Below are 130,285 nucleotides of genomic sequence, written 5' to 3' on the forward strand. Positions count from 1 at the left end.
GCACAAATAGGTTTATTTCATGTTGGCAAGATGTAACGAGTTGTGTGACAACTTATTACGAGTGATCAGTGCTGAGATCTGAACTATTCACAATTTATATTAATGATGGCGATGAAGGGATTGAATGTATGGCTGCTAAATTTGCTGCTGACTCAAGGGTAAATAGGAAACTAGGATGTGAACAGGACATAAGGAGTCTGCAAAGGGTTTTATGTCTGTTAAGTGAGTTGGCAAACTTGTTTAGATGGAGTATGTTGTGGGGAAGTGTGATCTCATCCATTTTGGCATGAAGAATGAGAAGACAGGGAGCGATTGCAGATCTCTTGAGGAACAGAGTCATCTGGATGGCCTGCTACAAGAATCACAAAAGAATCCATGCAGGTTCAACAAGTGATTAGGTAGGCAAATGGAATGTTGTCATTTATTTCAAGGGAAATGAAATATGCAAGTAGGGATGTTTTGCTGCGATATTGGTGAGACAGTGTGCAGTTTTGCTTTCCTTATTTAAGAAAGGACATATTTGGATTACAAGCAGTTCAGAGAAGGTTCGAGTGATGCCTGGAATGAAGGGGTTATTCTACGAGGAAAGGTTGCGCAAGTTGGGCCTGCAGCCATTGTAATTTGAAAGAATGACAGGTGATTTTATTGAAACATAAGACCCTGAGTGGACAAGATAGCATGAATGCTGAAAGGATGTTTCCCCATTGTGGAAGAGACTAGAACTAGGAGACAAGGGGATGGAGAAGAGATTATTTTTCTCACAGTGTCATGGGTCTATGGAAATAACTTCCCAAAAGAGGAATGGAGGCAGAGTCATTGCATATTTTTAAGGCTGAATTAGGTAGACTATTCATTGACAAGGGTGTCAAGGGGTATTGGGAGTAGAAAGAAAAGTTGAGTTGAGCCAAAATCAAAATAATCATGAATTTATTGAATGGCCGACTCTTCCTCCTAATTCATACACTCATAAATGGATTGTCAAATGTAAGTTCTCTTCACAAAACCATGTTGACTCTGCCTGATCTTCTAATAGCTTGGCATCTTCTCGACTGCTCTATATCCTTTGGCATGGTCATTGACTACACTCTTTTGCTATACTTTTCCTCACCATCTAAGTGTACACATCAGCCCTCAACTGGTGACAGCCTTGCCAATCAGTCACAGCCAATGGATTTCCTGCAATGCTTCTTTACTCATCCTCACATATTTATCTCTGGAGCTAAACTGAGCTGTTCTTTGACCACACACTCCCAACCCACTCCCTCCCTAACCCACCATTTCTCATCTACTTGCTACCCCTAAGCAATATCATTTTGACACGGCGTCAAGTTTCACCTGTATACTAATGTCACCCAACATCACTGAATTCTAATTCACTACACCATTCTCCTTCCCTCCACTACCTTTGCATTGTCAGTAGGCTTCTCCTAAATCTGTCACAATTGAAACACAATTTCTTCTATCCTCGGCCTGGGAAGTTGGAAGATAATGTCCTTTGCCCTTTTACAAACTCTGTTCCTACACCACCAATTCTGTACTCCTCGATGAGACTGAATTGAATTTCTGACCTCACATTCTCTCTATTGTAAGGGCTATCTAATCTGAGCCGAGCAAAAGATGGATAGAAATTTGGAGTTAAGAGAATTTAATTGAGCGGGGGAAAGAAAGACTTGAGAAATTTATACAGAAAAGTCAATAAAAGAAAAAGTTGCTGGGAAAAAACGGAATCACAGTGGAGATAGAAACAGGGTTAGCCTTTTGAGACCAATCTGACCCTTCTTTAGAACTGAAAGATGCAGAAATGTGATGGATTTTATGCTGTTGAAGAGTGGAGATGGGTCCAGTAGATCAAAAGTGGTGAAGGATAGGTTGGGAATTGAGACATATTAAATGACCAAAATGTCATGGAACAGAAATGTGAGCATGAGAGCAAGGTGGTGAATTAGAATGGCAAGCAACAAGGAGGACTAGGCCATGACTGAGGACTGACAGAATTATTCTCCAAAGGGAACTGCGGGCTTGAGGTGGACTGAAAAGATTGAGTATGTGGACTTTAACAAAGAGGTTGTGCTGGAATCTTTGAATGGCATCAAGATAGATAAGTCACCGGGTCCGGATGGGATGTACCCCAGGTTACAGTGGGAGGCGAGGGAAGAGATTGCAGAGCCTCTGGCGATGATCTTTGCCTCGTCGATGGAGACAGGAGAGGTGCCGGAGGATTGGAGGATTGCGGATGTGGTTCCTATTTTCAAGAAGGGGAATAGGGATAGCCCAGGAAATTACTGACCGGTGAGTCTAACCTCAGTGGTTGGTAAGCTGATGGAGAAGATCCTGAGGGACAAGATTAATGAGCATTTAGAGAGGTTTAGTATGCTCAAGAATACTCAGCATGGCTTTGTCAAACACAGATTGTGCCTTACGAGCCTGATGGAGTTCTTCGAAAATGTGACTAAACACATTGACGAAGGGAAAGCGCTAGATGTGGTTTATATGGATTTTAGCAAGGCGTTCGATAAGGTCCCCCATGCAAGGCTACTAGAAAAAGTGAGAGGGCATGGGATCCAAGGGGTTGCTGCCCTGTGGATCCAGAACTGGCTTGCCCAAAGGAGGCAGAGAGTGGGTATAGATGGGCCTTTTTCTAAATGGAGGTCAGTCACCAGTGGTGTGCCCCAGGGATCTGTCCTGGGACCCTTGTTGTTTGCCATTTTCATAAATGACCTGGATGAGGAAGTGGAGGGATGGTTTGGTAAGTTTGCCGATGACACGAAGGTTGGTGGGTTTGTGGATAGTCTGGAGGGATGTCAGAAGTTACAGAGGGACATAGATAGGATGCAAGACTGGGCAGAGAAGTGGCAGATGGACTTCAACCCAGATAAATGCGTAGTGGTCCATTTTGGCAGGTCAAATGGGATGAAGGAGTACAATATAAAGGGAAAGGCTCTTAGTACTGTCGAGGATCAGAAGGACCTTGGGGTCCGGTCCATAGGACTCTAAAATCGGCCCCGCAGGTGGAGGAGGTGGTTAAGAAGGCATATGGTGTGCTGGCGTTATCAATCGAGGGATTGAGTTTAGGAGTCCGGGGATAATGATGCAGCTATATAAGACCCTCGTCAGACCCCACTTGGAGTACTGTGCTCAGTTCTGGTCGCCTCATTACAGGAAGGATGTGGAAAAGATTGAAAGGGTGCAGAGGAGATTTACAAGGATGTTGCCTGGATTGAGTGGCATGCCTTATGAGGATAGGCTGAGGGAGCTCGGTCTTTTCTCCTTGGAGAGGCGTAGGATGAGAGGAGACCTAATAGAAGTATATAAGATGTTGAGAGGCATAGATCGGGTGGACTCTCAGAGGCATTTTCCCAGGATCAAAATGGCTGCTATGAGAGGACACAGGTTTAAGATGCTGGGGGGTAGGTACAGGGGAAATATTAGGGGGAAGTTTTTCACACAGAGGGTGGTGGGCGAGTGGAATCGGCTGCCGTCAGTGGTGGTGGAGGCGAACTCAATAGGGTCTTTTAAGAGACTCCTGGATGAGTACATGGGACTTAATAGGATGGAGGGTTATAGGTAGGCCTAAAAGGTAGGGATATGTTTGGCACAACTTGTGGGGCCAAAGGGCCTGTTTTGTGCTGTAGTTTTTCTATGTTTCTATGTTTCTAAAGCTGTCACCCTGTCACTTTTGGTCTCCCCAGTGCAGCGGATCCTGCATTGTGAGCAGGAATATAGAATATTAAACTGAAAGTGATACAAGCAAAACCATGGTTCATCTGGAAGGAATGATTGAGGCCTCGGACAGTGCGGAGAGAGAAAATAGGTGTTCCATCTTTTGCGATTGAATGGGAAAGTGCTGTGGGAAGGGTGAGCAGTTAATGATGATAGAAGCAGTCCAGCAGGATGTCACAGAGGGAAAGCTGATATGGGAGGCGAAGGGAAAATAGCTTTGTTCTGTGATCGTGTTGAAGTTGGCGGAAATGGTGGAGAATGATCTTTAAAATGACAGGCTGCTGTGGTGGACAGTGAGGACAAGGACAACCCTATTGTGGTTCTGGGAGGGAGGAAATGCCTGAGGGCAGAAGTGCAGGAAATGGAACCCACCTCTGCTCAGTCGATAAGCATGGCCCTAACCTGACATTTTAGTTCACCAACGAGCTCTCATGCTCACATTTATGTCCTCGGCCTGCTGCAATGTTTCATTGAAGCCCAAGGTAAGCATGAGGAACGGCACCTTATCTTCTGATTGGGCACTTTGCAGCTTTCTGCATTGAAAATTGAGTTAAACAGCTTCAGACCACGAACTTTGTCCTCCATTTTGATTAATTTTATTCTGCCAATTGTCAGTCTGTATCTTGTTTTCATGTCTTTGCTTTCAGACCAAAATGCACTGTGTTCTGCCATTAATACTTGCTTTGGACCAATGTTATGTTTTTTTACAACAATCATTACGATGCCCTTGCCTTTTGATCCATGACCTTTGTTATTTAATCTCTCCTGCTCTCTAACCTATCCTTGAGCTTCCTCTTTGTTCTACCTGCACCACCCCTTTCTTCCATGGAATAAAATCCATCATGTTTCCACCTCTCTCTTGTTCTGAGGAAGAGTCATAATGGACTGGAAATGTCAGCTCCCTTTCTCTTTCCACAGATGCTGCTAGTTTTGATGAGTTTTTCAAGCACCGAATGCTTTTTTAAAAATTTCCAGCATCCAAGGTACTTTGCTTTTACCACAAAAAGTTAAAGTGTTTATCAAGTCATTATAATTTAAAGTAATGCAAATGAGACATGTGTTTTATTTGGAAAGCAAGGTAATCATTGTGGGAAAAAACATTGCGGGAAAGATAGTAATGAAAATATGTTCGGTGTTTCTTAATTTAAAGCAAAACCATCATGAAAGCTGAACTTACAGGTGCATTTGTTGTTGAAAACAGCTGGTGTTCAGTTAGAGAAAATATGAGACATATCAGCGCTACTGGTCGGGTGCTGCCTTAAATTTCTTAATCTTCCAAGTGAGTAAGACCTTACAAAACATATTTAGAGCTTCAACTTACAAGGAACTGTAAGTTGGGCAATATGGTGGCAGAGTGGTTAGCACTGCTGCCTCACGGCACCAGGTACCTGGTTCAATTCCTGGATTGGGTCACTGTCTGTGTGGAGTTTGCACATTCTCCCCATGTCTGTGTGGGTTTCTTCCAGTTTCCTCCCACAGTCCAAAGATGTGCAGATTAGGTGCATTGGCCATGCTAAATTCTCCTTCAGTGTACCCGAGCAGGCACCGGAGTGTGGCAACTAGGGGATTTTCACAGTAACTTCATTGCTGTGTGCATGTAAGCCTACTTGTGACTAATAAATAAACTTTACTTTAGGAATTATAATACTTCATTATTCCTCGGACAGAAGGTACAACATAATCTTCTTCTCACAATGCTTGTACCTCTGTCTGATATTGTCTCTGACCCTGATACATGAATGGCAATGACTGTTGAAAGAAAAACAATCCCACCTCTTTGATTAGAAAGAGACCGAAGAGTGGATGATATTTAAATGGTGAAGCTTAGGAATAACTGTGTTGACAGGGCTGCTGCACTACCCCAAACTTGCTAACACTTGAGTTCTAGGAAAATGGTGACAATATATTTCATTTAATATGAATGAAAGGAGGAGCTATATGTCTTAAATCAGAAAGGATACCTGGACATCAGGTGTGTGAAAGGTTGTCATGTGCCTGTTGTGACTGATGTCTTTGGCTGTTGTTTGTTTAAAAAGCCCTATCACACCAAGAATAACGCACTGATAAAAATGCTGTGGAGAACACAATTCTGAGAATATTGAGCTATTTTACCTTACTCATGTATTATTCTGCAATTATGTTTTCAATAAATTGGTGTATGGTGATATTTAGTTTCATATCTTATACAGTATGGCATTCACTTCATTTTTACAGTGATTATTTCAATCATCTCAGTAAATACTATATGCAAAAATGCCACAGATTTAATTTCAGGATGAAAGTTGGCAAACTTGTTTTATTTTTGTTCTCATTATTGTTACATCGTGGTTATAATTGAAGGTGTCTGGTATAGACAAAGAAAACAAAAGTAAATCAGCAATTATGCATTTTGCATCACAAATTCCATTCAAATACTGAAACAAGTTCAAGTTTTGCCACCGTTGTATTGATTGCAGTACAAATGAATACAAATTTTAATACGCAATGATTATACATAATGCCAGAAATGCTCCGATCTTTCCAATTGTCGAGGTACACTTAAGTTATACCGTGTTGTGGACAAAAGATTTGGCATCTTTTGAGATTTGGGTGGCAATTTTGCTCATTGTAATTTAAATAAATAGCGCCAATAGTTGGCAAATGTATCTACTGCAGTTAGCGATACTTGCCTGAACAAAGTAGAGGAAGAAAAACACAAAGATATCTTTGACCATCACTTACACTAGATTACTTAAAACATACAGATGTTTCCCCTTTAAGACGCTCATGCTCAAAATTCTGCATTTCTAGAAAGTTTAATTTTTAAGTTTATTAATTAGTGTCACAATTAGGCTTACGTTAACACTGCAATGAAGTTACAATGAAAATCCCCTTGTCGCTGCACTCCAGCGCCTGTTCGGATACACTGAGGGAGAATTTAGCGTGGCCAATGCAGCCAGCCAGCACGTCTTTCCGACTTTCGGAAAGGAAATAAATTGTGTTTCTTTAAACTTTTACATTAGTGACTTTTCAATTGCCCTTATGTATATTCAAATTGCCATAATTTCAAGCGAGTATAAAAAGCACGTTATAACTTGTGGGTTATAATGTAATGGACTCAATTGTCAACTATTTTAGCACAAGAGATAGGAGAGTTGTTGAGGATATCTGAGGTGTTAGCAGCTGTAACATCAGCATTTGAGAATCAAATTTCGCGATGAAAGAAATAGGATAGTTAGATTTAGAATGAGAGCAAAGAGCGAAGGTAAGATCGCCGGTGGCTGGAGCAGGGGTGGGGCCTTCTGTTAGGTTCCGCTGAAGGATGCGAACAGGTTTGTTTACTATATAAAATTCCCCCATGCGCAGTTTACCGAGAGCGTTAACCTCATTATTATAAACGACTTAAATCATCTATTAAATAATATAAAGCCTGTATTCCATACCGATCATCACTGGAATAGTGCAGAATGATTGAAACCCTTGGATCGTATTTTCTTGGTTGCTGCGAGTTGGAAGCGTTGACGTGTATTGGTTTTCACTAGAAGAGAGCTGTATGTTAAATATTATAGTAAGAAGTTTAACAACACCAGGTTAAAGTCCAACAGGTTTATTTGGTAGCAAAAGCCACACAGGCTTTCGGAGCTCTAAGCCCCTTCTTCAGGTGAGTGGGAATTCTGTTCACAAACAGAGCTTATAAAGACACAGACTCAATTTACATGAATAATGGTTGGAATGCGAATACTTACAACTAATCAAGTCTTTAAGAAACGAAACAATGTGAGTGGAGAGAGCATCAAGACAGGCTAAAAAGATGTGTATTGTCTCCAGACAAGACAGCCAGTGAAACTCTGCAGGTCCACGCAACTGTGGGAGTTAATACACATCTTTTTAGCCTGTCTTGATGCTCTCTCCACTCACATTGTTTCGTTTCTTAAAGACTTGATTAGTTGTAAGTATTCGCATTCCAACCATTATTCATGTAAATTGAGTCTGTGTCTTTATAAGCTCTGTTTGTGAACAGAATTCCCACTCACCTGAAGAAGGGGCTTAGAGCTCCGAAAGCTTGTGTGGCTTTTGCTACCAAATAAACCTGTTGGACTTTAACCTGGTGTTGTTAAACTTCTTACTGTGTTTACCCCAGTCCAACGCCGGCATCTCCACATCATGTTAAATATTATGCATTGTGGATAACAACCATTCGGCAGAGCAGGGGAAGGAGCTTGAAAAGGGATGGAAAATGAGATAAGTGTATTCAAAACGACATCCGGAAAGGTTAGCAAACCGTATTAACCTCCAAAATGATGTAAAATGAAAAATTGCTGGTTCTCTCCCATCGCTGCATCAGAAACTAGCATTGCTGAAAAACGAGTTTTTGTGGAAGCTTTTGGTCTTGCACTTATCAGGACAATTCGCAAGAAAATACCAATTTATCCTACACGAGAGGAATTACTGATTGGTTGTCAAATGGACTCTGATTGGTAGAGGCGCCCATGAATAATGCACCAGTTGATACAGCATCCATGTTCTTTTCCCTGACATTGGCATTCTTGCGAATTGTCCAGATGAGTGCAAGACCAAAAGCTTCCATGAATAATGTTTCTTTTTCAGCAATACTCAAGTTCTGTGCTGCCAACCGCCAGGAATTGGTACTTAGCTGGCGGATTTCTTGCTCATTTTGTAAATAGAAATCACCCCGTCGGTATAAACTTGGTCGCTGTCGAATTTCTTTGGTACAACCTCATTGTGGAAATCCCGGGCCCCCATTCTGGCGAGCATATTAGTACAGAAGAAAATAGTGGTGTTTTTGTTGGAGCAATGCAGAAGTGTCTCTACAATATTTGAAAATTGCGATGGGCTGTAAACAATATCGGATCCCAGAATGAAATCAAAGTCGGATGGATATTCATGGTGATCAGTGCCCCAATAAAGGGCACGCACTTTTGAACGGTGCTTGGAGCTGACTGGAATGTTAGCAGCAACGTTGTATTCTATCTGCCTCAGAGTTTCTGATACGTCCGTAATGGTGACATGTCCACCTGGGCAAAAAGAATGAAGTAACTTCAGTTACCTAATGATTCTACCAAGCACGAGTTGCAACATGCATCGGTGGTCACCGGAAGTAAAAGAATAATTGTAACTTGGTCATTCGAATCACAGTGCATGGGCAGGAAGAACAAGTGCACATGCAGTGAAACGGTTCCGGTAACCCACACCCGCCTGCTCTACATGCAGTGGCTGCAATGTAGATTGAGTTCAAGTAAACTCGAAAGCATATTCAATTTAAAAGAAGTTCGGAGGAAGCTGCAGTCTTTCTGCGTTCTTTTATGCAGGGGTGGTAGGGAATGTCTTCGTTATTTTACCATCAGTATTCCCCAGTGCCTGATTATATGAATAAAGTATCTATGGACACTTGAGACAACATTATCATCTTAAAGTTAGAAAAGTATGCCATTGACGACCGACCAAAACTGATTGATCGGTAAGTTGTCATTCGATGTCAGAAATTGGGTACTGCTGTGTGCACCTTCCCGTCGAATATCGCGCAATGTCACCTTCCGTAATAAGGAAAACAGGGTTCTGCTTTTTAAGCACCTTTGATACTTTAACCTTAAATAATAAAATCGTCCTTTATGAAGCCAAGATAATGCAATGACGGTAAATGAGTCAAAATTATTGTAAGATTTCAAGAAGAAATTAGATACAGCTCTAGGTGCTAAAAGGATCAAGCAATATGGGGGGGAAGGCGGGATCAGGATATTTAATTTGATGATCAGACATGATCATAAAGAATGGCGGCGCAGGCTAGATGGACCAAATGGCCATCTCCTGCTTCCATTTTCTATGTTTCTATATTTCTATCTGCACTCGCATTCCCATTAACATTGTTTGCTTAAAATAGCTTCTTAAAAAAACAATTATATTGGCCCAGATTTCGTGGGCAGAGGCGAGGCGACTGTTTTCACCGCTGAAGTGGAAACAAGTTGCCACTAAGGTCCTATACTTTCTGCGATCTGAATTTCCCTTTTCTGGACATCAGTTTGACCTAGAACCAAGCCATAGGTTCAGAGGTCATCAAGAAGGGTAAGTATTCAAACACATTGAAGCATTTTTGTACACAGCAGACCAGGGTGTTTTCTTTTATTAGCTCATAGGATACCAGCTGCTCGCTCCTAAAATTACCATCAAGAATGTTTTGGTGACCCACCTTACTGAACCGCTGCAGTCCACGTGTTGTCACTATGTGTCGCTGGTGGGGGCAGTGAATGGCTAACCTGGTGAATAGGTGCCAATAAACAAATCTGCTTTATCCTGGACTGCATGTTTTTGGAGCTACACTCATCCAGGCAAATGGAGAGCATTCGATAACATTGCCGATTTCAGACTTGCAGAAAGACAAACTTCGGATGAGTCAGGAGATGGGTTACTCTTGTGGACACGGTATTTATATGGATGATCCAATTAGGTTTATGGCCGATGTTGACCCAAAGGGCATTGGTGGGCGACTGAATACCTGTAACTGACTGATTCTTTCCATTTCAGTGATAACTTTCCAGAGCACGATTGATAATTGAGACAGGCATATTGGATTAAGGTAGAAACTAATACATCAGTAAAAAATATAATATATTGGCCGAGATCTTCCATTCAGTGGCAATGTCGGGTGCATTGCCAGTGCCCATGAATTTTTTACCAACCCAATGCTATTAGGGTTGAGGTCAGTTTTTAAAGGTCCAAGTCTTTTAATGAAGGAATGTGGGTTACTGAATGGGCGAGCGAAGAGGTGAGCGGATTAATGGGTGAGATGCGTTACTCCATGAGGTAGGCAGTGGGTGAAGTAGGTAGGTGGGTAACTGGGTGAGAGTTGGCGGAGGTGTGTAGGTGATTAAAGTAGGTAGTTGGATAGCTGGGTGGAGTGGAGAGGTGGTGAGGTAGCTAAGTGGGTGACGGATGAGGTGCCTAGGCTGGGTGTCAGGTTAGATTTAGTTGGGTGCTCAGGTTGGGCTAGGAGTAGCCAGATGGTTGGAGGTTAATTGGGATGGGGATAGTCAAGTCTGTTCGAAGTTTAATCATGTCGTGGGTGATCACTGGGGGTAGTCGGATGTTCGGGGTAGTCGTGATGGTGGATAGCAGGGTCAGGTCATGTGGTAGCCATGTCGGGTCTGGAATGTAGTTGTGTGGTAGCAGTGTCAGCATATGTGATAGGGCGCATGGGGGAGAGGGGTGGGGGGAATGGAGTTGTACTGTTAGGCAGCTCTTTGACTAATATTAACATGCATAATGGGTGACAGTGGCATGGTGGCACAATGGTTAGCACTGCTGCCTGACAGCATCAGGGACCCAGGTTCAATTCCCAGCTTGGATCACTATCTGTATGGAGTCTCCGTGCTCTCCCCATGTCTGTTTGGGTTTCCTCCAGGTGTTCCGCTTTCCTCCCACAGTCCAAAGATGTACTGGCTAGGTGAACTGGCCATGATAAATTGCCCCTTAGTGTCAGGGAGATTAGCAGGGTAAATATGTGGGGTTATGGTGATAGGGATGGGTGGGACTGTGGTCGGTGCAGACCCAATGGGTCAAATGGCCTCCTTCTCCACTGTAGGGATTCTATGATCCTATGCTATAACAATTCCGGGGTGAGTATCCAGGTAAGTAACACATATGTAATCAAGTCTCCACCCTGAGCTGAGGTCGGAGATATTCATGGAGGGTCCCAGGCAGCAGGGAGTCAGTCCATCAGATGTTTAAAGTTCCTGGGCAATTCTCACATATGTCTGAACACCCTGACTTCTGCAAGGTCCCGACTCCAAACTGTGGATAATAGTCCCATTACATTCCGGAGACAGGAAGATTTGGGCCAATATCTTAAAAACATATGAACATTTATCATAATGAAGACATTGACATTCCATAAGCATATTTTTGCAGCTACAGTCAGGTTGTTTATCAGTATTTATGAACCTATTGTCCTATTAAAAACTCAATTGCAACTCATTCAGCAAGCTAGTTGTGACATTTTCAAGGCTTTTTACAGTAAAGTTGTAAAAGGGCTCATGTTCACTAATTTGCTTGACAGCAGCGAGTGGGGGGGGGGGGGCGTGAGGGAGTGGCAAGGAGTGAGTTGGTAGGTAGACATGTTTGTATGTGGGTGGATTGGTAGGCGGGTAAGGTGGCAGGTGAATGAGCTTGTGGTTGAATAGGATGGTAGTTGGGTGAGCTGGCAAATTGGTGAGTTCTGAGTATTTAGGGTGATATGTGGGTGAGGTGGTCAGCGAAACTTACTCATAGAGAATACTACAACCTTAATTACTCCCCTCACCTCTAGGTAGTCGGGTCAGATTGTGAGTTGTAGTCAGGTCCGCGGCGAGTCAGCTCTGGTCAGGATGGTTGGGATGCGGCTTGGTCAGGAGGCGAGTCGGTTCAGGTTAAAGGTTTAGTCAGGTCGAATTTGGTCAGGGATAGACAGTTGAGTCAGGAGGAAACCCACGCAGACACGGGGAGAACGTGCAAACTCCACACAGATAGTCACCCGAGACTGAAATTGAACCTGGGTCCCTGGCGCTGTGAGGCAGCAGTGCTAGACTGTCTTAGCTGAACACTGTGCCACCGTGCCGCCCCGAAACAAGTCTACTGATTGCGTATGACTTGTAGAAGGAGTTTTGTAGTAGGGATTGTAACCAGATATACAAGAAAAAGTAATGTCAACATCATCAATGGCTACAAGTTGTCAGTATAAGTGCAAGCTCTAATGATGACATTCGTGAACACAGGCCCAAATCTTCCGGTTTCCAGATTGTAAGACCTCTGTCCCAAGATGCCGAAGATACATCAGGATCTTGCGGAAGACATGACATACCGACTTACATTGGAATTCTTGGGAAGTTTCCAATTCCAGTGGGCAATTCTCCTTCTGCCCAAGACCCTTTACGAATGTCTCTGATCTTGTGGGTCGGAGACTTCAGACAAATTCACGGGACGTAGATTGATAGTAACTCCACGTCTGATCGACCCCCTCATCACGCCGAATCCCACCTACTATTCATGTATCCACCGAACAACAAACTATCTCCTAACCAGTGCCGATTTTCCAATTACTCGACAAGCAGACTGCATCCTCGAAAAGACCCGGCTGCCACAGCCCCTACTAGACCACCCGATCATACCCCCACACCTCCGACCAAACTACACCCAATTCCGACCCGACCTGACCCACCATCTCAATAAATTCCCAGGTCACCCACCTCCCTATCAACCAGCTCCTCATTCAGTCACAAACTTACCCACCGCCTACCCAACGCATCCACGCATCCGTCCTCTTATCTATTCACTGGTGAGTTGTAATTCATTAAAAGGCTCCACTCTTCAATACTTACCAAAATATGACAGCAAGTGCTGTACAAATTGGGACGTGGCTTTTGCGATGTATCTCTTCGCAAATCTTTGCATCGATTTCTGAAGGGAGAGATATTTTTCTCCATACTGAATTGGATGTTTTGGCCTTTTTAAACGTAACGAGGGAGGTGCGCAGTTTTCTGTCTGATCAACGATGGATTGAAGAGACACTAGTCGGAAGATTTGGGTCTATGAAGCGCAACTTCAGGGGTTAACACTATAAATAGCAATATAGTGATAAGCATTATAAATCACAATCAAAGGAGTAGCATTATGGATAACTACAGACATAACCACATAACTAAGAATGTTAATTATCGGCGTGACAGTGAGCAATAGTTTAAAAGGCTTACGCATTTTGAGTAACCAGTTCGGATAATAAACAATAACTATAGGTGGATAGCACAGTGAATATTATTTATCGGGTGTTTGCAGTATGAATAGTTGTTACACGAGTACAGGAGTATAATAGTATGAATATTAATTGTAGCCCACCACATGTTGAATGTTAACCATTGTGGTCGACATCATGTTGTTATATTTGTGACGTTGTCAGGAAGCAGAGATAGTTTTAGAATCCCTGCAGTGCAGAAGGAGGCCATTTGACCCATCGAGCCTGCGTGGACAACAATCCCATCCATTTCTATCCCCGTAATCCCACGTATTAAATTTGCTAGTCCCCCTGACACTAAGGGACAATTTAGCATGGCCAATCAACCCAACCTGCACATCTTTGGATTGTGGGAGGAAACCGGGAAATCCACTCAGATACAGGGAGAATGTGCAAACTCCACACTGACAGTGACCGGAAGCCACAATTGAACCCAGATCCCTGGCGCTGTGAAACAGCAGTGCTAACCACTGTGCAACCATGCCACTACATTAGTATTGTGGGATATTTGAAATAAGGTATAGATTAAAGTGCGTTTAATTTAGTTTTTCTATATGGGAAAGGATACTCTAGTTAGGTTCATGTTAGACCAAGGCGTTTGCATGTATAGGGATTTTTGCTTTCAGTTCCAAATCTGATTCTATTATGCTGAGAGAGAATTATGATGGGAAAAGTCAATGTGAGCTTGGGGAAAGAATGAGATGTTGCTTAGCAATCAGTGGCCACTTTAGGAGAGTAAGAAGTCTCACAACACCAGGTTAAAGTCCAACAGGTTTATTTGGTAGCAAATAGGTGTTGTGAGACTTCTTACTGTGCTTACCCCAGTCCAACGCCGGCATCTCCACATCACTTTAGGAGAGACAGACTGTCTTAGCTGAATTCATAGCAGATGGAGCTTGGACGCAAGAGAGAGAGAACAGTCTGTCAGTTCTGTCAGAAGCAAAAGCAGGACAAGGGAGTTACAAAAAGGCAGACATCCCAAAAAGCACACCAGAAACTAAAGAACAGCTAGTTCTGGAAATGAGGATGAAAAGAGATGTTCCAGGAATTTTGATGTCAAATGAACAGACAGCAACTGGAATGGAAACAAAGTACTGTTCATTGAAGTCACAGACAGAGCTGAGAAGAAGTTAACTCATAAGAAGCCAAAGATATCTAAAGCACTCCTAAGATAAGTGATATTTTACTACAGCTAATGAGGTGATCGTTGAAGCAATTATGGAGCAGTTAGTGGCTGAGTCTCTCAGAGTTTGTGTGAAAGCTTAGGTCCTCACAGAACTGTTCTCAGCAGCCATCACTCTCTTCTTTTGGTTGGATCCAACATTTTTTTACGTCAGGACTCAGGCGGTAAAGAAAGCAGCCTGAGTGATAATTGAAAAATATTACACTTGCCATGGCAATGACTTCTACACCAACAAGGGAGTCTGTGAGGAGATTGCCATCATCTCCAGCAAGAAACTTTGCAAAATAATTGCAGGATATGTGACACACTATAGAAGCGTACTCATTGTGGGCCTGTCAAAGGAATCTCCAACAAATGTCAGGATGAAGAGCAGGAGAGGCGGTAAAACCATGGCCCAGAGGTTTCCACTCTGGATCAGGAGATGATTGAGGTGAACCCAGATACCATGGAAATGCTAAAACTGCTCGACTTTGGCAGCTTGTCCAATCTGGTCCCCTGCTCCGGATGGAATGCATCCCAGGGTACTAAAAGAAATGACAGAAGTAATAGCAAATGCATTAGTTGTAATTTATCAAAATTCACTGGACTCTGGGGAGGTGCCAGCTGATTGGAAAACAGCTAATGTAACGCCACTGTTTAAAAAAGGAGATAGACAAAAGGCAGGTAACTACAGGCCAGTTAGCTTAACATCCGTAGTTGGGAAAATGCTGGAATCTATCATTAAGGAAGAAATAGCAGGACACCTGGAAAAGAATGGTTCAATCAAGCAGATGCAGCATGGATTCATGAAGGGAAAGTCATGTTTGACTAATTTACTGGAATTCTTTGAAGATATAACGAGTGCGGTTGACAGAGGGGAACTGGTGGATGCGGTGTATTTAGATTTCCAGAAGACATTCGATAAGGTGCCTCACAAAAGGTTGCTGCATAAGATAAAGGTACACAGAGTTGAGGGTAAAGTGTTAGCGTGGATTGAGGATTGGCTATCTAACAGAAAACAGAGAGTCGGAATAAATGGGTGCTTTTCCGGTTGGCAATCAGTGACTAGTGGTGTGCCGCAGGGATCAGTGCTGGGGCCTCAACTATTTACCATATACATAGACGATCTGGAGGAGGGGACCGAATGTAGGGTAACAAAGTTTGCGGATAACACAAAGATGAGTGGGAAAGCAAATTGCGTGGAGGACACAGAGTCTGCAGAGAGATTTGGATAGGCTAAGTGAGTGGGCAAGGATCTGGCAGATGGGAGTATAACATTGGTAAGTGTGAGGTTAGCCACTTTGGAAGGAATAATAGTAAAATGGACTATTATTGAAACGGTGAAAAATTACAACATGCTACTGTGCAGAGGGACCTGGGGGTCCTTGTGCATGAATCACAAAAACTCAGTTTGCAGGTGCAGCAGGTAATCAAGAAGGCAAATGGAATGTTGGCCATTCCATGGCGGCAGGGTAGCACAGTGGTTAGCACTGCTGCTTCACAGCTCCAGGGACCTGGGTTCGATTCCCGGCTCTGGTCACTGTCTGTGTGGAGTTTGCACATTCTCCTCGTGTCTGCGTGGGTTTCCTCCGGGTGCTCCGGTTTCCTCCAACAGTCCAAAGATGTGCGGGTTAGGTTGATTGGCCATGCTAAAATTGCCCCTTAGTGTCCTGAGATGTGTAGGTTAGAGGAATTAGTGGGTAAATATGTAGGGATATGGGGGTAGGGCCTGGGTGGGATTGTGATCGGTGCAGACTCGATGGGCTGAATGGCCTCTTTCTGTACTGTAGGGTTTCTATGATTTCTTCTATGATTTCTATCGCGAGAGGGATGGAGTATAAAAGCAGGGAGGTCATGCTGCAACTGTACAGGGTTCTGGTGAGGCCGCACCTGGAGTACTGTGTACAATTTTGGTCCCCTTATTTAAGAAAGAATATATTAGCTTTGGAGCGGGTACAGAGAAGGTTCACCTGGTTGATTCTGGAGATGAGGGGGTTAGCTTATGAGGAGAGATTGAGTAGACTGGGCCTGTATTCATTGGAGTTTAGAAGGTTAAGGGGAGATCTTATAGAGACATATAAGATAATGAAGGGGCTCGACAGGGTAGAGGCAGCGAGGTTATTTCCACTTACAATGGAAACAAGAACTAGGGGGCATATCCTCAAAATACAGGGGAATCAATTTAGAGCAGAGTTGAGGAGGAACTTCTTCTCCCAGAGGGTAGTGAATCTTTCGAATTCTCTGCCCAATGAAGCAGTAGAGGCTACCTCGTTAAATGTGTTTAAGTCACAGATAGATAGATTTTTAACCATTAAGGGAATTAAGAGTTATGGGGAGCAGGCGGGTAAGTGGAACTGAACCCACTATCAGATCAGCCATGATCTTATTGAATGGCGGAGCAGGCTTGAGGGGCTAGATGGCCTACTCCTGCTCCTATTTCTTATGCTCTTATGTTCTTAATCTGCAAGGCACACAGCGTTCAGTAGTAATGGTAATCAGGACTCTGAGAATCTAAAATTATTTGCGGTACCATTACTATTAAAAAGGTAAAAAAAAAAGACAAAGGGCGCAATCTTACGACATCTTCCCGGTAACATTGGCAAGGGGCAAAAGATGTGAAACGAGCTCGGTATCTCACCTCCCCTAATCGTACCACCACTTTTGCTTGAAGCCAATTTAAATATTAAAATCATTATTTAAATTGTCGCTATTGTCCAGGCTCACTTACCTTAACGATTTTGCCGGTCGAGCTCCTCACCGATGAGATTCATAGGTGGTCTCCAGCAGTGGAGACCTGACGTGATGGCTTTGCCAGGGCCATTGAAGCCCCCGTGTGGTTGGGGGCAAGGCTGGGCAGTACACCCTGGGCACCCTGGCAGTGCCCACCAGCCACAATGGCATTGCCCACTGACCACCATAACTGTGCCAGGGGCAGTATTAAGCGTTTGGGGGCAGAGTGGAGACAGAGCATGTGGGGGTAGAGGTATGACAGGGGGGAAGGAATGGGTGGTAGTCGGGTGGAGGGAAGGAAGGAATTCTGAAAGGGTGGCAATTGCTGTGGGAGGGAGGGAAGGAACTCTGCTGGTGTAGTGATCAGGGAGGGAAGCAGGAAAGGAACTCTGCAGACAGGAGTGACTGGAGTGGGAGGGAGGGAGAGAAGGGAATCTGCCGGGTTATGATCAGGGAAGGAACTCTGGAGATGGGGGCAATTGGGGTGGAAGGGAGGGAAGGAACTCTGCTGGGGTGGTGATTGAGGAGGGAGAGAGGGAAGGAAGGAACTCTGCTAGGGTGGCAAATGGGGTCGGAGGGGACAAAAGGAATTCTACCGGGTGGGCGGCATGGTGGCATAGTGGTTAGCTTTCCCACAACTCCAGGGATGTGGGTTCGATTCCCAGCTTGGATCACTGTCTGTGCGGAGTTTGTACATTCTCCCCACATCTGCCTGGGTTTCCTCCGGGTTCTCCACTTTCCTCCCACAGTCCAAAGATGTGTGGGTTAGGTGCATTGGCTGCTAAATTACCCCTTTGTGTCCCGGGATGCGTAGGTTAGCGGGATTAGCAGGGTAAATATGTGGGGTTACGGGGATAGGGCCTGGGTGGGATTGTTTTCAGTGCAGATTCAATGGGCCAAATGGCTTTCCTCTGCACTGTAGGGTTTCTATGATTCTATGATGAGTGGTGATCAGGGAGGGAGGGAAGGAAGGAACTCTGCAAATGGGGGTGATCAGGGTGGGAGGGAGAAAGGGAACTCTGTAGGGGTGGCAACCTAGGTGGGATGGAGGGAGGGAACTCTGCAGGAGTGGCAATCAAGGAGGAAGGGAACTCTGCACTTGGGGTTAATTAGGGTGGGAGGGAGGAAACTGTGCATGGATAGTGATTGAGGTTGTGGGAGGGAGTGAACTCTGCAGGGGTGGCAATCAAGGTGGGGAGGCAAAGGAACTCTGCAGGGGAGGCAATCAAGGTAGAAAGGAACTCTGCACATGGAGGTGATTGGGGTGGAAGGGAGGGAACTCTGCAGGGGTGGCAATCAAGATGAGGGAGTGAGGAAACTCTGCAGGGATGATGATCGGGGAGGAGGGAAGGAACAAGGTGATTAGCAGCAGAAAGGGGGAACTATGCAGACGGGGCAACTGGCAGAAGATCTAATGCCCATGGGATGGGTGGGGGAGGGTCTGATGTCTGTGGGCCAAGTCGGTAAACTGGTACTGGAGGTGATCAACATAGAGTGGAGGTTCCATGTCTGCGAGGCTGGTAGGGGGAGGTGGCAGGAGACCTCTGGGTGATCAGGGCACCTAACCAATTATGCTCCAAGAGCTCTGGAGCCAGCTTCACTGGGGAGCTCTGGTTCCACCACACCACCCCACTCCCCAACTTGCTGAAGAGAATTGCCTCCTGGTACTTTTTTTGCACTAAGTGCCATAAGATGGTGACTCGCAGCTCTCCCAAAAAAAAAGTGTGATTCTCTCTCATTTTCTCACTTCATCAGCATTTCGAAATATTTTCGTAAGATCACTCCCAAGCAATACTGAAGTGAGAGTTGGAAAACCTGGAGGAGGATCCGTGCTGAAATAGCTGAGAGCCTTGTTTGAAAGAACAGTTCAAAAACCTGGAGGTGGATTCTTGCTAAAACAGCTGAGGGAAAACATCGGGTGAAAGGAGATTTTAAAACGTATGTTTTTCAGAGTGGAATGAGGAAAATCCATGCAACAGTGAGAGTGGTTAAAAATCAGAAGTCACAATCTTGCTGGTGAGATTCCCAACTTCTGGCTTCCACCAGATATTGAGCCCCCACCACCAATCACATGGAGAGGGAACACTGGCTTAAGATCTCACCATTTTGTGTGCTATGATTGGAACATATAAGATTCTAAGAGTATTAAACAGGGTAAATGTTGTGAGAATGTTTCCACTCATTGGAGAGTGTAGGACCAGAGGGCATAGTCAGATAATAAGGGGGTGCTCATTTATGATGGATTTGAGGAAGTTTTTCTTAGAGTCATATAGGCATAGAGTCATAGAGGTTTGCAGCATGGAAACAGGCCCTTCAGCCCAAATTGTCCATGCTGCCCTTTTTTTTAAACCCCTAAGCTAATCCCAATTGCTCGCATTTGACCCATATCCCTCTATACCCATCTTGCCCATGTAACAGTCTAAATGCTTTTTAAAAGACAAAATTGTACCTGCTTCTACTACTATCTCTGGCAGCTTGTTCCAGACACTCACCACCCTCTGTGTAAATAAATTGGCCCTCTGGACACTTTTGTATCTCTCCCCTCTCACTTTAAGCCTATGCCCTCTAGTTTTAGACTCCCCTGCCTTTGGGAAAAGATAACAGCTATCCAGCTGATCTCTGCCCCTCATTATTTTATAGACCTCTATAAGATCATACCTCAGCCTTCTAAGCTCCAGAGAGAAAAGTCCCAGTCTATCCAGCCTCTCCTTATAACTCAAACCATCAAGTCCTGGTAGCATCCTTGTAAATCGTTTCTGCACTCTTTCTAGTTTTATGATATCCTTTCTTTAATAGGGTGACCAGAACTGTACACCCAACTGTACTCCAAGTGTGGCCTTACCAATGTCTTGTACAACTTCAGCAAGACGTCCCAACTCCTGTGTTCAATGTTCTGACCAATGAAACCAAACATGCTGAATGCCTTTTTCACCACTCTGTCCACCTGTGACTCCACTTTCAAGGAGCAATGAACATGTACTCCTAGATCTCTTTGTTCTGTAACTCTACCAAAATGCATCACCTCGAATTTATCTAAATTAAACTCCATCTGCCATTTGTCAGCCCACTGGCCCAATTGATCAAGATTCCGTTGCAATCAGAGATAACTTTCTTCACTGTCCACTATGCCACCAATCTTGGTGTCATCTCCAAACTTACTAACCATGCCTCCTATATTCTCATCCAAATCATTAATATAAATGACAAATAACAATGGACCCAGCACTGATCCTTGAGGCACACCACTGCTCATAGGCCTCCAGTTTGAAAAACAATCCTCTACAACCACCCTCTGGCTTCTGTCATTTTGTATCCATTTAGGTACCTCACCCTGGATCCCATGAGATTTAACCTTATGCAACAACCTATCATGCGGTACCTTGTCAAAGACCTTGCTAAAGTCCTTGTAGACAACCTCAACTGCACTGCCCTCAACTACCTTCTTGGTTACCCCTTCTTCTTGGGGAAGAGCGGTGAGTCTTTGGAATTTTTTACCCCAGGAAGCAGTGGAGGCCGAGTCCTTGAACATTTTCAAAGCTGAAATTGATAAGTTTTTAATTAGTAGGAGAATTAAGGGCTGCACAGGTAAAGCAGGAAAGTGGACTTAGTGAATGTTAGATCAGCCATGATTTTATTAAATGGCAAAGCAAGTTCGAAGGGCTAAATGGCCTACTCATTCATATTTCTTATGGCCTTATGTTGCCATTGGGAAGAGGGGAGAGGAACTCATTTTTGAGATCGGATTACATGGGGAAGGGGAATTTGAGGAGAAATCCACAGAATATCTGTTGAGTTGATTCCGCCACTATGTCTCAAAATGAGGTGTTGTCTGATGACAATTAGCCTGTTGAGTCACAGGCTGTGTGTATTTCTGCATACCTTATAGCATCAGATCATAGAATCCCTACAGTAAAGAAGGAGGCCATTCAGACCATCTAATCTGCACCAACCACAATCTCACCCAGACTCTATTCCCGTAGCTCAACATATTTACCCTGCTAATCCCCTGACACTAGTGTCAATTTAGCATGGCCAATGCACCTAAACCACACATCTTTGGGCTATGGGAGGAAACTAGAGCACCCAGAGGAAACCCAGGCAGATACGGGGAGAATGTGCAAACTCCACCCAGACAATGACCTGAGGCTAGAATTGATCCTGGGTCCCTGGTGCTGTGAGGCAACAGTGCTAACCACTGTGCCACTATGCTGTTCCAACCACTGTGCCACCATGCCGCAATGCTTGTCTTTATGTACCTTGCAACAGGTAACAACTTTAATTTTAAAGCAATGGCAAATAAGTTAGAAATCAAGTTAAAAGTAGAGTGTTAAAAAGTCAGAAATAGTTCCAATGTTGGCTCATGGCTTGAACTTTGAGGAATGAAAAGGTGAACGAGATTAAATGCAGGATGACTTGGCTAAGATACAGCTGCAAATGAATCAACTGGAAATGGACACAAGAATGAAGAATATTTGAAACTGAATGTAATGGAGAAAAGTTGAAAGTGAATTCTAGATATAAAGAGAAATGTATAACTTGAATTCATTGAAAAGAGTAAAATAACGGGAAGTTCCTGATTGGAAAGAGGAGGGAAAGTCAGAAAATTTGAACTGTACAGAGAAAGTATTCAATTAAATGAACGGGGAAGGTGGTAACAAGTAGATTTGACAGTGGGTCAGATTTACATCCTGGTTTTAATTTGGCCATATCCACCTATTTCATAGGGCTCGAAATTGACAGCCTGCCCACCTTACTTCAATTCAATTTAATTGCTTAGTTTATTCATTCACAAGACATGAGTGTCATTGCTAAGACCAGCAATTATTGCCCATCCCAGCTCGGAAAGAGTCATAAATGGCGTAATCTTATTTGCTATTCACAGCATGCTCCTACTGCAGCGAGGTGGGAGATTTTGGCAACACACAATCTCAGAGCACAAATCTCCATTCACTGTGGCGGTATGGGAAAATCCCATCAATGTGAAGGGTGGTAAGATTCCGGCCTCAGACTCAAAATGCTAACTCTGTTTCCCTGTATATGTGTGGCTTTTGCTACCAAATAAACCTGTTGGACTTTAACCTGGTGTTGTTAAACTTCTTACTGTGTTTACCCCAGTCCAACGCCGGCATCTCCACACCCTGTATATGCAGCCAGACCTGCTGATTTTATCCAGCATTTTATGCTTTTATTTGTATTCTTAAACTGCTGCAGCCCCTGTGGTATAGGTACAGTCACCCACAGTGCTGTTAGGGAGGGTGCTCCAGGATTTTGACCCAGCAACAATGAAGAAATGGCAATTGTTTCCACATCAAGATGGTGAATGACTTGGGGGAGAAATTCCAGGTGGTGGCATTCCCATGTGTCTGCTGCCCTTGTCCTTCTCTTGTTGGAGATGTTAATTGCTTGGCACTCATGTAGCGCAAATTCTACTTGCCACTTGTCAAGCAAAGCCTGGATGCTGTCCAGATTATGTTTCATTTAGACATAGACTGCTTCACACATTAAGCTTGTTAATGTGACAATTACCTGGAATCATACGTGCTGGCAACTTTAACTGCATAGAAAGTATGAATCACACCTCGTGAGAGTCTCATTTCATTTTCACTGAAAGATTAAAAGCACAGGTTAAAAGTCACCAACTTGACATCAGCAGTTCAGAATGCTGTGAGTGCTACTTGCACATTTGACATTGGAAGCTGTTTCCAGGAGATACCTTTGCTGTTCTGAGGTGTCATTTAGCCTGCAGAACAATGCATTTTGACTGTATCTTAACATGTTTAGTTGTATGAACATAGGGATTATAGTCACTTTGGGAGATGCTTCCTCCTGTGAGGAGGAAAGAGGGAGGAAGAAGGATGCCCATGATACACGAGAGGCCTTGATAAGACGGGAATACCAGTAGGTCAGGCATTGCTGGCCACAGATGTATGTACTGCCTGTGTCTCAATGCGTTCACTGAGAAAGTTCTATGAGCACTTTCACCTTCTCGATTGCCAAGCCATTGTTGCACCGAGACCAAAATTCACTGCTGACAATTCATGAATCATTTCTCCATGTAATTTCCGATACTGGTTACAGATTCAGTAAACCTCTGCATGAGAGATGATAAATTGAAGCTTTATTAACCTATTGACAATGGCCAATCTGATGATCGTAAGAAGTCTCACAACACCAGGTTAAAGTCCAACAAGTTTATTTGGTAGCAAATACCATAAGCTTTCGGAGCACTGCTCCTTCGTCAGATGGAGTGGATATCTGCTCTCAAACAGTGCACAGACACAGAAATCAAGTTACAGAATACTAATTAGAATGCGTATCTCTACAGCCAGCCAGGTCTTAAAGGTACAGACAATGTGCGTGGAGGGAGCATTCAACACAGGTTAAAGAGATGTGTATTGTCTCCAGACAGAACAGCTAGTTGCAATTGACTACCATCTCCACATCAATCTGATGATGGCACATACAAAATGCAGCCATGTGACCAGAATAGTGTCTGATGTGACTCTTTTTCCTGTGCTGTGGCACAGTGCACCCCCCTCATTGGCTATTGTGCTGGAGAGAGGCTGCTGATCAGATCGTTCTTGTGCCATGGATGACTTTGTCAGGTGTCCTGTGTGGGGCTGAGACCTTGAGGCCCTCAACACATTAGAATACCCCACTGAGTCACAGGAGGAGCTTCTGTCACAGTTGCAATTGAGGAGGACTGTGCAAATGACAGAAGGTGCTCCCCGATGGTGGCAGCTTCTCTTCTTCTGCTGTCAGGAGGGATTAGTCCTCTATGTCTTCCCGTGCGGTCTCTGGAACTGAATCAATGTCCAGGATTCCGATCCTCCTCAGTGGCTTTGGGCCCCTGAGTACAGAGCCAGGGCGATGGTCAGAACACATACCCATGAATGTGTCTCTATTATTGTGGGTTTGCCCCCCCCACCAATACAATCACCAGTTTGTCCATGGATGAAGCTTGGTGCACTGCAGATTGGGTGATCACATTGCAGATGACCCGGATGGACATCTCACAGTCTGTCAGAGCACAAAACCTCTCTGGTACATTCAACAAATCCCCAAGCACCTCACATTGAACATCCAGCATCTTCTATCTCATGGATGACTCCAGAGTTTCTAACTTAGTCTCAATCTCTGGATCAACTTGAATATTCCTTCAACTGACAGAGGCCTACTGCTCCACACTCTCTGGCAGCTGCACCTGCAAAAGGAAATGCCCTCAGCAGATTGTGCATCATAGAATCATAGACCCCCTATAGTGCAGAAGGAGGCCATTCGGCCCATTGAACCTGCATCTACAACAATCTCACCCCGGCCCTATCCCCATAACCCCACATATTTACCCCACTGATCCCCCTGACATTAAGAGGCAATTTAACATGGCCAATCAACCTAACCTGCACATCTTTGGACTGTGGGAGGAAACCGAAGCACCCGGAGAAAACTCACACAGACACGGGGAGAACATGCAAACTCCACACAGTCACCGGAGGCCCGAATTGAACCCGGGTCCCTGGCGCTGTAATGCAGCCATGTTAACCACTATGCCACCATGTCACCCCTTGCCTCCCATGCTAATCCCTGCTGAGTTGCCAGTATCTGTGCTGGTGCTTAGTGGAGGGTGAGGATGTGATGCTGCATCTCTGAGGTTTCCTCTCCCTCCTCGGAGGCTAATATTGGTTCCTCAAGCTTGGCAGTGTCAACAGAGGAAGTTTCACCTGTGCAGGATACACAAAACACAAAGTGTTAATTGGCTTTTCACAGCCTTCATGGGGTGTGAGTTTATAATGTTAATCACTATTAGCAACATGTGATACCAAGCAAGCAAACATGAAACCACACCTGTAGTAAACTCACAATGCTTGCACCAGGGAGCTGCGCAGCCTTTGAAGGCATAAACATGTAAACATGATAGGCCTTAGTAACCAACCCCATAACCCTCTATGCAGATCCAGTTAAATAGCCTGTTGGTCATTCCAAAATAATTAGTTTAGTGTGACTATCATTTTGTAGTTTGAGTTAATTTGTCCTTGAACATTGAATGCTAAAATTTATAGAAGCCATTTATAAAAAAAAACTAAACCAGGGTATTAGGATTCAGCCAGATCAATTGAGTGGACAGCCTTAATTGTGAGACAATCACAGAATGAGTAATTCATTACGAGATCTGTTCGAAAGGCTGGAAAGGTTAATGGGAACACAGCAATTTATAACTTTTATAATTATGAACATATTATTAGTACATGATTATTAATACAAATTCTTATAATGCCCTGGGAATAATAAGCATCTGCCCTTCTCTGGGAAAAAAATATAACATGATTTATTAACCTTGACTGGAGGGACTGAATCCGCTCCCGTTTTAGATGTCTCAACTTTAAATAACAGAAAACTATATTAACCGTTTATTGGTCGACACTCAGTCCACCTCATGATAAGAAATAGAGGAGGCAACTTTCAGCCCGTGTTTGCTGTCAGAGAGCACCATGGGCTGAAAATCTAGATAGAATCAGGAAGCTCCAGAGAGATTGCATTGCACAATTTTCCCTGTCCCTCGTCAGTGATGCCGTGAGGTTAACGCCCACAAGGGGTGAGAGAATAATTTTAATGTATTTACATGTATGCTATTTGAATTATCAGGCCCACTGCTATACTTTATCCCCATGCCGTAGTTTCAAATGGTTTACAACAGGTTTACCCAGATGTGAACCTGTCATGGGAATAACCCCAAAGGGAGAGGGTCATGCCCAGGCACTTTCCCCTTCCACTGTCCCTGGCACTGCCCCCTGGCACAGGTTGGCACTGCCAGGTTGATACAGTGCCAACCCCTGTGGAGCCAGTTTTGTCGGCATCTTTAGGCCTCGCCCCTCAACATGACGTGAAACATGTTCCCCTGCTTTTTGCTGACAATGTGTCATAAGATCTGGAAAGAAAATCTGTCTGTTTCTCTGGAGAGTAACAAAATGGTTTTCAGTCTGATCCTGAAGCTGGGCCAGTTTTTAGTAAGATATTACTCATAGCCACAGCACATTGTCTTAAAAGCTGAGACAAGGTGCGTAATTGGGTTCAAACCAATGGGCTAATACTTATCCCATTATTGAAAAGTTATTGATCAATTGGCTATTTTCCAGCAATTGGATATGGTGGGTGTAATAACTCCATGGAGATGTAAGTCCCGTCACCAAGTTACTTTATTTACACCACACATCTGTACACAGCCAGCTCTCCAGTTGCTCCCTGCTGAATGCAGGCTGGGAATCTGACACACCTGCTTTAAATAGGGAGCATGAGGCTCCCTGATTTAACCATCAATTAAGACTCATCAGGTATGTCTTTTCACAAATTATGACTCATCAGGTAGCTCATGCTCTAGCAAGCCAACCTCATTAGCCTCGCTGAAGTCATCACACTCCTCCCTCCCCCAAAATCTGAGGAATCCGAGTTTGCTTCCCTCAGGGGTCTTTTCCTCCAGTTGAGCACCGGGTCAGGATCCTCCAACTCGACCTCTGATGTCGGCGATGTGTAAGGGTTGGGCGCCCGTCTCTTCCGGTGCGAACGCCTGAGGTCTGGTTCCTCGTCCACTTCAGGTGGTCGGGGAATTGCTGCAGCTTCATCCCGTGTCCATTTCAGACCCTGAGGCCCACATCAAGGGTGCAGGCGAGGCGGTACTGGCTTGTTGAGGGGGACTCTGCTCATCCCTAAGGCTGCAGGGTGGACTCAGCTCTGGAACGGGTGGAGAGCTTGAGGCCCGGACCTGGTCCAGGTGTTTCCTTACCACTGCCTCGCCTACATGTACTCGGTAGGATACCGGTCCAGTCCTGGACTCGACTGTTCCGGTTACCCAGGTTCTGACCCAAACTCTCTCCCCGACTTCAAAGTGCCTCTCTCGGTGAGTGTTGTTCTGGCCCCTGCATTGGGCTTCCTGGTGTCTTTCCACCTTTCCTCCCAGGTTTGGCAACACCAGGCTCAGTCTGGTGCGGGGCTGTCTGTCCATCAGTAACTCTGCTGGCACAGTTCCCATGGTGGTGTGTGGAATGGTCCTATAGTCAAATAACCACCTTGAGAGTTTTGTCTCTAATGAGGCCGCTGGCTGTTTTTTCAACCCGGCCTTTAACATCTGGACTGCTCTCTCCGCTAGCCCATTTGATGCCGGGTGATAAGGTGTCGTCTTGATGTGCCAGATCCCATTTGATTTCATAAATTTTGTGAACTCTAGGCTGGTGAACCCTGAATCATTATTGGAAACTAATACCTCTGGGATCCCATGTGTTGCGAACGAGGTGCGCAGTTTCTCAACGGTTGCCATTGTGTTTGCCGAGTTTAGTTTATAGACGTCTAACCACTTGGAATGGACATCTATTATCACCAGAAACATGGACCCTATAAATGGGCCTGCAAAATCGACATGGCATCACGACCATGGTCTGCTTGGCCGTTCCCACGGGTGCAGCGGGACTGCCGGTGTTGCCTTCTGCCCCTGTTGGCACTTCTGGCACTGTCCTACCAGTTTCACTATGTCTGCGTCCAGACCTGGCCACCAGGCGTAGCTCCTGGCCAGCATCATTTTTGATACCACAGGGTGCCCACGGTGTAGATCGGCCAGTATGGCCCGACGGCCCTGCCTTGGGACGATGACCCGTGCTCCCCACAGCAGTATCCTGTCTTCCACCGTGATCTGCTCCTTCCTGCTCCAGTATGGGTAGAACTGTGGATGGACTGGTCTTTCCAGCTGTCCTGTTAACACCAGGTGCTTTACCTTCGTCAATGCAGGGTCTTTCTGCTTCCACTGGTGTATATTGTGTGCATCCACTGGGAGGGTATCCATAAAGTTTAACGTCATCACGGTCTCCTCCATTCCAGGTACCAATGGTGTGTGTCCGGTAATGGTAGTCGGCTTAAGGCATCGGCATTTGCCACTCTAGTCCCTGGTCGGTGCTCCAATCGATACTGATATGCCACCAGCAATAATGCCCCATGCTGGATCTGGGCTGACGCTATCGGCGGCACTGCTTTGTCTTCCTTCAGTCAGCCCAGCAAGGGTTTATGATCTGTTACGTTCGTAAATTTTCACCCATATAAATACTGGTGAAATTTTATGACTGCGAAGATTACTGCAAGTCCTTCCTTTTCAATCTGGGCATATCTTCGCTCTGCCATTGCCAGGGTTTGGAGGCATATGCTATTTGCCACTCTTGTACATTCTGCCACCTGTGTGCCAGGACTGCGCCCACCCCATATGGGGAAGTGTCACAGGTGAGTACCAATTCCTTCCTGGGTCATAATGTACCAATACATTTTCGGATGAGAGTTGCTGTTAAATTTTTTTGACGACCCTGTCCTGGTGGGCCGACCATTCCCAAGTTTGTCCCTTTTTTAGCAACTGGTGGAGGAGATCCAGAATGGAGGCCCTATTCTGTATGAATTTCACAGAGTATGTTACCAGTCCTAAAAATGACTGTAGCTCCTGGATGGTTGTGGGAGCTGGGGTATCTTTTATTGCTCGCACCCGACCCCCCAGAGGATGTAGGCCCAATTTATCCACTTTGTACCTGAGGTAGGTTACTTGTGGTGCTAAAAAGACGCATTTCTTCCTTTTCAGACGCACTCCTGCTGCTGAAAATCTCCTGAGAATTTCCTCCAGGTTCTGCAGATGTTCCGTCCTTGTTTTACCTGTAATGAGGACATCGTCTAGGTAAATGGCAACCTGTGGTAACCCCTGTAGGATGCTCTCCATGGTCCTTTGGAATATGGCACAAGCTGACGAAACCCCGAAGGGCAATCTTTTACACTGGAAAAGGCCTTTCAGCGTATTTATTGTGGCAAATTTTTCCAAATCCTCGACCAGCCTCGTAGTTGCAGGTATGTGTGGCTCATGTCCAGTTTTGTGAATAGGAGTCCTCCTGCCAACTTTGAGTACAGCTCCTCAATCCTGGGAATTGGGTATTTGTCTCGCTGACAGTAACGATTTATCGTCTGTTTGAAATCGCCACAAAGGCACACCGAGCCATCCGGCTTTAAGATAGGAACCACAGGTACCGCCCATTCTGTGAACTGGACCGGTTTTATTATTCCTTTGTGCAGTAATCTTTTGATTTCCGCATCAACTGTTTCCCTTAACGCAAATGGTACTGGTCGGGCTTTGGGACAGCTGGCCTTGTCGTAAGAGAAAGCGGTTAGCGAAGCACATGAGCTCCAAGGTATCCCAATGGAGCTGGTAGGACAACTATGGGACAGCTTCCGGGTCGATGTCCAATTTTGCCTTGACACCTTTGATTGTCCCCAAGCCTTCCTGAAAAACCTCCGGATATTTGCTCAGGGCCTCACTCAGGCAACTATTTTCCAGCTGGAAGATATTTGTCCAATCTAGCTGGATCTCTTTTAGCCAATTTCGCCCTAATAGGCTCGGTCCCGAACTTTCCACTACCATTAATGGGGCCTAACTAATTGTTTCCCATAAGCAACTGGCACATGGGTTGTACCCATCATTTTCAGTGGTTCCCCCATATAGGCCCTCAGCCTTGCCGAAGTTTTGGTCAGGGCTAAGGGTTGGAGTCCAGTGCGTATCTTGTTAAACACTGTCTCCCCTATGACTGATACGGCTGTGCCTGTGTCGACCTCCATTAAAATTGGACGTCCATTCAGTCTCTGGTAACAATTTGATGGGTTCTGATTTTGTCATCGCTATGCACAGTAGCTGTTCCTCGTCAAAGGTAGGGGGAGTATCCAGGTTGTGCATTCTCCTGTCCCTCGGATTACCTGTTCTTTTCGGCTGTGTTGGTTCAGGAGACTTGCTTTTCCTCTGCAACCTGACACTGGCAACCATAGCAATGTCATGTAGGCGGGGCTCTACAGGAACTGCTGTCACTCTGGGCTTAACCTGACCTTGTCCAGGTGCGGTTCTGCAGACGGACTTGGGCTCCCTTGTATCCGAATCCTTCTGGAGGGCTGCTATGTAGTGGCCTGCCCCATAGTGGTAGTCCCCTAACCCAGTCTCCCTGGAGTTGGCCTCTACCTCCATCGGGATACCTTGGAACTCATGTGCTCCACTTGCAGCTTTTTCTAATGACAAGGCCAGCTGTAATGCCTGTTTACAGTCCAGCTGGGCCTCCGCCAACAGGCTTTTCTGTATAGTCATCTCATTAATTCCACACACCAATCGGTCTCAGAGCATCTCATTTAGTGTCCCCCGAATTCGCAAGCCTCCGCCAGACGTCTTAGCCTTGTTAGGAAACTGGTGATTGACTCCCTGCTTCTCTAAATGCGGAGTAAAAACGGTACCTCCGGAGGATCAGGGGTGGCTTGGGGTCATAATATTCTTGAACTAAGTTTGATAACTCTTGGAAGGACTTTGTGTCCGGTGCCTCTGGGAAAGTTAAACTATGCATAATCGCAAAAGCTGCTGGTCCACACGCAGTCAGCAGGATAACCCTTTGCTTCTCATCTGAGGTTATGTTGTTTGCCCTGAAGAAATACTTCATCCTTTCCACATATTGGGTCCAGTCCTCCACTGTGGGATCAAAAGAGTCCAACTTCCCAAACAGCGGCATATTTTCTCAACATTGGCTTATTCTCAATATGTGCAGTGGTTCAGCAAGTTCCTTCAGGTCACTCCTTTTCCCTCGTCGCCACTGTAATAACTCCATGGAGGCGAAAGTCCCGTCATTAGTTACTTTATTTGCACTATCCATCTGTACACAGCCACCTCTCCAGTTACTCCCTGCTGAATGCAGGCTGGGAGTCTGACACACCTGCTTTAAATAAGGAGCAGGGCGCGCCCTGATTTAACCATCAATTAAGACTCATCAGATAGGTCATACTCTAGCAAGCTAACTTCATTAGCCTGGCTGAAGTCATCACAGTGGGCTTTCTATATTTTTAAGGCATAAAAGAAAGGATCTTGAGAAGCCATTTTGAGAGAGACAAATGTTGAGAGAGATGTAGAGAAAATGGAAAATAGTATCAGGAGAAGACCATTTGGCCTTTTGAGCCCCCTCTGTCATTCTTTGTGATCATGGGTGATCATCCAGCTCAATAACCTGTTTCTTCTTTCACCTATATCCTTTGATCCTTTTACCCCGAAGAACTACATCAAACTCCTTCTTGAAAACATTCAAAGTTTTGGGCTCAGCTACTTGCTGTGGTAGCTAATTCCACAGGGCTCACCATTCTCTAGGTGAAAACATTTCTCATCTCAGTCCTAAAAGGGTTAGCCTGTACCCATAAATGCTGACCCCTGGTTCAGGAGCCCCTGATCGCGAACATCATTCCTGCATCTAGTCTGCATCCTGTCTTGTTAGAATTTCATGGGTTTCTACGAGATCCCCGCCTCATTCCTCTGAACTGCTGCGAATATAATCCTAACCAACTCAATCTCTCCTCAAACATCAGCCCTGCCATCCCAAGAATCAGTCTGGTAAATTTTCACTGCACTCCCTCTATAGCAAGAATATTCTTCCTCAGATCAGGAGGCCAAAACTGCACACAATATTCCAGGTGTGGCCTCACCAAGGCCCTATGTAATTGCAGCAAGACATCCCTGCTCCTCTACTCGAACGCTCCTGCAATGAAAGCCAACCTACCATTTGCCTTTGTTACTGACTGCTGCACCTGCATGCTTACCTTCAATCACTGGTGCACAAGGACCTTGGTCTTGTCACACATTCCCCTCTCTCAATTTACAGCCATTCAGATAATAATCTGCCTTCCTGTTTTTGCTACCTACATGGATAACCTTACATTTATTTGTATTATACTGCAGCTGCCATGTATTTGCCCACTCACTCAAACTGTCCAAATCACACTGAAGTATCTCTGCATCTCTATCACAGCTCACCCTCCCACCCAGCTTTGCATCATCTGCAAATTTGGAGATATTTCATTTAGTTCCCTCATCTAAGTCATGAATGTGCATTGTGAATAGCTGGGGTCATAGCACCGATCCCTGTGGTACCCCACTAGTCACTGCCTGCAACATGGTAAAAGACCCATTTATTCCTACTCTGTTTCCTGTCTGTCAATCAGTTTTCTATTCTATCTTGTTACCTTTTTAATTGTTGATAAATGTTCTGAATTCATCATTTAAAGTGTGCTTTCTCGACAAGGTTAAGTCTCTAGAAGCAGGTGTGATTACAATGGGATGGGGGGGGGGGGGTACGATAGTTATTGCAAACACATGAGCCCCATAAACCTTACTTCAAGTAAATCAAACTACTTACATTTCTTGCACTCTCACCAGTCCAGGCCTCCCTCCAACTTCTCCTCTGCAAATGGAGCAGTCTTTTCCATCAAAGACAGCAGGATAATTTCTTCCTCCAGCAGCATGGGGATTGCCAGCATGGACATGCCACACCTCCAGTCCTCTTTCATCCACAGACATTGTGGGCCCACTTCTCATGAAATGAGGTATCAATTGCAATGGTTATTCTCAATGCAATGTCTTAACTATGTTAGGGGTTCTGGGTTTTAAAAAAAAGAAAAAAAAACATGGTTTTCACATATAGGTTCAAAGTAACACAGAACAGGTTTATTGAAAGAGATGTTCTCTGAACAGAGTACAAACTGAAACTAAACAGAAGCATGTGACCATGTGTTAGAGCAATCATGCCACTACTTAAATATATAACACTCCTCCCCCTGTACTTCAGTGTTTATGACAATAAATTACTACAATATTATACATAAGGTCAATAATAATCTAGACACAGTACTATGCATCATTAATCATTATACACAGTCAATAGGAAAGCCAATCAAGAGGATGCCTATTCTTCTTTGTTTGTATATGATGTTCTTGAATTTGGCTGTCCTTGATCCTAGAAGTATGATCTGGAACTTCAGTAGACTCTTCTTCACTTGGAGCTAATTCTACATCATTCTCATGTGGTATAGTAACTAAGATAATCATTGGACAATTCAGATTCAAACTAAGAGTTTTTTGTAGTAGTATTCACAACACTAGGGACTAAAGAAGTTGGTACTTCTTGAGATGATTCTAAGAAACAATTTCAAGTTGACAATAATTGGTCAGCATGTCAGCATCAAACTAGTTCATCTTTGGTTTGAACCATCAAAGAAATTGGACCCGTTATTGCTAATACTATGGATGGTACCCATTTCTGACTTGTGGCATAATTATGCACTAACACTCAATCTTCCTGATGAAATGAGCATTGTTTTGCCCTCATGTCTCTCCTGACAACTTGAGATTGATGTTGACGTCCTACTATCTCTGAAGTTTCTAAAGGTAATAACAAATCAAATGTAGTTCTCAACTTTCTCTTTAAGAGTATGCGTGTGAACTTTGGGTAGTTCCATGAGTAGTGTTTCCATAAGATGCCAAAAAGTTATTCACATGACATGATAACAAAACATGCTCTTTTGAAGGTTTTAAAGAATGTTTCAAGGATTGTATGAATCTTTCGGATAATTCGTTGGTGATGGATAATAAGGTGCGGATTTTATATACTGAATAGCATTTACTTTGCGATAATCCTCAAATTCTCATGATGTAAACTGTGAACTATTATTGCTGACAATCTGTTCTGGTTTACCAAATTTTGCAAAAATGTTGTCAAGTTTTTCAACAGTTTGTTCAGTTGTACAAATCTCATTATAAAAATGTATGGCCACTTTGAATGTGCATCAATTATGAATTAGAACATATAACCCTCAAACAGTCCAGCAAAATCTACATGTATTAGTTGCCATGGCATTTTAGGCTACTTTGAAGGATGTAAAGGAGACAATGGTGGTATATTTTTTATATGTGCACAGGATTGACAGTGTCCCACTTTTTCTTCGATCTGAGCATCCAGACCTTGCCACCAAAAATACCTATGTGCTAATTCTTGTAGTACGAGTAACAAGTTGTACTAATTCTTGTTAACTATGGGACAAATTGCATATGGCACTGCTCTTGCTTTGAGATTTCTTGGTTGACTATTAGGCTTTATCTTGAGATGCACTTGAACTCCCTTCTCTGAGTCAAGTGTCTCTTTGAATACGCTCTGGCATTTATTCAGAAGGTGCTGTAGGTCAATTTTGGCATTGACCAGTGCTAACCACTGCACCACTGTGCCACCCTCCAAATTATTTCTGTGGAATATAACGTCTTCATCTTGAAGGTACTCAGATTCTTCTTCTGAATATTTTTCTCAAGGGAAGTTGAAAAACCTTTTGCAGTGTGACCCATTTTGCCACATTTCTTGCACTGACTGCCCTTGCTCCAGCATCCACTTGCTGGCTCACCCATTTTGGCACATCTGTGACATGCTTGTTGCTGTTTTGCCTCCATATGGGCTGTTCCCAACCTGTGGATCTTTATTGCTGCACCAAATTGTGAAGTCTATATAGCAGCCAGTTCCATTGACACTGCCATTTATACTGCAGTCAAAGCATGTTCAGTAAGCAATCCTCTTTGGATAGCCTTATTTTGGAGACCGCAAACTAGACAATCTCAAAGAGCATCTTTGAACGACTCACCAAATTCACAATGTTGTGCCAACCTTTTTAAGGTTGCCACAAACTGAGCAATGTTTTTGCAGTTCATTTGATCACTTTGGTGGACCTGATCCCTTCCTCAATGATCAGTGGCTTTGAAGATTAATGCTCTTCAAGGATGTTTGTCAACTCATCATAAGTTTTGGTTCCTGGCTTTGCTGGATGAACCAAGTTTTGGAGCAAATTGAAGGTTTACTTCCTATTGTACTGAGAAAAGCTGGCATGTACAATTTGTTGCAAATTTTATTCGCTTGTTACAAAGTTCTGAAAATACTCAACAGACTAACTCCATGATTTGTTTTCTTCATTGAAAGGGCCCGTGGCTCGTAATATGCCAAACATTGTCTGGAGTCTCGTCCTTCTCTGAAGAAAAACCCTCTTTTGAAATCATGCCAAGAACTTCCATGCTTTTTAATCGTACTTAGTCTTCATTCACTCGCATTTCAATCGTCACCCTATTTGTTGCTTTTCCCCAGCCTTTTAATATTCGAAGTGTGAGGACCCACAATGTTTTTTTAAACTTAGGATCTTTTCTTGATGTTCTTTGTAAAACAAAGTCCAACCCTCATCGCCAATTTTTGTTTTGTAGTGTCATAACTATGTTAGAAGTTTTGGGTTTGTAAGAAAAAGAAAAGATGTGATTTTCACATGTAGATTCAAAGTAACACACTACAGGTTTATTGAAAGAGGTTTTCTCTGCACAGAGCACTAACTGAAACTAAACAGCAGCCTATGCACCCAATGTCATCACCATCAAATCATCTGACTGACTCTTAAAGCAATCATGCAACAACTTAGATATATAACACTAAGGCAACTTATGTTCAGTGCTCATTGAAACTCAGAGGGAAATGCAGACTCTAAATGATTGACAGCCATTATGCTGTGTACCTTCCTCTGGTTGAAAGCATCATCCACCCCACCGTGACCCCGAATTAAATCACACCACCACAGACACACTGGGACCATGAACAGTTATGGTGATGCATAATGGTGCCTTAGACCTCAGAGGCTCTCTCGAAGCTCAAGCATTTTTGAGCCTTCCCTGTATCTCCCTTGCACACAAATACCCAGTGTGAGGACTTGTCAAGTCAAGAGGGCATTTAGCCACTTCATATTGCCTCTGGTTTTGAGACATGACCTCCATGGCTGCTGACCTCTTGTGGCCACCTCCATCCACCCAGGGCAGGGAGCGTGGTCTCCTCTTCCTGCCAGCTAGCATCAGGATCTGATGCTTGGTGGACAAAATCTGGTGAAGGGCATGGAGAGAGTCATTGCTAAAATGTGGAGCCATCCTGAACCTTCTTCCCTGCCTCACCCCTCACTCCCTTGTCTTGGCCATCTATAAATGAAAACATGGTATGGCTAAGCAGCTGCTCAGTTTTCTGATTTTAATATATGTGGATGATTATGTTTCATGTCAATTGTGTTCACCGACAGAAATGCATTGTATTACTCAGAATTTAAACTGAAGGCGAGAAAACAAGAAGGTAAAATAAATTGGTTGCCAGGAACTTTGAAACTGATTATGAAGAGCCAGGGATAAACATAAAGACAGAAAAAGACAGGCAAAAATGCAGTTGGAACAGAAGAGACTGGAGTTAGAATTCCAGGTGAGAAAAAGAGAGAATGAAGAAAGAAAAGCAGAAAGATAGAGACAGAAAAGAAGAGAAGATAGAGAGGCAGGATTGGAGAAAAAAGAGAATTTCAATTCAAACATCTTGAACTAAGAGGGGAGACTCTCCGTGGACCCACAGAAGGTGCCAGTAGGATGGAACATGCACACAACTTGGAGCCAGGTTCTGATTTGCTTAAACTTGCCCAAGCAAGTCCAAAACATGTGGAGAGGAATGTAGAGGCATTTTTCATTTAATGTGAACAATTAGAAAAGTAAATGAAATGGTTCACAGAAAGCTGGATGCTGCTAATGCAAAGGTCTCTTCTCATGCCAAACAGGAAGGTGCTGAGAGTAGGCATGTTCATTGGAAGCCTATATGGTTCCATTGCAACAAGGTCAGATATACTTGTGCTTATTACTGAAAATGATTGGAAAGGATTTGTCAGGGTATTCCAGGTCAGTGCAGGAGAAGAAGCCATGGCCAAGAGCACAGCAGTCAAAGTTAGTTTTCTGACTGCAGCAGTAAAGGTCATCACTGTGGAAGTGAAGTAAACAGGATACCCGAGGGTTCTCCGGATTTCTTACCTAAAGGAAAAGTGACAACCTACATGGCAAGGCATGTAAACCAATGGCCATACTTATGGATACAGCAGCCACCCAAACAAACCCTTTTCTTGTGAAGATGCCAAGATTTTAGTGAGCAGTACTGGGGGAAAGTAAATGCTCACACTTTTGTTTTAGGTACAGCTGAAGTGTGACATGTGTGTGCTGGTAATTGTATGGATTGTCCATATTTACCTGGAGACAGGGTTAAATTGCTCATCAGAAATGACCTAAGGCAGCAGTTTCCCCAGATCAAGGAGATAGAGCCATTACAGGAAAAGGTTTTTGGCATTTTCCCTGCCTATCTACTGACCCAGTCATTGGCCCAGACAAACCCTGTTGTTGGAGGCTACATGTCTTTAGTTTGAGAGAAAAGGCTGCTTTGTTTTGCAAGCTTCCACATCTAAAGGCAGGAGGGAGATGGTTTCTACTCAAAGAGCCACATCCTGCAGCCAAAAGGGATTCTGCGTGATTTCTTGCTGACATTACCGAGGTTAGAGGAACAATCAGGACAGACTTCACTGCTGTTCCTTGGTTTAAAATATTATCAGAAAGCAGAGGAAAATTGCTACGGATAGTCACTCAAAATTGCTATTCACTGAAGTAGGGATATGTGAATCCCTTGAAACTTAGGAGCAACTGTGAACTTTTTGGTCGACAGACTGAAATTGCCAAGGGAGTATGGTATGATGAGGATTCAAGGAGAATATTCCTTTATGGAGTTGAATATGTAAATTAGCTTCTAAAAGGAAACAAGGTTTTGCAAATAGTGTTTTTAGTCATTTGTTACAGTAACAGTTTTACAACGTTACATCTTGCCCTGCTAGTCTTTCAATCAGTAACTAAAAGTTCCAATTACCTTTTAAAAGTTATCCATCTCTATGGAGACCGCAACAGTGCTTATAGAAAGGTATGTTTGAAGCAAAGATTAGAAGGTTTACCAAAATGAAGTATAAATTCAGAGATAAACAGTGTAATTTGCAAACATTACTGTAAACACAATGGATTATGACTATAATCATGTGCTAAATTATGCCCTGTTGCTAGATGATTAAATATGGTGCATCATTACTACAGAGCAAAGAGTATGAATAGTAACCGAAGGACAGGAGCTTTGCATATTGATTAAGTAGTTTACAGGAAATAGTAATGATTGGTATAAGCATTTTGAACAGTGTATTAGCTATAGGCACTATATATGACAACAACAAAAGTACTGTGAATAATGACATAAAAATATGCATTAACATTAATATCTATTGGAATATTCACTCTGAAAAGTAACTGTAGAGGTCAGAAAGATAGTAAATAGAATATTAACCAAAATCAAGAATTACCAGTAGGAAAGCATTAGTTTCACATTATATCAGGCCTGTCCAACATTTTTTGTTGGGTGAGGGCACATTTTCAGTATTTTCTTGCGCACAGGGTCAATGACCAAATTTTGGAAAGATTTGGCAGAACTTTAAACTGAATTTCAAATGAAAAATATAAAGAAAAATACAACTGAGCACAAAAAACATTCTAATAGCAATACATTGTTAAGTTAAAAAAGATAGAAACTTCCATACACACATTTGCACACCAGCACTCTCTCAAATCACTCACAAGCAGCCTCTTCTGACTTCGGTCTCTGCAGTATCTCACTCCCATGCCACATGCCAAAACCCCCTTTCCAAGGCTTTAGCACTCTGGTTCTCCAACAGCAGAGGCGGCACTTGTCTTTCCGATTCCTGCGCCAAAAACTTGTCTTCTCGCTCCCTGGACCCCGGCACTCATTTTCCCCCACCTCCCCCAAAAGAAAACCTCTTTCCAGCAAACTCACTGCTGCTGGCCTTCACTGCTCCTCCAATCAGAGTTTGCTTTTCTAGCACATTTGCTGCTGATCATGAGTCCATCAGCCGTAATCACGGGAGAGGTACAGCCGATGATTGGAGAAGCAGCTTTTTTTTCTATTCATTCGTGAGGCATGGGCGTCGCTGGCTGGCTGGCCACCATTTATTGTCCATCCCTAGTGGCCCAAGGGCAGTTGAAAGTCAACACATTGCTGTGGCTCTGGAGTCACATGTAGGCTAGACCAGGTAAGGTACAGCAGGTTTCCTTCCCTGAAGGACATAAGTGAACCAGATGGGTTTTTCCAACAATCAACATGGTCATCAGTAGATTCTTAATTTCAGATTTTTTTTATTGAATTCAAATTCCATCAGCTGCCATGGTGGGATTCAAACCCAGGTCCCCAGAACATTAGCTGAGTTTCTGGATTAATAATCTAACGGTAATACCACTAGGCCATTGCCTAGCTCTTTGCAGAATCTTCCACTCCAACATAGCTGCTTGACTAGGATTTTGAAAACTGTCTCTGGGGACCACATAGAATGGTCCACCCCACTAGAACCATCTGCTACCTCTTCCAGGTTGTCCTTTGACACACTTTGTTCCACCTCCCCACCCCCCCCCCCCCCCGCCACCCGCCCCATGCCCACAGCAGTATAATTCTCATCTTATTTCCAGTTCTCTTTAGCTCTAACAAAGAATTATTCAGACTCTAAATGTTGGCACTGTTCTCTTGCCACAGATGCTGTCAGACATGCCGAGATTTTCCATCATTTGTTGTTTTTGTTTCGGAGACTACATCCTGCCCATGGGCCGCCGGTTTGTAAACCTGCATTTACACCATTATTTTATAAGTTTACTATTGTTGCGAATTTGTATTTCTTACTTCAAAAGTGAAAGATGAGTTAACTTACCCAGAAGCACCGCCAAAATTCCCACCAGTCCAGTGCCAGAACCTAGTTCAAGGACCTTCTTCCCAGTAAAATCAAACTTCTGATCTTGGAAGTACTGACAAAGTACAACTGCCTGATGAGAGAAACACTCATTATTGCTGAGCAATTTGACAAAGTATACAGAGAACAAGGACAATGTGGAAAGAGGAAGAAAAGGATGACTGTAGAGACTAGGCGGTGGGGAGGATGTCAAAAGATCACCTAAGCAACTTTGTGTGGGTAGGCCAAGCAGCCTTGACAGAATCAAGCAGATAGGTCAAGACCAAACCTATTGTTTCAGGGGTGCATTCGGGATCTAAGGAAAATCATGAAGGAAAATATAATGAAAACCGAGTTACTCCAATCGCACTTCTTGCCACTATTCCCCTTATTCTTCCTGTGCATAAATTATTAATCTTTGACAGCTGGGTTTACTGTGAAAGTAGTGTAGGGATACAATACTTTAATTGGGTCAGAATTTAAAGTAAGGATATGGGCTGCATTCACATTGCATTGCCGGTCTGAGGCAAATGGTTCCTTACTCTGACTGCCAAGCAAAACAAAGCAGAACACTGGCATCAATCAAACACCTTTCATGAGGGGGCGCAAAACCAAGTGACATGGTTTGCCCACAGTGTTTGCAATCGGATTATTAATTTGGATATTAAAAGTTTACTTGATAGAAAATGGAAGTGGTTAATGAAGCCTACAAGCTCAATGACAACAATCGCATTCTATTCAGTTTCAAAATATGAATGCAGCTGGAGAGAGGAGTATAATTCACATCATCGCTTATCCAAATAACTAGTAGCGAAATCTTAAAGTTAAAGTTTATTTGTTAGTCACAAGTCACTTACATTCACACTGCAATGAAGTTACTGTGAAAATCCCCTAGTCACTACACTCTGGTGCCTGGTCGGGTACACTGAGGGAGAATTTAGCATGGCCAACACATCTAGCCTACACATCTTTGGACAGTGGGAGGAAACCGGAGCACCTGAAGGAAACCCGCACAGACATAGGGAGAACTCCACACAGACAGTGACCCAAGCTGGGAATCAAACCCGGGTCCCTGGCACTGTGAGGCAACAGTGCTAACCACTGTGCCACCTTCTTAAATAGGTGAGCAGTCCTAAATGGCTTCCCATGCAAACCACCTCAGACAGCATTTGGGGGAGGAGTTACATATAGGCTGGCCACAATTGAGATTGGTTATATGTTTTCAAACGCACTTGGAGTCCTTTGAATACGTTATTTTCTGGATTATTCCAGCAGCTTCTATAACATAACAAAAATCATCAAAAGAAATGTCAGTCTTGGTTCAGTGGTACCTCTGCATCAACAGCTGGTAAGTTCAACAACAAAAAACGTATTTACATAGCGTCTTCAATGTATTGAAACATTTCACTGGAACGATCTCAATTAACTCTCGATCAACAGACTTACAAGGAAATATTGGAACAGCTGAGGTACAAAAAGTTGGTTTTCATGTACATCTGAAAAGAGGAACGGGAACTGGAAAAGTTTAGCGAGGAAATTATAGACCTCATGGCTTTGGTAGCAGAAAGCAGGGCCACCATTGCCGGAGCCTTGAAATCAGGATTGCACAAGAAGCCTGGACAGAGGAGCACAGAAGTCACGGCGGTTTACAGAGCTGGAGGAGGCTACAAGAGACGAAGAGAAGCAGGGCCATGCTGGAGTTTGAACGCAACAGTGAAAAATCTAGAGGGACGCATTATCATGGAGCTGAACTGTCAAATCGACGCCACCCAATCCTCTGGGTTGATGTAAACGGTCTCGTGACACTATTCAACCACAAACAGGTGAACCGTGTTGGACAGTATCTACGGTGCGCAGCCGTAGGTCATAGTCACCTGCTGATACACCACAGTTACTAAAAGATTTGCGCAATCATGGAAAGGAAGCCAATGCAGAAATCCCAAACTATTATAACATTATGCAGTGTTCAGGAAATCCACTGTGAAAATCCAAGTCGCTAAACATTCCTCTCCATTTTGGAGCTTGTGCCATTTTCGAATCAGACTGGGAACTGACTCTGCAGCTACACACCCAATGAAACCAGTTTCTAATCCAAGCCAATGTGACCAAAATTGCAGAAATGAATAAATGCGTTGGAAAATACTAGACTTACAGGTCCCCAGACATAAGCAGAAAGGCCTAACGAAGATCCTTTAAACATCGTAATCGATAAAGTGTGTCCACAAAAGTTATACTTCTCCACCGAGATATCGTTATTTTTGGTTTTGCTCATCCTCTGAAGTTTCAAATGGACTCTGTCAAATTATCCAGCAGATTCCTTTCAGTCCCACACAGTCCAGGCGTCCACTCCAAGTTTATCTTTATCTAGGAGCAAAAAAAGTTAACGAAGATTCTGATGCATAAAGACATGGCGCTATTTAATTCTGCTTTCAATCCCAGAAAATCTGTGAATACTGCGAACAGTATTGGTCCCCTTATCTAAGGAAAGATATACAGCCACTGGAGGAAAAGATTCATGAGGTTGACCCCGGATATGGAGGGAATTTCTTATGAGGAGAGGTTAAGTAGGTTTTGCCTGTACTCATTGGAGTTTGGAAAAATGAGAGGCGATTTCATTGAGACATATGGGATTCTCAGAGGACTTGGCAGGGTAGATTCTGAAAGGCTGTTTCTCCTTGTGGGAGAGTATAAGGACCAGAAGGAGTAATCCCAGAGTAAGAGGTCACCCATTTAAAACAGATTAGGAGGAATTTCTTCTCACAGAGGGTAGTCAATCTGTGGAATTATTTACCGCAGAGAGCTGTGGAGGCTAAGTTATTAACGACATCCAAGGCTGAGATAGATAGATCTTTAATCAGCAGAGGGATCAAGGATTATAGATGTAAAGCAGGAAAGTGGCGTTGAGGATATCATATTAGATCAGTCATGATCTCATTGAATGGTGGAGAAGACTTGATGGGCCAAATGACCTACTTCTGCTCCTATATTTTATGGCCTTATGGACAGCCTCAAAATATTGTTCCCATCACCTCTGCCCTCATTGACGTTCATTGGCTCTTGGCGGCACGGTAGCACAATGGTTAGCACTGCTGCTTCACAGCTCCAGGGACCTGGGTGCGATTCCCGGCTTGGGTCACTGTCTGTGTGGAGTTTGCACATTCTCCTCGTGTCTGCATGGGTTTCCTCCGGGTGCTCCGGTTTCCTCCCACAGTCCAAAGATGTGCGGGTTAGGTTGATTGGCCATGCTAAAATTGCCCCTTAGTGTCCTGAGATGCGGAGGTTAGAGGGGTTAGTGGGTAAATATGTAGAGATATGGGAGTAGGGCCTGGGTGGGATTGTGGTCGGTGCAGACTCGATGGGCCAAATGGCCTCTTTCTGCACTGTAGGGTTTCTATGATTTCTATGATTCCAGGTTAACTCAAAATTAAACTTCTTATCTACATGTTCAAAACATTTCTTTTTTTTCGAATCAATGGATTACAATTGAATGCAGCCACTGTTATGCAGGTAAACTCAGCAACCACAATGCATAAAAGATGGATAGAAGGGGCAGAGATGTGTATTTTTGTGGTGTTGAATTCAATAGAAAGGAAACGTGGGAAGTGTGAACACGGACAGCTCATCTCCTACTGACCACTTTAAGCATCCTTTCTCAAGTTGAAGTACATGACCAGGCTGGATAGAGAATATCCCAGACTTCTGAAAAAACAACAAAAACACCAACCTCATTCTTTGCAAGAATAAGTTTAACCAAAAGACTTGGAGATTGGCTAGGGCTATGTCTTTGTTTAATGCAAGTGAACCACATTTATATAGATCAGCTGTCCTCATCTCAGTAACACAACTTAGCTTGGAGTTTAAAAGATCAACAACAGGCAAAAATACTGTGCCAAACTGACTGTCATATACTACTGCATGCCGATTCAGTTGCAAAGACATAATTCAAACCTATTCAATGCTGTTTTTAAATCTCCAAGAATCAAAATCAACCAATGATGGTTTGAAAAGCATTAACATACCTGAAATTTTCTGGCATAAAGGATAATGGGCGTTTATTTAAAAGTATTTGTTTGGTAAAGAATTTTTTTTTTGAGTTGTGACTCTTTCATTGCATCTGTTACATTATTTGCTTTATCATTTCAACTTAGCTAATCTTGATGTTTTGACAGTCACTCTGGCTAGAGTGTCTGTTACCTATAGACACTGAGTTTAAATGATTGGAAAAATACCCAGAGAGGAGAGAGGGTTTTTTTTTTACTCAGTGAATTATGGTGTGGAACACACTGCCTGAAATATTTATGAAATACTTTCAACAAAGATTTTCAACAGCAAATTAGATACCTTCTTAAAAGTAAGAAGTTGCACTGTTATATGGTAAGGCAGAGAAACTGGTTGAGTTGAGAGACCTCAGTGAGGTGCCTGACACAGGCACAATTGGTCTAATGGCCTCCTTCTATGATGTACGATTCTGATGGTTTCCAAAGTCAAATGGACTCACTTGATATGTTAAGCCAAATACATGATTCAATGTCACAAAAACAGAAAATGCTGGAAAATCTGGGTCAGACCTGCTGAGATTTTCAAACATTTTCTGTTTTTGTTTAAGATCCTAGCTTCCACAGTATTTTGCCTTCAATATAACTCAATGTGTTACATTACCTAATTCAAAGTCTGAAGTGCAATCTTATGGAGGCATCCCAGTAACAAAAACAGATCACCAGACACGGGAACAAATTTGAAAGATTCTTGATAAAACACAAAGAAATTCACCCCCCCCCCTCCCCCAGCACCCAGTTGTTAGATAATGTAGGTGCTGCTGATGTGCTCTGCTAGTCAGTGGTAATTGTCATTTAATATTTGCCAATCTTTTGGAGTGTACATTTCAATAAGTAGAGATGATTGCACACCAGAAATTGATTTGGGATTTTTTTGTTTTATTGGATTAATTGCTGTTGAATTAGTGAAGCAATGGAATTGATCACACACAGGAATTTTTAAGAGGTAAGTACAGAGCCTCCAGGTTACCAGTTACTTTGCGTAATATCTTAAGAGGACTCAACAACTTGACAGCAACCACACTTCAAAGAAGTACTGCATTGGCTGCAAAGTCCTGAGGTTATGAAAGGAGCCTTATAAATACACTTTATTTTAACACACCATATCATTATAGTAAATTTGATTTACCTTAGAAATAAATATATTAAATGTCAGCCTAAACCTAATGGTTATTAAGCTCAAAATAAATAAGCCTCACAGCCATAACAAGGTTCAATCCTGACCACAATTCACAGCTTCAACTGCAGCCAAGTATGAATGAAAGCAAAATACTGCGGATGCTGGAAATCTGAAATAAAAACAGAAAATGGGGAAAAGCCCAGCAGGTCTGGCAGCATCTGTGGAGCGAGAAACAATTGCCATTTCTAGTCCACACACCGAGGCAGATGTGAACGTGTCCCTGGCTCATCAGGGAGGATTAGTGAGCGAAATCTTTTTCACAGGCCAATCATTTAAATGGACTCTCTCCTATGTGAATCCACTCATGTGTTACAAGGTGGTCAGTAAACATATATCCCAGAAGGGAAAAAAACAGTAAAGCTTGAAAGTTAATGGTACATATCCAAACTGGAGTTCCATTTAAGGTGTACAAGACCAGTCTGGACCCGTACCAGCCACTTCTCAAGTTCTCCTACTTTCTCTCTTGGCAGTCTGTCTCGAATGTGAATACGCTGGTGTGTCAGCAGAGAGGACATCTGAAATGACCCCTTTCCACATGCTGATCGTTTAAACAGCTTCATTCCTGTGTGAATGCGCTATTGAATGAGCAGGTTGGATGGCTGTGTAAACCTCCTCCCACATTCGGTACAGGAAAACTGTCTCTCACCAGTGTGTGTGTGTGCACTGGTGATTTAGCCAGTGTGTTGAACGGGTGAATTCCTTTCTAAACACAGAACATTTCAAAATTCAATTTTCAGCTGGTGAACCAGTTTCTCTGAACTTTTAAAGACTATGCTGCAGTCTGAGCACTTAACTGTTTTCTGGTCAGTGGAAATACTCTGATGTTTTCACACGATGGGCAACCGAATCACTTCCTACGTAAATGGCAGATAAATGGTCATTGCCCAGTGTGATCATGTCAGTGAAGTTCCGGCGACTATGGGTTCCTGCAGTTTCTACATTTGCTCAGTTGAATCCTGGAGGCAGATTGCACGATCGGCCAAATGGTGGGCCGCACATGGAAAATTTCACTGCTACGGTTGCTGTTCTTTCCTTCCATAGGATATTCAGGACGTATCAAACAATTCTACCAGCCCATGTTAGCTCAGTATCCAAACTTCTCCACTCCAAATCTTCCACTACTAATACTCCGTAAAACAGGTACTCAAAAATCATTGCCGTCTCACCTGAACAAGAGCAAGTGTGAGTCGGATGTTCAAGCACAACTGACACCGTAGTCTCATGTTCTCCTGTTCCTAATTGACCTCCACAGAAACATTTTCAGCCAGGGTCACCAGAAAATGACAAATAGCAGGAACAGATTCTCATCCATATTTAGTCCAGGGACATTGAGGTCACTTGTAGCTTGCTGTCCAGTCTGAGTCCTGTTTGCAATAAACCTGCCATGTTCCTGGTCCATAATAGGAAGAGGGATAAGGTTTAGTGCACACTATTTATAAATAAAGGTTACCAGGTTTCGAAATGATGCCTTAATGCAATATACTGAAGTGTTTGTGAGCAAACATGGCATTGATGTTGATTTCAATCATACAAAGTAAAGGGATATTCACCACTTAAATGGATAGTCACCACCTGCTGGTGATTGATGTTACAGCTGTTAAGAGGGATGTGAAACACGTCGGGAGACTTTATGGGACACGTGGTCAACTTTTATTCCAGAAATTCTATGAGGAGTTCTCTTAAAAGAGTAAATGCCATGCTTCTCTAGCTTAACATGCATCTTTTTAGAGTCACCAGGAGAATGGGCATACTTGGTCATGAGCATCTTGCCAAGGGTCCCCGTTCGTCTGCATGAAGCATAGAAGGAGGATATGAGGTGAGGCAGAGCCGCATCAGCTGCTGCAAGACAGAGGGATGGGAGTCGGGGGTGGGGGGGGGGGGGGGGGGTGGAATGTGACAACGTTGTCTTCTGTGGAACAAAACATCCCTCTTCATCTGGACCTCCACCACCCAAACTTTCGAGTACATGTACCCTCTATCTCAGACCCTGAGCCATTGTGCAAAGTGCCACATCTTCACTGGAGGTGAGCGCAAGGAACCGGCATATACCGTTCCACAAAAATCAGCTCTTGAGTATTAATACTGCAAACGCCTAATTAGCACGTTTAGGACAGTTCACGTCATGGTGATCACCATTAGGACAAAAAGATTCTGTGCTAATCCCAACACTTTCAAACAAACATGTCTGCATTGTATCTATTTGAAGACTGTTTTACATTTTGACCAAAAAGGGACCTTCCTAATTCTTTTTTAATATCTCAAATTAAGTCTAATTACATTATGGAGAAGCGCCTATGCTTTTCCTATGTTAAAGGTCCTTTTTAAATGCAAGTTGTCATTGTTGTAAATTTGACCCAAAATTCAAGAGAGTGTATCCGGCCAAAAGTCGGAATATCCAGCATGCAACTCCTACAGAAGCCTCAATATAGAGTGGCCATCCTTTACATGTTGGAACCGTTTTGTACAAGATCAAAATCTGATACCAGCTCGTAACCAGAAGAGAACATCTTACACAGTTCCTCCCAATCATCTCCCTGAGAACGTTGATTCACACTCTGATTACAAATCCACTGAGAATGGTCATCTGCACCCTGCCCAAGAACAAAGAACAAAGAACAATACCGCACAGGAACAGGCCCTTCGGCCCTCCAAGCCCGCGCCGCTCCCCGGTCCAGGATTGAATCCTGAATCCAGGATCCCCACCCAATTTTCCAGCCTATCTACATACTAATATCCTATCCCCGAGCTGTCCCTCACAGCTATAATGCTTTGTTCATCACAACCTATTAACTCACCCCTACCCCCCCATTCCAGACCATGTGATCTCCAGGGAGAGGCGAAAACCCAGAGTGAAAACCCCAGGGCCAATATGGGGAAAACAAAATCTGGGAAATTCCTCTCCGACCCCCTGAGGCGATCGAAACGAGTCCAGGAGATCACACTGGCCCTGATCAGAAAATGCTTCCCAACCCTATTCATTTCCACTTCCACGAACACCATATGAATTCCCTGCCCCCGAGACAGGTTCCCAACTATCCGCAGTCTCGCTCTGTACTGGCACCAGCAAGATGATCATAGAATGAAGCCTTGAAACGAGAAACAAAGAACAATTAGCCCGCGCCGCTCCCTGGTCCAAACAAGACCACTATTTTGTATCCCTCCATTCCCACTCCGTTCATATAGCTGTCTGGATAAGTCTTAAACGTTCCCAGTGTGTCCGCCTCCACCACCTTGCCCGGCAACCCATTCCAGGCCCCCACGACCCTCTGTGTAAAATATGTCCTTCTGATATCTGTGTTAAACCTCCCCCCCTTCACCTTGAACCTATGACCCCTCGTGAACGTCACCACCGACCCGGGGAAAAGCTTCCCACCGTTCACCCTATCTATGCCTTTCATAATTTTATACACCTCTATTAAGTCTCCCCTCATCCTCCGTCTTTCCAAGGAGAACAACCCCAGTTTCCCCAATCTCTCCTCATAACCAAGCCCCTCCATACCAGGCAACATCCTGGTAAACCTCCTCTGTACTCTCTCCAAAGCCTCCACGTCCTTCTGGTAGTGTGGCGACCAGAACTGGACGCAGTATTCCAAATGCGGCTGAACCAACGTTCTATACATCTGCAACATCAGACCCCAACTTTTATACTCTATGCCCCGTCCTATAAAGGCAAGCATGCCATATGCCTTCTTCACCACCTTCTCCACCTGTGACGTCACCTTCAAAGATCTGTGGACTTGCACACCCAGGTCCCTCTGCGTCTCTACACCCTTTATGGTTCTTCCATTTATCGTGTAGCTCCTCCCTACATTATTCCCACCAAAATGCATCACTTCGCATTCATCAGGATTGAACTCCATCTGCCATTTCCTTGCCCAAATTTCCAGCCTATCTATATCCTTCTGTAGCCTCTGACAATGTTCCTCACTATCTGCAAGTCCTGCCAGTTTTGTGTCGTCCGCAAACTTACTGATCACCCCAGTTACTCCTTCTTCCAGATCATTTATATAAATCACAAAAAGCAGAGGTCCCAATACAGAGCCCTGCGGTACACCACTAGTCACAGGCCTCCAGCCGGAAAAAGACCCTTCCACTACCACCCTCTGTCTTCTATGACCAAGCCAGTTCTCCACCCATCTAGCCACCTCCCCCTTTATCCCATGAGATCCAACCTTTTTCACTAGCCTACCATGAGGGACTTTGTCAAACGCTTTACTAAAGTCCATATAGACAACATCCACGGCCCTTCCTTCATCAACCATTTTGGTCACTTCTTCAAAAAACACCACCAGGTTAGTGAGGCATGACCTCCCTCTCATAAAACCATGCTGACTATCGTTAATGAGTTTATTCCTTTCTAAATGCGCATACATCCTATCTCTAAGCTTCTTCTCCAACAACTTCCCCACCACGGACGTCAAGCTCACCGGCCTATAATTACCCGGGTTATCCTTCCTACCCTTCTTAAATAACGGGACCACATTGGCTATCCTCCAATCCTCTGGGACCTCACCTGCGTCCAGTGACGAGACAAAGATTTGCGTCAGAGGCCCAACGATTTCACCTCTCGTCTCCCTGAGCAGCCTTGGTTCAAGAGTTCAATTTACGAGTCGGATCGAGAAAAACAACGACTATTTCTCGAGGAATTAAGGGCTATGGGGAGAGAGCGGGTAAATGGAGTTGAAATCAACCATGATTGAATGGTGGAGTGGACTCGATGGGCCGAATGGCCTTACTTCCGCTCCTATGTCTTATGGTCTTATGGACTTGAATTCACGTGACATTCTCAAAATTAATGAAAATTAATGCTCTGTCGACAAAAAACGATTACGATATACAACAATAGTAACATAGCACCTTAAATGTAGAAATACATCCCAAAACCCTTCACTGAAGAAACGTCAGACATGAACACTGAGCCAACGGAGGACATAGTGGGAGGGAAGTCTATGAACGTAATCAATAAGGTCAGTGACTGGGTGAATAGATTTCAGGATCCATATTGGGTTGTCAACCCTGGTTGGTTCAGTCATATGACACTTGGTGCAGTTTTCAAATGTTAATTAATTTACTTAACTGCTTGATGTCGACCTCACTCAAAGATGTCTCATATAATCATGTCCGATAGGTATTGAAGTGTGTGAAACGTCAAGAACAGTCACATTGGAAGTCCTATTCCTCGTCGTGTATGTAAGTGCTCCATAGATGATCATTGGCTACTAGATGTAACCCAAAAAGAACATAATAGTGCCATGCGAGGGCCCTGCTGCCCCACTTAAGGAAGCATAGCTGGTCAGTTGTCACAGAAGGACGCCTTAATATCGTTTGCTTGTACATTACTGCCCAGCATACTGCGGCTGGGACCAACTCAATCGAGCGGCAAGGAGTTACAGAATAAAGCAACGACAAACACGAATTTGGTGTTGTATCCAACCATGGCAGTGGCAAGCTGGATTGTCCGCACCCTATTTGACCATAAAACCAGCAGTACCTGAACTTCATTCAGCTCCAATAGTCCGTGAACGTAGACGGCATGGTTGCAGGCATTGATGCTCTTAGCAAGGCAAGGCTAACAGAAGGCCAACTTGAAGAGATAGAAACAGGATGCACTATCTGATGGAGTGGTCTACCTTCGACAGAATGTAGAGAAGCCAGGAGAGAAATTACAAAGGACCTGGAAAATCTTCCCAAACTCATGAACGAACGTCTAATAAGCATGTATGTTCCCCTGCAACAACACAGGAGACACAAAACAGCCATAAATGCGTTGTCTCCCACAGTGGTCAAAGTGTAAAGGACAGCTTCCATGGTGATCTGGCCCATCTCCTACGATCAATCCCTAAAGAAGACAACATTTTCCTTTGGATTATTTCAGTGCTCGAGACGGACATGACCACATTACATGGGCAGGCATCCACGGTCAACGTGGTCTTGGAATGCAATACTCAAAGTCAACTACCTATTTTCTTCGTGTGGCCAATACCATATTCTGCCTAAAAGGAAAATACGAGACAACCCAACAATACCTAATCACTGGCATCCACTGGAACGTGTGTTTGCCAAAGAGAAGGCAAGGGTTGACTGCACGATAACTCATGCCACAGACACAACTGACTGCTGGACAGACCACCGATTGATTTGCAACAAGCTGAAGCTAATGATCCAGCCGAAGCATTGTAAATTACCGTGGCCAAAGCTGGGGACCAAATACCTTAAGAAATGTTCTATTGCCTTAGATCCTCCTACGCAACCCGAGACTCCTCTGCAGTTTAGTCGGTACTCCCCAGTCTGACCCACACCAAAATGAATTAGAAGTTAAATGGAAACTGTTCTATTACGAACTCTTCAGACTTCAGTAGAAATCCTGGAATACTGCAACTTCAAGCAACAAAGCCGTTTTGAAGAGAATATTGACAATATTGCGAATCTTCCGAAACAAAATCGGCGATGCAAGTCTTCTAGGGCGTCACATAGACAACCAAATACCTAATCTAGAAAAATATCAAGTACAGGTTTCAGCGAGTATTGATAGAAATGTCGAATGACTGGTGGAATGCAATCGTTGATGAGCTGCAACGTCTAACTGAGATGCATCGTCTTGCTTTATACAATGTGCCGATGACTGTACGTGGCCCATCTATCGCAACCTTTGTTCCTATCCTATCCTAACAGTTGATGGGATTGATGTAACCACTGATTCAGCAGCTGCATAGAGAGGTGGAGTGAGCACCTCGCCGAGCTCGAAAACAGAGACTTTCACATGTTAACAGATCCTCTGCATCACATGCGCAGTTGGCCGAGAAAGAAAGCCTGTATCTTCCTACCTCCACGGAAGTGGCGAAAAGGACAATCAAAGGCCCTAGCTGAGACGGCATTCCATCAGATTTGAGAGTGTATTAGAAAGAGTTTTTGTAAATAACTTTACAGTCATTTTCAGGTTACTTAGGACGGGGGTGGGGGGGGGGGGGGGTTGCCAACATAGCATCTAAAGGTGCAAAACTTCCCCCCAAAAAATGTATGTGGCAACTATGAGGGATATTAAACCGTCTACTAGAGAACCTCGTGAAAGAAACCTCCTGGTAGCACAGTGCGATTCGACTGCTAAAAGTAGGACAACTGACACGGTGGCGGCAGCAGTACAGCTGCAAGAAAAATGCAGAGAACAACATCAAGAACGACATATGCTGGCCACACAGCTAAAGAAAGCTATTGACAGCGTGAGTCAACCTAATAGAAATATACAAACTAGAAGCAGGAGTAGGCCATTTGGCCCTTCGAGTCTGCTCCACCATTCAGTTTGATCATGGCTGATCATCGAATTCAATATCCTGATTCCCCCTTCCCCCCATATCCCTTGATCCCTTTATCCTCAAGATCTACATCTTATTTCTCCCTGAAATCAAATAGCATTTTGGCCTCAACTCTTTCTGTGGTAGTGAAATCCACACATTCATCACCCTTTGGGTGAAGAAATTTCTCCTCACTTCAGCATCCTCAAACTATGGCACATAGTTCTGGACTTCCCCACCATAATATATCATGTCTTACCCTGGTAGAATTTTATAGGTTTCTATGAGATCCCCTCTCACTCTTCTAAGTTCCAATTAATATAATCCTAACTGATTTAGTCTCTCCTCATATGACCATCCCAAAAATCAGCCTGGTACACCTTTGCTATACTCCCTCTATAGCAAGGACATCTTTCCTCAGATAATGACACTAAAACTGCACACAATACCCCAGGCATGGCCTCACCAACACCCTATCCCTATACTCAAATCCTCTCACTATGAAGGCCAACATACCATTTGACTTCTTTACTGCCTGCTGTACCTGCATGCTTACTTTTCAGGGGCTGATACAAGAAGACACCAAGGTCTCACTGCATGTCAACCTCGCTCAATTTACACCCATTCAAATAATAATGTCTTCCTATTATTACTACCAAAGTGGATAACCTCACAGTTACTCACATTATACTGCATCTGGCATGTATATGCCCACACACTCAGCCTGTCCAAATCAGGCTGAAGCATCTCTGCATCCTCTCACAGCTCACTCTCCCACCCAACTTTGATTCATCGGCAAATTTGGAGATAATACATTTAGTTCCCGCTTCCAAATCATTAATATATAATGTGAACAGTTGGGGTCCTAGCACAGATCCCTGCAGAACCCCACTAGTCACTAATTGTCAATCAGAAAAATACTAATTTATGGCAACCTTTTTTTATCTGCTAGCCAGCTTTCTATCCATCTGAACACATTACTTGCAATCCCATGCACTTCAATTTTACATAGTAGTCTGTTATGTAAGACCTTGTCAAAAGTCTTCTGAAAATCTAAGTAAACCACATCTACCGATTCTCCTTGGTCAATCCTACTAGTTACATCCTCAAAAAATTCCAAGAGATTCGCCAAGCATGACTTGTCCCATTGTACATCCATGGCAACTTTGTTTGGATTGTACTACTGCCTTCCAAATGCTGAGTTATGAAATCCTTGATAATGGATCCCAACAACTTCCTCAGTACAGACGGTTAGGCTCACTGGTCCATAGTTCCCTATTTTCTCTCTACCTCTCTTTTTGAATAGCGGATTACATTAGCTGCCCTTCAACCTGTCGCAACCAGCCCAGAGTCCAAAGAATTTTGGAAAATAACCACCAATAGATCTACCATTCCCATGGCCACTTCCTTAAGTACTCTGATGTATAACACTTGCTCTCCAAATCTGAATTTCCAAAATGTTTGTCAAAATTCTGTAGTGACTACATGATGGAATCTTTGTACTTGTAGAAATGTCCAATGCCTCTGCAGTGACCAGCAGCCTAATGCCGGGATGGAGCATGGCTTCTCAACTCTTGAACACTTCTTTTCTGCAATGCATAAGGACTCCACCAGTGACAAGCCTGCAAGCATCAAGTCAGGAAAGCTTTTCAATCTCCCAGACTGCATGCCTCCACCAAAGCACAAAGGCAGTAATCAGTGAGCTTCTGTGTATAGATGAATGTGCCATAACTTCCCACAAGGAAGACATCCAGGCAATGGGAAACAAATTCTCGAGTGCTGCCAAAAACCTACGGATGAAATGTTACCTTCAAAATGCATTGTTTTGTGACATTGAAAGCAGCCAGTATAGCTCCAGTAAATGTGATTAGAAAATGTTGCATAGTTCAAGCTGATGCCATTGGCTGTGGTGTTGAAATTCGCTTGAGCCATGTTTCATTCATTCTATTAATACTATGGGATCACTGACATGCTGAAAACATATTTTTTTTGTTCTGTTTTTATTAACCAAAAAATGTGTAAATCTAGTGAAATAGAATAAATAGTGCTCTGTCTCGTATGTGTTAATTGAACTGAGCAAACATATATTGACTATTGTAACTACAATTTAATACTTAACTCACTCTGCTAGGTTGAGCTGTGCCATTTTTAACTCAGTTGTTATAACTAACAAAATAAGTTTTTATCTGTCCTGTATTATATGTAGATTCATTATGGAACTTATGATTGAATTTGATCTCATTCACTTCAAGTAAATTCAAATTTTAATCATTCAATGAGGAGAAAAGAGATAATGCTCGATGCGCAGTGAGAGTGCAAATACTCTGATTGGTATTTTAAATATATATTTGTTGGTATATAGGCATCGCTGGCAAAGCAAGCGTTTGTCGTTCATCCTGGATTGCCCTTCAACTGAGTGGTTTGCAAGGCCATTTACAAAGGACAGTTAAGAGTCAACCACATTGCCAAGTTCTGGAGTCTCATATAGGTGTAAGAACAGACCGAATAAGGATGTTAAGATTCCCTTCCCTAAAGGACATTCATGAACCAGATGGATTTTATGACAATTGATGATAGGTTCACAGCCGCCATTATGCAGATTGGTTTTCAATACCAGGTTTTATTAAGTGAATTTAAGTTCCACTTAATAAAATGAAAGCAAACATACTGTGGGATGCTGGGCATCTTAAATAACAACAGCAAGTGCTGGAAGAATTCTTGAGTGATATATTCAACTCAAAAACGTTTACTCTGCTTCTTTCTGCGGATGCTGCCTGACCTGTTGAATTTTTCCAGCGCTTTTTGTTTATTCCACAGAGCATTAACCTGGCACTATGGAATACTAGACCAGTGACATTTCCAATATGCCCCAGTTTCTGGATTGATTATTGTCACTTTCCCACCTGCCATGATTATATGACATGTTGACTAGAGATACAGCTGCAATTTCACTGGCTGACTAAACATGTCCAACTGTTTAAAAGGAATGTTTAAAAGACAAGAAAATTCACTGACTAAAGATGGTTGCTACAAGACACTTGATGTGTGGTCTTGCCAATTGATGAGCATCTGACGAGTTCCAGTGTGGAATTGCAATTTCAAACTTTGCAATTTGAACAGAGACAGAGCAAACTATATTCCAAAGTGAAGGTGAAAAAAAAACATCAAAACTCTTCACTGTCTAAGAAAGGGACAATAAAATGCAAAGTGCTGGATAGCGAAACAATGACTGCCATAGACAGACTCGCCCAAAACCCTGTGGGAATATGCAATGGTTGCAGCCAGTGCAGGGAGGTTATAGGTGACAAAGTCAGTGTCAGTAAACATTTCAGCAGAGGAAGCAGACTGAAGAGCTGTCCTCTTTCCATCTCTTTCTTTTAGGAAAAGTGTGTCACTCAGATCAAGAATTCAGCTATCAAATACCTACCAGCGGACTGGGATCTTGTAATAATTGCAACACCTTGTCCATCTGACCGCATGCATGAAACCAGCTAATCCAAATTGGCTGCAAAGCAAACCTTAAGGAAAATCAAAAGACACTTACCCATCTTTTACTAATGTACTCGAACTTCCCTTATTTCTATACCTGTGTATGACGTTGCATTTTTTTATTTTTTGAGTTTGGTGGTTAATAAATTTGATCTTCTTTAATTCAAGAAAATCATGTTTGATTGGCTTCTTCTTGTTTGCTGCATAAATAGTTTAATACATTTTGATTTGTAAATGGCACATCCTTGATGAAAAAGAAACTTCAACATTTGTTGTGGCGAACCGAGGAAGTTGAATACAGGCGAACCAGTTCAATCTTTCCCTCCTGGTCATAACAGGCTAATATATGTCTAACATTTCTGGTACATTTTAAATTTACTTAGTATCCATGTGCCTTCAAAGGATTAATAGTGATTGATTGAATACAAATAAACATGTTTCTGAAACTATCAGAGATAGACATGGGGCATGGGACATGGGCGGCACGGTAGCACAATGGTTAGCACTGCTGCTTCACAGCTCCAGGGTCCCGGGTTCGATTCCCGGCTCGGGTCACTGTCTGTGTGGAGTTTGCACATTCTCCTCGTGTCTGCGTGGGTTTCCTCCGGGTGCTCCGGTTTCCTCCCACAGTCCAAAGATGTGCGGGTTAGGTTGATTGGCCAGGTTAAAAATTGCCCATTAGAGTCCTGGGATGTGTAGGTTAGAGGGATTAGCGGGTAAATATGTGGGGGTAGGGCCTGGGTGGGATTGTGGTCGGTGCAGACTCGATGGCCCGAATGGCCTCCTTCTGCACTGTAGGGTTTCTATGATGACATTTATTTACAATCAATTAATTACTTCTGAAAAGTGTTTGCTCTTCATTTGTAGTGAATTTGACAGGGGTTCTGCAAACAGCACAATCTGACAATCAAGACACATGGCCTGATAATCTGTTTTAGTGATGTTGGTTGTGGGACAAATATTGGGGTTATCCCCGTGCGATCTTTTTGGAAGAACAGAAAGAATAGGCCCACGATTCAATCAGGCGGTAATTCCGGCAATGCAGCACTCCCCCACAACTTCACCTCATTACTAATAGTAGATTGAGGGCGAGTTGATAGCGATTGCAGACATTTGCAATATTGGCATCTGGTTGGGTAAATTTCATATTTCATGCTTGTAGAAGATGCCGTTATTTGTTAAACACGAAAGACTGCTCGTTGATGCTATTGTTCAGAACACAATTTCATATTGAAGAATAACTTCCTAGTTCGTGTGAAAGCTCAAATATTGTCAGGACATGTAGACTAGATAATTAAACAACTTGTTCTCACTTCGTATTTACTTAGAGCTTCATACAATGACGTTCTCCCGTTGTATTGACAATATATACGATCTTAATGCAATTATTGACGGGCTCTGTAATTTGCCAATCTCACACAGTTCCCTTCATCCTCCATTACCATTGAACATTCAATTGATTTTTGCTGTGAGTGCGTTTTGAGAAATTATTGATCCCTGGCTGAAGAAAAACTTCCTGCTATCAAATTCCATTGCTGGTCTAAACAGAAGTTATGAAATTGCTGCCTCACGTCCCCCCCCCCCCCCAGCCTTCATTCCCTGACATCTCCCTTGAAAGTTTGCGGATGTCTGACGAAGGAGCAGCGCTCCGAAAGCTTATGGTATTTGCTACCAAATAAACCTGTTGGACTTTAACCTGGTGTTGTGAGACTTCTTACTGTGATCTCCCTTGAAACTCAGAGCCATCATAGCACACTTCCTGTCACTTCAGACTTGCCCCAACCAAGTCGCAGGCATGGGAAGTTCTGTTCTGTTGTGTAAGCTACTTCAAGATAGCCATGCGCGTTTCACCAGGGGAACATTGCATTCTGTGCGTATCAGCTGCCTTTGCTACAAACATTTCGGTTCTAAACACCAAGGAATAACATCTGCCCGTGGAACATCCTTGTGCCCTAAGATGTTTGCTTGTTTGACTTGGTGGGACTTGGAGCACGGGTGGCAGGGGCGGGGTGGGGAGGGGGGCAGAGACTGTGAGCGAGTTGGGGCGGTGATCCATTCAAAAGTCCACTGACATCGGCAGGACCGTAAAATCCCGCCATGAGCATCATAACTAATAATGTCATACATATTGGAGGGTATTTAATGCAGTGAACTGTCGTTTTCTAGTTTTGCTATTCTCACCTGCTTGATAAACATGTTAGTCTTAAGTCAATTTAAGAGATGAAGTCGGCCCCAAACCAAACATACCACAACTCCTATGGCGGTTGCGAACAAGAATTTCAATCCGGATTCTTCCCGTCCTGCTCGCCAACGGAATCATAGCGAACGGGGTCGGGGGGGAGGGGGGGGGACCACGCAAAGGTCCGCTGACTTCAGGAGAGATTTTCCGTCCTTCGGGCGAGCGCGGCGGTGTTCCATTCTGATTGGACGTGTAACTCGCCAGTGCTTCTCGGCAGGGTGAAAGGTAAATTAATCACCTACATGTTTCCCTCCTATCAGCTACCATCATAAATTGAAGGCGTCTCTTTTTTTTCTTTTGGCATGGCTAGGTTAAAGTCTTATTGCATGGTACGTTGCCTGCCTGGTGCCAGGGTGGGAGACATTTCTGACGGGCTTGAAAGGATATTGGAGCGGGAAGGGGAGGATCCAATTGTTGTGGTCCACGTTGGCACAAACAACATAGGCAAGACCAGGAATGAGGACCTGTTTGGGGATTACCAAGCACTAGGAATTAAATTAATGAACAGGCCGTCAAGGGTTATAGAACATAGAACATAGAAAAAATACAGCACAAACAGGCCCTTAGGCCCACAAGTTGTGCTGGTCATGTCTCTACCTATCTCGGCTTATATATAGGCTTACCTATAACCCTCAATCCTATTAAGTCCCATGTACTCATCCAGAAGTCTCTTAAAAGACCCTATCGAGTTTGCCTCCACCACCACTGATGGCAGCCGATTCCACTCGCCCACCACCCTCTGAGTGAAAAACTTACCCCCGACATCTCCTCTGTACCTACTCCCCAGCACCTTAAACCTGTGTCCTCTTGTAGCAGCCATTTCAGCCCTGGGAAAAAGCCACCGAGCATCCACCCGATCTATACCTCTCAACATCTTGTACACCTCTATCAGGTCACCTCTCATCCTTCGTCTCTCCAAGGAGAAAAGACCGAGCTCCCTCAACCTATCCTCATAAGGCATGCCAACCAATCCAGGCAACATCCTTGTAAATCTTCTCTGCACCCTTCCAATCATTTCTACATCCCTCCTGTAATGAGTCAACCAGAACTGAGCACAGTACTCCAAGTGGGGTCTGACGAGGGTCTTATAAAGTTGCATCATTATCTCCCGACTCCTAAACTCAATCCCTCGATTGATGAAGCCCAGCACACCATATACCTTCTTAACCACCTCCTCTACCTGCGAGGCCGATTTAAGAGTCCTATGGACCCGGACCCCAAGGTCCTTCTGATCCTCTACACTGCTAAGAGTCTGACCCTTGATATTACTCCTTCATCCCATTTGACCTGCTAAAATGGACCACTACACATTTATCTGGGTTGAAGTCCATCTGCCACTTCTCCGCCGAGTCTTGCATCCTATCTATGTCATGCTGCAGCTTCTGACATCCCTCCAACCTATCCACAACACCACCAACCTTCGTGTCATCGGCAAACTTACCAACCCATCCCTCCACTTCTTCATCCAGGTCATTTATGAAAATGACAAACAGCAAGGGTCCCAGAACAGATCCCTGGGGCACTCTTAGAAGAAATCTTAGAAACCCTACAGCACAGAAAGAGGCCATTCGGCCCATCAAGCCTGCACCGACCACAATCCCACCCAGGCCCTACTCCGATATCCCTAGATATTTACCCACTAATCCCTCTAACCTATGCATCCCAGGACACTAAGGGCAATTTTTTAGCATGGCCAATCAACCTAACCCGCACATCTTTGGACTGTGGGAGGAAACCAGAGCACCCAGAGGAAACCCACGCAGACACGAGGAGAATGTGCAAACTCCACACAGACAATGACCCAAGCTGGGAATCGAACCCAGGTCCCTGGAGCTGTGAAGCAGCAGTGCTAACCACTGTGCTACCGTGCCACCCTACTCCACTGGTGACCGACCTCCATTCAGAAAAAGACCCATCTACAACCACTCTCTGCCTTCTGCAGGCAAGCCAGTTCTGGATCCACAAGGCAACAGCCCCTTGGATCCCATGCCCTCTCACTTTCTTGAGAAGTCTTGCATGGGAGACCTTATCGAACGCCTTGCTGAAGTCCATGTAAACCACATCAAACACTTTTCCTTCGTCAATGTGTTTAGTCACATTTTCAAAGAACTCCACCAGGCTCGTAAGGCACGATTTGCCTTTGACAAAGCCGTGCTGACTACTTTTGAGCATACTAAACTTCTCTAAATGTTCATAAATCCTGTCCCTCAGGATCTTCTCCATCAACTTACCAACCATTGAGGTTAGACTCACCGGTCCTGGGCTATCCCTATTCCCTTTCTTGAATATAGGAACTACATCCGCAATCCTCCAATCCTCCGGAACCTCTCCCATCTCCATCAACGACGCAAAGATCATCGCCAGAGGCTCTGCAATCTCTTCTCTCACCTCCCACAGTAACCTGGGATACATCCCATCCGGTCCCGGCGACTTATCTATCTTGATGCTATTCAAATTTCCAACACATCCTCTTTCTTAATGTCCACATACTCAATCTTTTCAGTCCACCTCAATCCTATAGTACAACCACCCAGGTCTTTTTCCACCGTGAATACTGAGGTAAAATATTCATTAAGCACCTCTGCTATTTCTTCTGGTTCTGTACAGACTTTCTCACCTTCACATTTTATAGGTCCTATTCCTTCACATCTCATCCTTTTACTCTTCACATATTTATAGAACGCCTTAGGGTTCTCCTTAATCTTACCTGCCAAGGCCTTCTCGTGACCCCTTCTGGCTCTCCTAATTTCTTTCTTAAGTCCCTTCCTCTAAGCCGTACACTCATCTAGATCCCTATCATTGCCTAGCTCTCTGAACCTTTTGTACGCTTTCCTTTTCTTTTTGACTAGGTTCAGCGCAGCTTTCGTGCACCACGGTTCCCGTAACCTACCAAAACCTCCCTGTCTCATCGGAACATTGTCATGCAGAACTCCAGACAAACATTCCTTGAAAATCTGCCACCTTACTTCGGTACTTTTCCTCGAGAATGTCTCCTTCCAATTGACGCCTCTAATCTCCTGCCTGATGGCTTCATATTTCCCCTTACTCCAGATAAACATTTTCCTAGCTTGCCTGATCCTATCTCTTTCCAATGCTAGCATAAAGGAGATAGAGTTATGATCACTATCCCCAAGATGCTCCCCCACTGAGAGATCCGACACCTGTCCAGGCTCATTAGCCAGTACCAGATCGAGTACAACCTCTCCTCTTGTAGGCTTATCCACATGCTGTGTCAGGAAACCCTCCTGAACACACCTAACAAACTCTTCTCCATCCAAACCCCTTACCCTAGGGATATTCCAATCAATGTTATAATCTCTGGATTACTATCCAAACCACGTGCGAATTGGCATAGGGTTGAGAGAATTAGGGAAGTTAATTTGTGGCTAAAGGAGTGTTTTTAAGGCAAAGATAGATGGATTTTTGAACAGTGAAGAAATTAAGGGTTATGGTGAGTGGGGAGGTAAGTGGAGTTGAGTCCACGAAAAGATCAACCATGATCTTATTGAATGGTGGAGTAGGCTTGAGGGGCCAGATGGCCTACTCCTGCTCCTCGTCCTTATGTTCTTATGTTCAAACATTCGAACTCGGCACCTAATGTTCAGCAGAGGGAGACAAGTGGTTGCAGAAGCCGGCTTCCTTGTCAGGTTCACTCAGGGTTGACAATAAATACCATTTTAGCAACGCCAAGTTAATGTAAGCTGTTCCTTTCCGGCCTCCGACCGTGAAGTTATGCCATGCGAAGAATTGCTGACCTCAAGAGCCCGAGGAACGCGCGTATGTAACAGTAGCTGAGCCAGAGCCGCATGTTAATGATCATTGCACATGGTGGAAATACTGATCCTAGGATCGGTACGCGAATCTCTCAAGGCAGAATGCGTACGCAGAGCTCACTTTATAGCCAACTAGAGTTACAAGGCAAAGCAGCCTTGACCTTCGATCCCTATGTCGTTTGCTTGTTTTGCTTATGATAACTTGAGCTGCTGTCGCGTTTATTTGTGTCTAGTTTCTCAGACATCTAACGCTGTCTCCTCTGCTTTCACAGAATGGTTTTAAATCCCTTAACACACGTTTATTTTATATTCATTTTCTCTGACCGGTGCTTGGCAGTTAGTGGAGGAAATGAAAGGGAAAATAGATTTCAAGTGAAAAAAATATCAGACACAGTCGGAATTGAGGGCCAGCATCAGGGTAACTAGGAGTATCAGTGATCACCGTAGAGTACAGAGGCGTGGTCGTTCTCCTGACAAAATCCCACTATCCACACCGCACTATCTACACCGCACTGTTTACGTCTCATTATCCACATCCCACTGTCCACAGATCACTGTCCATATCCCACTCACCGCACCCCACTATCTGCACCGCACAGTCCACAGCTCTCTTCCAATACCTGACTGTCCACAGCTGTTAACCGCCCACTAACCACAACGCAATACCCACTTCACTGCCTGCATCGCACTGTCTGCACTCCACAGCCCACAGAACTCTGTCCCTCATTCCACTCTTCACCATGCAGTATCGACAGCCTGCTGTCAACATCCCAGTGTCCACACTGTCAACACACTCCCTACACTATTGTCGATTTAGATTGTCTGTTCTACGCTATTCATAGTACACTATGCACGTGTCACTGTCCGTACCACACCGTCCACATTAGTACAATGCTCACCGCACCGCCTACTGTCCACTCCGCTCTCCACTATGCACACAACTGTCCACATTATACTGTTAGCAAAACAAAGAGCAGCAGTGTCCTTAATGGCTACATGTCTGGCCTGGAAATCGTGCAGAAAGATTTTGAATAACACCAGTAAGCATTGGGACTGCCTGTAATTGAAATTGAGCATGAAATTCAGCGAGAAACATACCGGATCGATAGCTGTTAAGTACCAGCGGATATTGCTTTGCTGTGATTCCCAAGCTGCCTTCATTTTCTGTACCGTGCTACTCTTTATTAGCGACCATAACAAGGACAAAGATAGTACCAAAGTCACGTGAATCCTTTTAAACGGTTTTGAACTCAGAGGAGCTAAAGGCCAGATATCTGGAGCTCGCTGTCCACGGTCGACAGGGCTTTTGTGAAACCCTGCCAATGTTGGATCGGTTTCCTGTGAATGGCCCTTTCTGGCAACTTTGGTAGCACAAATTTGTGCTCGGGAGTATCTGAAACGCTCAACAACGTTGAGTTGCCAGGCTAATGTCAGCCTTCCAGCAGCTTCAAACTTTGTTTCACAATATTAGCTGAGAAGTAATTCTGGGGAATAAAGCCGGACAGGTGTTCGATGTGGCAGTGGGGGGAGTATTTTAGTGATAGCAGTCACAACACAACACGATTCAAGTTTGTTAGCAAAGGGGGAAAGGTGGACTGCAAAAACGGTTTTGTATTGAGAAAAGCAAATTTAATTAGAATAAGGGAGGATCTGGCCAAAGCAGACTGGGAACAATTTCTTATGGAAAAAGTTACACCAGAGCAAGGGGGAGGGTTGCGGGGGGCAATTTCAAAATGGAAATGAGGAATGTGGTGACACTGTGCCTTTAACAAATATATTTATATCATGGTTCTTGTGAAGGGAATGTTTTAAACCTCAGCTCTGATTATGGTGCTGATTTGTCTGCTCCAGGCAGCCCACCTGCTGAGAATGCAGAAGCATAATTGATCCTAGATATTGGGCTGTTTGTTTTAATCTGAGCTAATGTAGTTTTGTTTATATTATTTGTTTTGTCTCTTTGGGTTTTAGAGTAGGGTTTAATTAGGTTGATTGACAAGAGAGAATCATGTGAATGGGCAGTGCAAATTTTTCAGAGATAAAGCAGGCAATTTCTGTTTGGATCTGCAAGGAGAAAAACTCTTTTCTTTCGCTCTTTTTCTGTCTGGAGACATCAATTTTGGACCTGCTAGGGAATAGATATCTCTCTCCAGAGGTTTTCTGGATGCTGGGGGACTAGTAGCTCACGTACTAGCATGTAAGCCTGTTTTTTGTTAATTAATTTTGAAGAGGAGTTTATGCCTATGAGGAATATTGCTTAAATTGGAAACAATAGAGATAAGCTAGCAATTAAGAACTATATCTTGTCATGTTTAAGTATTTCTGTCGATAATGATTATGCTAATTATTTTTGATATAGTTAAACTATTGTTAAATGAAGTTTGTTTTGATAAAAGCTTCCTAGTGGGTTCATAGAATCATACCTGGGCTGAAACCCCCTATGTTCACACTCATGCCAAAATCAAATATGGTTGCAGTCTAGACTAACTTAATAATATACCTTGGAGTTTCTGAATTGCTCCCAAGCAGGAGAGTACACGTCCAACATATTCCCTTTAGGTGAAATTTAGAAGCAGCAAACCCAGAAAACCCTGGATGTCTAGCAATATTTAGTACTCAATAAGAAAGAAAAGTAAAGAAAGAAAAGTGAAGCTTTCAGCAGGTTCAAAGTGAGTACGTCAATGGAGATCTTGGTGGAGTATATAAAGTACAGGAGGGAACTTAAGGAAACAATTAGGAGAGCAAAGAGAGGGCATGAAATATCACTGGCAAGTAGGATTAGGCAGTATCTCAACATATTCTATAAGAATATTAATGGGAAGAGGATAACTAGGGAAAGAGTAGGGCCCATTAGGGATGAAACAGGAAATTTGCGTGTGGAACTAGAGGACATTGGTAGGGTGATAAATGAATACTTCACATTTTCCTTCATTCTGGATGAGGAGGACGTAGGTACACAGGGATGGTGAAGTTCTAGAACAGTTTGGTGTGCTTAAAATTCGAAAAATTCACATGACCAAATGAGTTACATTCCAGGCTGCTGTGGGAGGCAAGTGAGGAAATTACAGCTGCTCTGACCCAAATTTTTAATTCGCCTCTGACTACAAGGGATGTACACAGTCAGAGTTTTAACAACACCAGGTTAAAGTTCAACAGGTTTATTTGGTAGCAAATACCATTAGCTTTCGGAGCGCTGCTCCTTCGTCAGATGGAGTGGAAATCTGCTCTCAAACAGGGCACGGAGACACAAAATCAAGTTACAGAATACTGATTAGAATGTGAATCCCTACAACCAACCAGATCTTAAAAATACAGACAATGTGGGTGGAGGGAGCATTAAGCACAGGTTAAAGAGATGTGTATTGTCTCCAGACAGGACAGCCCACAAGTCCAGGAGGCAAGCTGTGGGGGTTACTGATAATGTGACATAAATCCAACATCCCGGTTTAGGCCGTCCTCATGTGTGCGGAACTTGGCTATCAGTTTCTGCTCAGCGACTCTGCGCTGTCATGTGTCATGAAAGCCGCCTTGGAGAACGCTTACCTGAAGATCAGAGGCTGAATGCCCGTGACTGCTGAAGTGCTCACCCACAGGAAGAGAACAGTCTTGCCTGGTGATTGTCGAGCGGTGTTCATTCATCCGTTGTCGTAGCATCTGCATGGTTTCCCCAATGTACCATGCCTCGGGACATCCTTTCCTGCAGCGTATCAGGTAGACAATATTGGCCGAGTTGCAAGAGTAGGTACCATGTAGATGGTGTTCTCATGTGGGATGATGGCATCCGTGTCGATGATCCGGCACGTCTTGCAGAGGTTGCTGTGGCAGGGTTGTGTGGTGTCGTGGTCACTGTTCTCCTGGAGGCTGGGTAGTTTGCTGCGGGCAATGGTCTGTTTGAGGTTGTGCGGTTGTTTGAAGGCAAGAAGTGGGGGTGTGGGGATGGCCTTCTCCAAGGCGGCCTTTGCGACACACGACAGCGCAGAGTCGCTGAGCAGAAACTGATAGCCAAGTTCCACACACATGAGGACGGCCTAAACCGGGCTGTTGGATTTATGTCACATTATCAGTAACCCCCACAGCTTGCCTCCTGGACTTGCGGGCTGTCCTGTCTGGAGACAATACACATCTCTTGAACCTGTGCTTAATGCTCCCTCCACCCACATTGTCTGTATTTTTAAGCTCTGGTTGGTTGTAGGGATTCGCATTCTAAATCAGTATTCTGTAACTTGGTTTTGTGTCTCTGTGCCCTGTTTGAGAGCAGATTTCCACTCCATCTGATGAAGGAGCACCGCTCCGAAAGCTAATGGTATTTGCTACCAAATAAACCATTTGGACTTTAACCTAGTGTTGTTAAAACTCTTACTGTGTTCACCCCAGTCCAACGCCGGCATCTCCACATTACAAGGGATGTGTCAGAGGTTGGATGACAGCTAATGTGGTTCCAATTTTCAAGAAGCATGGTAAAGATAAATGAGGGAATTACAGTGAGTCTCACATTAGTGGTAGGGAAACTGTTGGAGAAAATTCTGAAGGAGAAAATGAATCTCCACTTGGAGAGGAAATATTTGATCAGGGAAAATCAGCATGGCTTTGTCAGAGGGAGGTAATGCCTAACGAATTTGATTGAATTTTTCAAGGGGGTGACCAGATTTGTAAATTAGGTTAGTGCAGTTTATGTACTTCATCTGAGTATGGGAGACTGATAAAGAAGGTAAAAGCACATGGGACCGGGCTAACTTGGCAAGATGGGTCCAAAACCGGCTTAGCTGTAGGAAACAAAGGGTGGTGGCCAGAGGCCGGTGTCCAGTGACATGTCGCATGGATCATTGCTAGATTCCTTATTGTTCATGATATGTGTAAACAATATAGATGAAAATGTGTGGGGTATGATAAGTATGTTTGTGAATGATACAAAGAGTGCTCTGATAGTTACTAGTAAGAAAGAAGGTCTTGGGTTGCAGGAAGATATAGATGGGTTGGTCAGATGGGCAGATGGCACTTAGCCCTGAAAAGGGCGAGGTGATGCACTTTAGAATGAGTAACAAGACAACGGAGTACTCAATGAATGGTGGCACACTAGGAAACTCAGAGGATCAGAGGGATCTGGAGGTTCTTGTCCACAGATCCCTGAAGGCAGCAGGAAAATTTAATAGGGTAGTTAGGAAGGCATACAGGACATTTGCCTTTATCAGTCATGGCAGATTATCGATCAGTGTGGTTTATGTTGGAGCTGTACAAAACTTGAATTAGGCCATAACTGGAGTACTGTGCACAGTTCTGGTCACCTCACTACAGGAAGGATGAGATTGTCGTGGAGAGGGTGCAGAGGAGATTCACCAGGATGTTGTCTGGGATGGAGCTGGGTGGTGGAGAAGTGGGTGGATGACAAGTCATGATAAGGTTGTTAATGTCCAGCTCATGGCCAAAGCCATCCGTGACCTTGAAATGGCCGTTCTTGGACCTGATGGCATGGCATTCCTGTTCTTGAGGAGGAGCAGGTGTGTGGTGAATTCCCACCTGAGTGTACCCCTGCACGGATGGAATTTCATATTGGCCCTAACTTGGGTGGGGGGGGGGGGGGGGCGGGGAGAGGTGCCTCCCAGAAATGCCCTCTGTGCCCTTTCATACTGTGTGGTGCTTTTCCGCTACGGGAAGCTGCTGCAAAGCCCTCACTTCCTTGCCCTCCTCTATTGCAAGGAAACACCATGGCGCACCCATGGAGGTCTACAGTGGTCATCGCTCTGTGGATGCATCCTTCCCTTTAACATAGGGGACCTGTGGTGAAGGACGTTGCATGCAGCAATCCCATACAACTGTTGTTTGCATCACTTCAGGGACTCCCAAGATGTCAGCTCTTTTTGTGATCTTTTTTGGTCCATGGACCATGCCTATGTAGGTTGTTTTAGACTGCATTCCCTTTTTAGTTATTTAAATAATCTTATGTTACAGCTTTGTTTGCACTTTAGTCCCATGCTCTTGATCTGTGGGCACTTGTAGGGTAGGAGGAGGATCTTCTCATGAACCTGCTCTTGAGCCTGGCCAAACATGCCGTCAACAGGTCCAGGCAGCGTCTGGCTGAGGGGGTGGGTGATCCTACCTGACTGTCTGCCCCTTTATCATGGCTACATTCGTGGCCAGGTGTCCCTGGAGAGGGAGCATACAGAGTCCACTGGCACTGTCAAGGTCATCCATGCCAGGCGGGCACCCACGGGGATTGGAATGCCTTATTGGCTCCTTTAATCACCTTTCAGTTTGATGTTTTAAGTTTCATTTGTTATTTGTTTTTTGTTTAATGCAGGCATCTATTTAAGGGGCTGCCCCTTTTATTTGTCTCTCGGTTTATTTGATTTAGTTTAATTGGTGAATTGGTTTTAACCCAATATAGGATAAATCATAAACTCTGGGGTTCCAAGCTCCAATCCCACCACGGTAGATGGGAAATCGCACTGTAGCAGGCATAGCTGAGTTGAAATTAGCCTCACCGATCTGCATAAAATTGCAATTAACTATATTAAACGTCAACACTCAAAGCAAACCCTTTTCTCCCTTTGCATCTAGATCTGCTTGCAATCTTTCTTCTCATGTCCAAGTTCTAACACTGAAACAGATGTCCGTGCCATCAACAAATGGGGCGGGGATTGGGGGAGTGAGGGGTGGGGGGCAGACCCCAGGACACCTTAAACACACCATTAAAATGCAACAGCCCGAATATGCCTCTCCGGGACACCACTGGGCTCGCTATTTTATAATCACATCATACATCTCACATGCCACAGACACTATTTCTTGCAGCGCTAACTTTGTTAATCAAACTACTAAGCTCTCAGAAGAAATGAAACAAGTTGACAACACATCAGTTGTTTATCAAGAGCCTAATAATAATCCCTTCTGCCCTCCAACAACTTGCCTACAATTGACGTCAATAGAATAGGCATATCATTCCTCAGTTATTTATGAATATTGATGAAACATGAGCTTTCCTCCAGTCAACAGAATAATCCGAGACTTCATCCAGCTATTTAATATACAAACAAGAGTCTCACTTAGCACAGATACAATTTCTCTCAGTCGCCTCCGTGAACACCATCTGGAGCAGACACCTGATCTGGCCCTTGTTCTTTGATGGTATTGACATCAACATATCGAATAGAAAACAAGCTTCGCCAGTGGTGCCAGAGAGTTTTGCAAAATAACCCTTTACAACCTGTGCCATGCCCAAATGAATCCATGCTGAACGGCCTCGAGGAATATCCAAAGCTCTATTACAACCACAATCGCCCACAGCCTTCTTATCATTGAAAAACCTTGTGATAATTGATTTTTTTTGACCGTTCTAATGGGATGTGTGCATTGCTGTGTGGATTTTTGTGTGGATTGCCTTTCTCGAGGTCAACCACATTGTTGTGGGGCTGGAGTCATAGCAGATAAGGACAGTAGATTTCCTTCTTAGTGAACCACTAATCTCACTATTACTGAAACTCGTTTTTAACTCCTAAGTGAATTTAAACCCTACCAGCTTAGATATGAACTAATGTACGCAGTGTCTGAACCTCTGGATTACTCTTCCAATGACATCACCACTACGCCACCGCTTCCTTCTGACTAAATCTTGCACACAAACAGGTAGAAATCTTTACCTTGTTCTTCTTGGGACCTTCCTCTGTGTTAGGAATATATACCACTCCCCACCTTCTGAATACCCCAGAGACCATCGGTAGGAGCTCAAATGGATTGGCCAGCCCGCTCGATTTTCTTTTCGTTATATTTGGGCATTCATTTTGTATAAAGTTTAGCTAGAACTTGAGCAAAGTAGAACACCTGGTGTGCGTATTAATGTAGCCCCCAAATTACAACACGTCCACCTTTGCAATTCATCTTCAACAAAAAGGGGAAAGAAGATAAAAAGTTGGCACCATATTCCAAAGAGAACTGCACTGCAAGTAGCAACTTAAACATCTTCCTTGCAACAAGCTCCCTTTGACTTTTTTTTAATGATTATCCGGATATAAAAGTAATGATCCGACTGTTCAGATAGAGACTACAAAAGCCAACTCTGTCAAGTACACACAGTTGAATGAGATTGCATTCAGCTAAAACTTTAAACTGACCTCAGTGCTATTGTAATTTCGAAACAGATGAGGAGACGGATTGAAAGAAAGGAGATCTATGTAACACAATAAATTGTGTCTTGTCCTGTACGCATTCCCTTTAGAATCAGAAAACAGACAATGTTAGTGCAGTGCTACAGTTTACGCGCATGGGCATCTAAGCTCGTACTGAGGTTTTTTTTAGACAGTTTATTTTTGGCTCCATCAGAGCCAAATTAGGCATCGCGGCGCAGGCGAGGAGGCAGCACGCACTCCAAAGAGACTTCTGCCTGAAAACAAATATATTCCGAGTAACAAATGGACTTAAAAAGGAAAACATTAATAATTCTGCTTCTCGCTTAAATATGTGACCGTGAACCGACCTTCTTGTGCGATATTTATTATTTTCCTGTTTAGGTTATTTGTCGCTTTGTGAAGGTGGCGTTTACCCGAGCTGATATACGACAGGCCGTGGGTGAGTTTTCTGTTCTTGCAATCAAGGTGACTTACAGTTCTTCCAGGACTTTCACTAAACATTGTGTTGAAGTCAATATGGGGTCGCAAGCGGATTACTCCAGGTACTGACTGCTGAGTCCTTTGAAGGGGAGATTTATCAAGAAGTCCAAAAGGGTAAGATATTAACTTCTTTTTGGTAAGTAACACTTAATTCGAACATTCATTTAACTTGAACAGGATTTTATTGTAGGGTAATTGACCTATTAGTTAAATTGACAGCTTGAAGTCAAATTCATGCAATTTATCAGACAGATATTTGATTCCAGTTGTCCTTGTTCAAATAATTTGTAACGGTTAGATTCATATTAAATAGAAACATCAAAAAAACAGAGAAATTACGGCACTGAAGGAGGCCATACGGTTCGTCGTGCTGGTCCGAAAAAATTAGACTTATCCCACTTTCCGCAAGTAAATTATCAAGTCTTTTTTATGCGATGAGTTTTTCTACCACGATTGACCTTTCTGGCAGTGAGTTCCAAGATCCAATAATAGTCTGGGCGAAAAGCATCACTTTTCAGCGGAACTGGGTGAAGTCATTTATCACCAGATGTGGATGGACAAGGTCAAACATCCATTTGTCCTATTTTCCTCTGGCGAAATTGTTCCCTACTTCAGCATCAGCCTGAAATACAAATATATAGTGCTATATTTCAGAAATGTATCTTTGAATCACTACAATCAGATTTCCGCCTATGCCACGTTACGGGACAACCATTATCAAAAATACAATTTACCTATATAAATAACTGTGTCACTGTGGTGCACTGTTTTTCATCCTTTTCGATTTCTATGCAGCCTATAAGAAAATCTACCACAAAACTTTCTGTAAATATCCCCAAGGGCAGAATGTGAGTCTTTCAAAGCTTCATCCATGCGGCACTATCTCCAAGTCCAATATTTAATGCTTCCTGGATCATATGTTCCAGGAGGTAGCCACCCACAGGCAGTAAGAGTTCAGGGTAGTAGCTGGGTGACTATCAGGAACAGGCAGGAAGTCCAGGGGTTTCTTGGATATTTGCTGCTCTCAAACAGGTACTCAACACTGGCGACTGTTGGAAATGATGACATCTTGATGGGGTCCAGTCCAGAACATGGAACCAAACGTAAGGTTAGGGACAGGATGGGGGAAAAAAGAGTGGAAGTGCAGTTGTTAGAGGATATTCCATAGTCTGGGACAAACAAACATTTCTGTAAGCATTATTGTGAGTCCTGCATGGTACATTTCCTCCCTGGTGGCATGGTAAAGGAGAAGTTGCAGAATTACCTACAGTGGAGAGAGATTGAGCCCGAAGTTGTGGTACACGTTAATCCAGAGACAGCAGGTATTGAGATCTTAAGATCAGACTTGGCAGGAGCGAGGGAGGAAGATTTAGAAGTTGAAAATCAATGTCAGTAATCTCTAAATTCTTCCCATTGCATTGTGCTAGCAGGAGTAGAAATAAGAAATAGGAAGAATCAGTGTACAGATTGAGACATGGTCCCAGATAGAGAACATCAGATTCTTGGGCATTGGGAGTATTTCTAGGGCAGACAGAATTCAAAAAGAATAGACTGCATCTCAAAAAATGTACTGGGACCAATTTCCTCAAAGGGAGGTTCGGAAGCATGGCTGGGAGGGTTTAAACTAAATAGAGAGAAGAAGAACACCAGCGTATAAAAGTCAAAAATGAAACGGCACATATGAATTGAGAGTATTGGACAGAACTAGGGAAGTGAGGAGTTTTAAGTTAGATAGCAAGAGACAGAGTTACAATGAGGAATGGAACAACAGGATTACAGTGCATGTATGTAAATGCATGAAGTATGGTTAATCAGGTGGGTGAACGACAAGCACAAATAACCATCTGGGAATGTGATGGGGGGAGAATGGCCTGGAGTTTCTGGGCACCTCAGCATCTGATTTAGGGGTACCCCAAAGATACTCAACATCACAGATGTGGATTTGCATAGAAATTGCTGAATAGCACAAACATCCTCTGGACAATTGCCATACAAAAATAGGATTTAACTTTTAAACTTCATTAATAGTTGCTCAGAAAATGTTAGAAGGATTAAAGCCTCTTCTAACTTCTGGTTAACATTATAAAGACCCAAATAGATCTCCCACTGGACTGCCCCATGCACTCTAGCCCCCAGGGGACTCCCCCCAGATTCCTGAATAACCACAACCCTCGCCTGTCACCCATAAAATGTTCTATAGTCCCGATGCCCCATGGGATTCCCCCAAACAAATAGGTCTCCAACTCCCAGTGCCTGCATCCCTAACCTGACTCTCTACTGAGGCCCAACCCAACCATCCCCAATCCCCACTGTAGGCCTGGCACCTCCCCCCCCCCCTTCCCAAAATGATCAGTCATCACCTCTGGACCTGAGGCCCCTGACCTAACCCAACTTCCTCCCACATGCTAGACAAGGCCCTACCTTACTAAACCCTCCCCCCGACCTGATCTGACCCACCACATTCCAACTTGACTATCCACCCCCAAGCCGTAGAGACATACAGCACAGAAAATGCCTTCCACTACCCTTTCAGGCAGTGAGTTCCAGACTCCTACCAACCTCTGGGTGAAAAAGGTTTACCTCACAATCTCTCTAAACCTCCTGCCCCTTGTCATAAATCCCACCACCAAGGAGAAAAGTTCATTCCTATCTACTCTATCTACGCTCCTCATAATTTTATACATCTCAATCATGTTCCCCCTTAGTCTCCTTGCCTCAGGCTCCAAGGAAATCAGCCCCAGTCTATCTAATCTCTCTTCATAACTAAAAGAACAAAGGGCACAATTTTACAGCCCCACCATGGCAGGGGCAGGACTGTAAAGTGCAGCAAGCTGTACAAAAAACCATTGACTTTGGCAGGACTGGAAGATCTCACTGGTATGGCAGGCCATAAAGTTTCACCCCAATCATCTGCAGGAAGACACTTACATGACTATTATTGTCATATCAAAATGTTTCAATTGCAAATGCAAAAGAGCAAGGACCAATCTTAAGTAGAACATCTAAATTGGAAGAGAGCTAATCTTAATGGCATGAAAGGATCCAGTCAAGATAAAATGGAACCAAAGACTGATTGGAGAAACTGTAACAGAAGAATTTGTGTTCTTTAAAGAAGAGATGCTTCAGATACAGGCCATAATATTCTTGGTATTGTTTAATTAATGCAGAATATTTACTGAGCCTGTGGAGTTACATAAAACATGAATTTTATTGAAACTATTGAATTTTATTGGCTACATCTTGCATGAGGTTGCACAAGCGAGTACAATTCATGTGACGTTGTATCACCTTCTTAATGATGTACGCATTATATAATTAACTTATTGGGCAATTAGAATTAACCTATTGCACTTACATTTTCCCTCAAGCCTCTGATTCCCATTTCTATATTGTAAAGATCAAAAGTTTCACAATTTTATCTCTGGCCTGTTGCAGTTCTCATTTCCTTCTCTTAAGTTCTCTCTTTCCTCCATTCTTCTTCTATGGACAACAGCTGTGGCAGTTCCATTTGTTTACTGAATGGGTCCTCTGCTCCTCAGGAGGGGATTGGGACTTTGAGTCCACCACGACCTGCATATTCCCCTCCAAGTCACTCACCATCCTAACATGGAAATATAGTTCCTTCACTGTCGCTGGGTCAAAATCCTGGATCTCCTTTCCTAACAGCACTGTAAAAGTATCTGTAGCTCAGGGACTGCAGCAGTTCAAGAAGGCATCACCACTACTTTCTGAAGGGCAACTAGGGATGGTCAATAAATGATGCTGACATCCCATAATTTTTTTTAAAATCACTAGTTCAGTTGAGTTTCTGGTCAATGGTAAAAGCCAGGATGTTGACAGTGGGAGTTTCAGCAATGTCAATGCCATTGAATGTCAATGGAAATGGTTAGATTCTTAATCATGTTAGCCAAGTGCCAGCTGCAGACAATGTAACGCTGGTATTGGATTCTAAGAAGGCTAACATTTTAAAAAATTATTAAACCTCCAGCCAGTTTAGGAACTGAACACCCAAGCTGTTACGTTCTACTTAGGGCAAATTCCAAACAGACTTATGACATGTGTACCCCAATGGGAAACACAAAGCATATGGCAAAACAAATCTATACAATGACTAGGACTGTGCAAACAACTGCAACTGAAACAGAAAACATCTGACACATCATATTCACCCACCTCATAACTTACATGGTCACCTACCCACCTCACCAACCTACCCATCTTACCCACATAACTGCCTCTCTGAAAACAACTGCAGCTAATTAAGTGGGTAGCTAGCTTAAACTGGTTTTCAGAAACTATAAAACAGACCTTGATACTCCAATGGCAAACGCAATGCAGCTCTAGAACCAGTTTCAGATCACCTACAAACTAGACCCACTTTGAAACAAGGAAGAAATAAAAACAGGCTTCCATCAGTGCTGTTTGATCTGCATTGCATAGTGCTTCAAGTACATGGAGAGAAAAGTGGGTGGCACGATGGCACAATGGTTAGCACTGCTGCCTCACAGTGCCAGGAACCTGGATGGAATTCCAACCTTGGGTCTCTATCTGCATGGAGTTTGTACATTCTCCCCATGTCTGCATAGGTTTCCTCTCAGTGCTCCGGTTTCCTCCCACAATCCAAAGATGTGCAGGTTAGGTGATTGGACATGCTAAATTGCCCCATAGTGTCCAAATATGTGTAGGTTAGAGGGATTAGCGGGGTGGATGCATGGGGTTACGGGGATAGAGCAGGGGGGTGGGGCTGAGTAAGAAGCTCTGTTGGAGAGTCAGTGCAGACTCGATGGGCTGAATGGCCTCCTTCTGCACTGTAGGAATTCTAGGTAAGTGGAAGATTGGTGAATCAGGGAGTTCAATGAAGAGGAGAAGGATGTTCTCCTTCCTTCTACTATTTTTCAGCCACCAATAGCCAGCTATTACTTTGGTACAGGGAAAGAAGCTAATTGGTGAGTTACTGGTAAGTTATTCTAATTGTAATATATAGTTTTAATGTTATGTATGGCAGGTCAGCTTGGCACAGTGCAATGTATCTCCTGTAGCATGTAGAAAGTCATGGATGCACCGTAAGTCAATATGAACATATCTGCAGGAAGTGTCACTGTCTGCTGATGCATGAGATCCAGGTTTAGGAACTCAAATGGTGGCTGGAGTCACTGTGATGCATCCATGAGGCAAAGAACCAAGTGGATAGCACATTTAGTGAGGTGGTCACACTGCAGTTTAGGAGTGTGCGGGCAAAGACAGAATGGCTGACTGCAAGGCAGCCTAAGAGAAACAGGCAGGTAATGCAGGGGACCCCTGATTCTATTTTGCTTGCTAATTGGTTTTCCATTTTGGATACTAGGTGAGGATGATTAATCCTCAGGGGATGCAGACAGCCAACTCCATGGCTCAGTGGCACAGAAGGGGAGGAAGAAGAGTGGAAGCCCAATAACGATAGGGGATCAGACAGGAATTTCTGTGGTGCTTCTGCCTCTGATATAACTGTCCAACCTCACAACCATCCTATGGACAAGATTCAAAGCGATGACCACTATCATCTTTAAGGATATGGGATAAAGACACATGGGACCATCAGCACCTGGATGTTCCATGCCAAGCCACTCATCATCCTGGCTTATAAATATATTGCTTAGTGTTCATTTACTGGCACTTGGTAATAACCCTGGGACTCACTCTCTAAAAGCACTGTGGCTGTACCTACACTACATAGACTGCATAGGTTCACGAAGGCATCTCACTACCACCTTGTTGAGGGCAATTAGGCATAGGCAATAAACATTGGCTTAGCCAGCAATTCACATATCCTATGAATGAATTTTTAAAAAGTGACTTCATGATGACTTGTTGCCTCCCTGATGCCAGAATTAAGGATCCACATAATGGCTGCATGTTATCTTTCTGGCAAGGGCGAACTGCTAGTAATCGTGATCCACATTGGTAACAATGACATAAGTGGGAAAAGGGATGAGATCTTGAAAGCAGATTTTGAGGAGCTAAGAAGAAATGTAGGGAGTACACCAATGTAATAAAGGTAATCTGTGCATTAGCAAGGAAATAACTTTAATTGGAGGAACAAAATATGGAATTTGTTAGGGTTGAGCTAAGAAACAGCAAACATTAGTAGGAGTTGTTTCCAGTCACCAAAAAGCTCGTGTTAACAATCTTGTTGTAAAAGAATCTTTAGGAAAGAGTGACCAAAATGTGACTGAATTTTACATTATGTTTGAAAGTGAGCTAAATTCAATCTGAAACCAGGGTGTTAAATTTGAACAAAGGAAATTATGAAGTTATGAGGGACAAATTGGTTGAGCTGGATTGGGACAATGCATTCAAACTCTGATGGTACATGTGCAATGGATAGCCTCCAAAGAGTTATTATGTCATTAATTTTACAGCAACTATACATTCCTTTCAAAGCACAAAACCCTGAAAATAGGTCAGTCAACTGTGGCTAACAAAGGATGTTAAGGATCGTATAAGATTAAAAGAAAAGGCCTATAAAGTTGCCAGAAATAGTAGTAAACCTTAATACAGCAAATGAGGATCAAAACAATGATAAAAAAAAGGAGAATGAAAGTAAGCTAGCAAAAGACATGACAACAGACGTAAAAGCTTCCATAGAGGTCCATTACAGGCACAGTCAGGGGAATTTATAATTGGGAATCGAGAAATAGCAAAGAATCGAAATGATTACTCAGTGTATCTCCCTCACTGAAGACTCACCAAGATACCTCCAGAATTAGAGGTCCAAGGGACTAGGGAGAATAAGGAATTGAAGGAAATTAGTATCAGTACAAAGATTGCATTGGAGAAATAAATGGGGCTGAACGTTGATAAATCCAGAACCTGATATTCTACATTCCAGACTTTTGAAAGACATAGCTGCTAAGATAATGAAAGCATTGGTGATCATCTTCCAAAATTCTATAGATCCTGGAATGGTTTCTGCAGACCAGAAGGTAGGAAATGTCTTCTCGCTTTTCAGGAAGTTTTTTGGGGGGTGGAGGCGGTTAGTGGGAGAGATGGGGAGAGGGGTGGTGGGGATAGAGATAATGGGGAACTACAGACTCGTTAGCCTTACATCAGCAGTAGGGAATGTAGAATCTAAAATAAAGGATGTGATAAATAGATGCTTTGATAGTAATGATCCGACTGGGCATTGTCAACATGGATTATGAATGGGAAAACATTTTCAACGAACCTGTTGGTGTTTTATTATACTATAATCCACCTAACCCACAAATCTTTGGATACTAAGTGGCAATCTAGCATGGCCAATCCACCTAACCTGCATATGTTTCGACTGGTTCCGAGGATGTTATTAATAATTGATGAAGGGGAGTCGATGGATGTAGCATACTTGCATTTTCCAAAGGCTTTTGAAAAAGTCCCCCACAGAAGGTTAGTTAGTAAATTTAAACTATGTGGGATTGGAGATAATATGCTGGCATGGATTTAGGATTGGTTAACAGGTGGAAAACAGAGTGTAGGAATAAATGGGTAATTCTCGTGTTAGCAGGCTGTGAGTAGCTCAAGGATCAGTGATTGTGTCCCCACTGTTCACAATCAATATCAATGATTTTGATGTGAGGGCCAAATGAAATATATACCAAATTCACTGATGACACCAAGCTACATGCAGATAGTGAGGAGCATTGTCAGAAGCTACAGAAGGATATAGATAGGCTGGAAATTTGGGCAAAGAAATGGCAGATGGAGTTCAATCCTGATAAATGCGAAGTGATGCATTTTGGTAGAAATAATGTAGGGAGGAGCTATACGATAAATGGCAGAACCATACAGGGTGTAGATACGCAGAGGGACCTGGGTGTGCAAGTCCACAGATCCTTGAAGGTGACGTCACAGGTGGAGAAGGTGGTGAAGAAGGCATATGGCATGCTTGCCTTTATAGGACGGGGCATAGAGTATAAAAGTTGGGGTCTGATATTGCAGATGTATAGAACGTTGGTTCGGCCGCATCTGGAATACTGCGTCCAGTTCTGGTCACCACACTACCAGAAGGACGTGGAGGCTTTGGAGAGAGTACAGAGGAGGTTTACCAGGATGTTACCTGGTATGGAGGGGCTTAGTTATGAGGAGAGATTGGGTAAACTGGGGTTGTTCTCCCTGGAAAGACGGAGGATGAGGGGAGACTTAATAGAGGTGTATAAAATTATGAAAGGCATAGATAGGGTGAACGGTGGGAAGCTTTTCCCTAGGTCGGTGGTGACGTTCACGAGGGGTCATAGGTTCAAGGTGAAGGGGGGGAGGTTTAACACAGATATCAGACGGACATATTTTACACAGAGGGTGGTGGGGGCCTGGAATGCGCTGCCAGGCAAGGTGGTGGAGGCGGACACACTGGGAACATTTAAGACTTATCTAGACAACCATATGAATGGAGTGGGAATGGAGGGATACAAAAGAATGGTCTAGTTTGGACCAGGGAGCGGCGTGGGCTTGGAGGGCCGAAGGGCCTGTTCCTGTGCTGTATTGTTCTTTGTTCTTTGTACATGAGAATGCATGTTGTCAGGAACATTCAAAATGGCTTCAAGGGGATTTGGAAAGCTTGGGGTGTAGGAGGGATGGTGGTAGTGTGGGATTTTATGGTTCTACTATGGTGTTTCCTCCACTGGAAGTTATGACAAACCATTTAAATTGTCACTTTCTTCGGTGGGACCATAATATCCTGCCAGATGAGAGGGGGGCATGAAATCCTGGACAGGGAGTGGGTGAGAACGTAGCAAATGGAATATACCATGGAAAATGTGAAGTTATCCAATTTGATAAGAGGAACAGATTTGCAGGATATTTTTTAAATGGTAAGTGATTAGAATGAGTAGATGTATAAAGGGAACCAAATGTGCTTGTCAAAAAATCACTGAAAGCTAACATGCAGGTGCAGCAAGGAATTAGCAAGTTGTGTGTTAGCCTTTATCGCAAAAACACTTGAGTACAGGAGCAGTTAAGGCTTGCTTCGAAGTCTGGAGCACTGCGAGCAGTTTGGTCCGATAACATTTTTTCCACTTACATTGGGAAGGATACTTCCATAAATACAAAGTTACACCAGGTTTATTCCTGGCATGGTGGGACTGTCCTGTGAAGAGAGATTGCGGAAGCTTGGCCTGTATTCTCTCGAGTTTCAGAATCAAAAATGATCTAATTGAAAACTACAAAAACTACAAGAGAGAGTAGATGCAGGTAAGATGTTTCCTGGTTGGGGAGGGTCTAGAAACATGAAAAATAGGAGCAGGAGTAGATCAGTCCACCATTCAATATGATCACAGCTGATCATTTATCTCACCACCATCCTCCTGCACTCTCCCCACACCTCTGATATCTTTAGTTTCGGGAAATCTATCAATTTCCTTCTTGACTATATTCAATCACTACAGCCTTCTCTGGTACAGAATTCCACAGGTTCAGAAGATATTTCTCCTCATCTTAGTCCTAAATGGCCTACTCTGTATTCTGAGACTTATCTAAAATGCCCAGCTAGGGGAAGCATCACCCTGCATCCAGTCTTGTCCAGCCCTGTCAGAATATTATACATTTGAATGAGGTACCTTCCCATTCTTCAACTTCCAGTGAATACAGGCACAGTTGACCCAATCTCTCCGTATTTCGACAATCGTGCCATCCCAGGAATCAGTCTAGTGAATCTTTGCTGTATTCTTTCCAAGGTGAGTATATATTTCTTGGGTAAGGAGGCAAAACTGCCCACAATATTTCAGGTGTGGTCACCCCAAGGCCCTGTACAGCTACAGTAAGATAACCTTCCTCTTGTACTTTAGTCATAATGCAATAAGATGACAAGACATAGGGGCAGATGTGGGGTATTTGGCCCATTGAGTTTATTCTACCATTAAATGAGATTATGACTGATCTAATGTGATAATCCTCAACTCCACTTTCCACCTTATCCCCATAACCCTTGATTCCTTTACTAATTAAAAATCTGTCTATCTCAGCCTTGAACATATGTAACTACTGGACATCTACAGCTCTCTGCAGTAAAGAATTCCACAGATTCATTGCCCTGTGCAAGAAGAGATTCCTCCTCATCTGTCTTAATGGATGACCCTTTGCTCTGAGATTCTGTCCTCTGGTCCTAGACTCTCCTACAAGGGGAAACAACCTCTCAGAATCTAGCCTGCCAAGCCACATGAGAATCCTATATGTCTTCATAAGGTTGCCTTCTTCTAAACTCCAATGAGTACAAGTCCAACTTACTGAACCAGTCTTCACAAGAAAATCCCTTCATACCTTGGATCAAACTAATGTACCTTCTCTGGACTGCCTCCAATGCCAGTATATTTTTCCTTAGATACGGGGACCAAAACTGTTCACAGTATTCCAGGTATGTTCTAACTAGTTCCTTGTATAGTTTTAGCAAGACTTCCACATTTCTTTAATCAATTTCCTTTGAAATAAAGGCCAACATTCCATTTTCCTTCCTTATCACCTGCTGAACTTGCATGCTGGTTTTTTGTGATATTTTGGAGCCCCAAATCCCTCTGTGATGCATTTTTCCCTATTTAAATAATACTCAGCTCCTTTATTATTCCTATCAAAGTGCATAACTTCACATTTTGCAACATTATATTCTCTCTGCCAAGCTTTTGCCCACTTTCATAACCTGTCTATATTCCTCTGTAGACTTTTTGTCATCCTCACCACTTACCTTTCCACCGATCCAACGAAAGGCAACATACAATTTGCTTTCTTAACTGTTTGCTGCACCTCCATGCTTGCTTGCAATGATTTGTGTTCTAGGACACACGGGTCCCTTTGTGCATCAACATTTCCCAATCCATCATTATTTGTATAATATTCTGCCATTCGATTTATCTTACTGAAGTGGAAAACCTCACACTTATCCAATTGATACAGCATCTGTCAAGTATTTGCTCAGTTATTCAATTTGTCTAAATCACCTTGAAGCCTCTTAACATCCTCCTCACCATTCCCATTCCCACCAAGGTTAGTTTCATCAGCAAGTTTGAAAATATTATATTTGGTTCCCTCATCCAGATCATTGGTAGATTGTGAATAGCTGGGGCCCAACAACTGACCTCTGCACTAACCTACAAGTTCCTGTCTGGCACTCTGAAAAAGGCCCATTTATTCCTACTCTCTGTTTCATGTCTGCTAACCAATTCTCAACCCATATCAAAATGTTACTCCCAATCTCATGTGCTTTAGTTTCACGCACTAACCTTTGTTTTCCTGAAGGGGAAAAGATGACAGCGATGGTGCCTTTGACTAAGAGCCTGCTCTCCCTGTCCAGTAGGGGCATTTGCCAAATTGCAACATGACAAGCTCAGCATAAAACTGGTCCTGACTTTCATGACAAGGCTGTTATCCTTTTGGGAGGATTAACATTCTGTGTTGTGCCTGGACTTATGTCACAATGCAGACCGGGCTCACATGGAACTTGTCTCCTAGTAGCAACATCACAAATGGACTGAAGACTAGATTAATCAGAGAATCCCTACAGTGCAGAAGGAGGACATTCGGCCCATTGAATCTGCACCAACTCATTTTTATTCATTCGTGGGACAATGAATAAATTGGCCAGCATTTATCACCCATCCTTCGTTGCCCTTGGAGGGCAGTTGAGAGTCAACCACATTGCTGTGGCTCTGGAGTCACATGTAGTCCAGACCAGGTAAGGACGGCAGATTTCCTTCCCTAAAGGATATTAGTGAACCAGATGGGTTTTTCTAAGAATTGGCAATGGTTTCATGGTCATCAATAAATTCGTAATTCCAGATATTTTTTATGAAATTCAAATTCCACCACCTGCCATGGTGGGATTTGAATCTGGGTCCCCAGAACATTAGCTGAATTTCTGGATTAATTGTCTAGCGATATTGCCACTAGGCCAATGCCTCCGCCACAGGTCATAATCTGACAGAATATTTTACCCCAGCCCTCCCCCACCTTATTCCCATCATCCAACACATTTACTATGGTTAATCCATCCACCTACACATCTTGGGACACTAAGGAGAAATTTTACCATGGCCAATCCGTTTAACCTGCACACCTTTGGAGGTGGGAGGAAACTGGAGGAAACCCACACAGACGCAGGGAGACAGTGCAAACTCCACACTGACAGTCGCCCAAGGCCGGAATTGAACCCAGGTCCCTGGCACCGTGAGACAGCAGTGCTAACCACTGTACCACCATGCTGCCCAAGTATTTGCAAGAAATTCTGTACAGGTAGGCTGCAAAGCAAATTTGCTTCTAGGCTCATGCTTTTCGCCGTACTGACTACCTCTGTATATTGTTTTCATAGCAAATCAATAAATTATAGAAACTTTTAAAAATATCTTTTATGTGGGACTTTATCAAAAGTTTTCTGTAAATAAAACTACACCAGATCCATTGGCTCTCCTTTATCTATTCTGTGAGTTACATCCACAAAACTCCAATAGGTTGGTCAAACATGCCTTTTCAAAAATCCATATTCCTTTCCATAAATCCATATTCGTTTTGTCATATTTTCCAAGTGCTTTATTACACATCCTTTATAATAGACTCTAGCATTTCCCCACTACTGATGTTAGGCCAACTGGTCTATAGTTCCTGTTTTCTCCCATCCTCCCTTTTTTAAATGAAGGTTACATTCGCCACCCTCCAATCTGCTGGGACTGTTTCAGAATCTACAGAAATTTGGAAGATGACAACTAATGCATCCACTATTTCCATGGCCACCTCCTTTAGTACCTTGTGATGTAGATTATCAGGCCCTGGAATTTATCAGCTTTCAGTCCCATTAATTTCTCCAGCTTTTTTTTAGTCATACTAATTTCCTTCAATTCCTCGTTGTAGGCTTGAGGTCTGTAGCCATTCATGTTTTGCAATTTTGCATTTTATTTCTGCTCTGCTTTGATTTTGAATGTTTAAAGTCATTTTGTATTTTCTCACTTTGGAGACATTGATTTTCATCCAACTATGATTTTGCATTAATTAATTAACCAAAAGTAATCAGTAGTGATATGTTTATCTAGGCCTTGTTTTTTCTCTGTACTGGCCAGCAAGTTGTTGTTTAGGCGAAAGTTTTGTTTCCCACTTTCTCAAGCTAAAATACTAAAATAAGTTGTTTTTTCTTGTGATCAGACCGACTGTTCTACTGCAATCTGTGACCCTTGGACTACCGACCAGATTGCTGAGTAATCTTATCTGGTGGGGTCACCTAAAGCATTAGAAGATGAAGTTAAATTGATGGACACAACACCTGGTTAATGGCAGATGAGAAAACATCATCAGGAGCTGCAGCAACAGCTGCAGTGTAGCAAAGTCTGCTTAGCCTCGTAGCCCCTGCGAGAGCTGAGATTTGTTTTGTGAAAGACTATAGTAGACTTAGAGGCTGGAATGCAGCCACAAATTCAGCTTAAAAGAGACATTGCTTCAGGGTTCCAATACTGAAATCATAGTGGAATTGTCATCCGCTGAAAGACAAGAGCAAGAAACAGGAGCAGAATGAGTGATCATAATGCCTACTTGTTACGGTGACTCAGCAACTTAGTAATGGCTGTACCAAGGGGATGGTAACATTAGTATCAATTTTGGGGAGCTGTCATAAAGCCAACCAAATTGGGGTTATTGTTTGTGCTTTAACGGAAATCTGCCTTTCTCCTGTTCTAGTATATTTTTTTATTCATTTGTGGGACACAGGCGTCACTGGCTGGCCAGCATTTATTGCCCATCCATAGTTGCCCTTGAGAAGGTGATGGTGAGCTGCCTTCTTGAATTGCTGCAGTCCATGTGCTGTGGAGTGGCCCATAATGCCATTAGGGAGGGAATTCCAGGATTTTGACCCAGCGACTGCAAAGGAACGGCGATATATTTCCAAGTCAGGATAGTGACTTGGAGGGGAGCTTGCAGTTGGTGGTGTTCCCATGTATCTGCTGCCCTTGTCCTTCTAGATGGAAATGGCCGTGGGTTTGGAAGATGCTGTCTAAGGATCTTTGGTGAATTGCTGCAGTGCCTCTTGTAGATAGTACACATTGCTGCTATTGAGCGCGGTGGTGAAGGGAGTGGGTGTTTGTAGATGTGGTGCCAATCAAGCGGACTGCTTTGTCCTGGATGATGTCAAACTTCTTGAGTGTTGTTGGAGCTGCACCCATGCAGGCACGTCAGGAGTATTCCATCACACTCCTGACTTGTGCCTTGTAGATGGTGGATTTATTAACAGGGGCATCGAGTATAAGAGCAAGGAGGTTATGCTGAACCTGTACAAGACACTAGTTAGACTTCAGCTGGAGTATTGTGTACAGTTCTGGGTGCCACACTATAGAAAGGATGTGAACCCATTGGAGAGCGTGCAGGAGAGGATTACAAGAATGGTTCCAGGGATGAGAAATTTCAGTTATGAGGATAGTTTAGAGGGGTTGTAACAGTTCACCTTGGGGAGAAGAAGCCTAAGAGGAGGTTTGATAGAGGTGTTCAGAATCATGAGGGGGCTGGACAGAGTAGATAGGGAGAAACTGTTCCCGCTTATAACAGGATCGAGAATGAGAGGCACAGGTTTAAAATGATCTGCAAAAGAAGCAAATGTGTTATGAGAAGAAAAATCATTTTCACACGATGAGGGTTTGGGTCTGGAATGCAATGCCAGGAAGTCTGGTAGGGATGAGAAGGTAAGAAATTACTTGTCGTGGGTTCTTTACGGGCCCCCTAATAGTAAACACATACTAGGACAGGGTGCGCAGGAAGAAATAAAGGGGGGGGCTGTGAGGAAAGGGCTTTGGGGAGTCAGGAGGTGAGTTACTCGCCGCAGTATTCCTAGCCCCTGACCGGCTCTTGTAGCCACTGTGTTAATGTGGTGAGTCCAGTTGAGTTTCTGATCAATGGTAACCCCAAGGATGTTGACAGTGGGGGATTCAGTGATGGCAACACCACTGTATATGTAATTTTTCTTATTTCAATAAAGTTACCTTTCTTTCTCTTTGCATCTCATTATTATAATCATTATTCAATAAATTGTGTTTTCACACATTTACTTTCCATTGTGACTCACTCTTCTTAGAACGAGAGTGTGGCTTTGGACCTAAGTGAGATTCTTAAATGAATTCCCATGACTCCTTACATCCTTCTCACTAGATCCGTGATACCCGAGCAATTCTGGGGAGCTATTTGTGTTTACTTGGTCTGCCATTTTCTTGTTCTCCATTGTAAATTCTCCTGTTTCATACTGTAAGGGTGTTTCACAGTGTAAGGGACATAAATTTGTCTTAGCTAATCTTTTTTTCCTTTCACAGACTTGTAGAGGTTTTTACAGTCTGCCTTTATATTTCTTGCAAGAAGGACACAATTTTAAAATAAGGGGAAAGCCACTTAGCACCACAATGACAAGTTTTTCTTTAGTCAGAGGGCATAGATCTTTGGAATTCTCCATCCCAGAGGGCTTTGGAAAATTAGTTACTGAGTAAGTTTAAAGCAGAGATTGACAGCTTTTTAAATATCAATGACGCAAGAGGTTTGGGGAAAAGGTGTCCAAATGAAATATCAAATTGAATGCCGAAACAGGCACAATGGTGTAAATGGCCTACTCCTGCTCCTCTGTTCCGAACCATAATATGCTCACTGCTACTGGAGGCATTTTCTCTGAGGTCATTAATTAATCTTGTCTCATTTTACATTATCAGATTTGCAAAGCCTACTCTCTGGTTGGTGCTAAAACATGCAGCTCCAAGAAACTGTTCCGAAAATATTATGAACTACCTTTGCCAATCTGATTTATCCCATTTGTGTAGATTAACTTCACCCATGATTATCACTGTACCTTTTCTCACAGCCCCCCCCACCCCCCCCGCCCCCTCCCCCCTTTATTTCTTTCTGCGCATCCTGTCCTGGTATGTGTTTACTGTTAGGGGGCCTGTAAAGAACCCACCACAAGTGATTTCTTACCTTCTCATCCCTACCAGACTTCCTGGCATTGCATTCTAGACCCAAACCCTCATCATGTGAAAATGATTTTTCTTCTCATAACACATTTGCTTCTTTTGCAGATCATTTTAAACCTGTGCCTCTCATTCTCGATCCTGTTATAAGCGGGAACAGTTTCTCCCTATCTACTCTGTCCAGCCCCCTCATGATTTTGAACACCTCTATCAAATCTCCTCTTAGGCTTCTTCTCCCCAAGGTGAACTGTTACAACCCCTCCTAAACTATCCTCATAACTGAAATTTCTCATCCCTGGGAACCATTCTTGTAATCCTCTCTTGCACGCTCTCCAATGCATTCATATCCTTTCTATAGTGTGGCACCCAGAACTATACACAATATTCCAGCTGAGGTCTAACTAGTGTCTTGTATAGGCTCAGCATAACCTCCTTGCTCTTATACTCGACGCCCCTATTAATAAAGCCAAGGATACTGCATGTTTTAGTTACAGTTCTCTCTACCTGCACTGCTACATTCAATGGTCTATGCACATATACACCCAGGCCCCTCTGCTCCTGCACCCCTGTAAGAATTGTACCTCTTGGTTTATACCACCTGTCCATGCTCTTATCAACATGCATCACCTCACACTTCTCCACACTGAACTTCACATGTCACCTTGCTGCCCACTCCACCTGCCTATTAACCTTTGAAGTTCGATACTATCCTCACACACTACAATGCATCCAAGTTTTGTGTCATTCAAAAAATTTGAAATTGTCCACTGCAGACCACGATCTAGATCACTTGGAGGACAAAAGTTGGTTTCTGTTAATTAGTTAGCACAATTCAGTCGCACATTGTTTTAGATTTCCTGATAAAAGGTGGTTCATTTGCTAAAGAAAACATTTTCACTCAAAGATTCTAAATAGTGAGCAATTGCTAACCTCTCTTGGTGTTTGTGACTCCCTGGGACTCATTGGCAGCATGGGTCTCAGCACTGCCCTCGGGCTGCTGGGTCCTAGTGTACTCAACACTCTTCCAGCTGAAGGATGTGCACAAAGCCCTTGGAAATTGCACTGCTGCAGCCTCACAACTTTTCAAGGAGCTGTGATGCTGGAGGGCATGTGGGTGGGGATTGGGGAGGTCTGTGATGCTGGGGGGCATGTGGGTGTGGAATGGTGGGTCTGTGTTGCTGGGCGGCACGTGGGTAGGGAATTGGAGGGTCTGTGATGCTGGAGGGCCTGTAAGTGGGGGAATGGGCAGTATGGGCAGTGTGTGTTTCTGGGCTAGGGGCAAACAGCGTTCCTTAACCACTACATGTGTTTCTCTCGTTCTCCAACCCCTTCGCCCCTACCTTAAAGTGACGAGATGGCTTTTGTGATGCAAACGATTGACCTTGCTGTTCTTTTGGTTGCTGCTGGAGTTGAGGAGGAGGAGCAGGAGGAAGAATTGCGGGCACAGGGGGCCCAGGCCTTACCACTTGCAGGAGTAGAGGGAGACCAGAAGCAGAGACTGCAGCAGTTCCATGCACAAGTAACAGTACAGATCAATACAGATATCGGACACTGTTTACTGCCAATGGCTCCGGCTCTGAAAGGAAACAGTGCAACACCTGTGCCACCTGTTGCTGGACCTGGCACCTCGGGGCAGGGGGAGGCAGCCACTCTCAATGGCTGTCCAACTGACGGCCGCTCTGAACTTTAATGCCACTGGCTTCTTCCAGACCTCTAGCGGAGATATACGTGACATTTCCCAGTCAGCTGTGCACACCTGTGTCAAGCAGGTCACGGAAGCCCTGTATGCCTGGGTTCAGCAGTCCATCAAATTTAACCTGGACCAGGCCCAGTAGGAAGCCCGGGCTGCAGGGTTCATGGCCATTGCGGGGATGCCTAATGTACAGGGGGCCATCGACTGCACCCACATCACCCTCAAAGTCCTGCTGCAGAATCCACGAGGATTCATCAACAGAAAGGGGATTCACTCCCTAAATGTCCAACTGGTTTGTGACCACAATATGAACATTATGCACGTCTGCGCGAGACACCCTGCAGCATGCATGACAGCTTCATTCTCAGGAGCTCTGACTTACCAGAGGTCTTTGAGGAGGAGCCCAGGCTGCAGGAGTGGCTCGTGGGTGACATGGGTTACCCGCTTTGGACCCAGCTGATGATGCCTATGGGGAGCCCTCTGACTGAGGCGGAGACCCACTATAATGAGGCTCATGTAGCCACCTGCTCGATAGTGAAGGGGTGCATAGGGCTCCTGAAAATGTGATTCCGGTGCCCAGACCGCTCTGGAGGGGCCCGACAATACAGCCCCCTGATCTCTTTCCGCATTGTGGTGGTGTGCTGTGCCCTGCACAACCTGGCACTGCAGAGAGGTAATCTTATGAAGGAGGAGGAGGACGTGGAGACCAACCAGCCGGGCGTCGCTGGGGAGGAGACCACCCAGCAGGAGGGACAGAAACAGGAGGAGGAAGAGAAGGAGGAACACGCCGAGCAACGCCACCCAGGCGCTGGAGGGCTGGCAGCTACAATGAGGCACACGAGGGTGGCTTGGGAGGCCTGATCATCAGGTGCTTCACTACCTAGAGGCCTGTGTCTGTGCACATGGATTCCATTCTGCCCCCAAAAGTCCTTCTATCTCCTGCAACATCGTCACACCAGAGTGGTGAACCTGGGTACTCTGTGTTAGCGAGTTTCTTTGGCAGGCAGGAGGGTGATGATGACTCACTGAGCACCAATTTGATGATGCCCTGGTGCAACCTAGTCTGACTCCTACCTGAGCTCTGCATGCACGCTGGCACCTGGGCCCACGTCTGTGTAGTGGGTAAGGGATCTGAAAACCCCCATACAGGGCCCTAGGACGGTGAGGAGGGGAGGGAATCGCCTGTGAGTTTTGGGGAACCATTGGCTTCATTTTCTCAGTGTCACACATTGAGGGTCCTCCCCAACTGACATCAACATGAAGCAGCCCTCTAGCGACCGTCAATGGAAGAGGATGCTTGTTCGAGACAAATCTGAGACAAATTAGTCACAGGTGGGTGGTGAAAAAACATTTAATGATTACAATAAAAGTGTTTAAATAATAAGGTCTAACATAAAAACGTGTGAACAGAAAATGTCAAAGTGCTTAAAGATCGATCTAACTAGTGCAGCCCTTCACCCATGCCATCATAGTACAATTATAACTTCCTAACCTTACGTGGCCCACCAGTACACCTACGTGTCTCCCCAGAATGTACATCAGAGGTGGAGGGCGTCAGCTGCCTAGCTCGCCCTTTTGCTTGTGATGCGCTTGGCGGGTGTCTTCTGGAGGCCCTGGACCTTGAGGGCCCTGGCCGTCTTCCAGGTGTCTGGGACGTTTCCATGACACCCTCTTCATCCCACTGCCCCTGAGATGCCTCGGTGTCAGGAAGGGGAGGAGTCAGAAGGTTTAGCCAGTGAGCTGCAGAAGTTCTGGCGTCATCTGGCCCTGCCAGTCCTGGAGGACCACCTGCTTCCTATCCATGGTGGTCAAGCCCTCAGCAATAGCCACCTGAGTCAGGGACCACCTGTCAATGGCTGCAGCAAGTGCCCTCTAAGGCTGGTCATGCTCTGTAGCCCCTCAGCCATGGCCCTCTGCAAATGGACCACCCTCTCAAGGCCTGCTGGCATAGCCTGCTGTGTCTCAGCGCTGTCTCACGCAAGCTCTCGAGTCTCTGAGCTATGGGCTGCAGAACCTCGAGTATCCTGTTCAGTCCCTCAGTTGTGACTCGGCCATCACTTGGTGCCTGCCACTCATGGTGAGGGTTGCCTGCCCCAGGCTTTCCACCTGCAGATGCCACCCTTGCAGTGTTGGCCTGGGAACCACACAAAACAGACCTGAAAGCTTTGGGACTCCTCCCAACTGCCTCGCAATTGGTCCAGTGTGGTCGTCAGCCCCTCCTGCATTCTCTGGCTCTGTTGCTGCATCTCCAGCAGCTGAGGCAGAAGTGATCTCAGAGGCCCAGCATGTAGCCTGGGGCTGGCTGAGTCCTCTCCTCCGGCAGGCCCCCGCGTGCTAGAGGCCTCAAACATTCCCTTCTCCACCCGATGTACATCAGCAGATGTGTCATGCTCACGAGAGAGTGACCCAGAAGCCTCAGCACTAACTGGACCCACCGACGTGTCAATATCTGGGATGGTGAACTTTGAGGCGGAAGCTGACGCCAAAACCACCTTCAGAAGTCTCTTCAATAATATCCTCTGAGGACTCATCTGAGCTGTCTGGAGCAGGATTGGTGGGAGCTGCAGTGGGAGCCACGATGCCAGAAGGACCCGGGGCGTCTGTATCTGTTCCTGCAACACAGCACACAAGGTTAAATGCATGGGAGGGACAAAGCACAAAGAAGATTACATCTTGGCCTTTGGCCCTCAAAGCCTGCAGCGACCAGGCTGCTCATCTAAATTGTAACCCTCTACCCTTCTGGGGGCTATATACCTCTATTCCCATCCCATTCAGGTATGGGATTCTGAAAGGCACCCTTTAAAGTTCACTCTCGTATCTATGAGTTCCAGGCACCCACCACCCTCTCTGTGTAAATAAACTTGCCTCGTACATCTCCTTTAAACTTTGCCCCTTGCACCCAAAACCCATGCCCCCTAAAAATTGCCTCAAATTGAGTGGAGGATTGACAGGTGCTCACTTCTTGGCTCCAGTCTGACCATGCTGTCACTGATAGCTCACATCGCCCCTTCCCTGGACAATTCCAGCACCTGCACTTCAAACGGGGTGAGGGCCTGAAGGTTTGGCTCACCACCTCTGTCTTCGCTCTCTTTCAGGTGTTATGGTTGGTCTTCTCCATTGGGGACAGAAGGAGCCATGAAAGAAATTATGGCATGACTCCTGCAGAGTATCCAGGGGGTGGCCCTCAGAGGACAAGCACAGTGCTACTTTTGGGGGGTGGGGTAGGAAGGAGATGCTTGGGAGTCAGAGGCTGGAAGCATGCATGGTGTTGGGGGTGGGAAGATCTGGGGGTGATTTTGGGAAAGATGCTAGATGGGATTAAGCACTCACCCTTACTGCTCGGATGAAGTCATTGACCTTCTTGCGGCACTGCTTTCCTGCTCTGGGGGCCAGTGCTATGGCACTGATGGAAGTTACAACTGCCTCTCAGGCCACATTGCCATCAGCACCACCCCCCTGCACCCCCCACCCAACCCCTTCCGGGTCTGCACTGCACTGCCTGCCTGCCTGTTCATCCTTAGGGTTTTTATGGAGCTGCCCCTCGTTAAGGCAGATCAACTGCAAGCAGTTTGGCAGAACATTCCAGCAAATTACACGCAGTTTGCTTGTTAGCATTGAGGGGAAGGCACTTGCAGGTCTGCTGATGGTAGAGGGTGGTGGGATCAGTGCCTCCAGGATGATTGGGGACAGGGGAAAGAGAGGGAGGTGTCATGCAGCCATTGGGGTCAGGGGGAGATGGGGGCCATGTGCAGGAGGGTCTGCGGTGGGAGGGGAGGAGGGAAGGGGGGTCACGCTGCCTGAGATGGGTGAGAAGGAGGGGGCATCAGTCTGCCTGAGAAGGGGGGGCCTTTGCCACTCTGCCTGTGATCAATGGGGGGGGGGGGGGGGAAGGGGGGGCCACTGCCACTCTGCCTGAGATTATTATGGGGGAAGAGGGGGCCACTGGCATTCAGCCTGAGATCATTGCGGGAGGAAGGTGAGGGGCTGCTGTCACTCTGTCTGCGATTGGTGAGAGGGAAGGGGGGCCACTGCCACTCTGCCTGATATTGTTGTGGTGAAGAGGGGCTGTGATCAGTTCGGGTGGCGGAGATGTGGGGGGATAAGGAGGTCAGTAATGTTGGGGTGGGGCAATGTCTGGGGGTCAGGGGGAGGCATTATCCGGCCTGGGAGGGATATGGCAGGGGAGCAGCATTCTATCTTTTTTGCGTATGTGCAGTTGGAGGCTCCAATCGGAGCTGCAGGGTTTTGGGCACGTTAAACCCCACCCACAGGCTTCTGCAGCAAGATTCGGAATCATTGATATTTTTGCAGGCAGAATGCTTATGGGGGGCACCTCAGAATGGGCCGAAAAGTCGGATCTGAAACACTCCCATTTTCAAGTCCACCCAGCATTTAGAATGAAAATGGTAAAATAGCGGCCATTGTGTCAGGTGTGCCTTTCAAGTGCTTTCTTTTGATGGTGAAGCGCAACAGGTAAAATTCTTGCTAAATGAAAACAATTTCCATGAATTTGACATTTTGAGCTGGTTCTTAAAGCAGTGCTTCTGAAAGTATGTTCCAGCATGACTTCAATTTAACACTTGAAAATTAGGGTGATCCCATATTCCAGCAAAAACAAACATAGTTACATCAAGTATATATTCATTAACATTTACACAATGCAGATCAACATATAATTATAATCATATAAATATGAACATTTGTGCCTTTACTGTGCTTGGTGAAAATGTTGGCTGGGATTCTCCCAAAAGAAAACAAAGTGCCCAACAGAAGTATTTCCTGCCTGATTGTTGGGCATACTTACCTGAACAAATCTTCAACACTCTGTGCAATGCAAAGAGCCTCAGCATGATTCACTCTGAAAAGGAGGGAGCGGGACTTATTCCCGCTTGAGAGGCCAGCAGCATAGCACTGAATGGGCCACTGTGAATGCACCAATCTGTCAGAGCGGATATCCGCGCACGAGCACTGGTCCCCCCCATCTCCAGTCTCTCGACTGCTGGCCTTCCCTGGAACCACCTGGTCGTTGTCCTTCCCAAAACACCGCCCCCTCCCCCCCCTCAAATTTGGAGGCGGCAAGGTAGCACAGTGGTTAGCACAGCTGCCTCACAGCACCAGGGACCCGTGTTCGATTCCCAGCTTGGGTTCACTGTCTGTGTGGAGTTTGCACGTTCTCCCTGTGTGGGTTTCTTCCGGGTGCTCCAGTTTCCTCCCACAGTCTGAAAGACGTGCTAGTTGGGTGTATTGACCCGAACAGGTGCCGGACAACTCGGGGAATTTTGCGGTAACTTCATTGCAGTGTTAATGTAAACCTTGCTTGTGACTAATAAATAAATAAACTTTAACTGACCTACCTTACTCACCACCAGCCTCAGTCTCCCCACATCCTGGCCAGCCCCGATCTTCCCCCAACCTGATGACCAGGCCTGATACCCCCATAACCAGACCTGATACCCCCCAATGGCCCACCCCGATCAGCTTCTCCCTCCTCTTCCCACTGATTCAGGTTCCAGAGTGGCAGCGGGTCGTCCCCCCCACACCGATTGTCCCAAATAGGCCCCCAGTATTCCCCACTCCCTCTGGCTCTGCCCTTTTGGCCCTGCCCCTTTGGCACTGTCTGGTGCCTGGTGGGCAGTGCCAAAGTATCCTGTGGGCAGTGCAGGGTGACAGGCTGGCACTGCTAGACTGGCACTGCCCAAGGAGAACATCTCCCTTGCCCATGACCTCCTGGGGAGCCTCAATATCTTGTGTTCCCCCCAGCGGGGTGAGGACGCCTGTTCCCTGTTAGTGTGCAGATGTTGTGTTGTCGGCGACATTTATAATTGGCCTCAGTAGAAGATTACCAATGCAGAGATCAGAACCAATGGGGAATTTCTTTTTTCATGGAACTACTTCTTTCACTTTAACAATACAGCAATGTCATAAAGATCATAATGATACTGTTCAGAGAGGAAGACTGAGGTACAAACAGGGCACGAACTGCACTGATGCCTCTTCGCCTTTTGTGCCAGTGTGGGCACAGTCTTGGCAGGAGGGCAAACCATCAGCCCATGTTTGTGTGACCCCATTTTTGGATGGCAACCCAATATTTGGGTGCCACTTCTTAAAGTATCCTCTGTGTCTTCATTTGATGTGAAATACAGCAATGTAAAGACATAAATCTCTCCATGTCCCATCTGGTATTTTCTGTATGCTGCCTTGAAGAAGATAGTAGGCAGAGCTGGAATCAATAGTAGCAAATGGTGGCATACAGGTGATGTTAGAAACATAGATACATAGGAGTACAATATGAAGGGAAAGACTCTCAGTACTGTAGAGGATCAGAAGGACCTTGGGGTCTGGGTCCATAGGACTCTAAAATCGGCCCCGCAGGTGGAGGAAGTGGTTAAGAAGGCGTATGGTGTGCTGGCCTTTATCAATCGAGGGATTGAGTTTAGGAGTCCGGTGATAATGATGCAGCTATATAAGACCCTCGTCAGACCCCACTTGGAGTACTGTGCTCAGTTCTGGTCACCTCATTACAGGAAGGATGTGGAAAAGATTGAAAGGGTGCAGAGGAGATTTACAAGGATGTTGCCTGGATTGAATGGCATGCCTTATGAGGATAGGCTGAGGGAGCTTGGTCTTTTCTCCTTGGAGAGACGTAGGATGAGAGGAGACCTAATAGAGGTATATAAGATGTTGAGAGGCATAGATTGGGTGGACTCTCAGAGGCTTTTTTCCAGGGTGGAAATGGCTGCTATGAGAGGACAGAGGTTTAAGGTGCTGGGGGGTAGGTACAGGGGAAATATTAGGGGGAAGTTTTTCACTCAGAGGGTGGTGGGCGAGTAGAATTGGCTGCCGTCAGTGGTGGTGGAGGCAAACTCAATAGGGTCTTTTAAGAGACTCCTGGATGAGTACATGGGACTTAATAGGATGCAGGGTTACAGGTAGGCCTAAAAGGTAGGGATATGTTCGGCACAACTTGTGCTGTTTTGTGCTGAAGTTTTTCTATGTTTCTATGTTTCTATGACCCATGGCAAATCCATAGACTCTTAACAGCCCTCTGAAATGATTGAGCAAACCACTCAGTTCAAAGGCAATTAAAAATTGTGCAGCAAATGCTGGCCTTGCTGGTGATGCCTACAACCTATGAGGGAATTATTTGAAAAAAGAGTTACAATGCATGTGCCACCCTGCAAGTATACCTGAAAATGAAGGCAAGGATAGAAAAGCCATGATAGGGCAACCATGATGTGGAGGTGCCAGCGTTGGACTGGGGTGGCAGAATAAGAAGTCTCACAACACCAGTTTAAATATTTATTTGGAATCACAAATTTTCAGGGCACTGTTCCTTCATCAGGTGAGTCCTGACCTGATTACCCGGTGACTACAGTCCCAGGCCTCTAATCTATGGAAATCACGATTGCCATATGGTAGTGAGCTCTACACCGATTTCCAGCATGGAGTTGATTACACTGAAAAAAATGGGCCTCGGACACTCAGGGTCAGCCGCACCCCTGTCGCAAGTCCTGCTAAAGGCCTCCTGCTGTTGTCTCCTGGCCCGTTGCGCTACTCGAGCAGTGCAGCAAGCTGGGAGAATCCTGGCCACAGTATTTTCTCAATCTGAAGGCAGACCTAGCAGAAAATATATCATTATCCAGCTTAGTAACAAGTGCTAACCTCAGCATGTGGTGGAGCTGAAAGGCTGCTTAAATCCTCGCGCTTCCACTTATTTTGTGTTAGTACATGTTAATATTCTTTCAAAACTGACTGAGTCAGTGCATTGAATGGGCTTTTTTTGCGAGATGCGGGTGTCACTGGCTAGGCCAACATTTATTGTCCATCCCTAATTGCCTTTCGGATGCCGGTGGTGAGCTGCGTCCTTGAACGGCTGCAATTGTTGAGGTGTAGTTGCATTTACAATACTGTTGGGGAGAGAATTCCAGGATTTTGACCCAGTGACAGGAAAGGATATATTTCCAAGCCAGCATGGTGAGTGTCTTGGAGCGGAACCTCCAGCTGGTGGTCTTCCCAGGTATCTGCTGACCTTGTCGTTCCAGATTGTCGTGGTGCTGGATTTGGAAGGTGCTGCCTACGGAATCTTGTGTTCCTGCAGTGCATCTTGTAGATGTTACTCACTGCTGCCACTGGTGGAGGGATTGAATGTTTGTGGAAGGGGAAGCAATCAAGTGGGCTGCTTTGTCCTGAATGGTGCTGAATTTCTTGAATGCTGTTGGAGCTGCACTCACCCAGGCAAGTGGAGATTATTCCATTACACTCCCGATCTGTGCCCTGTAGATAGTGGACAAACATTGGAGAGGTCAGGAGGCAAGTTACTTACCGCAGGATTCACAACCTTTGATCTGCTCTGGTAGCCATAGAGTTTATATGGCTAGTCCAGTTCAGTTTCTGGTCAACGGTAACCCCCCGGGGATGTTGGTAGTCAGGGACTCAGTGATAGTAATGCAATTGAACGTCAAGGGGTGATGGTTGGATCTACTTTTGTTGGAGATGTTCATTTCCTGGCACTTGTGTGGCATGAATGTTATGTGCCACTTGTCAGCCCAAGCCTGGATATTGTCCAGGCCTTGTTGCATTTGAACGTGAACTGCTTCAGTATCTGAAGAGGCACGAATAGTGCTGTGTTGTGCAATCATCAGCGAACATCCCCACCAATGATTTTATGATGGAAGAAAGGCCATTGACGAAGTAACTGAAGATGGTTGATTAGAACACAGCCCTGTGGAACTCCTGGAGCTGAGATGATTGACTTCCAACCAGCACAACCGTCTTCCTTTGTGCAGGTACGGCACCAGCCAGCAGGATAGATTATTGCCATTGTCTGCAGGTAAAGAGGGGTTTCACCGCAAGCTCAATAAGCTGACAAAAATAGCTCAATGTTAAACTAAGACTAGATTGCAATAAAAGCTGTCTGATTTATAATACCCTTGAGAGGAAATCTGCCGTCTTTACTGAGTTTGGCGAAGAGCAACGTTGCCATCTCTTAATTACACTCTAGAAGCCCTAGCAAGCTATTCATTTGCACCAAACCACGACAGAAAAAAGGAATATAATAGCGTGTGCCACCTGACATCGACGGAGGTAATGAGAAGGACAAGGGCACAGGGTGCCCAGTCCTTTTCGACCTTGCAACCTGAGCAGCAAAGCCGTCCTTCGAACATTTGTGTGACACTGTAGCTTGTCTGCACTTGTGTGCGTTTCAGGGAACAGGAACTGATAGAAAATAATCAGCAGGCCTGACAGCATCTATGGAGAGAGAAACTTACGTTTTAATTTTATTAAATCAAATTACAATTATTAAATAAACGCTTTACTTTTCTGCATCAAAGCAAAATAATGGAGATGTTGGAAATACGAAATATAAACAGAAATTTCTGGAAAGCACAGTAGTTCTGGCAGCATCTGTGGAAAGTGTAAGAATTAATGTTTCAAGTCCAATGGTCCTCTTCTTCAGAACTGAAGGGATGCAGCGATTTCCTGGGTTTTATAGTGTTGAAGGGGAATGGAGAGGTAGATGAAAGGTAAAGATCGTGAAGAAAAAGACAAAGGTGTGGTAAAGAAACAAAGAACAATGAACAGGTCTGTCTGAAAGCAAAAACACGAAAACGAGATACGGACTAGTGGAATTACATTCAACTAAGATCAGTAACCTTACGGCCTGGGATGTACCTCGCTCTATCATTACTATCAAGCCAGGGAATCAGCCTGGTTTAATGAAGGAAAAAGGGGAACATGCCGGCAGCAGCATCAACCATACATAAAGCTGACATGTCAGCCTGGTGAAACTACAACACAGGGCAAAAAGCATGCTAAGCACTGGAAGAAGTACGTGATAAATAAATTGACGTGACTATAGATCAGACCAAACTTCTGCATGTCTGACATACCCAGTTGTAAATGGCGGCCGACAATGAAACAATAAACGGCAGAGAATGCTCCGCCGACAGTTCCATTCTTACTGATCATGGATCCCAGCACTTTTAGTGCAAAAGGCAAAACTGATGCATTTACAACTATAATCAGCCAGAGGTGCCGAGTGAATGATCCATTCTGGTCTTCTCTTGAGATGCCCCCAGCTTCACAGTCTTCAGCCAATTCGATGCAATCTACCTGATATCAAGAAACAACCAGAAGGCCATGATGCATAAAATGCTATAAGCTCTGATAAAAATTGACATAGTACTGAAAAAGCTCCAGAGCTCACTGCGATCCTAGCCGACCCTTTTGGGTCCAACTACAACACTGGCATCTATGTGACAAGGTGGCTACAAGAGGTAATCAGAGGCTCGGAATTCCGTGGTGAGTGACTCATTTCCAGACTGTCCAAATCTTGTCCATCGTTTGTAAGACACAAGTCAACTATGTGATGGAATGTCCCTACTGACTTGCATGAGCGCAGTTTCAATAGTACTCAAGAAATACAGCACAACCCAGATAAAAGAGCCAGCTTGGTGGGTACACCATCCACATCCTCAAACATTCACTTTTTCCACAGCCACTGCACAGTGGCAGTGGTGTGCACCATATGCAAGCCGTACTCTGTAACTCACTAACATTGCTTTAACAGCACCGTCCAAGCCCTGACCACTTCTACCACCTAGAGGAACAAGAGCATAACACATATGACAAAACATCACCAACTGCACTGTCCTCTGCACATACCATTACTAACTTGAAAATATATGGTCACTCCTCACCGCCATTGGATCATACATTTGAACACCCTGTTGGACAGCACCATGGGCTATGCCACATAGACTGCAGTGATTCAAAAAGGTAGTTGAACATTCTCAAGAGAAATTAGGGATGGGACACAAATGTTTGCCTTTCCAACCATGTTCACATCTCTGAGAGAACAAACCAAGTAGCAAATACCTCATACTTGTTGGAAGGTACGACCGACGGTGGAACCTCCACTGCATTTCCATACCACATCTAACAAGCAGGCAAATATTCACTTCCCTTCACTCGGTCTTTGTCTGGGGTGTGAGTCGTCTGGAGAAAACTTTCCAGTCATCATTTCCCCTTATCCATGCGTCAGTGTGTTTATTCTCACTTCAGATGAATGACCAAGCCAGAACGTCCTCGGTCAAATATGACAATCAACGGCAAGTATGACAATCTGGGACAATTTCAGTGTCTCCAAGCTTCCACATACTGCAATCCTAGCTTACACTCTGTTGCCATTAATTGCACTTTAATAGGTAGCAGCAAATTATTTCTACATAAACTGAATAACTTGAAGTCTGGATTATATATTTTTTGCTTCGACCACAGATGTATTGACATTTATATTTTTAAAGTTCATTTACCAGTGTCACAAGTCGGCTTACATTAACACTACAATGAAGTTACTGTGAAAATCCTCTAGTTGCCACACTCTGGCATCTGTTCGGATTCACTGAGGGAGAATTTAGCATGGCCAATGCACCCAGGCAGTGTGGCTTTTGGACTGTCGGAGAAAACCGGAGCACCTGGAGGAAACCCATGCAGACACGGGAAGAACATGCAGACACCACACAGACAATGACCCAAGCCAGGAATCGAACCTGGGTCCCTGGCACTGTAAGGCAGCAGTGCTAACCACTATGCTACTGTGCCACCCTATTAGCAGTTAATTATTAAGGGTGGCATGGCGGCACAGTGATTAGTACTGCTGCCTCACAGCGTCAGGGACCTGGGTTTGATTCCCGGCTTGGGTCACTGTCTGTGTGGAGTTTGCATGTTCTCCCCGTGTCTGTCCTCCGGATGTTCCGGTTTCCTCACACAGTCCAAAGATGTACAGGTTAGGTGAATTGGCCATGCTAAATTCTCCCTCAGTATACCCGAACAGGCGCCGGATTTTGGCGACTAGGGGATTTTCACAGTAACTTAATTGCAGTGTTAACGTAAGCCTACTTGTGGCTAATAAATAAACTTTAACTTTACTTTATTCTCAATATTGATTGACATCTTGATTTGAATAAATTGGTAGACTGGTTTGTACTTCGATCAAATTCCTTGGGCTCTGTCATCCCTCTCCCTGTGATTCTTTGTCCCTTTTGATTAAGTCTTCACAGTTGTTAAAGCTCACGTACAGAAAGGGGGCTTTGCAGATCTGAACAACTGATGTCACTGGTGGTTGGAATGCGAGTCTTTACAGATAATCAAGTCTTAAAGGTACAGACAATGTGAGTGGAAGAGGGCCAAGCACAAGTTAAAGAGGTGTGTACTGTCTCCAGCCAGGGCAGTTCGTGAGATTTTGCAAGCCCAGGCAAGTCGTGGGGTTTACATATAGTGTGATTACCTGTAAAGACTCGCATTCCAACCACTACCTTGTAAATTGAGTTTGTGTCGATATATGCCCTGTTTGTGAATACAAGTCCTCACTCACCTGATGAAGGAGCAGCACTCCGAAAACTAGTGCTGCCAAATAAACCTGTTGGACTTTAACCTGGTGTTGTGAGACTTCTTACCGAGAGGATAGACAGGGAAATATTTATTTGAGATAGGATTTGCTTGGCTGGGCTAATTTGACTCAACATTTTCCTTTGATGTGAATCTCTGAAAATTGATTCATAATTAATTAGTTTATATAAATTCCAAACTGAAATTTAATACGTTGGGTGGAAAGCCTCTGCTCAGTGAACACCTCAGCAGATGTCCAGTAGTATGCAGACTGGGCGGTTTCTCATTTGCAAGTGATATCTACAAGCTACACTTAGCTTGAATCTGACACAGGTAATGAGCGTGTAACTATCGCCTGAATCTGACACAAGTAATGAGTGTGTAAATTATCAACCCAAGTCAGCAAGGGCATCGGGAATTGCTATCTTAAAGGCCAATGTTTCTTATTATTCCTGAAAGAAGCTATAGTACCAATGCACTTGACTTGAACCAGCTCCAGCATACCACAGGGAGTACTCATTCAATTCTTGGCAATCTCATTGGCAATCCCGCCAGTAGGCTGAGCCGCATTTCATTGACATCATGTGCTTGTGGTAATCTAGATAGAATATTTATTTGTACTGTAGCTTTCTCTTAAACCGCTGCTAATCGACATAATGCTGTGTGACTATCAATAAATGTTTGTTCGGATAACTGATTCAAAATATCACCTCGCTTACCAACAGAATTCCAGCAGCCATCAGGATACACCTCCACTGTTCAAAGTTCACAGTTTACTTACACCTCTGAATAATGGAAGGCGGTGGTCAGATACATAACCCATTGTTTAGTAAGAGCTTTGCTTTGAAGTCAATCAAGAGCCTGAAGCTATTCCATGCAATGCCCCAAATCGCAGACGAGGTGGTTTCAATACATGATGTGGAGATGCCGGCGTTGGACTGGAGTAAGCACAGTAAGAAGTCTCACAACACCAGGTTAAAGTCCAACAGGTTTATTTGGTAGCACGAGCTTTCAGAGTGTTGCTCCTTCTTCAGGTGAGTGAAGAGTTGTGTTCACAAAAAGCCCTATTTGTGAACACAACTCTTCACTCACCTGAAAAAGGAGCAACGCTCCGAAAGCTCGTGCTACCAAATAAACCTGTTGTACTTTAATCTGGTGTTGTGAGACTTCTTACTGTGGTTTCAATACACAAACTGCATGTTGATTATAATGAAGAGCATCTTCAACAGCATAAATTTAATATGAGATATTGTTGCCAATGGAGAAATGGGGTTGTAATTTGAGGGCCCGTGTCCTTCGGTGAATAATGAGACTTGTGATTTATAGTCAGATTTATGCTTCAATGGAACAGTAAATTGAGGAGTGGTTAGCATTGGCAAAGTGGTTGTAGCTGTTTATTACTTGGTGTTATCCTCACTATGTTTTAAAGTTTATTTATTAGTCACAAGTAAGGCTTACATCAACACTGCAATGAAGTTACTGCGAAATTCCCTTAGTCACCACAGTCTGGCCCCTGTTCGGGTCAATGCACCTAACCAGCACATCTTTCAGAATGCAGGAGGAAACCAGAACACCCGGCGGAAACCCACGCAGACACGGTGAGAAAGTGCAAACGCCATGCAGACAGTGACCCAAGCGGGAATCGAACCCAGGCCCCTAGCGCTGTGAAGCAGTAGTGCTAACCACTATGCTACTGTGCCGCCCAGTGTCGCAACATAACGGTATAGCAACATCAAATGTATTTAAAAACTTATTTTCTGTTTGTAAGATTAATCGATACTATATGATTTACGTATGCAATGTCTTGCAAAATTATTAAAGCAATATTAGCTTCCAACTAATGTTTTTTTTCTATCCCTGTTTTGTGCTTCCTCCTAGTATCGTATCTCAGTTCCCGATTTCTATTTGTTATCATAACCAGGACAGCAACTTCTTTTTTTGTTCATTCTTGGGATGTGAGTGTCGCTGCCAAGGCCATGCGTTATTGCCCATCTCCAATTGTTCTACCCTCAAGATTCGTCGAATGATGATATTAACTAGAAGAAATCAGACACTATGTTTTCTGTGCCACTCTGTCAATCCGATTCCAGGCTGCTCCAGGTATCTGAGGGGCTGTTTCGGGCTTTCAAAATTTACCTGGTTAGGGCTCTTCTATCACTATGTTCCCGATTATTGGCTGCGGGCAACAACATGTCTGCAATTGTCAACAGTAGGATTTTCAATAAGTTTACTAAGCGATCCTACAATCAACTAACTGCCCAATATGAAACCTGCAGACGAGAGGTAACTTACATCAGATAGTTCGAGATCATAGGGTGCTTGTTTCAAAATTTGTGTTTATTGCAGCTGTGAAAGGAGTTACAATATTCGCAGTGCGTTTAGTAAAATGCAAAACCTAACGCGTATAACATAGAACGTAAGATGTTGACAAACAAACTGTTCAGTGTCAACGCGTTGCTGAAGTCATCAAGCTTCAGTTGCCTTGGAATCAACGAAGCATGCGTATATACCGGAGATACGAATTTAGTGCCGGTGTAGGCCACTCGCCCCTCGATTTTGCTCCGCCATTAAATAAGATCATGGATGATCAGACAGTGGCCTCAACTCCACATCCCGTTTACCACCAAAGCCTTTGACTCCGTTGTTAGTCAAAAATCTATCTACCTGGGCCTTAAAAACTTTCAATGCCACTTCCTCCACCTCTATCTGTGGAAAGAGTCGTGGCCCCCTGAGAGAGAGAAATGAAATCTAATCTCCGTTTTAAATGGGAGACTCTTTATTGTTATTGTCCCCTAGTTCTAGTCTCTCCCACAAGGGGGAAAGAAACATCCTTTCAGCATCAATCTTGTCAAATCCCCTCAAGATATTATATGTTTCAATAACATATTCAGCCCTACTCCGAGAAATGTTCTACTAACTTATGCTTTTTATTATGTCTAGTTCGCATGTATTAATCACTTATTAAATAATGAGATTTTGAGATTGCTTTGTGCACGAGCATCGATCAAGTCCAATGCTGCCCAAGAGAATAAACCACTTACTAACTCCCGCACAGTTCACAGTGAGCAAAGTAATTGCATAATGTATTCCCGTGCATTGATGGGAATGCAAGCTTTGTGCAAGTCCATAGATCTTTGAAGGTGACGTCACAGGTGGAGAAGGTGGTGAAGAAGGCATATGGCATGCTTGCCTTTATAGGACGGGGCATAGAGTATAAAAGTTGGGGTCTGATGTTGCAGATGTATAGAACGTTGGTTCGGCCGCATTTGGAATACTGCGTCCAGTTCTGGTCGCCACACTACCAGAAGGACGTGGAGGCTTTGGAGAGAGTACAGAGGAGGTTTACCAGGATGTTGCCTGGTATGGAGGGGCTTGGTTATGAGGAGAGATTGGGGAAACTGGGATTGTTCTCCTTGGAAAGACGGAGGATGAGGGGAGACTTAATAGAGGTGTATAAAATTATGAAAGGCATAGATAGGGTGAACGGTGGGAAGCTTTTCCCCGGGTCGGTGGTGACGTTCACGAGGGGTCATAGGTTCAAGGTGAAGGGGGGGAGGTTTAACACAGATATCAGAAGGACATATTTCACACAGAGGGTCGTGGGGGCCTGGAATGTGTTGCCGGGCAAGGTGGTGGAGGCGGACACACTGGGAACGTTTAAGACTTATCTAGACAGCTATATGAACGGAGTGGGAATGGAGGGATACAAAAGAGTGGTCTAGTTTGGACCAGGGAGCGGCGCGGGCTAATTGTTCCTGGTTTCTCGTTTCAAGGCTTCATTCTACAATCATCTTGCTGGTGCCAGTACAGAGTGAGACTGCGGATAGTTGGGAACCTGTCTCGGGGGCAGGGAATTCATATGGTGTTCGTGGAAGTGGAAATGACTAGGGTTGGGAAGCATTTTCCGATCGGGGCCATTGTGATCTCCTGGACTCGTTTCGATCGCCTCAGGGGGTCGGAGAGGAATTTCCCAGATTTTTTTTTCCCCATATTGGCCCTGGGGTTTTTCACTCTGGGTTTTCGCCTCTCCCTGGAGATCACATGGTCTGGAATGGGGGGGTGGGGGTAAGTTAATAGGTTGTAATGAACAAAGCATCGTAGCTGTGAGGGACAGCTCGGTGGATAGGATATTGGTATGTAGATAGGCTGGAAAATTGGGCGGGGATCCTGGATTCAGGATTCAATCCTGGACCGGGGAGCGGCGCGGGCTTGGAGGGCCGAAGGGCCTGTTCCTGTGCTGTATTGTTCTTTGTTCTTTGTTCTTGTTCTTTGAGGGTAGGAAGGCTGTTAAGAGATAAAGGCAGATTAAATGAATGGGCAGCAAAATGGCATATAGAGCATAATGTGGGGATGTGTGAAGCTATATTTTTTCGTCATAAGAATAGAAAAGCAGAACATATTATTAAAAGACGTGAAACTGGAGAGATGTGAACTGTTCACTCCTCAAACGGCAAACTTCCGAATGTTTGTGGTAATTCCTTGGCCTTCTTTGGAGTTTGAACCCCATTATTTTCCGTGAACGGGCATTGCTAGCTGTGTGATATATTTAATGTTCCCTAATGTTGGATTTACTCCGCATTGGAAGCAGTTCAGAGAAGGGTAGCTCAGCTGCATCCTGGGCGGCCAAGTTGTCTTCTGATGAGAGGTTGGACAAGTTAGGCCTGCACTCAGTTGTGTTCAGAAGAATAAGAGGTAATCTCATTGAAGCATGCAATATTCTGGGGGCGGGGGTGGTAAAGCTGCTGAGGAGGGGACTGTGTGGATAGATGCTGAGCAAATGGTTTCCTTCATGGGAATACCGGGACACAGTTTTTAAAAAGTATCTCATTTAAGATTCAGATGACAAGGATTTTTGTTTCACTCAGAGGATCATTAGACTTTGGAATTTTCTTCCACAGAAAGCAGTGGACGTTGAATCGTCATTTTGACAATTCAATATCGTTTAGAAATTGGGAGACCTATCGCCAACACCTGAGCAAGCTATAGCAGCACTGCCTACGGAAAATCCTACCTGTCAGTCACCTGTTCAGACAATAGTCTCCATCAGGAAAAAATATCCTAAGCATGAGGCGACCATTGTCAAACACCAAACACTGCAGAGTGGTGGAGAACGATATGCTTTGTCTATATAGCGCGCAAGAAACAATACATTTCACTATATGCTAATAAATGTGACAACAATAAATCAAATCAAATCAGAGGCCACCGCATTAGAACGTGGAACATTTGCCTTCCGAAGTGCGTTGCCTACTCCCAGCTGGCAACTTGAGAGGCATCTCCACATCATAACTTGGCAAATATGGCAGTTCAAAGCAGGTTTGAACTCGTCCGATGTCCAATACGCTCTCTTCCTGGCCCTTGAGGTCAACACCATTCTTCTTAAGTAAGATTTCAGGGTATATTTGAAACGTTTTTGCTGATTCAAAGACTTTGATCTTTGAATCAGCAAAAACGTTTCAAATATACCCTGAAATCTTACTTAAGAAGAATGGTGTTGACCTCAAGGGCCAGGAAGAGAGCGTATTGGACATCGGACGAGTTCAAACCTGCTTCATCAAAGTGGAGCTGACATTGAAGCAGGACGAATGACGAAAGCCAAAGACGCGAGAGCAAGAGTAAGTTTAAAGAAGCGCGAAACCTCCGATCGGGCACAGGTTCACCAAGTGACTCGCTATTGACTGACCCTAACCCCTCTTAATCCATTAACCTTTTACTTTTCATTTTCACCTCCTTTACCTTGGACTGACCTCACCCCAATTGTTACCAACTCTCCCTTTCTCTCCCCTTTATTGTTCTCCCTCCCTCGCTTTGCTCTAAGGCTCCATGACATGTTTCCTCCTCTAGCTCCGAGGTTGGATCATTGGATATGTTCATGGCTATTTCATCTACAAGTGAGTAAAGGTGATAGGCGGAAGAAGAACGTGAAGGTAAGACAGCAACCAAAACAGCTACGACTTTATTCAATGGCTGGAGAGGCGCGATGGACCAAATGGCCTAACCCTGCGCGGGTTTCTCTTCATCCCTTATATCCCATGAAATTCCCCAATGAACTCTTTGCGCATCTATTCTAAACGGGCAATTCCTTTATTAAAGTTATAAAGCCTGCATTCCATACCAATGCACCCGTACGTTCACAAGTGGGATACAAGAACAGAAATTTGATCATGGGATCTTATTCATTGCTGTGGCTTGATAACGTCGACATTTAAACAGTGCTCCTCTCCGGGTATGAGAATGAATGATTTGTTTTCCAGCAGAAGCAGCGCCTCAAAGTAATTTTACTTATGGTCTTTCATTTATAAACAGCTTGTTAGTATTATTAAACCGAACTATCAACGAAGAGACAGTGTGCATGTTAAACATTTAGGATGCAAGTATGGATTACCAATATTTGGAAAAGTCAGGAAATTGTAAGGAAAGGGAAGGAAAGGAGGGGAGAATAAAGTTTATTCAATTTGATTTTTGGAAAAGTTAGGAAACTTCGTCAATTCCCACAGTGGTGTGAAATGAAAGGTTGATGCGTTCTACCACCCCCAGGTCAGACACAAGAGCTCGACTCCTGGGGTGTTTTTTTGGTCACTTTGTAAATACAATCCCCCCCGCTTTGATGAAGGATCTCGCTGTTGAACAGCTTTGGTATGAGCTCATTGTGGAAATCATAGGCCCCCATTCTGGCGTTCAGGTTAGAACTCATGTAAATGATGGTATTATCGCGGCAGAAATACTTCAGTGTCTGTATAAGGCCTGGAAATTGTGATGGGCTGTAAACAATATCTGAGCCCAGAATGATATCGTAGTCAGTTGGAAAGTTGTCCTGATCATCACCCCAGGCAAGGGCACTGATTTTCGAACGGTCTCTGGCCGTGGCTGGAATGTTAGCCTCGACGTTGTGTTCTATTTGCTGTAAAATTTTAGGTCTGTCCGTCATGGTGACATCTCCACCTAGCAAAAGGAATCAAATCACAGTTACCTTCCGATTCTATAAAACAGAAGTTGCAACATGTATTATGGCCACTAGAAGAGGAACAACAATCAAATTCGAGAAAGACGTTGTAACTCGCTCGACCATTCGGCATGGAGTGAAGATGACCAGATGCTGCTATTCTGGTGGCGCTTTAACCTGAGGGTCACCACACCTCAGGCGAGGGACAAGGTTGAGAAGGCGGAGCCTTCATAAATAACCTCGGCCTGTAAAGGGATGGAAACCACGCTGATGGCATCGCTCTGCATCACGAAACAGCTCTCCAGCCAACTGAGCTAACCGATTCCCAAGCTTTGAGCTAAATAACTTGGCAGAAAATTACTGAACGCATGTCTTGCAGAGGACTTTGTAAGCTGAGATGGAATCAGAGTCATAGAGGTTTACAGCATGGAAACAAGCCCTTCGGCCCAACTTGTCCATGCCGTCTCTTTTTTTAACTCCTAGGCTAGTCCCAATTCCCCCCCCCCCCGCCGTTTGGCCCCTCTATAGCCATCTTATCCATGTGATTGTCTAAACGCTTTTTAAAGACAAAATTGTACCAGCCTCTACTACTACCTCTGGCAGCTTTTTGCAGAAACACACCACCCTGCTCCTCAGGACCCTTTTATATATCTCCCCTCTCACCTTAAACCTATGCCCTCTAGTTTTAGACTCCCCTACCTTTGGGAAAAGATATTGTCTATCTAGCTGATCTCTGCCCCTCATTATTTTATAGACCTCTATAAGCTCGCCCCTAAACCTCCAACGCTCCAGAGAAAAATGTTCGAGTCTATTCAGCCTCTCCTTATAACTCAAACCATCAAGTCCCGGCAGCATCCTTGTAAATCTTTTCTGCAGTCTTTCTAGTTTAATAATATTCTTTCTATAATAGGGTGACTAGAACTGTACACTCAGTCGTTCCTCCTGACCATGCATTGGCTGCAAATGTAGGAATTAGAGAAGATCACGTGAAAGCAGATCTTTCCAAAACCACTTTAGATTTTAAAAAATGAGAAGGAACAGCAATCATTGGCCAACCACATCCGCCTGTCCCTTTTCATGCAGGTGTGGTGAAAATAAATATTTTGGTTCCTGTAGTCTATCTTTTTTACTGTGCCTGATGCATTCAGTTGACCGAGAAATTTGCAAACGGTGTTATAATATCAGAGTTTCAACAGCTTGTCACCACAGACCGAATCAAAGCGATTGGTAGAGCATTGCTGCACAAAACGATATCCTGTTCTGTATTTTGGGATGGAGTGTGTGTGGGTGGGGGAGAGGGGATGGGATAACAGTTGCCCGACTAAGCTGAGGTTTGCCTAATCAAACCGTTTTAATGAACTTAAAAATCATTCTGATATGAAAGGAACTGCCTGAAGGTGTGATGGAGTGTTTAAGAAGAAATTGGATCATTTTCAAAAAAAAGAGGAAAGCGCAAGGAAAAGCAGTGGGTGACCCAAGGCAAAGTGCTCTTTCAGAGTGCCAAAGCAAACAGCGCAGGCTGTACGGCCTTCTTCTGTGCTGTAACCATTTTATGATTCCATGAATTAACTTACCCAGAAGTACTGTCAAAATTCCCACAATTCCAGTGCCAGATCCCAGTTCAAGCACCTTCTTCCCAGTAAAATCAAACTTCTGATCTTGAAAGTACTGACAAAGTACAAGCCCCTGAAAAAAAACACTCAATTATACTAATCGATTTACAAAATACACGCATCATCACATGTACAATGTGGTAAAGGGGAGCAAACAATGATTTCTGAAGTAGAGAAGCTTTTGAAAGGTTCCTCAGGCATCTTCATGTGGATAGGTCAGAGCAATCTTGGCAGAGTCATGCACGCAAGTTGGCTTCTGAATGTAATGTTTTCAGTGGAGGTGAGGAAAGCTAAGGAAAATCAAAGAAAATATAATGAAAATCAGAGTGTTCCACTCATTCTGTAAGTACAAATCATGCGTTGCTGCAAGTCTGGTTATGTTTTAGACTGTCTCTTCTAATTCAAGGTTTAAAAAGAGTTGTGGAGAGGACCACGTGACCTCCTTCTAATTCTGCTCGACAATAAGCAAGTACGAATAAAACTTAAATGTCAGCTTTCACAACTGGAAACAAGGAAAGGAGCAGCTGGTTATGCTGTGTGAAGGTTTACTAACTCAGCGAGAGAGTCCTGGAGAGGACAGGGAAACAGCAACTGCTTTGAACAACAGTCGAAATAGGCTGTCTCTCTTTGGCAGGATTCTTGTGGTCATTCTCTGGTCGAAGAGATGTATCTGTGGAGTTTTCAGGACACTGGAAGGTTGGCCCTGGTATAACTGGGTGAAAGAGTCTCTGGAGTGGGCTTTGCGGCTGGAAATCAGTCTCAGGATTCTCAAGGGACCAACGAAAATTATTTTGGATGGACATTGGACGCTGCACCTCAGTAGAACGGGTGCACGTAAGCCTGTTGGAAGCTTGGGTAACTTCGGACTTGTTCCTGTGAAGACTTATTCTGCAGAATGTGGTGTAACATACAGATGTGACGTGGGATTTTTGGTTGTGTTTGGTGGTTACGGAGATTACTTTTCTGTTGCTTAATGTATTAGTTGCCTACTAAGTAGTAGTAAGGCAAAATGGGGAAAGGCCACCGTGTAAAGCGTCACAACCGAGGCAGACCGAGGGTCGGGTAACTGCAGAATACCCTCGGCCTGCGGAACTGTGTGCCAATCTGAAAAATAACGGCACACAGTAAACTCTGACGTATGTATATAGTTTTAAGAAATGAAATGTAACAAAATGTAATGTTTTGTAAATGAGCACTGTATTGTACTGTAAAAATGATTCTTTTTTGCACTGTTTATGACTTTTGGATCTGTAATCTTGCAATGTTTTATTGGAGAGTTTTTTTTGTGAATAAAGTATATTTTTGAAAAAAAAATTAGTTGCCTACTAAGTAATGTTTACTCGATGTTGATTTCAGTTAGTTTGTTACAGTTGACGTATTAAAATGTGAAACATTGTCATGTAATTCTCTGAGAATCACTGGGAATCAAATGCATTTTTAAAAGTTACAAGTTGCATGCGGGGACTGTAATATTGTTCACCTTTCGCAATTAGGTTCACGAGAAAAAGAGCATACTGTTCCAAGGAAAGCATCGATTGGAACTAGATGGCTTTGCAGATCTGAGATGAGTGATTCCAAACTCGGAATGGGAAGTAAAGGGGCCGATTTTAATGCTGTGCAGTGAATGGATTTTGCAAGGGTTATAGTAGGATCCTAAGCGTAGAATTCTACACGAGTTTACTTTCCTGCGTGTTATGTGCTTGGTGGCGATAGTAGCATTCGATTCACTGTTAAAGTGTGGGTGCAGTCAGAGAGGCCGGCATCTACGTCAACGTCACATGGCCACTTGTCCAAGCTTGTTTAAGTTTATTTATTAGTGGCACAAGTGGCTTACATTAACACTGCAATGAAGTTACTGCAAAAAGTGAGTTTCCTTTTGAAACAGTCCAGTAGATCTAAGAGGCTTTTCAGGTAAACAACTTCAAGGACCATTAAGATTCAAGCTCGTGGCTGCGGGCTTGAATCACATCCAAACCAGATCACATCAGGGCGGCCAATTTTCTGCTCAGCATTTCCAGATGTTTTCAGAGTAAACTGGATAGAAACGCAAAGCACCCTGTGTGCTTTTAGCACATATTTCTGCATTCCTACTCCAGTTTCTGTAACATGACTAGTGCACGTTAGGATCCATTACGAAAATGCCGCTCTTGGCTCAGTGGTAGAGGCAATGTCCCCTCTCAGGCAGCTGGTCATAAGTTGAAGACCCACTCCAAGGTTTCAACACTAAACACAAGCTGATACGACAGCTGCAAAAACAACATCATGCATTTACACAGCACATTCAATATAGCAAAACGTCCCAGAAGATTTTTATGGCTATAAATTAAGAGGGCGGATTATGCAACCAGATCAAGATGCCCTCGTACACTGGATAAGAAGAAATTACTGTGGACGCTGGAACCTGAAACCAAAAGAGAAAGTGCTGGAAAATCTCAGCAGGTCTAGCAGCATATGTAAGATGAAAGAGCTGACGTTTCGAGTCCAGATGACCCTTTCTCAAAGCTGAAAGGCATAGAAAATGGGAGATATTTATATTGCAGGGTGAGGGAATGAAAAATAAGTCATAGCCGCAGAAACCCAGGGAAAAGGCTGCTAATGGCAGTCCATAGAGAGAATAAAGGGTGTGAATGGCCATTGTGGCCTACTCCAGCGTGATGTCACCACCAAACACATCTTCTCTTCATTCCCTCTGTCAGCATTCCACAGAGACCATTCCCTCCAGGATAACCTAGTCCACTCCTCCACTATACCCAACACCTCTCCCATCACTGATGGCACCTTCCCAGGCAATCGCAGAAAGTGTAACACCTGCCTCTTTACCTCTTCCATGCTCACCATCCAAGGTCCCAACATTCATTCCAGGTTGAGCAGCATTTTACTTGCACCTCTTTCAATTTGGTCGATTGCATTTGCTGCTCCCAATGTGGTCTCCTCTATATTGGAGAGACGAAGCGTAGACTGGGTGATTGTTTTGCTGAGCACCTTCGGTCTGTGCGCAATCAGGACCCTGAACTTCCGATTACTTGCCATTTTAACACACGATCCTGCTCCCATGCACACATGTTTGTTCTTGGCCTGCTGCAATGTTCCAGTGAAGTTCAACGCAAACTGGAGGAACAGCATCTCATCTTCCAGCTAGGCACTTTACAGCCTTTCGGTCTCAACATCGAATTCAACAACTTTAGATGATTAGCTCTACCCCACCTCGACCCCTTTGTTTTCATTTTATTTAATTTTTTACGTTCTCTACCTTTTATTTCTTTATTGTCTTCATTTTTCTTCCCCCCACTCTTTCCCCCTAATTTATCCCCCCTTTCCTTACTTTTCTCCCCCTTTGCTTCCCCTTTCCCATTTTCCTAATTATATCTCTCTCCCACCCATTCTCCCCCTCCCCGACATCTTCATCTGTCACAGTTTACCCTCTGACTTCAGCTTCTGTGCCGTTTGGCCATTCACACCTTTTATTCCCTCTATGAACTGCCATTAGCAGCCTTTTCCCGTGGTTTCTGTAGCTATGACTCATCTTTTACTGCCTGACTCTGCAGTATAAATATCTCCCACTTCCTGTGCCTTTCAGCTTTGACAAAGGGTCATCTGGACTCGAAACGTCAGCTCTTTTCTCTCCTTACAGATGCTGCCAGACCTGCTGAGATTTTCCAGCATTTTCTCTTTTGCCCTCGTACACCAATCGCTGAAGGGTATCCACGAAAAGGCGGCAGGCGGTAAAGAAGGCAAATAGTGTGTTGGCCTTCATAGCGACAGGATTCGAGTGCAATTATGCAAGGCCTTGGTGAGACCACAACTAGAATGTCGTGTATAGTGTTGTAATCCTTATCTGAGGAAGGGTAGTTTTGCTACAGAGGGAGTGCAGAGAAGGTTTACCAGACTGATTTCTGAGCTGGCTGGACTGATGTGTGAAGGCAGGTTGAGTCAGTTAGAATTATATTCGTTGGAGTTTAGAAGATGGTGATGGGGGCGGGGGAGCGGGTGCGGTGGGAGGGTGGCAGGGGGAACTGGTTGGGATGGTCTCACAGACACCTTTACAATTCTAAATTCTAACAGGGCTAGACACGGTATATGTAGGAAAAATGTTCCCGATGGTAGGTGTGCCCAGAACCAGGGATGATAGCCCAAGGATATGGGGTAAACGTTTAGAGGATAAGAAGTTTCTTCACCGAGGCAGTGGTAATTCTGTGGAATTCGCTACCACAGTAAGCAGTTAAGGTCAAAACATTGTATATTTTCAAAAAGGAGTTAGATGTAGCTCTTGGGGCGAAGGGCATCAAATGATATGGGGGAGGCGGTCATGCTATTGAGTTGTATGATCAGCCGTAATCACATTGAATGGAGGAGTAAACTCGAAGGACCGAACAGCCTATTCCTGCCTATTTCCTATGTTTCGAAGAGTTGTCGAAAATGTATTCAAAATTAAGACACGGTTAGGTGCATTTTGAAGGAGGATAGAGAGGAGGAGAAATTTAGGACGGAAATTTCAGACTGCACTTTAATGACGGAAGGCACGGCGGTCAGTGGTGCAGCATTAAAAACTGGAGATGTGCAAGAGGCCAGAATGGCGGAGCGCAAAGGTCATAAGGGGTTGTAGGGTTGGAAGAGGTTGTACGAATGAGCAACGAGGTATTTGAAAAAAAAAGAAGCGTACTGGGATGTTGTATTATCATCAGGCTTTACTTTGAAATCCGGGCTATCGCTTCACCCAGGGGTTGAGGTAAAATGTCCAATAACACAATCGTGTAAGAACGGGGAAGCTGTCCTGGACGGCATTTAGGGTGCCCGAGATGTGCTGCCGCAGGTCACCTGCTTAAAGGAGATACACATTAACAACGACTGGGTTTGCACAGATGATGAAAGGCTGCCAGTTTAGAAATATCAGCCTTTTGGAATATCATTCAATGCCCAATACATCCGCTCTGCTATGCCAAGGGGCGGTACCTTAGTGTTCATGAAGGTGCTGATAGCAATTAGACTCCGAGTCAGACCGGGAGCTGACTCTGCAGATCTATATCCACCTACTGCAACTTCAAATCCACGCGAGTGCAGCTAAATTGCAGAGATAAAATTGCTGCCATAGATCACGAATGCAGTTTCAAACGCAAGCAATAGATATATAACTGGCTTTGGACTTACGGGACCCCAGATGTACGCAGATACACCTAAAGAAGCTCCTTTAAACATCGCGAGCTTTAAAGTGTGACCACAAAATTCATGCTCCTGTTCCTCTATGGAGGGATCGGTATTTTCGGTGCTGCTCATTCCTTATCACTTCCAATTGATTCTTCCCGATCTCCAACCAACTTCTGCTCAGTCCTGGGAGTGTTTTTCATATATCTGTTTCTGCTCCACCTTCCAATCCACCTAAGATTTTAAAAATATCGTCAAAGAAAACTCCAACTCTGATATAGAAATGCTGCACCATCGCACGTAATTGTGTAGTTGTGCTTTAACCTCGGACTATCGCATGAAGGACGGCGGGCCAAACTCGCGACATCTCCCTTCACTTTAAAATGACCACAAATGTCAACTAAAATAACTTACAAAATTCAGCGTGAACCTATCTTTGGCCATTGAAACCAACAAGGAACAGCATCTTCTAAATCCATGACACCATTAGATATCCGAACAAACCGTTACATAATAAAGTATTAGGATCTACAGACAAATGCACACACTTGAGAAAAATATAAATACAGTCCTAAAGTTAGCAAAGGGGAAAGATGTGCACAGCGGCGTAGCTAGAGGGGGAGCAGGGGGAGCGACCGCTCCCCCCTGAGCACATTCTTCAAAAGTGGCGCCTTTTCAACGGAGTGTTCCTCACGGGTCCCTCAGATCTCTTCCCGAGATCTGAAGTCTTCAATCTGTGTACTGCAATCGCGGGATGCGATACGGATGCGGGGACTTCAGGCAGTGAGGAAGGCATGCAATCTCCCGAGAGGGCATGCAATCACGAGGATAATTGCAGAGGCCGCGAAGGACATAAATATGAAGCCACTGGACGAACGGGCAGTCGAGACCAAACATCTCTCGCCGACGGACATCACCAGCCGAGATTGGGTGTGTAAATAGATTTGGTGATTATCACTTGAAGAATTTAAACCACTACAGAGTCCAACATTGGAAGCCTTAATTTAAATAAACCGGCTCATTTAAGTACATAGCAAAGATCAAGAACAAGAGTATGACATCGCAGGAATGGTTTAGTGAAAATATTCGGGGCGTAATTTATAGTTTTAGTCACCATTCATTCAATACTGTGTATCATTAGAATTAACTACTCCAAAGCTGAACTAGAATCTGGCACCTTGTATCTCTCCATTTGCATGAACATTTGATTGCTTTGTCCATTTTAAGCACTGGTTATTTTGAACTAGCTGTGTCTCAAGCATAGCCAACGAATTAATGAGTTTACAGAAGCGACATGATTGCCATTATTGCCATGATTGCCAGTTTCTGGAGGGTACAAATGCACATGCCCTGCCACGCGTGCTGAGCGGGAGCAAAGTGAGAAAGGCGATATGGATTGCGGGTTGTTCAATTTAATATACGGCATATATAATGCAAAAGCAAGTTTAAGTTGCTTTTTCGTTTTATTATGAGGGTGTTATATGGCTATTGTTAAGATTGCCTCGAAAAACTATCATAGATTTTTTTTTCTGATAAGGAATGCCATGGAGAAAAACACTAAGAAGAAGAAACTATCTGGGTGGGACAGAAAGAAGATGAAAGAAGTTGCAAATCGAGAAAAAGAATCGTCAAAATGTCAGAGATTAGACGCCTACTGTTCATTCCGCAAGCACACGACGTCCGCTGCGCCAGAGGTGGAACCCTCTGAAGACTTGCTATCTACCTTCAGCCCAGGAGATGGAGACTGTGCACAGGCCGTTGTGGTTGCACCTGAGGTGGAACCCTCTAAAGACTTGCTAGTACCTACTTTCGTCCTAGGGGCTGGTGACAGCACCCTGGCTGCTACCGCTGCACAGGTGGTGGAAGTGGAGCCCCTAGAAGACGTGACCACTTCAGCAGACTATCGTCCAGAGGACGAAGATGACACAGTAAGACTATGTGTGATCATTGACACACATACAGAATACCCAACAGGTCCACACCTGTTTTGTGAAAGACCTGTAACACCTGATCTAGTACGTGCTCTTCTTGAGTTAGGCCCTTGTCAGCCAGGTCTTAAAGATAATTTTGACAGTTTTCCAAAAGATGAAGCTGGACGTCATTTCAGTGCAACTTGGTACAAGAAACAAGTTAAAAGTGGTTGTGAAATGGATAGGCACTGGCTGGTTTACTCACCAAGAGCAAACACTATGCTTTGTTTTGCACATCATGTGCACTGAGTCTTTAGAACAATTTGTAACAAGATGACCAGGGCTGTCTTTTACTCCATTCATTATTGTCTCCAACCGGTCTGTGCGGGGACCCTTGAGTCAATTGGCTGCCTCCGTGCTACCTTCTTTATCCCTCCGCTTCTCAGATCCGAGAGTCACACATTTCGCAGCCACGTTCCAGGCTACAGGCGGGCAATGCAACAAGAGGTATACTGTTTAATATGAGTCTTTATTAAACACAAATCGGAGAATTAACGAATATGCATCTGCATGGAGGAATGGATAAGAATTCGGGACACTAGTTTTCTAATTTTGCTTTTAGTGTTTTAATCTATTTGTGAGCATATTTAAAATTCATCTTTGTAATAATATTGAACTTTATTAGTCCATTAATCGTATTGGCATATGTCAGTAAAGGAGCCTCGGGTTTCTCTCACAATAATTGTTAAATAAACCGCTTTTATTGAGTTCCTCAAAGAAGCAACAGCGCAAGAGAAAGGTGGACAAATGTTACTATCCCAACTCAAGCAACAGGAAAGAAGTTGTAAAACTCACTTCAAGGTTCTTCACTGACTGTCCCCGGAGTGATTTTCACTTCCTCTGTTTCAGTCCCGATGTTTTATGTGCACTGAGCAGAAGTCCACTGGCGCAGAGCACAATGAACATGTTCTCCTGTTTTAACCTCTTAAAATCTCGCCAGAATTTAAAATTGGATTCATCATCGCAAGATTACGTCCGTTGACCAATGAGGGGGACTTAAGCATAAACGCTGGCAAATAAGTGATGTCATTTCTTTGTGGTGGCCATGGAGCTGAATAAATTTTCCTCAAATCTATCTCTAGAAGTTATATCCATTGAGTGACCAGCCATTTCCGGCTTCGCAAGTGACGAACTGGAAGGGCTGACTAATATTAATTCGCGCCCAGACTTTTATTTTACGATGGTAGAAAACGTCGCAAACTTCCAATAGTTATACTTGAAATTTGCTTTTAAACCGGAGACCCACCGCCCTGTACGGACCTCAGAATATTTCAACTGCCATCGTCATCCCAAGAGTTTTCTCACCCTAAAAAACGCTCAGGTTACAATAATTCCTGTTTTCGTCAATCCACTGATTAAATAAAACAATGGTAATTCACAAAAAAACTGAAATAGATTTTTTTGTCTTTATTCGGTGTAATATATGTTGAAGACATGCCTGTTCATTACATATTTGGTTGAGACTTAGAATCGGCTATTGAGCACACTCCTGAGATGATAACCGACAAATTTTAATTTGAGTAATGTTAGGTTGAATTGTTTTTTTCTCTCAGCTAAATGCTTCCGTCATCCTCATACTAATCACCAGATACAATGGTAGAACATTGCACTATCATAGTTTATGGACGAAATCATCAAAATACGATTCTCTTGCCTTGTAATCAACTATATTTGTAAATTTGCACGAACACACAATATTTGGAAACATGTATATTGCTACACGTTCTCCTAAATGGGAAAAGGCAGTGGAATGTTTAAAGTGCCAAACTTCGATTTTTATTCCAAAGAATGTCCTTTCGTGGGCGATTACGAGAAAATGGTGTTGGACGTGTATGGTTCCAGCAGAAGCTGCTTGCTTTCTGGGAACACATCGCAGTATTTGCCCGAATATATGAGCATTTGCCCTCACAATTGTCGTCCAATTTGAACTTTTCATTCACCCTAAGTGACAAAGGATTTTGTTTTAAAGTCAGGTCTGATAGACTTCCACCTCGGCGGTGATGACACTATCTCCCCATCGCCACTTGTTTCGTAGTAAAGCTTCATGTTCTAGACTAATGTGCATCTTTGCATGCCAACCTCATTGATCGACAGCGTCTTATTTCAAGTTTTCAACAAAGGAACTTCAGCAAAGGTGTGTTGTGGCTAAGAAGAAGATCGCCCTCCAGGACACTCAGTTTCGGCTACATAGAGTTTGGGGAGAAACTCCCGGCAACTGGTTCCTCTTTAAGCTAAACACCAACTTTACTTTTGGCCTCAGGTGGCGAACAAAGAGCTTGGAAACCCTGTTCTGCTGTATGCATGAACTGGAAAACCGAACCAGAATTAGGATTCTGGTGCATTTGAGTAAAGACGAGAGCCACCAGACTTCTTACAATGGTCCTGAAATTCTGCAGCCATTTGGAATCCTTTTATCCGCCAAGAACCCGAGGCTTTGAAAACATTCTGCAATCAGAACCTCTACATTTTCCCAGCAATATCATTAAGAGTTTGTCCTTCGGTCTTCCTATCTTTCTGTGTGTTCACCAGCAAATCCCCATGAATTAACCCGTTGTTCAAAGTATAGAACCGTAGAATCCCTACAGTGCAGAAAAAGGCCATTAGCCCACTGAGTCTGCACCGATTCTCGGGAAGAGCATCCCACCCAGGCTTCCCCCTCCACCCCATCCCCGTAAACGCGCGCATTTCCATCGCTAATCCACCTAACCTACACATTTCTGGACATTAAGGGGCAATTTGGCGTGGCCAATGAACCTAACCTGAACATCTCTGGACCTTTGATGGAAACCAGAGCACCCAGAGGAAACCCACGCAGATACAGGGAGAACGTGCAAACTCTACGCAGACAGTCACCCAAGGTCGGAATCGAACTCGGGTTCCTGTGTAGCACTGCTGACCACTGTGCCACCGTGTTGGCCGTGTATGTGGATTCTGCACACACAGTGACACTGACTAACTCTCAGAAACACCCTAACCATGTTGCCTTTCGTATTACCAATTATGATGCCAAAATTGAAGAGTGAAAAACTTGCCAATCTTTTGAGGGTGGTTGTTTCAGGAATTCTCCCATCCAACCTTGTCATGCGCCAATTGTAGACTTGAAGCTCACATCATGGTAAAAAGCCATTACTTGGTCATAGAATCATAGTAGGAGACCATTCGGCCTATCGAGTCTGTACCCACCACAATCCCACCCAGGCCCTATTCTCGTAACCCCACACATTTACATTGATAATCCCCCTGACACTAGGGTCAATTCAGCATGGCCAATCAACCTAACCTGCGCATCTTTGGAGTGTGGGAGGAAACCGGAGCACTTGGAGGAAACCCAGCAGACACGGGAAAAACTGCAGACTCCACAGACATAGTGACCCGAGGCCAGAATTGAACTCGCGTTCGATTCCCGGCTTGGGTCACTGTCTCTGTGGAGTTCGCACATTCTCCCATTGTCCGTGTGGGTTTCCTCCGTATCCTCTAGTTTCCTCCCACAGTCCAAAGATGTGTTGGTTAGGTGGATTGGCCATGCTAAATTGCCCTTTAGTTTCAGGGGGACTAGCTAGGGTAAATGCATGGGGTTATGAGGATAGGACCTGGATGGGATTATGGTCGGTGCAGACTCAATGGGCCGAATGGCCTATTTCTGCACTGTGAGATTTTATGATTCTATGATCTATGACCATGTTGTCACGAAGAGTATAGCTTCTTCATATGGTCCGGATGAGGCACTAGGCAAAAGCAAATCTATAATAGCAGTGTAAATTGGTTTCTACTGATTGCCATCATGCCATCAATCTGAATGAAATCATAATATTGAAAACAGGTCCCCAATGATCAACATTTTAAGCTTCACATCTAGATTGCCGATCCAGGATAGAACAATGCATTTCTCCTTATCACACGGTGTTGCACTCTAATCTTAATTTAAAAACTGGCTTTAGCTTTTAATGCTATCAGCATATTTAACAAATGATCGATTTAACTGGGCCAGTGACCTAAAGGTCAGTCACATATTGGTAGTACCCCACGTTTTTAGTATATCCGTATTTTTTTTCAGCAATACAGATGTATTGGGCAATTTTTGACACTGAGGTCACTAAATACTGTTGGTTTCAGTGAATAATCTGTGCTTTCAGCACTTGCTGTTCCCTGTTCTCGTTTCCACAATGCTTCTGTCCAATTTGTCCTTAGTCGATAAAGTATTCACTTAACATTAAGCATCTTAACCTCCCTCAGAATAAGGCAACATAGTTGGTCATTTTGTTCGCTGTAACTTAACATGCAGTCGTTAACACATACTTCCAATGCCTCTGGCCTCATTTCAAAATGGCATGATCTGACAACTTATATTGTGTTGCCTACAGAAATTTTAATTAAGTCATCGGCAGTAAGAGGACCCATGCAGGAGTATGAACTGAAGAGAGGACTCGCACACACACGGTTTTGCGAATGTAAATATCTGTTTATAATTCACATTCGCGAAACGTAGAGTATAATGAACCCGGAGGGAACCCGGATCCAGGCAGGCGGCAGTACCAGAAGCATCAGAAGTTCAAACAGAAATCTTGGAAATACTCAACAGGTTAGGCAACATCTATAGCGAAGGAAAGAAACTTTTCTGCTGAGTATTTGCAACAGTTTCTGCTGTTATCTCAGATCGGCAGAGTCAGGTTGATAATCTTTCTTGCATGCTTCAAATTCCAATTCCTATGCCACGAACAAGCACTAGTGCATGGGTGCTTACAAGCAACTACAGTTGGATGCGTGCAATTTTACTACGAGCTATTAGCTCTCTAGAAATAAATTGCAGTACCTAACTGGATTGTGTGATCTTGTGTTCTCATCACCCTCGTCTTCCTGACACTTCCAGCACTATTCACTTCAAGTTCACAAGTTTCCTCATCAGGTGTAGGGTGATGGCACGTCTGTACATAAAAACGTAGGAACATAGGAACCCGAGTAGGCCATTTAGCCCCTTGAGCCCGATCCACCAATCAATAAAATCATGGCCGACCTATGGCCCAACTCCATGTACCTGCCCGAGGCTCATATCCTTTGATACCCCTGCTCAATAAAAATATGTCTATCTTAGACCTAACCTAACAAATGTACTAGTATCCAACGCCGTTTGAGGAAGAGAGTTCCAAACCTCCACCACTCTCTGGGTATAGAAATGTTTTCTAACATCTCTCCTGAACGACGTGGGCCTAATTTTTAGATTATGGCCCCTGGTTCTAGAGCCTCCAACTAGCGGAAACAGTTAATCCTACCTGCCTTGTCCTCCCCTGTAAATATTCTGTAGACGTCTATCAGATCATCCCTCAACCCTCTGAATTCGAGAGAATAAAGGTCTAATTTCTCTAATCTCTTCTCGTGACTTAACCACTGAAGTCCAAGTATCATGCTTGGAAACCTGCGCTGAACTCTCTCCAGGGCCAAAACATCCTTCCTAAAATGTTGTGCCCATACCAGCTCACAATACTCTAAGTGGGATCTAAATAGGTTTTTGTACAACTGCAGCATAACATCTGCATCCCTATACTCCAGCCCTTTTGATATGGAGGACAGCATTCTGTTGGCCTCCCTGACTACTTTCTGCATATGGTCATGGCATTTTAAGATGCTATGAACCTGAATCCCCAAATCTCGTAAGAACATAAGAACTAGGAGCAGGAGTAGGCCATCTGGCCCTTCGAGCCTGCTCCGCCATTCAATAAGGTCATGGCTGATCTTTTTGTGGACTCAGCTCCACTTAATTGCCCACTCACCATAACTCTTAATTCCTTTTCTGTTCAAAAATGGATCTATCCTTGCCTTAAAAACATTCAATGAGGTAGCCTCAACTGCTTCACCGGGCAGGAAATCCCAGAGATTCACAACCGTTTGTGTGAAGAAGTTCCTCCTCAACTCAGTACTAAATCTGCTCCCCCTTATTTTGAGGCCATGCCCCCTAATTGTGCTTTCACCTGCCAGTGGAAACAACTTCCCTGCTTCTATCTTATCTATTCCTTTCATAATCTTATATGTTTCTATAAGATATTCCCTCATTCTTCTGAAGTCCAATGGGTATAGCCCCAGTCTACTAAGCCTTTCCTCATAACCAACCCTCTCAACTCTGGAATCAACCTAGTGAATCCCCTCTGTACTCCTTGCCGTGCCAGTATATCCTTTCTCAGGTAAGGAGACCAAAACTGTACACAGTGCTCTAGGTGTGGCCTCAGCAGCACCTTATACAGCTGCAGCATAACCTCGCTGTTTTTAAACTCCATCCCTCTAGCAACGAAGGACAAAATCCATTTGCCTTCTTAACTACCTGCTGCACCTGCAAACCAACTTTTTGTGATTCCTGCACAAGGACACCCAGGTCCCTCTGCACAGCAGCATGCTGCAATTTTTTTTACCATTTAAATAACAGTCAATTTTGCTATTATTCTTACCAAAATGGACGACCTCACATTTACCAACATTGTACTCCATTTGCCAGATCCTTGCCCACTCACTTAGACTATCTATGTCCCTTTGCAGACTTTCAACGTCCTCTGCATACATTGCTCTGCCGCTTATCTTGGTGTCATCTGCGAATTTTGATGCACTATACTTGGTCCCCAACTCCAAATCATCTATGTAAATCATAAACAATTGCAGTCCCAACCCTGATCCCTGAGGCACTAGTCACTGATTGCCAACCAGCAAAACACCCATTTAGCCCCACTCTTTGCTTTCTGTTGTTTAACCAATCTTCTATCCATGCTAACACATTGCCCATGACACCATGCACCTTTATCTTAAGCAGCAGCCTTTGTTTTGGCACCTTGTCAAATGCCTTCTGTAAATCCAGATACACTACATCCACAGCTTCCCCATTGTCCACTGTGTATGTAATGTTCTCAAAGAATTCCACCAAATTAGTCAAACATGACCTGCCCTTCATGAACCCATGCTGTGTCTTCCCAATGAGGCAATTTATATCCAGATGCCTCACTATTTCTTCCTTGATGATAGATTCAAGCATTTTCCCTAAGAAGTTAAGCTAACCAGCTTATAGTCACCCGCCTTTTGTCTACCTCCTTTTTTAAACAATGGCATCACATTTTTTGTTTTCCAATCTGCGGAAACGACCCCAGAGTCCAGCGAATTTTGGTAAAATACCACCAGTGTATTTGCTATTTCCCCCGCCATCTCTTTTAGTACCCTGGGATGCATTCCATCAGGACCAGGAGACTTGTCTACCTTTTAGCCCCATTAGCTTGCCCAACACTACCACTTTCGTGATAATGATAGTTTCTAGGTCCTCACCTGCCATAGCCTTCTTGTCATCAATGTTTGGCATGTTATTTGTGTCTTCCACTCTAAAGACTGACACATAATACCTGTTCAATACCTCAGCCATTTCCTCATTTCCAGTTATTACATCCCCCTTCTCACCCTCTAAAATACCAATGTTTACTTTAGCCACTCTTTTTTGTTTTATATATTTGTAGAAACTTTTGCCATCTGTTTTTATATTCTGAGTTAGTTTACTCTCATAATCCATGTTACTTTTCTTTATAGCCTTTTTCGTGGCTTTCTGTTGACCTTTAAAGCTTTCCCAAACCCCTAGTTCCCCACTAATCTTTGCCACTTTGTATGCATTTTCTTTCAATTTGATGCCATCCTTTATTTCCTTCGATATCCATGGCTGATTATCTATTTTTCTACAACCACTGAATTTAACTTTGTGCATTCTAGAAAGTACCATGATCTAACCTTTTTTGATCCGAAATGGATAACCTCACACTTACTTATAGAAAATCCATTTGCATGGCTTGGCCCATACACCCAATCTATCAATGTCCTGTTGTAGTTTAATGCTGCCTTCAACCCTATGTACAATACTGCCCAATTTTGCGTTGTCTGCAAATTTGGATATTTGAATTTTCATGCCATTATTTAAGTCGTTAACAAATATTATGAATAATTAAGGCCACAAGACAGATCCCTGCGGGACATCCTCCAAAGTTCAATGTTTACGCATTACTACAACTCTCTGTTTCTGCTGTTCAACCAATTTCCTATCATGTCAGCAATCTACCTTCAATTCCATGGGCTTCCACCTTAGCTAGCAATCTCTTGTGCAGGATTTTATCAAAAGCCTCTGGAAGTCCATGTAAACAACATCCATCAACTTGCCTCTGTCCATCGTCTTTGTCACCTCTGCAAAGCATTCTATGAGGTTTGTCGGGCATGACCTACCCTTCATGAATCCATGTTGACTCGTCCTGATTGATTGAAACTTATCAAGGTGATCAGTTGCCCTATCCTTGAGTAATGACTCCAACAATTTCCCCAGCACAGACGTTAGGCTACCTGATCTGTAATTCCCTGACTTCCCTTTGTCACTCTTCTTAAATAGCGGAGTGACACGAGCCAATTTCCAGCCCAGAGGTACGACTCCTTAATGTAGGGAACTCTGAAAGCTGGTTAGGAAACAGCAATGTGTTCTCCTATCTACTTTAACACGTGTGGGTGGAAATCATCATGTCCTGGGGATTTGTCACTCTTCACTTCCATTAGTTTCCCCATTATTGATGATTCACTTAAACTAATTCTATTTAAACCTTGTCCCTGATCCTCTGTTAGTTTCCTTGGGACTTCCGGCAAGCTATCCTCCCTTTCTACAGTGAATACTGAAGCAAAATACTCGTTTGCAAGTCTTCCATTTCCCCATGGTCATTGACAACATTCCCACCCTCAGTTTTCAGTAGGCCAATAGTGCTTTTAGCCAGTTGCTTCCCCTTTTTATAACTAAAATATCTTCTAATTATCATTCATGTCCGTTGCAAGTTTTCTTTCTTAATTCTTTTTTGGTGCTCTTATAAGCCACTTTGTGGCCCTTGGTCTTTGTGTTTGTCCCATTCTGTGAGATCTGTACTATTCTTTGCATTCCTGTAAGCCTTTTCTTTTAATTTTATGCTGTACCTTACACCCTTAGAAGTCCATGGATATTTTGTTTTCGTGAGACAGAGCTTTTCCTTCTCAGGGGCACAAAATGCTTCTGAATAGCATTAAATGTTTCTTTGAATGCCCTCCACTGTTCCTCGGTTGTTCGACCCATGAACATAGTCTCCCAATCTGTTGTGGACGGTCTTTGCCTTATCCTATGCTCAAATCCAAAATTTTAGTATCTGATCTTTGCTTATTTTTTACAAATGCTACACTCAACTCGATCATATTATGATCGCTGTTTGACAAGTGCTCACGAACAACTATGTCACTAATTAAATCAGCTTCACTGTTCAGTAGTAGATGCAGTAATGCTTGGCCCCATGCTGCATCCAAGACGTACTGCCATAGGAAACTATCCTGGACACACTCCAAAAATTCGTAACTTTTCTGGCAGCTACCTGCCTGTCCTTTGCAGTCTATGTCAAGATTGAAAACATTCATTGGTACTATTCTGCTTTTACTTGCTTAATTTCAGAATTAATACCGTCTTAAGAACTTCTGGGCTACTACCAGGTGGTTTATATATGACATCTATTGTGGTTTTGGCTCCTTTATGGTTCCTCAGTTCCACTTACAGGGTCTCTACTGGATGCCTTCTCTAATTACATCCTTCCTCACCATAGAATTGATTCTGTTATTGATCTGAATTTCTACTCCACCCAGCTGTTTTTTCTATCCCTCCTGTACCATATAACTTATGTTTAGTTCCCAGTCCTGATCATTCTGCAGCCACGTCTCAGCAATGGCTACTGCATGATAGTTACCGACTTGAATCTGTGCCTGCAGCTCATTCAGTTTGTTCCTTACACTCCACTTGTTTCGTGTTAAAACCTGATGTTCTGGACTAACGCTCAATAAAACACACCAGAATTATTAACCAACTACTAATGTAATGAAATCTTCAGTTGATGAACATCTGCAGGGTAGCCGCCTGTCATCAAGCGGACCACACTCCAGAATAGTCAGTGACAAGTATCGATCGCTAGGAGTACTGGCTAGCAGCTAATTCCTCTATTTGACACAGTTTGATCTTAGGTAGTGGGAACTGGTCATATATCTTTGTGATTTACGCTTAGATTTTGTGCACCATCAAATGGAAAGCTTAACCTCAATTTGGGTTCTGTTGTATTTCAGAAAAAAAAATAAGTCCTCTCAGCTTAGTCTTTAAGTTCTGTTGTAAGTGTGATCCAAGCAGCCAGCAGGTTCCTGATGTTCTAGTGCAAGGAACAAAACCGATACCGCACCTGTATTTTAATCAATACACTTAATATCTTCCCAAATCTCCAAAGCAACTCTATCAAGGCAACTAACACAGGAGCGTTCGCAGTAGGAGGGACGCAAAATTCCAAGGATGGCCTTACCACCACCCCAACCTGTCGGCACTTTGAGGTAGAATTAATGAGGCGAAGCCCGGCCACCCGCCTTTGCCCATTCAGGGCCAGTCGTTTGGCAATTAATAACCAGTTAAGGGGCATTTGCGCCAAGCTCCAATTTGAGGCCAGCAGGAGGAGTTCAGGAGCAGGGGGAAATGCCAGAAATTTAGGTTTCTCAGGCCTCCTGTGAGAGAGGGGGCGGGGTTTGGTGGATAAGGAGGGGATGAGGGGGGTGGGGGCGCACCTCCTCCTTCAATTGCTTTATTTCCATATCGAGAGCTCCCAGTCGACAAGGCCTATTGTAGCTCCCTTCCCGAGCCTCGACATCAAAACGCCCACCACCTCTCCACAGATCCCGGAAGGCGGCAGGACAGGTTAATAGGGTAGTTAGGAAGGCATGCGGGACATATTTTATAAGAGCAGGGACGTTATGCTGCAGTTGTACAAAACGTTGGTTAGGCTGCAGTCAGAGTACTGTGTGCAGCTCTGGTCACCTCGCTACAGGAAGGATGTGATCGCAATGGAGAAGGTGCAGAGGAGATTCACCAGAATGTTGCGTGCGATGGAACATTTGAGCTATGAAGAGATGCTGTAGAGGCTCGGATTGTTTTCTTTAGAGCAGAGAGGCTGAGGGGTGGGGGGAGGGGGGGAGAGACGATGGAGGTGTATAAGATTATGAGGTGTATGAAGAGAGTGGATAGAGAAGCAACTGTTCCCGTTACATGAAGGGTCAATAACTTATAAGGCGAGGGGCAGGAGGTTTAAAGGGGATTTTAGGATAGAGCTTTTCACCCAGGGGGTGGTGGGAGTCTGGAATGCACTGCCTAAGGCTAAGTCCGCCCGCGGGAAACCTCACATCTGGATAAAATAAATGAATGAGCAAATGTCAAAATCTCAAAACATTCAAGGTTGTGGGCCAAGGGCTGGAAAGCGGGATCAGTGTAGATTTAGTGTACAAAGAACAACAAAGAACAAAGAACAATACAGCACAGGAACAGGCCCTTCGGCCCTCCAAGCCCGTGCCGCTCCCTGGTCCAAACTAGACCATTCTTTTGTATCCCTCCATTCCCACTCCGTTCATGTGGCTATCTAGATAAGTCTTAAACGTTCCCAGTGTGTCCGCCTCCACCACCTTGCCCGGCAACGCATTCCAGGCCCCCACCACCCTCTGTGTAAAATACGTCCTTCTGATATCCGTGTTAAACCGCCCCCCCCCCCCTCACCTTGAACCTATGACCCCCTCGTGAACATCACCACCGATCTGGGAAAAAGCTTCCCACCGTTCACCCGATCTATGCCTTTCATAATTTTATACACCTCGATTAGGTGACCCCTCATCCTCCGTCTTTCCAGTGAGAACAACCCCAGTTTACCCAATCTCTCCTCATAACTAAGCCCTTCCATACCAGGCAACATCCTGGTAAACCTCCTCTGCACTCTCTCTAAAGCCTCCACGCCTCCACGTCCGAACCCTGGCCACTGCCCTACTGCACCTCTGAGACTAATCAGCTGCAGACTAATCTGATTGGGAGACATACTTCCTTCTGAGTGTGGGGCGGCAGTCACATCTCGGTCAATCAATGCTCCTCCAAGCATTGCGTAACTTCTATGCAGCCCTTCAGGAGGAGTTTGGACTGGGGAGGGGGGGGGGGTGGGGGGAGGAGTGGGGCGAGAAATTCCGTGATCAGTGAAATCGTACCCATAGAAAGTTTCACTCTAGATCCTCATGAATGATCCTATTATTGTCAAGGACAGTAGTGGGAACTTGTGCATGGAGTCAGCAGAGATAGGAGAAGCAATGGATGAATACTTTTCTTCAGTGTTCACCAAGGAGAGGGGCCATGTTTTTGAGGATGAGTGTGAGATACAGGCTGATAGGCTGGAGGAGGTAGATGTTCTGAGGGAAGATGTATTAGCAATTTTGGAAAACCTGAGGGTTGATAAGTCCCCTAGGCCAGATGGGATATATCCTAGGATTCTTTGGGAGGCAAGGGGTGAGATTGCTGAGCCTTTGGCTTTGATCTTTGGGTCCTCACTTTCCATGGGGATCGTGCCAGAGGACTGGAGAGTGGCAAATGTTGTTCCTCTGTTCAAAAAAGGAAATAGGAATGACCCTTGCAATTATAGGCCGGTTAGTCTTACTTCGGTGGTCGGTAAGTTAATGGAAAAGGTCCTGAGGGATAGGATTTATGACCATTTGGAAAGATGCAGCTTAATCCAGGATAGTCAACATGGATTCATGAAGGGGAAGCCTTGCCTCACAAATTTGATTGAATTCTTTGAGGAGGTAACTAAGTGTGTAGATGAAGGTAGAGCAGTTAATGTCATATACATGGATTTTAGTAAGGCATTTGATAAGGTTCCCCATGGTAGGCTCATGAAGAAAGTAAGGAGGTGTGGAATAGAGGGAAATTTGGCTGATTGGATAAGTAACTGGCTATCTCATGGAAGACAGAGGGTGGTGGCGGATGGAAACTTTTCAGACTGGAGACCAGTTACCAGCGGTGTACCACAGGGATCAGTGCTGGGTCCTCTGCTATTTGTGATTTTTATCAATGACTTGGAGGAGGGGGCTGAAGGGTGGGTCAGTAAATTTGCTGATGACACCAAGATTGGTGGAGTAGTGGATGAGGTGGAGGGCTGTTGTAGGCTACAGAGAGACATTGATAGGATGCAGAGCTGGGGCGAAAAATAGAGTTTAACCCTGATAAGTGCGAGGTGATTCAGTTTGGGAGGACAAATTTAAATGCGGATTACAGGGTCAACGGCAGCATTCTGAGGAATGTGGAGGAACAGAGAGATCATGGAGTTCATATCCACAGATCTCTGAAGGTTGCCACTCAAGTGGATAGAGCCGTGAAGAAGGCCTCCAGTGTGTTAGCGTTTATTAACAGGGGGTTTGAGTTTAAGAGCTGTGGGGTATGCTGCAACTGTACAGGACCTTGGTGAGCCCACATTTGGAATATTGTGTGCAGTTCTGGTCACCTCACTATAAGAAGGACGTGGAAGCATTGGAAAGAGTGCAAAGGAGATTTACCAGGATGCTGCCTGGTTTGGAGGGTACGTCTTATGAGGAAAGGTTGAAGGAGCTAGGGCTTTTCTCTTTAGAGCGGAGGCAGATGACAGGTGACTTAATAGAGGTTTATAAGATGATGAGGGGGATAGATAGAGTGGACGTTCAGAGACTACTTCCTCGGGTGGATGTAGCTGTTACTAGGGGGCATAACTATCAGTTTCATGGTGGGAGATATCGGAGGGATGTCCGAGGTAGGTTCTTTACTCAGAGAGTGGTTAGGGTGTGGAATGGACTGCCTGCTGCGATAGTGGAGTCGGACACTTTAGGAACTTTCAAGCGGCTATTGGATAGGCACATGGAGCACACCAGAATGATAGGGAGTGGGATAGCTTGATCTTGGTTTCGGACAAAGCTCGGCACAACATCGAGGGCCGAAGGGCCTGTACTGTGCTGTACTGTTCTATGTTCTAATCAAAGTAAATATCGACTGGGGAATCATGTCGGCACGCGTTAAGTTTTGTTTATCTCTCTTAAGATACGATCAATGATTTTAAAAGGAATTGGGACGAACATTTGATGGCGATAAACTTGTAGGGCTACAGAATAGAACGAGAGAATGGAACTTACTACATTGCTCTACAGAGAACCGGCATGGACGCAATGGGCCAAATAGCCTCCTTCTCTATTGCAAACGTTTCTTTGACTCTGTGATCACGGATTAATACTTCAAAGCTGAAGGATGCAAACAAGCAAGCAGTTCCTCGTCGATT

The 130,285-nt window shown here is 44.2% G+C and overlaps 1 protein-coding gene and 1 long non-coding RNA gene across 3 annotated transcripts; one reads left to right on the plus strand and one right to left on the minus strand.

Annotated features, from left to right (window-relative positions):
- Positions 1–5,996: 5,996 nt before the first annotated feature.
- Positions 5,997–63,290, minus strand: LOC144507007 (EEF1A lysine methyltransferase 3-like). The gene is made up of 3 exons (XM_078233528.1): positions 62,981–63,290; positions 39,840–39,951; positions 5,997–8,735 (listed from the first exon to the last, which is right to left on the minus strand). The coding sequence occupies exons 1-3, from the start codon at positions 63,041–63,043 to the stop codon at positions 8,350–8,352; spliced, it is 561 nt and encodes a 186-aa protein (XP_078089654.1). The 5' UTR covers positions 63,044–63,290; the 3' UTR covers positions 5,997–8,349.
- A 6,910-nt stretch (positions 63,291–70,200) lies between these two features.
- On the plus strand, positions 70,201–85,445 carry LOC144507008 (uncharacterized). Of its 2 annotated transcripts, XR_013500007.1 has the most exons (4): positions 70,201–70,274; positions 70,381–70,593; positions 80,454–80,842; positions 83,611–85,445. It is a non-coding gene; the product is annotated as an uncharacterized LOC144507008 (long non-coding RNA). The 2 variants fall into 2 exon arrangements; XR_013500006.1 differs by lacking the exon at positions 80,454–80,842.
- The last annotated feature ends 44,840 nt before the right edge of the window (positions 85,446–130,285 follow it).

This window comes from Mustelus asterias, chromosome 18 (assembly GCF_964213995.1).
Source record: "Mustelus asterias chromosome 18, sMusAst1.hap1.1, whole genome shotgun sequence".
In the NCBI taxonomy this organism is placed as follows: Eukaryota; Metazoa; Chordata; class Chondrichthyes; order Carcharhiniformes; family Triakidae; genus Mustelus; species Mustelus asterias.

Coding starts and splice junctions, on each gene's coding strand:
- LOC144507007 (XM_078233528.1), bottom strand. CDS start 63,043: ATGAAGGCAGCTTGGGAATCACAGCAAAGCAATATCCGCTGGTACTTA. Junction 39,952..62,980: donor ACTTAACAGCTATCGATCCG/GTATGTTTCTCG, acceptor TTCTCTCATCAG/GCAGTTGTACTTTGTCAGTA. Junction 8,736..39,839: donor AATTTTGGCGGTGCTTCTGG/GTAAGTTAACTC, acceptor CTTTTTGCCCAG/GTGGACATGTCACCATTACG.